Source organism: Mobula hypostoma, chromosome 1, assembly GCF_963921235.1.
Source record: "Mobula hypostoma chromosome 1, sMobHyp1.1, whole genome shotgun sequence".
NCBI classification, from domain to species: Eukaryota; Metazoa; Chordata; class Chondrichthyes; order Myliobatiformes; family Myliobatidae; genus Mobula; species Mobula hypostoma.
In genome coordinates, this window is record NC_086097.1 from 135,422,381 (window position 1) to 135,566,559 (window position 144,179).

Below are 144,179 nucleotides of genomic sequence, written 5' to 3' on the forward strand. Positions count from 1 at the left end.
ATTCTTAATAGTTTTTATGTACTGGCCGAAAGGGAGAGCGGGTCACTGGGGATGTGGTCTGGGAGCCAAGGAGGCGGTAACCAAAAAAGTCTGGGAACAACTGACCTGTGGTCTTACTTCACAAGTACAACACCTGAGGTTAAGATCAAACCCAGGTCTTGTTATCTAATTACCTCTGTGCTACCCACCTTTACAATGGCAATTTGGAAAAGTGAGAGCACGGTACACAAAGTGGAAAATGTCACACATTTTGATGCAATTGCAACTAAGCTTTAAGCTGATTGACGTAGAAGAACAAGACATGGCTGTGCTGCTATTCACTCCAAGTAAACAACCCAAGTCACATTGGGTCTTAATACACAAGAAAAACAGTTTTCAATTTATTTCTTTGAAAAGGATTCTGTGCACTTTCCAAATGTAACAAATTTTTAACCATTGTTGTCAGCCAATACGTTCACAGAACTATCAGCAAGCAGGAGAAGATGGAAAAGGGAGTTTTAATTACTGTTTTATTCACAAATTATTAAAAATAATAAATATGATAAAATATTTAGAATAGAAATGCTGAACATTTAAGTGTATGAATAGTGAACTGGTTATTTTCTCTCTACTAGTTAGTGGATCATGCAGGACATATAAAAGAAAGTCTATATTTCTGGTAACAGTATTCAGGAAAAGTCACAAAAGCAACTTGAACATTTTACAGTCAGTTGTACATCACAGATACAGACCCTGCTGTCCACTTGACCACAATCCCTATTCTATGTGTTAATTCCATTTGCCTGCGTTCCATAACTCCTTTCCTATTGCAGCACCCATCCAAATAAGTTTTAACATTGTAATTGTAACCATCTACAGCTTCCTTTGGCAGTTCAACACACACACCATCATATGTGAAAAATCTTTAAATTTCTCCCCTTTCACCTTAAACATAGATTCACATCCCCTGAACCAAGAAAAAAGCAAGACTATCTATGCCTTTCAATTTTATACACCACTGTTATCCCTCAATCTACATTCCAGTCAGAATAAACGGAACCTATCTTATCTCTTGTTATATCTTTAGGTGCTAAAATTAATTCCAAAGAAATTGAGTATCAAAATAGATTTGCACAAGGTAACAGTGTGGATCAATAAAAGGATTGGTACATTTGAACAGGTAAATTTCATTTAGCTGTGTTCAAAATGCTTGAAAAATGCAATAAAGGTATGACTAAACCAAATGCAGATGAATATATATTGACAATGACAAAAGAATAGTTTACTTCACAATGAATTAAATCACTTACTGTGTAGCAGAAACTTACACAAGGGATAAATTTTATATCTCAATGATCTTTGCAGGATTTATGTACTGACCGCAATTAAAAACATAGGAAAAAGACTTAAGTTCTCCTGCTTTGAAATTTATGCATGATTATAATTCACTTTAACAATAATACTTTTGTCTGACATTTTGTGCTAATTAAGACAAAGATTGCAGGATTATGAATGACAACTTTTTTCCTCTGGAGTCAATTGCAAACATTTACACTCAGTGGCCACTTTATTAAGTACACCTGTTTTTTAATGCAAATATCTAATCAGCTAATGATGTGGCTGCAATTTAATGCATAAAACTTGCAGGTTGTTGTTGTTCAGACCAATCAGAATAGGGAAGAAATGTGATCGAAGTGACTTTGATCATGGAATGATAGTTGGTGCCAGACAGGGTGGTTTGAGCATCTTGGAAACTACTGATCTGCTAGGGTTTTCATGCACAACAGTCTCTAGAATTTACAGAGAATGGTGCACAAAAACAAACAAAAAAAATCCAGCAAACTATACTCAGACAACTAATATTGATAGGGGTGTGCAGTTTCAAAATATGCCTGTGAAAATGCAAGGTATCGTTCACCTTGGCCAAGGCTCTTTCACCACATACTTAAAATAATTGAGACCTTTACTGTCCAAGATATAAAGGGTGGCCATATGGGGAACACTAACATGAGGGGTCAATGTCGTCTCACCCTGGAAAATATCTGACTCTAAATCTCTGAAGTCCTTACTTAATCACACTGCAGGGAGAAAGACCTTCAACATATGGACAACATTAGTTCAAGAATGTGATTCATCACCTTCTTGGGTGTAATTAGGAATAATGATTAAAACCCAACTACAATTGATGTTGAAATGCAAATTGCTTGGGAACACAGAACTACAGTGGCAGTTATATTACTTGATTAGAATTCATTAATGTACAGACACAGCATGAACAATATCAACCCAGAGACATGTTCAAATGTCGACTTGGCAGAGTAATTAAGTCATTCTGCATCGAGAAGCTAATATCATTTATGGTCATTATTAAATTACTGGATTGTCAAGAAGAAAAGAATGGTTCCCCAATGAGAAGGTGAGCATCCACCATCCTTAACCTGCCAAGGTTATATGTGACTCTAGTAACCATCAGTGCAGATAGTGGTCCCTCTACAGTCGGGGAAAATTGTACAGCATAATAGACATTGACCTTATCTGTGATGTTCCATGAAACAAAGCAAAACTACACTACAAACAGTGCCCAACATCAGATTAACAACTAGCGAGGATGTGCACAAGCTTTTAATCAGTTAATACCGAGTTTAGTAAACATAATCCAAATAGAAATAAAAGTCAAAGCCGTTATTAAGGTAATAAGGCAATATAATCTTTTCTTACCTTTTTATTGGAGTTACTGCAGTCATATACAATACCATCTCACCTGCACAATTCATACATCCTTGGACTAGCAGTAGATCCAACTTGTTCTATTTACAATTAATCAGTAAAGTTTTCTTTCATTTGATTGGTTTAAGGTTTGGTAACCCAGCCAATAAAATTAAGGCAGTCCAGTGCAGCAGCCATTTTGAGATGGGCTGCTGTCTGGTCAAAGTGCTGTTGGTTGTCCAGGTGTGGGCTTTGGTGAATGCTATGCTTCAGCAAGGAAGGCAAACAGCACCAGGGTGGTGGTTTTCTACTACTTCTTAAGCTGATCAGATTTCTCCCCTCAAAGCTTGTAGTCATGGCAGGTGAACTTTGAGCTGTGTCATTCCCCTCCTGTGCAATGTTGAGACTCAGGAAGGCTGCCAGAGTCTCTGATGACTACGTGTAGTAAGTGCATCAAGCTGAAGCTCATCACAGTCCGCATGACGGCACGGAAGCTGTGCACGGGTCCACTGGTCACACTGCAGCCTAAAGATCTAAAGGAAGATAGGAAGTGTTTGACCAACAGGAGGAGCAGTTGCAGTAAGGTAGTGGAAGAATCTATTGCAGCTATCTCCCTTCAAAACAGATATATGTGGGGGTGGGGGGGGGGGAGGAGGGAGATGGCTCATCTTGGGAAGGCTGTAGCTAAGATATTAGTGGCTCTGCTGTACAAGAGGGCATGAAAGAATGGCAGAGCTATAGTGGTAGGAGATTCCATAGTAAAGGGAATAGACAGGAGCTTTTGAGGCCACAAACAGGATTTCTGGTTGATACATTGCCTACCACGGATGTCTCGGAGTGACATTCTAAAAAAAGGGAGGGTGAAGAGCTAGTTGTCAGTCTGCATGTCGCTGCCAATGATATAGGGAAGAAAAAAGCAGGGTGTGCTGCTACACGCTGAATTTTGGGAACTAGGAGAAAATTTTTTAAAAGGACCTCAAATAGAATTATCTCAGAACTGCTACCTGTGCCCATGCTGGTCAGACTGGGAATGGCAGAGTAGCTAGGGTGATTATGTGGCTTGAGCAGTTTTCAGATCCCTGGGGCATTGCAGTTGGTTCTGCAGGAGGTGGAATCAACACAAACCAGACACTCTGCACCCGGGCAGGGCTGGGATCAGTATCCTAAGGGGATTGTTTTCTGGCAGAGGGAATGGGAATCCATGCAGAAAGGCAGAGGTATGCATTGCAGAAAACCTACAGCACAATACTGGCCCTTCAGCCCACGATGCTGTGCCAAACAGGTACTGTACTTACTTTAGAAATTACCTAGGGTTACCCATAGCCCTCCACTTTTCTAAGCTCCATGTACTAAACGTTTAAAGAAAAGTGAGGATGGAGTATAGAAAACTCAGATGCAAAAGACAAGGACTTCATAGAATGCATCTGTGACCTTTCTTGAACATCATGTCATTAAACCTACGAGAGAACATGTAGACTTAAATCTGGTCCTTCAACCTACAACCACTATATTATACCTAAACAAGGGAGATGACAAAGGTATCGGGGGGGGGGTTAGCTAACATAGTAACATAGATTGGGAACAGGGGCTATATGCGGGCCAGTTGATGAACAATGGAAGACTTTTAAATATCTTTTAGAGCTAAATAAAAGTATATTCTGGTCAAAAGCAAGGACTGAAAGTGTGGGGAGAGCCAGTCTTGGAAAACTAAGGAAATAAAGGAAGGCATACAAAGTCACCAAGAGTAGTGAGAAACTGGAATAATGGGAAAATTCAAAGAGCAACAAAAAAAAACACCAAGTAAAAGATAGATTATACTAGCACAAAATATAAAAACATAGTAAACGTTTTACAATTATATAAAGCAGAAAAGGGTGCCTAAAGTGAATGTAGGTCCCTCAAAGACAAGAAGGATGAATTAATATTGGATAATGTGGAAATAATCGAGGCTTCCAACAAATGTTTTGTATTAGTCTTCATGTCTGACATGTCAAAGGAAAATGTTATTGATGTGATGGAGAATAAGGCCATCTTAGAGAGGTACTGCTGAGCTACCTAGTGGGCCTAAAGGTAGGGAAGTCCCTTGGTCCTGATGACAGTGTACTGAAAGAAGTAGTGGAAATCATAACAGAGGTGTTTGTAATAATTTACCAAAAGTCACTGCATTCTGAACAAGTCCCAGCAGATTGGAAGACAGTGTTTAAAAAGAGGATGTAGGCAGAAGGCTGATTAGCATGACATCTGTAGGTAGAAAAACGCTTGAAGGTATCATTAAGGATGAAATCATGAGAAATCTAGATTGAAATGGTTTCATCAGCAGACGTTACATGGATTTTGGAAGGGTAGGTCCTGTCTGACAAACTTATTGGAATTATTTGAGGAAGTGCAGGGCAAGTGCAGTGGATAAAGGGGAAATACAGAAGGATGTGGTATACCTGCATTTCCAGAGGGCATTCAATAATGCTGCAAGACTTATCCAACAGGTTATCAAGGCAGCAAAATAATGTTGGCCTTCACTGCTAGAGGGACTGAATTTAAAAGCAGGGGGGTTATGCCGCAACTGCTGAGGCTACACATGAAGTACTGCATTCTGATCATTTTACTTGAAGAAAGACATACTGGCTTTGGAGCAATTCAGAGGACATTCACCATGGTGATTCTGGAGATGAGGGGTTAGCCTGTGAATATACTCACTGAATTCAGAAGAATGAGGGAATCCTATTGATCCCTTTCATAATTTTACATGTTTCTGTAAGACAGAGACAGGAAGGTTAGGGGACATGGCCTCAAGATTCAGGGAAATAGATCTAGAATGGAAATGAGAAAGAAGTGCTTTTCCCAGAGATGAGTGAATCTGTGGAATTCTCTGCCAAGGGAAACAGTCGAGGCTACTTCATTAAATATATTTTAAGACACAGATAGACTTTTGTAGAGTAGGGGAATTAAGGTTTACGAGGAAGAAGTGGATAAGGTGGAGATGAGTCCACAGCAGATTAGCCATGATGGTAATGAATGGCGAAGTAGACTCGACAGGCACTTGGGCTACTCCTGCTCCTATTTCTTTGTTCTCCATTTACAAGCATCTCCAAAGGATGGCACATCTTCATTCAAAGGAAAACTTTGATAATTTCTTAGATTCCTGAAGGAAGCAAAGGGATGATTACTAAATCTTCCTGAAGAAGGGCCTCGGCCTGAAACGCTGACTGTTTATTCATTTCCATTGATGCTGCCTGGCCTGCTAAGTTCCTTCACCATTTTGTGTGTGTGCTTTGGATTTCCAGCATCTGCAGAATTTCTCGTGGGATGAATAGTAAGCTTGGAAGTGCTGGTTTAGGTCTTGCAACTTCACAATAACTATATTTTATAATGAAAACTAAAATACATGTTTGTACAAAATCAAATAATTGAAACAAATTGTGTAATAGCAGAATTTTAAAAAAATAGTTGGCCCTCATAATAACACACATGATAAAAAAAGTCTAAACTAATAGCAGCTGCAGTCAATCAGCTGGGATGGTTGTTAATAAAACACATGCAGATTTAATGTGCATAATAAATTAAGTGACATTCTATTAAATATAACTATTTGGGGCCACTAGCAGAGTTTGTTATTAAATCACAGTGTAATCACATTCATTGTTCTTTGATGTATTAGGCTATATTATTTTCACATCTTTAACTGTAACTTAGCAATTTTAAAAGGGGCAGGATTATTTTTCCAGTGTAACTTTTAACTCTCACCTGTCCAATTTTTAAATATATGCCACAATGCTTTTCCATTTTTTTTTTGCAATTAATCCCACACTCTAATTAAACCGAACCCTTCGGGGTAGAGTGGACAGGACAGCAAGGAAGTCCATCAAAGCTTGAAGTGTGATCTGGACCAGCTAGGAAAATGGACTGGGAGAAAAAAGGGCAGATGGAATTTAATGCAGACAAGTATGATGTGTTGCACTTTGGGAGACAAACCAGGGTAAGACTTGCACAGTGCATGATAGGCTCTGAGCTGTGCTACAGAACAAAGGGACCTGGGAATGCAGATCCATAACTCCTTTGAAGCTGCATCATAGGTAGGATTGTAAAGAGCTTCTGGCACATTGACCTTCATAAATCAAGACACCGAGTACAGAAGACAGGATGAACATGGCATCGTTGAGGCCAAATTTAGAGTACCATATACAGTTCTGGTCACCTACCTACAGGAAACGATCAATAAGCTTGAAAGAGTGCGGAGAACATTTACATGGACGTTGCTATGATTTGAATGCAAGATTTAGGGAAAGGTTGAAAAGGAGTGCAGGAAAATGAGGGGAAATCTAATGGATGTGTACAAAATTAGCAGGGAATATAGATATTGTGAATACATGCAGGCATTTTCCCCTCAGGTTGGCAGAGACTAGAATTAGAAGTAATTGGTTTAGAGTAAAATGTTAAAAGTTTAAGGGGAGTCTGAGCGGAACTGCTTCACATCACTTGAGGGGGCAGTGTGGGTGTAGAATGAACGGCCATTGGAAGGGTAGATGTGGGTTCAATTAACATTTAAGAGAAGTTTGTATAGGTACATGGATGGGAAGAGTTTGTTGCAATGTGATCCAGGTGCAAGTAGATGGGCCAAAGAGCTTGTTTCCATGCTATAGTACCCTGAATACAAAAAGCCACCCCTTGCAAGTGGCTGTTTAGAGTTCTCGACTGAAATGTGATTACTTTCCCTTTGCAATGTTACTTAATCAGACAATAACAAGGATGGAGATTGAATTCATGACTGAGACCTTGAATGAGTTAATAGAATTATAGAAAACACAAGAGAACAGGCAAATTAAGCCTCTCAAGCCTGCCCCATCATTCAATTTGATGATGACGGTTGATTAACACTGTTCACAACTCCTCTTCTGTGACATTTCCCTCGTCTTTCAAAAATTCATCTGCCTCTACCTTAAAAACCTGTCATCTGGTCTCCACACCCTCTGGGATGAAGAATTCCAGAGATTCACTAACTTCTGTGGAAAGAAATTTCTATGGCATCTGTTTTGAATGAGCAGTCTCTTATCTTGCAGTGATCCTAGACAGTAATCAGGATAGAATTTGAATTCATCATTGCCATGCAAGTTGAGGTCTTATGGGAGATCACAAAGTCAGATGTGTGCCTTTCAGCAGCTGTTAACAGCATAAACCCATCTGTCCAACTCCAAAAATCTAACTCAGACACTGCCAATAAGTCTCCCAAACTTTGATAGCGACTAGAATGACAACAAAAATGCAAACCGGGGACAACACAGTTTATTTTCTGAATATGCAATTTTGCAAAAGATAGGAAACAAGTTACTGCAACTTTAATGATATCATACTGACATAAATAAGTCAATATTGCACATCTCTAGCTGAGTGAAGCTGGCTAGAGCAGTTTGCATTCCATTATAAATGTAGCCTCTTACAATAAAAAGCTGCTAACAATAATGTGCTTGTTAAATATTTTCTTCCTGCCATTTTGTATGTCAGAGATCAAAAGATGTCAAAAGATTCAGTCTCTCAGTCCTCCTTGATCTGGAGGTCCAGACTTTTTTTATTATTTACTTCTAGTTGTGAAGTAGTGACAGTAAAAGATGCCAAAACAACAGCCTGATAGTGGTTACTAAATCTAAAAAAAAACAAGAGGGCGCAAAGAACAGACCCTGATCTGTAAAGTTAACTCTCACCAATTATAAATGTAATAAAATTCCTAAATTGTACAAATCTGTTCAAAAACAGAAAAAAGATATTTACAAAGACCCTTTTGATTGCAGTAGTAGTAAAACTTTGGCACTGTGGATAGAATTGAATCTCTCACTTTCAGAAAGATACTTGTACAGTAAGTCAGTCTTTCATTCCGTCTCTCTTTGCTGTTTCACACAATACAGAGCGCGAGACAAAGCCTCAGTTACTTTCTTTGCATCATAGAGAATAGAAATGGTAGTTGTAGTTTTCTTTAGACACGTTGCTATGTGCGTCAGTTATTTTCTCATTTGGTTTTCTGCAAAGGAGAAAACAAAAGAGATGTTACATACTTTAACTAAAGACAAACCCTACCAAACATAATCACACCAGAGTTGCAAATCACTTGCCCTGGGATCGGTTTTTCACCTCTTCTGCCAACTTGTGTAACTTAATCTCATTTTGACCTTGAAGCATTCACTGCCTCTCTTGCCAGAGATACTACTTGACCTGCTAAAAATCACCGGCAATTTTGTTTGTTTGTTTCGGTTTTAGTTTTAGATTGCCACTTTGTTCAATTTTCTCCTTCATTCCTTTTCAAGATCCTTGTGAAGGGCCTTGGTCCTCCAGGACACATTATTCTTTATGTGCCTTGTAAACTACCTGGTTCCAAATGCACTACAATGGCCAGGTGGCTGAGGAGGAGGAGGAGGATTTCAAGAAAGTACCAGTCTCCATAGTTAAGGAAGAAGTTTGAAATAACACGGGTTTACTAAATGAATACCCAGGTCGGTGGGTTGTCTGATGAGGTATGGTCACACAGTTTAAGCTTATATCAGTTGGAATGGTCACACAGTTTAATCAAGTGATTTGATTGAAGCATCCAAGAAGCAGAGGGACTGGGAGAATATGAAGTGGGTATTTAGTGGGAGAAGGTAGAATGACCTCTCTGCTTTTATACTACATGCCTCAGCGTTGCAGCTTCTACATTACAAGAGTTAATTCCACACCTCCAGCAGCCTGTAGGTCATTGAAGGGAAAAGTTAGACGAGAACACAAGGGTGAAGGAAACAGAAAAACATGGTAAGCATGAGGCGGAGGAAAACTGGAAGGAGGATGTAATGCAGCATTTCGGAGACTGGTCAAAGTTCTTGATAAATATTGACCCAAAAGGGTATTCTACAAAAGGTTGGAGTAATCTTTCCACTAAACATATCCAACTCCTAATTTTGTTTTATTTATATAAATTACAACAGCATATCAACAGAAAATTGGTGGCACAGTAGTGCTGTTGGTATGACTGCTATCTCACTGCTCTAGTGAATTGTGTGTGGAGTTTGCACATTCTCCCTGGGACCACTGGAGTTGAAAAGAATTGATGTTTTGGGTCGAAACCCTACATCAGGAATCTGATGTGCCCCAACAGATGCTGCACAACTCGCTGAGTTCCTCCAGAAGATCATTTGAGCGAGAATGCTGCACTTTTCTGGAGAAATAACCCTGCATTTTACTGGAAGGTGCTTGAGATTATTTCCTTTGCTCTTTCGGAGAGTCAGGAGAACACACACCACCCCTCACTGAGGGGTCAGCAGAGCAAAGGGTGAGTAGCTTCACATTCCTGGGTGTGAACATCGCAGAGAATCTAGCTTGGGCCCAACACACTGATGTGGGACAAAGACTCATGCAGTGGCTCCGCTTCTTTAGGAGTCTGAGGAGATTTGGACTGCAACCAAAGACTCTTGCAAACCTGTAGTGTTCAAAGAAGCATTCAGACTGACTGCATCACAGCGTGGTACGGGGGATCCAATGCATAGGAATCAAAGAAGCTGCAGACTCAGCTACCTCCATCATAGGCACAACACTGCCAGAGGACGTCTTCAAGACCAGGTGCATTAATATGGTGGCATCAATCTATAAGGACCCTGAAACACCCAGGACACGCCCTCCTCTCATTACTACCACCCGAAGGCAGTACAGGAGCTTGAAGGCCCACACTCAGTCCCTGAACATCATTTCATCATTGCTTTTATTTTGCACTATTTTTGTAATTTGTAGTAATTTTGTCTTTGCAATGTACTGCTGCTGCCACAAAACCACAAACTTCATGTCAAGTCAGTGATAACAGTGGGTGGCACAATGCTTGACAGTACAAGCAACCCGTGTTCAATTCCCACTGCTGTCTGTAAGCAGGTGGTACGTTCTCCCCGTGACCGTGTGGATTTCCTCCCGCAGTCCAGTTGGTACGTTAATTGGTCATTGTACATTGTCCCGTGATTAGGCTGGGGTTAAATCGGGGGGTTGCTGTGCAGCATGGCTCGAAGGTCTATTCCGTGCCGCGTCTCAATAAATAAATAGATAGAGAAATAAAATAGTGGACGTGGCTTCCAGTAGAAAATACTTCTCTGTGAACGTATTCTCCAATTCATTGGCTGATAGTGCTGCCAAGAGAGCCATTTATAAAAAGTCTGCAGGGAGTTGATGGTAAGTTCTGGAGCTGCATCTGTGCTGTCACACTGTCAGTTTGCAGACTCCAAGTGCTGTGTGTTCACCCAGTAGCAAACTTGTCCATGGAGCCAGTGCCTCACAAGCCCGCAATGTGAGCAGACGAGAACAACTCCCAGGAAGCTCATTCTAGTCAGCAGAAATATTGAAGTTGTTTTCCAACCTCATTTTCTATCCTTATTATTGTTTTTAACCTACTTCTACTTCAGACAAGCTCCTACCCAAACTGGAGCAGGTGTAGAACCAACACATGGAGGGGTGAAGGTACCAAAGCAAAATTACATTGCAGTGGCTGCTTGGGAGATCCAAAGTGCTTTACAACTGAAGCAAACATGATATGAATGAATTGTTAACAAAGCATTTAAGTATTTCTATTAAGTATTTAAATTATTAATCCAAACATTTTTTTAATATAGGAGTTCAACTTTGTCCCAAGGTTCTGATTAGTTTTGAATGTTTATGATAGTCACAGACATTCAATCTCTGACATATCACCCACACTTGTGCAAGAGCTATAACTAGCTGTCAAAAATATTTGTGGCAACACACAAAGGCACTGGAGGAACTCAGAGGGTCAGGCAACATCGATGAAGGAAAATGGAGTCGATAGGTCTCAGCCCAAAACATCAACTGTCCACTGTTCTTCAAAATGCTCCCTAACCAACTGAGTTCCTCTAACACTCTGTGTTACTCCAGATTCCAGCAGCAACAGTCTCTTGTGTCTCCAAGAGATTTCTGAGATCTTTTTTGGCAAGAAAGCCCTGTGCTGTGAAGAGTTTCCTCAGCAGGTTCTGTCTGTAGGGAACCATTGCTATGTAGGGTTAGGTGAACAACAAGCGCAGGGAACATTCTGCCCAGTGACTGTACAGAAGCACCCTATAGGCTGAAGCCAGACTTTGGCCTGTACCACTGCACCACAGCTCTGCAAAGCCCAGAGAAAGTATGATGGGACCCTTCTTACGCCACCAAAAAACGGTTTCTCACAAATAGAATCCCCAGTACTAACAGGCCATCTCCAGATTACGAACCACCGACTTACTGACACCACTACATACAAACCACCTCCCATTATCATACTAAATTCAAAAATCTAACGTATGTACATACATTTGATCCTACAAACAGCAGAACCTGCCCCCCCATTCGAGTAATTGCTCTTTCTCATCAGTCTTGTGTTTTTGATCCTTTTCTGAACAACATGCTGAGTATAATTACCACAGACTGATTTTTGTGCATCTTCTGACATACGAAGACAATCAACTCATTGATGTCTGTAAAAAATGGAATCACTTTGTTAACCAGGGATGGCTCGTGAGTAACACATCATGCATAATTAAGGTCTGGGCACAACACTATTAGCCACCAGTTGCATGCAGTCCCGAGACTCAATTCTGTTAGTTGTAGTGTAACTGAAGAACAATGGGGACAGTGCCTTACAATTCCTTTTCAGTACTCGTGACGGAAACAGAGACAGAATTTTACCCCTGAAACCAACGGGCCAACAAGCACTCTGCCCCACGCAATAGCCTGGTCACCAACCCCTCTCCACCCCCTTCCAAAGTGGGGCTGGCCAAAGGCCCAACAAATCCATTCCCCTGCTCAGAAGACCAAACACATTTAAATCCTGGTGGACAAATTAGGTCACAAATTCCTTTACCTTAGCTATATGTTCGAATTTTCGGCAGACATGCTTTCTGAATCCAGTTCATTAAACCCAGTCGAGCTGCACTGTGACGCACGAGCCCAGTTGCCAGTGTACTCAGACAGGACATAGTCATCTCTCTCATTTATATCGTCCACCATAGTCCAGTCTTCGTGCTCATCCTCCTCGCTGCATTGCCCGTCTCTGCTGTTGCTCTCAGACGTGTCCATAGCGTCCTCCGTTTGCTTCTCCGCGAACCAGTCCCTCACCTGCTCATAGCTCATGTTGGACTTTGACACTAACTCATCCAGGTCTTCTTCCTTCAGCTGCCTGTGCTGCATGTAATACTGCAATAGGACCGACTTACCGCTCCGGCTTTGCGTCGAATGCGCTGCTCCACTCCAAGCACCCGCCATTTTGTGCCCTCTGCTGCCCCGTGCCCCGCTGCCATTGAAGTTACTCTGCCCATTGTGACCATCTGAATTCGCTCTTTGGTAATGGTCAAGCCATTTTAGATTGCCATTTTTAATTGCATATCTGTTGTCGCCGAACCAACGCACTATGTCATTTCGAGGCAGTCCAGTCTGCACCACTAACGTGTCATACTGCTCCACGGTTGGCCATTGAGTGCGTGCAAATGCACTCTTCAGGATATGTAGCTGCTCCTGGCTCTTTTTATGAGTCCTGTCAATGGGACTGGTGGTTTTAATATGCTGCTGTGCTCCACTTGGAGGGGCAGTCCCAGACTTGGATAGGTAGTGTGCAGCAGACTGTGACATTTTGACGTGGACGTTTTCAGCGATCTCTGATTTTATATTTTCTTGCTTCAGGTCGGCTCTCCTCATTTCTAGAATCCCTCCTTCTAAAGAGTCTCGCAGTTTCCTCCGCTCGGAAAACCAGGCATCTATTTCTCTCCTGGTCAGCTTCGACTCCACCCGCAGTCTATCCTTTTCCTCGTCCGTCGGGAAGGAGCTGTTCTGGAAGCTCTCCTCCAGCACCTTCAGCTGCTCCGCGCTCTTCTCTTTGAACTTATGGGACCCAAAGTCAGAGAAGGTGCTCCATCCAGATCGGCGAGCTCCGTGGCCACCAGCAGGTTCGTGTGGGATGGTGACCGTGGTCTCAGCAGAGGTGTGACTCGAGTGTCCCTTCTGGGTTCGGTAGCGGTTGTCGCTGAACCACTTTTTAATCTCTGACCGGGAGAGCTTGGTGACCTGCATCAGCCGGAAAACCTCGTCGTCATCGGGGAACTGACTGACAGCGAAGCTGGCTTTCAGTTCCGCCATCTGCTCCTTAGTCTTCTTGCGGCTGACGCCGACGTCCACGTTTCCCGGCGAGAACAGGACCGAGTTGCCTTGCGACGCCAGCTGCGCAGTGCAGACCTGGATGACGTTCGCCTGCTTCGAATCCGCCAGCACTTGGGAGGGCAGCATCCCCCGCTTCTGGGATTGGGCTTGACTCGAGCTGCCGGCCACGGTCAAGGTGATGGGGGAGCACGATGTCGCTGCCCCGTTTGCAACTTGAGTCAACACGATACCGGTCTGACCAACCAACTGGCACGGCACCCCCGTCTGGACAATCTGCTGCGTGCTGCCTTTGGCGGCGGCCGGCACAACGGTGATTGTTGGCGTCTGGATAGTACCGTTGAACATCATCTTCCTGGCTTCCTCCACCTCCTCGGGAGCCCAGCTGATGCCATGTTTAAGGCGTTGCGTTGAGAACCACATTTTAATTTGCTCTTCTGGATACTTCGACACTGCCGTCAGCCAGGACAGTTCTGCTTGGGTAGGGTAGGGGAATTTGTTAAAGGAGCCTATCAGGTTTTTGTTAATGTCCATTGCGGTGTTATACTTGCAGCCATGCATGGGGATCATGACTTTGGGTATTAGGTTGAAGTTTGGTGGTGGCTGTATAGAAGGCATCACATGAGCTACCCCATCCTTGATCACAGTCTCTGGAACAACCAAACCAGTGTGGACAGGGCCATTGGCGTTCTCTTCTGCCTTGCTCTCCTGCGTGGCGCCAAACTCATCTTTCACTCGTGACACCGTATTTATCCTCTTGCTGTCGACTTTGCTTTTGTTCATCTTCATGATGGGAGTTTTGCTGATGGAGATTCCGGCGGGAGGCATCTCCTCTTTATCTGCGTTCCTGCCGCTCGTGGGGTCGTCAAGGGTTTGTTCTAGAATGGTCTGGTTGTTGCGCTTTATCAACTTTAACTTGAAGCTGCTCTCTCCTGGATGATACCTACTATTGTGATCAGTAAAAGTATCATACCTTTTTGTTGTAAAGTTACATACTGCACAGACGTAAAACGGATTGAGGATGACATTCGGATGTAGGGTATCAACATGTTCTGTAAATTCATTCAAGTCCTGTGATTCAAAGGTGCAGTATTTACATTCATAACCTCCTTCCAGCTTCTTGGTCTGGTGAGTGTCTAAGGCAGCTTTCTCCAAACCTGGATCCCCATCACTCATCCCACTCTCTGCTGGCCAGCTCCCTTCAGACAACTGGTGCGGGGACCCAGCAGCCAGCCCAATGATCTCCAAGTCTGGGTCTTGCTCTCTCACGTCTGTGGCACGAACCATGCACGGCGTTGTTGACTTCCGTTTGCTAGCCATCAGTGGCTGGGAGATAAGGGCAGCTGGCCAAGGGCCTTGCTGAAGGCCAAGGGTCTCTTGAAGGAAGCCTGTCCAGCACGATTTCAGGTTGCGGTAGCTCTGCCTTTACTGACTGCCGTCAGCTCCCACTAGCACCTCGTTTGGCCGCATCACAGTAGAACTTTACCTGCAATACACAACAGTGATGTTGGTGTTACGTTTGTGCGGAGCAAGAACGACAGCAGAGCAGTAGGATTAAGCGTTTTTACTGAGATACGTTCGGCACAGTACAACTTACAGTGCGGGAGTCATGAGCCGAGACAAACACGTGCACTCGAAAACAAGCATCAAAGGAGAGGGCCTTCTGCGTATAGGAAGCCCAATTGATTCACCACATGAACAATCAGCAAGCGTGTGCGTGCACACTGGTCACGTTCTTGAATTGACCTGATACGGTTCAGTTAGGTTTCTGTATTACAGTTTGCAAAATGCACAACAGTGAGAAACAGAATTGAGAAGCCGCTTACTGACACCAAGTCCAGTGAAAATCTCTAAGTTCCTGGCATCAATGGAGGCTATATGACACCAACATTTATTGAGTTCTTATGAATCGTGGTGAATTTGTTTTCATTAGTCTATCCAGCCCAGTTAAGAAATGGAAAACTTACTGCAAATTACTACATTTTGTAGTCAGTGAGTCTATGTATAGGAGGTACGTGTCCTCAAATAAGGACTTCAGTGTTATATTTAAAAAAAATGAACTTTTCTCCATCAAAATTGATAGTCAAAAAGTTTAAATTATGTTTTGGGTTTTTTGGGTTTAAAAATTTTTTTGGGTTTAATCAATTTATTTTAGCAAGTCCTATTATATCTAATTTCCTTTTTCAACCTTCCACAATGGATCAAGCTTACTTTGATTGGAAAACCGAAGGTATAGTACGTTTTTGTGATTTATTTTTGGATAATTGTTTCATGTCTTTTGATCAACTTACTAATAAATATAACTTACCCAGATCTCACTTTTTTAGATATCTACAGATTAGAAACTTTTAAATTACTGCTTCTCCTAATTTTCCACACTCATATCCAATGGATACTTTGGAAAAAATTTTAGATCTAAATCTCTCTCAGAAAAGTGTTGTAGCAATTATTTATAATATAGTTATGAATTTATGTCCTGATGTTTCCAATAAAATTAAAGCTGATTGGGAAAGAGAACTTAAGATTATTATACTGACTGAAAAATGGGAAAAAAATTCTTCAGTTGGTGAATTTATCCTCTGTATGTGCTAAACATAGGTTGATACAGTTTAAAGTAGTGTACAGGGCTCATATGTCCAAAGATAAACTATCTCGTTATTATTCTCATATTAATCCAATATGTGACAGATGTCATTCCGAGATAGCTTCTTTAACCCACATGTTTAGGTCATGTCCTTTGTTGCAAAAATATTGGAAAGATATTTTTGATATTATTTCAACGGTTTTGAATACAGACTTACAACCTCATCCAATTACTGCTATTTTCGGATTACCAATGATAGACTCAAATTATTTAACCTCTTCAGCACGTAGGATGATTGCATTTCTTACTCTAATGGCTAGAAGATCCATTCTGCTGAATTGGAAAGAGATTAGCCCTCCTACTGTATTTCATTGGTTTTCACAAACTATGTTGTGTTTGGATTTGGAAAAAATTAGAAGTGTGGTTTATGACCCTTCCATTAAATCTGAAAAAACTTGGAGACCATTCATTCAGCATTTTCATATGATGTAATTTGACCATTTTCAAACTTATTTTACTTCTCTGTACTGTTGGTTGAGAGGAATGGAGTCGTCGACATTAAGGTTTTCTTCTTTTCCATTTTTACGTTGTTAGAATTGCCCAAGTCTTTTTAGTTTAGTTGACTAATTCTGTTTAGTTTTTCTTCTGGGGTGGGGTTTGTTTTTTTTTCTATTTTTTTCTCTTTTTCATGATTTTTCTCCAGTTTTTTTTGTTCTGTATTATTCATTGTTATCCTACACGATTGGGAGTTTTGTCAATTTATACTATTTGGTTTTATAATTACTCATTTTAAGTACAACTTTGTATCTCCAACTAGTATTATTGCTATGTTATGTTTATATTTTATGAAACTAATAAAAAGATTGAAAAGGAAGCAAAAAGTTTAAATTACTTTAATATGTTACCAAGAGGAAAAACTGCTCATTTTAAGTTTAAGTAGTTTACATCCTTTAACCTATAGCCAACATGTTTGACATAAACTTCGCAAATGATAGGTTGTTCAGTAGGGTTTTATGTTGAGATGTCTCAACTTCTCAGGGAAATTCAATACATTGGGGATTGGGGAGGTGGGTGGTAAGTTGGTTACAAATGAACGCAGTAGTAAAGAAAATCCTTCAGTGAGAGCAATGAAAATCGGAACTTGACCCTCAAAGGATTCCAAAGGGAATGTGGAATATATTTTGAGGAGAAGGCACACAAAGCATAGAAGGATGTGGCAACAGGCTGAGATAGGGCAGATGGTGTAAACTTAATACAATGTTTTATACATAGCAATATAACTAACGGTCCAAACAGAATATCAGCTGTGGATTAATTGTTCTGAAGTAACAGTTTCAGCTGCACTCCTGATATTTTTAAATTTGGAATTTTCTGTAATAGCAAGAACAATCAATTGCAATTGCTGTTCATTAAGCAAATTGGTAGCAATATACTTCCCATTTATCCAGTGCCCATCTATACATTTTTTATACAGTCCTCAGGCTAATGTAACTTACTTACTGGTGTTTAGGGCAGCAGTGAAGGTCCTCCATCTCTGTACAGAAGGATTCTTCATTGCTGCTTCTATATTTTTTTGTCCAGTCAGGGTTGTTGGCCCCGAGCTGAACCCCAAACCTGGAGGACTGGTGGACCACTCTTAATCTGACCTCTACCTTTTGACCTGTTTGCCATAGGTGACCCTAGCAAGAGCCAAACTCTAACTCTGACCAAGATAGCTTTCTGGGTCATTGAGGCACACAAGTCTCCAAACCCTATGGCAAGCTTGTGGTCCTCTTGGAGGAGACTAATGTAAAAGTTCCACCAATTGCTCACATGACTTGTGCCCCTGCACATATACTACAATTTACAATTACCTCTTCTGCTGGACACTGATATTTCTCAGCTCTCTCAATTGTCACAACATGAATTTTGGATATCAAAGATATATAAACCTTAGGCAAACTGGGCATGAATAAGATTGGCCAAAGGGCCCATTTCCAATGATATGTGACTCTACTATGACATTGAAGAGGGCCATTTACCCCATCAGAGCAATCCCAACAGTATCATCCAAACCTTTATACAGCCATACAGGATGTTGAAGTTGCTCTATAAATGCTTCATTGCAAGAGGGGATGGCGGGGGGTGGGGGAAGGAAGGGCAAGGAATATTGAGAAAAGCCTGGCATTGCAAAGACACAGAAGGATGTATGTGGCTAGGTTCCTCATAAGAACTTGGCTGTATCATTGTTACAGAGTTGCTGGTGACCAAAAAAAATAAGGCCAGACCCTAGGAAAAGCACTGCCTCAAGAAGGCATTGTCCAGCAAAGGCCCCACTATCCCGACCGTGCTATCTTCCCACATCTATCATCGGGCAGGTGGTACCGAAGTCTTGTCCTACGTCACCTGGTTCAAGAGCACCATCTTCCCTTGAACCATCTGGAGCAACCGTAAAGGCTGATTTATACTTGTGTGTGAAGTAACCTATGCAAGTGGCCTACGTGCGTTGCGAGCATTTATACTTGTGCGTTGGTGTGTCTGCATCACTCTGCAATTCATGCATGTCACGGATGTGCACACACCTGCCCCTGCAAGGCTTCGTGGCCATGGTAGTCTTTCTCAGGGTAAACAAGAAGCGAGTGTCTTTTTTCGTAAAAGCGAAGTGTGTCCTCCATAATTTCGGAGGTCTGTAAAGCTTTATGGAAAGCATTGCAGCCAGAATTCCTTCCCTGCCCCTCAGTCACCCAATGGGAAGCTATTGCAGCGTAGGATGAAATGCGATGCTACCAAGCAGACTAATCACAGCTGTTGTGGTCTGCGTTGCCGCGACGTGCGGTGACATTTTGGGAGAGGTGCGCGTTGCAGCAACGCAGGCTCTCACGTAGGGTTCCGCGTCGGCTTTGCGTAGGGTTTGCAGCAACGCAGTACTTAAGGCGACGCGTTGACGCAGAAGTATAAATCAGGCTTTAGCACTACCTCAGTATAGCAACACTACTTTGCACTACAGTAGACTTTTTTTGTTCTATGTTCTTCTTGCACATTTTTGAATAACTTGTTTAACTTCTGCTTTTCTTGTGAATGTTGTATATCCAATACCATGTGCCTGTGACGCTGCTGTAAGTTTGCCCCATTACACTTGTGCATATGACAAACTCAACTTCTTTTTAAACCCTTCCTGATCAATGACTGTCCATGAAATAGCTGTGCACATCAGACAGAAAGCTACCACTTCATAGCTCACCCACAAGTGTCTGCCCTTTTATCCAGACGTATGGGACTGACTGTGGTTTATGCATGGAAATGAATAGGTCAAAAGTATGCACTAGGTCAAGGTTTTGAGTAGGAAAAGCAGCAAGGGGTGTCAGTAATGAATCACATTGAATAATCTTTAGCAAGGCTGGCAGACTAAGCCTTAAATCATAATCATATTTATCACTATCTTATATGACATGAAATGTGTTGTTGTGTGGCAGCAGTACTATGCAAAAACAAAACTTACTATAAGTGTCAAAAAAGAGGAATAATGAGGTAGCGTTCATGGGTGCTTGGACTGTTCAGATATCTGAGGTCAGAGGGGGAGAAGCTGCTTTTGATTGTTGAGTGCAAGGTAGAATTTTTAATTTATTACCCCAAATTATACAAAAGGCAAACTAAGACAAAGGGGTTGAGTGTAAGAAAAGGAAATATAATAGCTATATTAAAGTTTCTACTAATTACTGTTGGCTGTAATTAAACGTACTCTACCAATAATAATGGACTTACACTTGAATGGATACGTGCCAACCTTTTCTTGGCATGAATAGTGGGTTTCCAAATACTGGAATTTCAGTGCATTGATTGTTATCAGAGCAAAATATTGGTAGAACAGGGAAACCCCATACAGAAACATCCTGGGCACAGATGTGAGAAACTGCTGGCTAATTCACTGTTCACCAACGGTAGTCATTTTATCAATACTCGTACTAACGTCCCTCCTTGCAATTTTACAGAGTAAATGTGGATACAAATTTGATTATATTAGATTCTTGAGGATCAATACCCTCCTGGTAACTAACTGGACTTCAGTTTGACTGATTTGCAGAATTCTTTAGAAGTTTGTAGACGGTAAAAAGACAATTTATTCACAACACTCTGAGAAAAAGTTCTCCCATTCCTCAACCACAACAACTGTTGTTTAGCAGAATCTAAACACTCTGAATCTTCTTGGGTACATTGTGGCACTGAACAACATCCCACAAGCAACATCGCAGTGAAACTTACGAAGATTTCATTTTCTTGCTCAATAAACTTGGAAACAAGAAACCAGTTTGTAAACACTAAAACTTGATAGACCTGTAACCTTTGAACATATAGTAAAGGTCTTTTACTGTCAAGTGGTCCAGTATTTCCTCATGTCACCTGGACAGTACACAGTTAATGGAATGACCCTTCAGTGTCAATGGGGTCCAAGTCCATAGCTCGCTGGAAGTGGCTGCACAGGTTGACAGGGTGGTAAAGGTGGTATACGGCATGCTTGTGTTTATTAGTCCTGGGAGTGACTTCGAGAGTCAGGAAGTTTTAGGTTGCTGCTTTATAAAACTCTGGCCAGGTCGCTTCTGGAATATTGCATTCAAATCTCGTCACCCCATTATAGAAAGGATGAGGAAGATTTGAAGAGGCTACTGAAGAGGAGCACCAGGACCCTGCCCGAATCAGAGGGCATGTCGTATAAACAAAGGCTGGACAAACTTGGGCTATTTTCTCAGAAATGGTTACGATAATGATTTGGTTCGCACACCGCTTTACAGTAATAGAGTCCTGGGTTCGTTCCCCGCCACTGCCTGTAAGAAGTTCGTACATTCTCCCTGTGACCTCGAGAGTTTCCTCTGGGTGCTCTAGTTTTCTCCCACAGTCCAAACATGTACTGATTGGTAGGTTAATTAGTCATTGTAAATTGTCCCGTGATTAGGCTAGAAATAGGCGACGCTAATAAAATATTAAAAATTAATAAAATGATGAGAGGCACAGACAAAGCATGTTCTTCCCCTCAGGGTTGAAATGTCTAGTACTAGAGTGCAAAGGGGAAAAGTGTTCGAAGTAGATGCTCGGGGCAAGTTTTATTAAAAAAGAGTAGTGGCTGCCTCAACAATGCTGCCAGGGGTGATAGTGCAGGTAAATATGCTAAAGGCATTTATGGGGCTCTTAGATAGGCACATGAATATACAAAGAATGAAGGGATATGGACAACGTGTAGGCTGAAGGGATTAATTTAATTGGACCTTTAATTATGAGTTTAATTAGTTCAGCATAGCACCAATGGCCTGTTCTTGGGCTGTACTGTTTGATCTTCTAATTAAAAACAAAAGGCAGAGAGATGTGGAATGAATGATCAGAAACTGCAGGGTTTGCAGTTTTCAGCCACTGGGTTTTCTTGGAGCTAATTTGGACTTTAGACTCCTCTGCTATGTTACATTATTTTCCAAGAGGGTAAAAGAGAAGAGGGCTTTAATTTTTAAGGTCTGGAGTCTGTAGTAGATCAGCTGGGACACAACACTGCCCTAAAGCGAACAGTCAAGTCACATAGCAGACAAAGGCTGCTTATGCTAAATTGTGGAGAATCATGACTCAGACATGTTGAGGTGACTGCCACTTCACATTTTTTCATTTTCACTGAGCACGTCACAAAAAATAACGTTCACCAAGCACACGGGTGAAATAAACTAAATGTTGTTTGAATACAAGGACATGTTCAGCAAAGCGTTCGAGATAAAGTCTACCCCTAAAGTCTTGAGGTGGTGGCGAAAGGGGAAAAAAGTTCGTAAAGGTAAGGAGCAAGTCACTGACCAAGGGGTCAACGTTCTCACTAATCTGATTTACAGCCGCGCAGACCAGCCATTACTCTGAGAAGAACATTTATACACGGCCTGAAAACGTGCAGTACTTTATAACAACATTATATGAAAGAAAATTCCAGCTGTGCAGCAAGAAAGGCCATGTGCACGGGAGCATTACAGGGAATGCTGCACCCGCAGAGTTTAGTGGCATTAGTGCAAGAGGTATACAAGTTTATTTGGGGATGGCACCACCGGAGCTGCAGCCAGTTTTTGTTCCCATCATGACAGCTGGGGAATTCAAATTCCAGCAATTAAATGTAGAAGTTTAGCTTTGGAAAACAACCAGTTATATTAAAAATATTCTTTTACATACAAAACCATAAGACATAAGAACAGAATTAAGCCATTCGGACCATCGAGTCTGCTCTGCCATTCCATCATGGTTGACTTATTATCCTTCTCAACCCCATTCTCCTGCATTTGACACTCGTAACCTTCGCCACCCTTACTAATCAAGAATCTAACCACCTCCGCTTTAAATATAGCCAATAACTTGGCCTCCATAGCCGTCTTGTGACATTGAATTCCACAGATTCTCTAAAGATATAAAAATCACCCAGTTGAACAGCACCCTTCTGAGGAGAACCTCTGTTGTGAGAACAGGGACAGGCTATAATTTAAGCTTGAGAAGTTAAAGATATAACAAGTGTAGGCAGGATGGTAGTTCAGTGCAGTGGAGTGCTCCTCCTGTGAGCGTGGGGTTTCAGGGTGCCTAACGATCTCCTGGATAACTAATCTACAGGAAGTGCACCCAACCTCAGCTCCTGACTGGCAAGGTCAAGGAACTGGCACTGGACCTGGAGCTGGATGCACTCAGGACCATCTCGGAGGATGAAAACTTCACAGACGAGTCTTTCACTAGGGTAGTCACACCCAAACAGCAGGCTTCAGACTGTCGGTGGGCAAACTCCAGGAGAAGCAGGGGAAGTAAGCAGCCAGTGCAGGGTTCTCTTGTGGGCATCGCTCTTTGAACACTGCTGAATTTGACCCATGAGGGCACAGGAACAGCAACCAAGCCAGAGACACTGTAGTTGGCTCTGAAGCTCAGCGGGGAAGGGTCAAGTCAGGCAGAGTGGTAGCGACGGAAGTTTTGGTAGTGAGGAGGATGGACAGCAGATTCTGTGGCTGCAAATGAGAAGCCAGGTTGATGTGCTGCCACCCGGGTGCTAGGGTCCAAGACGTCTCAGAGCGGCTGCTGAAGACTCCCAAGCGGGAAGGTGAGCAGCCAGATGTGGCGTTGCACATTGGCACCAATGACGTAGGTAGAGAGGGGAAACAGTGAGTACAGGGAGTTAGGGAAGAGGTTGAAGAGCAGGACTTCCAAGGTTGTAATCTCAGGATTAATCCCAGTACCACATGCTAGTCAGGGCAAGAATAGTATGATACAGATGAATGAATGACTGAGGAAGTGGTGCAGGGAGCAGGGTTTCAGATTTCTGGATCACTGAAATCCCTTCTAGAAAGTTACAACCTGTACACAGGAATGGGTTACACCTGAACCAGAGGGGTTTCATATCCTTGCAGGCAGGTTTGCCTGTTTAAACTAAGCTGGTAAGGGGATGGGAACTGGAGTGATAGGGCTGAGGATGGAGCAGTTGGTTTACAAGTTGATGTAGTGCTGGTATTGAACAGAGTCCACAGGAGGGTCACGTGAATGATTCTGGGAGTGAAAGAGTTAACGTATGAGTAGTGTTTGACAGCTATGGGACTGTATTTGTTGGAGTTTAGAAGAATGACAGCTGATCTTATTGAAACCTGTCGAATATTGAGAGGCCTAATAGAGGTGGAAGTGGAGAGGCTGTTTCCTATAGTGGGTGTGTCTAGCACCAGAGGCTTCAGCCTCAGCCTAGAGGGTTGTCCATTTAGAACAGAAATGCCAATATCCTGGCAGGGAGATTAGCGAGGGCTACTGAGGTGACTTTAAACTAGAATGGTTGGGGGGTGGGAATCAAATTAAAGAGGCTAGGCGAGAGGAGGTTAGTTCACAACAGGGGGATGGGAACCAGTGCAGAGAGACAGAGGGGTGTAAAATGAGGGTAGAAGCAAAAAGTAGTAAGGAGAAAAGTAAAAGTGGCAGGCCGACAAATCCAGGGCAAGCATCAAAAAGGGCCACTTTTCAACATAATTGTATAAAGGCTAAGAGAGTTGTAAAAGAGCGCCTGAAGGCTTTGTGTGTCAATGCAAGGAGCATTCGTAACAAGGTGATGAATTAAAAGTGCAGATTGTTATTAATGAATATGATATAGTTGGGATCACAGAAACATGGCTCCAGGGTGACCAAGGATGGGAGCTCAACATTCAGAGATATTCAATATTCAGGAGGGATAGACATGAAAGAAAAGGAGGTGGGGTGGCATTGCTGGTTAGAGAGGAGATTAACGCAATAGAAAGGAAGGACATAAGCCGGGAAGATGTGGAATCGATATGGGTAGAGGGGCATAACACTAAGGGGCAGAAAATGCTGGTGGGAGTTGTGTACAGGCCACCTAACAGTAGTAGTGAGGTCGGGGATGGTATTAAACAGGAAATTAGAAATGTGTGCAATAAAGGAACAGCAGTTATAATGGGTGACTTCAATCTACATGTAGATTGGGTGAACCAAATTGGTAAGGGCGCTGAGGAAGAGGATTTCTTGGAACGTATGTGGGATGGTTTTTTTGAACCAACATGTCGAGGAACCAACTAGAGAGCAGGTTATTCTAGACTGGGTATTTAGCAATGAGGAAGGGTTAATTAGCAATCTTGTCGTGAGAGGCCCCTTGGGTAAGAGTGATCATAATATGGTGCAATTCTTCATTAAGATGGAGAGTGACACAGTTAATTCAGAAGCAAAGGTTCTGAACTTAAAGAAGGGTAACTTTGAAGGTATGAGACGTGAATTAGCTAAGATAGACTGGCAAATGACACTTAAAGGGTTGACGGTGGATATGCAATGGCAAGCATTTAAAGATCACATGGATGAACTACAACAATTGTTCATCCCAGTTTGGCAAAAGAATAAACCAGGGAAGGTAGTGCACCCGTGGCTCACAAGGGAAATTTGGGATAGTATCAATTCCAAAGAAGAAACATACAAATTAGCCAGAAGAAGTGGCTCACCTGAGGACTGGGAGAAATTCAGAGTTCAGCAGAGGAGGACAAAGGGCTTAATTAGGAAGGGGAAAAAAGATTATGACAGAAAACTGGCAGGGAACATAAAAACTGACTGTAAAAGCTTTTATAGATATGTGAAAAGAAAAAGATTGGTTAAGACAAATATAGGCCCCCTACAGACAGAAACAGGTGAATTGATTATGGGGAGCAAGGACATGGCAGACCAATTGAATAATTACTTTGGTTCTGTCTTCACTAAGGAGGACATAAATAATCTTCAGGCAATAGTAGGGGACAGAGGGTCCAGTGAGATGGAGGAACTGAGGGAAATACATGTTAGTAGGGAAGTGGTGTTAGGTAAATTGAAGGGATTAAAGGCAGATAAATCCCCAGGGCCAGATGGTCTGCATCCCAGAGTGCTTAAGGAAGTAGCCCAAGAAATAGTGGATGCATTATTTCTGGACTAGTTCCTGAGGATTGGAGGGTGGCTAATGTAACCCCACTTTTTAAAAAAGGAGGGAGAGAGAAACCAGGGAATTATAAACCAGTTCACCTAACATCGGTGGTGGGGAAACTGCTAGAGTCAGTTATCAAAGATGTGATAACAGCACATTTGGAGAGCGGTGAAATCATCGGACAAAGTCAGCATGGATCTGTGAAAGGAAAATCATGTCTGACGAATCTCATAGAATTTTTTGAGGATGTAACTAGTAGAGTGGATAGGGGAGAACCAGTGGATGTGGTATATTTGGATTTTCAAAAGGCTTTTGACAAGGTCCCACACAGGAGATTAGTGTGCAAACTTAAAGCACACAGTATTGAGGGTTAAGATATTGATGTGGATAGAGAATTGGTTGGCAGACAGGAAGCAAAAAGTGGGAATAAACGGGACCTTTTCAGAATGGCAGGCAGTGACCAGTGGGGTACCGCAAGGCTCAGTGCTGGGACCCCAGTTGTTTACAATATATATTAATGACTTGGATGAGGGAATTAAATGTAGCATCTCCAAGTTTGCGGATGACACGAAGCTGGGCGGCAGTGTTAGCTGTGAGGAGGATGCTAAGAGGATGCAGAGTGACTTGGATAGGTTAGGTGAGTGGGCAAATTCATGGCAGATGCAATTTAATGTGGATAAATGTGAAGTTATCCACTTTGGTGGCAAAAGCAGGAAAACAGATTATTATCTGAATGGTGGCCGATTAGGAAAAGCGGAGGTGCAACTAGACCTGGGTGTCATTATACACCAGTCATTGAAAGTGGGCATGCAGGTACAGCAGGCGGTGAAAAAGGCGAATGGTATGCTGGCATTTATAGCAAGAGGATTCGAGTACAGGAGCAGGGAGGTACTACTGCAGTTGTACAAGGCCTTGGTGAGACCACACCTGGAGTATTGTGTGCAGTTTTGGTCCCCTAATCTGAGGAAAGACATCCTTGCCATAGAGGGAGTACAAAGAAGGTTCACCAGATTGATTCCTGGGATGGCAGGACTTTCATATGATGAAAGACTGGATGAACTAGGCTTATACTGGTTGGAATTTAGAAGATTGAGGGGGGATCTGATTGAAACGTATAAAATCCTAAAGGGATTGGACAGGGTAGATGCAGGAAGATTGTTCCCGATGTTGGGGAAGTCCAGAACGAGGGGTCACAGTTTGAGGATAAAGGGGAAGCCTTTTAGGACCGAGATGAAGAAAAACTTCTTCACACAGAGAGTAGTGAATCTGTGGAATTCTCTGCCACAGTAAACAGTTGAGGCCAGTTCATTGGCTATATTTAAGAGGGAGTTAGATATGGCCCTTGTGGCTAAAGGGATCAGGGGGTATGGAGGGAAGGCTGGGGCAGGGTTCTGAGTTGGATGATCAGCCATGATCATACTGAATGTCGGTGCAGGCTCAAAGGGCTGAATGGCCTACTCCTGCACCTATTTTCTATGTTTCTATGACAAGGAATTTCTTTAGCCAGAGGGTAGTGAAACTGCGGAATTCGTTGTCGCTGCCAACTCTGGAGGCCAAGTCATTGAGTATATTTAAAGCAGAGGTTGATAGGCTCTTTGTTAGACAGGGCGTCAGCAAGGTTACGGGGAGAATGGCGTTGAGAAGGACAATAAATCAGCCATGATGGAATGGCACAGAAGACTTGATGAGCTGAGTGGCCTAATTCTGTTCCTACATCTCATGGCTTTATCCTATTTTTGTGACTCCACACCCACCAAAGTGGCAGCTCCTCAGTTTGAATATGAAATTACGTTGCTGCTGGCTGAGTATCATCTCAATCTGGTGCCATTTTTCAGTTCTGAAGCAATTAGAATGAACAATAAATGCTGGCATTGCTACTGACTTGCACATCTCACAATGAGGGGTAAGAAAAATATTTAAAGCGGGCAATCTATGTTTTGTTCAGTTAAAGCCCCAAGCTGCTTGTGACTGAGCTACACTGCAGGTTGAACAGCATTTGTGAGAGGAAAGGAATTGTTGACAGCTTGGGTTGAGACTCTACATCAGGACCTTGGACACAGTAGTGCCAGACACAATGAAAAACCGTGCAAGGAGAAGTGATGGATTATCACAGCCAATCTATGGGAATTTTGTACGTGTTCCCAGAGGTTTGGGAGTTCAGCAGAAGCTCTAGATCAAATCTCAAGTCCTGGAGGTGAGTGGAGAGAATGACAAATGCTGAGTGCTACACTGGGCAGTCACCCATGACAGTCTGTCAGACTGGGATGCTGGGACTGGAACCTTGCTCCGAGAATGGAGAATCGCAGGTACAGATAGGGCCAAGGCAACTTTGGTCTGCCACATCAACGGCCCTTCATCAAGAAAAACAATGGAGCCAAAGAAAGAGCTGGTTGGGCTGGCGGCTAAATTGTAGGTCTTCCCACCACCACCCCCGACCCATTCCACTGATGAATAACCTTAACTACAGTAAGCAGCCTTCTCCTCTCCATCAAGGGACTTGGATGGTTAGATTTTATGAATCCAGGCACACAAATTACTCTTTTTAATATAATTTAAATGGCTTATATCTGGCTTCTATTAAATGACATGATGCTGAAACCTATCAAGCCCTTGTCTCCCTCTGCTCCGCAGAACACAGAGGAACAAATTCAACATTTGCGCGCTTGCCAAACCATAGGAGCCTGAGCCAGCAATGTCTTAAATGCTACAATTCTCATCCTTCTCCAATACACAACCACACTTTTCCCCCAACTTTGCAAACACATGCAGCCCTGCAACCCCAAGAGATTTCTGAGCTCCTCCAATTCCAATCTTTTGTAATTCACTTATTTTAAATCACTCTACTCTTGGCAGCCTTTGCCTTCAGCTGCTGCCCCCCCCCTCCACCCCGTCCTAAAATACCCTCCCTTAAACTGTCACATTATCACTTTTTAGAAGACTTGTCTTAAAAATCCACCAATATCCTTTTACAGAGGATAAATGGAGTCTGTTGCTTTATGCAGCTAAACTCAACATTTTTTATTTTAAAAAAAGGCAAAAGGAAAATTGTGTTTTCTTTGTTCCGGATGATCTCAACTGACCACAGCCATCTGAACTCTCAGATGTAAAAGACGAAAGTCTCTGAGCCAAACACAATAGGACAGGAGACAGCCAGGCTCTCTGCTAATTCCATCTTTAGTACTGGATCTCCTGACAAAAATGTAATTAATGCTTTTGTTTTTAATACAATTGCAGCAGATTGAAGAAAAGCTTTAATTAAAATCAAATAACATTTCAGATGCATTCATCTCAGCGTTATTCTATATTTAACGCTGTATCCAACATTGCCCTCTCCTTTGCTGGGGGCCGGATTTATCACTTCTATGTTTAATTGCTGAAGTGCCAAGTGGTTCAAGAAAAACACTTATGGGCCCTGTCCTCTGGTTTTCCAAAACAGGTTTGAATCATAAGCAAAGCAGTTATTCTGCAAATACTACAGCTTCCACACTTATTCCTAGATTTCTCACCAGGTCACAACACCTATCTGTGAAACTACAAACAACCATGGTTTCTGCATTATGTTTACAGTGATTGTTACTGCTAGCTTTTACTTAAGGAATTAGTAACAAGTGACAAGAATCTACACAGAAAGATGCAGCTAATATTACAGGAGTTTGAAGAGATTCAAATTTCCTACTCAAGTTTACAAATTTATACAGACGTTCAGTGGAGAACGTTCTGAGTGGTTACAACACTCAGGTACCGATGCACAGGATCATGAGAGACTGCGGATTCAAGCAGTTCCATCAGCCCAACCCTCCTCAGCATCAAGGGGAACCTTCGAGAGATGGTGCCTCAGAAAGGTGACATCCATCACTACAGCTCCTCGCCCTCTTGTTACTAACATTAGGGATATGGTACAGGAGCCCGTAGACCCGCATTCAACGAATCTGGAACAGATTCTACCTCGCTGCCAGATTTCTGAATGGGCCATTAACATTACCTTGTTGGTTTTTCAAAAATCCATTTTTTTTCTTTACACTGCACTACTGCTGCAAAACAACAAATTTCCCATCAGCAACAATAAACCGAATTCTGCTCATTTCCAGATGAAGGATCTCAACCCAAAACTTTGACTGACAATTTCCCTCCATGAACACTGTCTGACCCTCTGAATTCCTCCTGCATTTAGTTTGGTGCCACAGAGTCTAGCATTTGCAACCTTGTATCTCCATGCAATCACTCGAGTCTGTGCCATCACTCAATGGGATCAATGGTTTCATGGTCAACTCTGCCTCACTCAAATACACTTTGCGCCTTAAATATTGAACGTACTCACCGGCCAGGCATGGAAAGCTCTTTTGGAAAGGGAATTTAACAATCTGAAATTTCACAGAGAGTCATACAATAGGGAAGCAGACCATCCAGTCCACTGAGTCCATGTTGACCATCAATGACCTATTCCTGAGTAATTTTCCATAGTTCCAATCTATCCCGTTCAGTATCGAGTATCTCAAGAGATCACTTTTTCCTTCAAACTCCACAAATACAGGTGAAGCTCACTCAGCCCTCACTGGACAATTCCCTCATCCCTGGAATCAACTCGGAATGAACTCCAAGGCAAGAATCAGCTTCCTGGATAATGTACTCCAGGTGTGGGTCACGGCAAAGCCCTGCACAATCTCAGTGACCTTTCCAACTTTTGGACGCCAACCTTGACGCATTACAGACCAACCTAGCAATGGCTTGAGTGAGAATATTGCACAGGATTTAGATGATCTTCCCCGGATATTGGCTTTGTTTTTGCCAATGTGCCATACTCAGGCAGTGACACTGAAGGTGTAAGAGGGACTAGTCCAGGTGACAGGAGCATCAGTGTTAAGCTTGAACCAATTGTGCAAGACACCATGAATGCTTGGGAAACAAGGCAGTTAAAGTTAGACTGATATCACATTGGTTACATTCAGGTTATAGAGTAAGGCAGCATGCAAACAGACACTTTGGAACAACTAGTCCACGTCGCCCATAGTATCCTACCTCTAGTCCCAGTTATCCACAATCAGCCCATAACCCCCTCCCTTCTACATACCTACAAAAATGCCTTATAAATGTTGCAATTGTACTGACCTCGATCACATCATTGCACCTCATTCCAGCTACTCACTACCCACTGTGTAAAGATGTTATCTCTTAAAATGTCTTCTCTCTTACCTTGTATCTGTGCTCTCTAGAACTGAACTCCCGAACCCTGGGGAAAAGACAATGACCATCCACTTTATTCATATCCTTCATCATTGTAAACATCTGTGAGACCACCTCTCATTCTCCAGCCAATCTCTCACTACAATTCAGGCCCCCTAGTCCAGGCAGCATCCTTGTTGCTGGAAAGGGTGCATCTTTTGTGACTGAACAGTGTCTGAAACCTCCAAGTGCAGCCTGACCGATAACTTACACAACTGCAACATAATGTTTCTATTCCTACGGTAATTGCCCTGACTGATAAAGGCAAACAGCCTGTCTGCTTGAGCGGCCGCTTTTAACGAATTGTGCACTTGCACCCCCAGGTCCCGCTGTTCCACAACTCTTATTAGTGCCTTGCCATTCACTGTCCAAGTCTTACCCTCGTCAGACTGTCCAAAATACATCACCTCACACTTATCCAAGTTGAAATCCATTTGCAAACAACAGGAATCCTGCAGATGCCGGAAACTCAAGCAACACACACCTTATATTCCGTCTGGGTAGCCTCCAACCTGATGGCATGAACATCGACTTCTCTAACTTCCGCTAATGCCCCACCTCCCCCTCATACCCCATCTGTTAATTATTTTTATACATTCTTTCTCTCACTCTCCTTTTTCTCCCTCTGTCCCTCTGACTATACCCCTTGCCCATCCTCTGGGTTCCCCCCCCCTTGTCTTTCACCCCGGATCTCCTGTCCCATGATCCTCTCATATCCCTTTTGCCCATCACTTGTCCAGCTCTTGGCTCCATCCCTCCCCCTCCTGTCTTCTCCTATCATTTTGGATCTCCCCCTCCCCCTCCCCCTCCCACTTTCAAGTCTCTTACCAACTCTTCCTTCAGTTAGTCCTGACGAAGGGTCTCGGCCTGAAACATCGACTATACCTCTTCCTAGAGATGCTGCCTGGCCTGCTGCGTTCACCAGCAACTTGGATGTGTGTTGCTTGAAATCCATTTGCCTTTTCTCGGTCCATCTCCCAAACTGATCAAGATCTCTTTGCAATTCATTGTAACCAGGTTCAACAAGAACAGAGCATCACCAGCAAACTTATTAACTGTGCCATGTGCATAGTCAAAAGCAGACTTTAGTTTGGTACCAGAGCAGATCTGTAGTCTGCACCCAGCAGAATTTGTACTATTAGTCTCATTGTTGTTTAAAATTGTTCAAATGGAAACTTACACATTTATCGCCTTTAATCCATTGTCCTCTCCAAGGAAGTACTTCACTGATATCAGCAATTAGTGGTGTAAATCATGGAGCCAATAGAAAGGATCCTAATTACTTTTATATGTCTTCAGGTGGAATTTGCACAAATGATACTACTTTATATCCATTTCTAAATTAACTTACAAAGTTCCATTGTGTTAATATACCTCATCATACTCAAAAGTACAAGCTGATCTAAAGTTTACTGTACAATTCTAAAAGTTGCGGAACAATGGAGATTCAAATGCTAGTGTCTTCTGCACCCATTTGTGGCTTTGCACCAGCTCTTTGGAGGCAGACATTTTAAGAACTTTGCTCGTTGTTAGCCCTCTGCCTCGTGACATCATGAATGACAACAATTAGATGTGAGCATTACTTCACACTGCTGGGGTCAGCAGAGCGGAACTTTGTACAGAAAACGTTCCAGAATGTCTTGGATACACAGGAGACTGCAGATTCAGAACACTGACAATTCCTTTCCTCCCACAGATACTGCTTGACCTGCTGAGTTCCTCCAGCAGGTTGTCATTAGAATCGTAGAGCACAGAAACAGGTCTTTTGGGCTAACTCATAATTTCTGATTGTGTTGCCCAGCAAGCTAGAATCATCTGCCTGCCTTTGGCCCATCTCTCCCTGTAGATAGCTTTTACAGGTTGCTGATGTGGCCACTTCAACCACTCCTTCTGGCAGCACATTCCAAATATGTACCACTTCTGCGTAAAGAGGCCTCCCCTAATATCTCTAATTTCTTGTTTCTGATGTTAAGCCTATGTCCTCTCGTTTTCTGCCTTCCCTCCATTGGAAAAAGACCATGTGCTTTCACTTTGTCTATGCCTCTTGTGATATTGTACTCCTCTCATCAGGTCACCCCTCAATCGTCTAAATTCCTGGGATTAAAGTCTCATTGTTTGAAAATATTCTTTTAACTCACCTTCGAGAGGGTCCTCACAATGTTAGCATAATGATAAAAGACACAGGAGCAGGAGGCTATTTGGTCCCTCAAACCTACTCCACTATTTAATATGATAGCTCATCCTGTACTTCTATACCATATTCCTGATGCTTTGTCCCACCTCGAAATCTTTCCATCTATAATTCAGCGTAATGGCTCCTTATGGTAGCAAAATCGACTGCTTTATCACCCAAGGGAAGAAATTTCTCCCCTCTGCCCTGATCAGTACCCCGAGGCCATGCCCCATTGTTCTTGACAGCATATCCAAGAGAAATATCAGCCACGCATTCATCCTAACAAAATCTTCCATGGTGCAATCAGCTCTCCTCTCATTCCTCTAATCTCTGCTGGATACAGATCTAGTCAACCCAACAAAAGTCCCATCACCTCAGGAGCTCATCTGGTGCATCCTCTTAATGGCAAGTACATTCTTTCTTGGTTAAGGAGACCAAAACTGCACACAATACTCTAGATGTGGTCTCACCAACGTCCTTAATACTAATAGAAATATTTGACATTCTGGAAGCAGGAAAAATCTATGCCAAGCTGTTGATACGGTGAATTGTACTGCACTTCTATTAACATGGACCCAACTTGCATAGGAGGCCATTTGGCCCTCTTAGGCCCATGCTGATTCTATGAAAGAGCCCTCTAATTAGGGACATTCTCCCCTGATCTCCACCCGCCCCCACAACCTATTTCGGCATTTCTTTTTGACGAAGTTCCCATTGAGTCCATTTCTGATCTTCTTTCAGTGTATTCCAGATCACAACCATCATGTAAAAAAGAATGCATCTCTCTTGTTTTCAGTGAAATTAGTTTTAATTTGGACCAATTTACTGATTCGCGTGCCAATGGGTGTTCTAACAGCTTATGCAACCCCTGATAAAGCCCAGAGATGGTTACAGGATCAATTATTAGTCACAGAAAGGTACAGAGACCCGTTGAGTTCATGCCAACTATCAATCACCCATTTACACTAATCCCACATTTATTGTTAAAATGGTCCCTACTTTCCCAGCAGCTCCCCACAGACTCTACATCTACCTGCACACTAGAGGGATAGCTTACAGAGGCCAATCGACCTACCAATTTGCACTTCTTTGGGATGCAGAAGGAAAGCCACAAGGAAAACATGCAAACTCCACAAAGACAGCTCGAGGTCAGGACTGAACCTGGGCCTCTGGTACTGAGAGGCAGTGGCTCTGCTTTCTGCACTAATGTGCCGTCTTTGAATGGAGAATTAAAAACAAATTAGAATCACACTGTTAAAAAATAAAACATCAGCTCACACAAGCATTCATCTCAGATTGGGTAGTTTTATGACACCAACTGAACTGTGAAGTCAGTTGCAATTCAATCTCCAGGCAGCTGGGTGGAATTTTCCCCTAGATTCTAATACTCACTTTGGGTTTCATTGTAAGCAGAGGATGTAGTTCATAAAAACAGCAGCCCAAGCTATCATCATTGAAGAAAATGGGGCAACAGCCTCAGATTGAAGAGATGTTGGGGAAAAGGGCTTCCAAAGTCTCTTAGTAGCGTCTAAACCTGGAATAGCATTCAAAATCTGATTAGCACAAAAGTAATCAATGACAGATCACTGTCAAATCAACATTCATTCATTTCCACGTGCTCGTTTGGCCCTTGTCTGGTTCAAAAATTGTATCCCACAAGGACGGTTGAATCTCAACTGGTAGCATGCAGTCCAATTTCTGGAGTGGAGAGACTGGACTAGAAATAGATGTAATTAGATTTCAATTTGGGAGCAAGGGAAATTAATTTTCAGATGTGCACCACTGAAATAACAGAATGAAGTGACTGAATTTCTTCCAAACTATCTTTAAATTATCACGTAATCTGACATTAAATTCTCACTTCAAGTGACATTGAATTTTAATTAATGCATCAGCTCAGAAGAGTGATCAGGTTTGCTTTGTAAACCTAATCTTTTCTTGAAGGCTTTATTGAAGAATTTCAAATGTTGGGCTGGAAACAGCAAACTTTGGAAAGAAATGCCAGGTAAAGGGACATTTGCAGGCTAGCTCTGTAACACTGTATGCAATGAGAAATTTCAAAATGTACCTTTGCACACAGGAGATACCTAATTAGGGTTTCCAAAATTATGATATAAAAGCCAGCACCTTTTCCCCAGGGTCAAATTGTCTAATACTGGAGCATATTCATTTTATATGGGGAGGGGTGAGTTTAAAGGAGATGTGCCAGGCAAGTTTTTGCTTAAACACAAGAACGTTGGGTGCCTGGAATGGGATGCCAGAGTGGTGGGGAAGGCAAATATAACAGAAGTGCTCAGGAGACCCTTTGATAGGCACACGGTTGTGCATAAATCAGGGAGATATGGACACTGTGTAGGCAGAAGGGATTAGTTTAGTTAGGCATTTAATTACTAGGGAAAAACATCTTGGGCCAAAGGGCCTGTTATGATATACTGTCCTATGTTCTATACTGGTCCATTTGAAATGGTTGCAAAGCCTGGAGGGCAAAGGGCAAGGCATTTTAATCACCAATGAAGAGTGCAGTGGAGAGTCATATAGCACAATCTATGTTGTATGGCTCAGACTGGTTCAGTCCAATCAGTCTATGGCCCATGATGCCCATCTAAGCTAGAACCATTTGCCAACGGAAATGAAGTGTGATAGAAAATATTTTTAAACCGCAAGGTACCCAGGGCATGCCCTTTTCTCACTGTTACCATCAGATAGGAGGTACAGAAGCCTGAAGGCACACACTCAGCGATTCAGGAACAGCTTCTTCCCCTCTGCCATCGGATTCCTAAATGCACATTGAACCCTTGAATACCACCTCACCTTCTTTTATAGTATTTCTGGCTTTTTGTACGATTTTTAATCTATTCAATACATGTATACTGTAATTGATTTATTATTATTACTTAATTTTTTTCTTCGATATTATGTATTACATTGAACTGCTGTTGCTAAGTTAACAAATTTCACAACACATGCTAGTGATAATAAACCTGATTCTGATGCAACCTCGACTGCTGATCGTGATTTTAGCAGAGGCAGGTGGACAAGGTGACCATTCACTCTCAGAACACAGAGTATTCTGTATAGTCTCAAGATACAGGCACAATTTGGTTAATTCAATATCGTCCCTTTAAACATGCACATCGTGGGTTTTCCTCGCACACGAATCTAATCAGGTAAATGGAGGCAAACACGAGTGGCAATTATTTTTAAAACAGTATGGCTTGTGACGATGATTTTACACACCTATTCAAGGCCCAAGCTTGTCAATTGCAAGACCAACCTTCTCTACACAGCAAATGATTATCAGGACGTGTTCAGCCATTGTGCTGTGGAACTAAAAGCCTCGAGCACTCCAAGCAGCAAAAGCACGCTTTTGGTTTTAAATGTCATGTCATTTCACGTCAGGGGAGATTTCCTCCTCTCTCCAAGAGGAATTGCTCGTCTCAAAGCCTATGGAACAAATGTAAGGTCTCGAGCTTTTTGATGTTACACATAATCAGAAGCGGAACTGAACATGGCTTTCCATTCTCCACAATTGTATTGTGAACTAAGCATCAAAGGAGCTCCCTCAGATTATCATGGGGCGGATGTAGACAGATTCCCCTCCACAAGCTTATAAATACCTGACTCTAGTACAGCCTGTACATCTGAACAAGCATTCAATAGACCACAGGGATAGATTTTACTGGCAGCTGCAGAGCTGTAGGCATCTTCTGCCAGGTGAGAACGCTCTTCCCGGCCACATAAGTGATTGATACTTCCTCTTAAAACTTGCTCTTGATGGTGGGGAATGTTGTGATTGTAGTTGGGCTGGTACAATCCTTTGCATTGGAGCCCCCATACCAGGCTGTGATGCAACCAGTCAGAGTGGTCTCCACTGCTCATCAATAGAAATTTGCTCGCGTCTTCAGTGACATACCAAGCCTCCTCAAACTCTGAATAAATTAGAGTCACCGGCGTGCCTTTTTCATGATTGCATCAATGTGTTAGGCCCAGGATAGATCCTCCGAGATGCTGATGCTCTGGAACTTGAAGCTGCTCTCCCTTTCCACTGCTGACTCCTCGACGAAGACTCTGTTATAATGACCATCTCCATTCACAGTGCTACCAAACACTCGGCACACACTAAGCTGTCTGCAGTTGCAACACTGAGGGATGATAATTAAAGTACACCCTGTTGCCTGGACTCTACACCGACGGCAGGTACATGCAGTGGGAGCGACAGCAGCAAGTCACTTAGCCTTCAGTTCCATTCCCCACCGAGGACAAGAACAGAAGGACCACACTGCTCGGGAGTCACACGTAGAGCAGTATGGGAGGTCTGAGTCCAGCCATCTACAATATGAGGCCAGAAATTCAAGATTTGCAACCATCCACACACCATCCTCGCTTCAACACACATCACTTCATTATTATTGCTGGAACTTGAATGTAGAACAACACAACAGGGGAAGAGGAAGCTATTCAGCCCATTGCCTTTGTTGGATCTTTTCAACAGCAACCTGTGTAAAAAAAAATTCTGTACCTCCCCAGCTTTCTCTCCATAATCTTCTCGTTCAAAGATTCATACAATTCCTGATTAAAACTCCTGTTGAAACAGTAATCACAGTCCTACCAGGCAATGATTTCCAAATCCTAACCTGATGATTTAACTACCATTCTCTTGTCAAACTCTCAGAATCTGGTCTCTTTAATAAGACACAATTCCTATTTTAATGACTTAGTGTTTGCTATAATGCACTCGGACTGCATGTGCAAAAGGTAGAGTTCATATTCTGCTATAATTCTTCAACCTGTAATGCATGTAGGATTGAAGAACTCTGAAAGAATGGAAATCTTAGTTACATTTTGTAAAGTTAAAAAAAATCATCTTCAATATGGTTTACTCATGAACGTAAGACACTGGAAAAACAGTAGACAACAGCCACTCAAGCCTGCTCCCCATTCCATCACATCATGGTTGACTCCACTTTCTTGCCTGTTTCCCATAAACCTATTATCCAAAAAATTCCTAGCCTTCAATATATTCAAAGCTTCTAAATCCCTCCTGGGGCGAGAATTCCAGAAATTCACAATCCACAGACAAGAAAGTCAGCCATACTCCATCTTAAATCCTTATTTCCAGTACCTAGGAAGGGCTGACTGAGTCTTGAATGACCAGCGTCCAGTGGCCCTGACCTCACACATCATGAAGACTCACTTCCGACCCTTAGTCAGATCAGCCGTCAGTTCCCTGAAGTTTGCCTACCAGGAGCATATTGGAACCAACGATGCTGTCATCTACCTTCTGAAAGAAGCCTATTCCCATTTGGATAAGTGGGGCAGCACTGTGAGGATCAGGTTTTTTTTTTATTTCTCAAGCACCTTCAATACCATACAGCCCTCATTGCTGGGGTGAAAGCTCTGTTCAATGCAGGTTGGTACTTCCATTGTAAACTGGACAAAGGACTACCTGACCGGCAGACCACAGTTTGTGCAGCTTCAGAGCTGTGTGTCAGACATGGCCAGAAGCAGCACTGGGGCCCCACAGGGGACTGCATTGGCTCTTTTTCTATTTACACTGTATAACTTGGATTTTAGATACAACACTGAGTAGCGTCATCTGCAAAAATTCTCTGATGATTCAGCAATAGTTGGGTGTACAAAGGGAGGACAGGAGGATGAATACAGGGGCATGGTAGAGGACTTTGTCAAATGGTGCAAGCTGAATCATCTGCAGCTCAGTAAGATAAAGGAGACAATGATGGACTTTAGGAAGACTAAGCCTGCACTGCTCCCTGTTACTATTGATGGTGACGACGTGGATGTGATGAGGACCTATAAGTACCTGGGGGTGCACCTAAATGACAAACTTGATTGGAGCACTAAAACAGAGGCTGTGTACAAGAAGGGTCAGAGTTGCCTCTACTTCCCGAGGAGACTGAGGTCCTTTGTGGAGTATGCAGGCCTCTCCCTCATGTGCTCTACCAATCAGTCTGTTGTCACCAGTACAATCTTCTACGCAGTGGTTTGCTGGGGCAATGGCATCAACATGGGTGATGCCAACAGGCTCAATAAACTGATTAGAAAGGCTGGTTCTGTTAAAGGAGTCAAACTGGGCATACTGGAAGCTGTGGTAGAACAAAGGTCCCTTTGGAAAGCCCTGGCAATTCTGGACAATGTTTCTCACCCTATGCATGCCAGAGCTGAGCAGAGGAATACTTTCTGTAATAGACTAAGCCAATCGCACTGATCCAAAGAGCGCTGTATGAGCTCATTCTTACCCTCGGCTATTAGATTCTATAATGAGTCAACCTATAGCCAGGGAAGTGATGACCCCTCCTGTTAGACTGTTATTAACCTCCGTTTACCAGAGCTCTGTTTAGCACACCATGCTATCGCAGATACCTTGTGTAATACTATCATCAGTTCTTATCTGGACGGTGTGAATGTGCACCCATTACTGTTTAATATTAAGGTAATTGTTGTACTACCATCTTATTAGTGTGAACTTGTAAATCTTGTTAACTTTGACTTGTAGATCTTGTCCACTTTATTTTTAAGATAACTTACTTATTCTTTCTTATTCCTTTTCTAATGGTGTATATCTGTGCACTTGTAATGCTACTGTGACACTGTAATTTCCTTTGGGGTCAATAAAGTATCTGTCCATCTGTTTAATACCAGAACCTTATCCTCAAAGTGATCAATTACTACCTAATCTTCCACCTTTTTATAAAGTGAATAAGAATATTAGAAAAAAACTGCAGGTGTTGGAAATATAAAATAAAAACAGCAAATATTGGAAGTATTCAGCTGGTCAGGCAGAATCTGTAGAGAGAGAAAAAAAAATCAATGTTTCAAGAACTTTCTGCAACACACAAAATGCAGAAGGAACTCAGCCAGTCAGACAGCATCTGGAAAAGAGTAAGATAGATAGATAGATAGATAGATAGATAGATATACTTTATTAATCCCGAGGGAAATTTGGTTTCGTTACAGCCGCACCAACCAAGAATAGAGCGTAAATATAGCAATACAAAAACCACCAACAATCAAACAACAAAATGCAAACTATGCCAGATGGAAAATAAGTCCAGGACCAGTCTATTGGCTCGGGATGTCTGATCCTCCACGGGAGGAGCTGCACGTTCGATGGCCACAGGCAGGAACGACCTCCCGTGCCGCCAGGTGTTGTATCACGGTGGAATGTGGCCGAAGTCCAACAGTAAAAAGTTCAATATCCAGTCTGCAAACACGTTCCTTGATTGTAATATACCTCGGATTGCACCATCCGTTGTCAGCCAGATCAGTAAGCACCCAACTCCTTTATGCTTACCGCTCTCAGTGAACTTCCGGTCAGCTGGAACGGTATTACCCACTGAACTCCTCTTCTCCATAAGTCTCCGTTCTCTCGACCCGGTCCTCTTTCCTCGGCTTTGTGATTCCCCTCTGCATCCTCTGTGTGTTTTCCTCCGGATTTCAGCAGAGGTGTCTGCCGCAGTCAATGTTTTGGGCCGAGACCCTTCATCAGGGTTGGGGGAAAAAAGATAAGAACTTCTCATCTGTTTTTCCAGTTCCAATGAAGGGTCTCGGCCCAAAACATTGACCGTTTACTCTTTTCCATAGATGCTGCCTGACCTGCTGAGTTTTTCTAGCATTTTGTATGTGTTGCTTGGACTTCCAGCATCTGCAGATTTTCTCTTGCAAAGAACTTTCTGCATTTGCTTCACTTCACAAAGTTATCCTTTAAACTTATTAATATAATTTGCAAACTGTAGGGAGATTTACATGAACAAATTTTCAAGATCTATATTTGCTTAAATGCACTCCCATTGGTAAAAATGCAAAGCTTCCAGACTATTTCACATCTTACAAAAACAAGTCCTGAAATAATAGTTCTCCCTTCTTGCCACTCATTCTTTATCATTTGAGTCATCTTTCTTATTCATCCTTTTCTCCTTTCTCTAAACTCAGTGGAATAATGCAGATTCATCACCTGAGAGAATGTATCTGGGCTTGCTTCCAATATAGCACTCAACATCTCACCCATTTCTCCCTTAATTTTGTTTACTCTCCGATTTGGATTAATTCCTTCATCAAACCAAAAGGTGCTGGAAATACTCAATAGATCAGGCAGCATCTGTGAAAAGAGAAACAGGGTTTAAAACTGAAGAGTCTTTGCTTTGGACTGGATAGAATCAAATCTACTTTTCTTTCCATCAGCGCCACCCGATCAGCGGAGATTCTCCAACATTTTCTGTTTTTATTTCAGATTTCCAGTCTTTGCCGTTTTTCTTAGATCTTCTTTTATCAAAATATAACTAACTTCTGTTTATTAAACTTTTTTTTAAAAAAGTAATACACGAGGTTAAAAATAATTTGGGATAGGTGCTGCGAAGTATTGGTAATCTTAACCCTGGTACAGATATTATGGAGAAGCAACCAAAAGGAAAACCATACACCAGGGCTATGCTACAAGACAAGTCAATTAAAAAAATTCCATCTGACAGCCTATCAAATAACAAACCAGGTACAAACTCAGCAGTGTTCAGCTTGGGCAGCTGAAAGAATATTGAGGCAGAAATGACATTTTCCTTGTACAAAGTGCAATAGAAATCACTTTATTGAAGATACAAGAGAGATGGTTAAAATAAGAGGAAAGGACAGCATATGGCTACTTGTAGACAGTGTTGCATCATTGGTGTACACCACAAACAGGACAAGTTCAGTAGAATCTCAAAGCATGAGAAACAGAAAGCCCTCAAAAGCAAGACCTGCTTATGAGTATTACTCCATAAAAGTCAGAACCCCAAGGTAAAGAAAAGCCAAGAGTCACACAGGAAAGGGGAGATCCAAAACTGAGTAAGAGGAAGAAGGTTCATTAATACAATTGGCCTCAAGTAAATTTAAAAATAACCACCCTAGTGAAAAAAGAGCGACACAAGGAAAGGGAACTGAGTGAGCCAGCTAGTGAGTATGAGGGAAAGGTTCATTCATACCAGTCATCAAGTTAAAAAAAAGTCATTCCCGTGAATGCATAGTCAGAGAAATTAACAAGGATAAAAAGGTTTCTTTTAAAAATTACAGGTTTTCTTTCTAAAAAAAAGGAAACTGAAGTAATATGCTATGAAGGATTTCAGTTTCATCTTGAAGTCTTAATGCCTCATAACTGGTGGATAAAGTCTGCACAGAAATTTTAGCCATGTAGTCATTTTAAATAGATAAAGCAACAGTGCAAGCTAGTCTATAAATGTTACTGAATGAGAATACTGTCTAACAATCACACATTACATCAAACACATCAGTTATTTACAATTGCATTTTGATAGAGGATCAAGAATGCATTAAGTTTCAGCATTCAGACACTTGAATTTGCAAGATGTTCTTGGTTCAAGAAGAATCAGCAACTCAAATTCAACATCAACAAGGCTCAAATTAAGCAGCATGAATATATAAACATTGTCAAACCCTTACATTTTGTAACATTAAAAAATACACCTTTCCCCCCCGCAGAAATTAATTCAAGACAAGGGGACATAACAATTTATTATTTGTCACATTGCACCTGGACTGAAGGGGCACGAGCCAACCACAGGTCTAGGGTCACATAAAGAGCAGACCGAATCTGGGCGGCCGACTGCCTTCCTTTTAAGTTCAGAATGAGCCAGGGAGTACTTAAGATAATCTGGTAAATTTGAGGTAACAGATACTAATGTTTTTCAATTAATTATTTAAAGTTAACACTATTTAGAAAGCTATGACCACACCAATATCTCTATTTTATTAGACATGGCACTCCAAATTCCAATCTCCCACTGTATTAACACAATCAAGATTGTGTTGGCGGTAAAAACTCAGGTCATGTGGAACGTGTGGTTTCACTTTGCTTCAAACGTGCAAGAATGCAAGCAGCTACAGGAAGCAGACACTTGTCCAATAAAGCATGACCACATTCCTCCCCATGCTTGGTGTCACTATCGCAGAGGACACGTGCTGGACCCATTATATAAATACAATTGCGAAGAAAGCACCACAGCACCTCTAGTCTGTGGAGATTCAGCATGTCATTGAAAACCTTGGCAAACTTCCATGGATGTGTGGTGGAAAGTGTACTGACTGGCTGCATTACGGCTTGGTATGGGAGCACCAATGTCTTTGAGTGGAAAATCCTGCAAAAGGTAGTGAATTTGGCCCAGTACCTCACAGATAAAACCCTCCCAACCACTGAGCACATCTACATGAAACGTTGCAGTAGAAAAGCAGCATCCATCGTCAAAGATCCTCACCACCCAGGCAGAGCTCTTTTCTGGCTGCTGCCATCAGGTAAAAGGTACGGACCATCAGGTTCAGGAACAGTTAGCACCCCCTCAGCCATTAGGTTCTTGAACACAAGGGGATAACTACACTCATTTAAGGACTCTTGTTATTTCTTCCTCGTTATTTATTGTTATTTACCATCTCCATTTGCACAGTTTGTTTACAGTTTACTGTTCCTGATGTTTACAGTTTACAGATCCTGTTAACAGTTACTGTTCTATACATTTGCTAAGTATGCCTGCAGAAAAAGAATCGCAGGGTTGTACGTGGTGACATGTATGTAGTCTGATGATAGTTTTTTTACTTGCAACTTTATCTACAGAAAGCACTGCCCCAAGAAGGTCACATCAGTCAAAGATCTCCCCTTCCAGACCATGCTATCTCCCTGAAGCTATCACTGGGTAGAAGATACAGAAGCCTGAAGTACCACACCACCAGGTTAAGGGCAGCTACCACCAGGTTAAGGGCAGCTACCTCCTTTCAACCATTCCGTTTCTGAAAGAACCAGCACAACCTTATTCACTACAGCAACACTGAGTCTTTGATCATTTTGCACTAAAATGGACCTTGCTTTATTTCTACTTTAATTGTGTTCTCTCTTGTAAAAGTTGTGCATAACTTGTGCTTTTCTTGTGAATGCTCCCTATGTGTTGCTGTGTCTCTGATGTCACTGCAGATACCTTTTTATTGCACCTCCTCTGCATATATGTAGTTGTGCATATGACAATACACTTGACTTTTTAACCAATCACTTCAAATTTGGGTATGCTGATTATCAACCCTGGGAAGTGTTACTGGTTTAATCTTTCTCAAGGATTTCTTTAAATATTTCTATTACACCACCCATTGTTACCTCCAGATGACGAACCCCAGCTTCTCTAACCCATCCCAGTAACTGTAAACGCCTCACCCCAGGAAATCTGCAGTCAATTCTCACCCGCATGTCCTTGACAGCCTTCATTGCCTTCTTACATTTTAGCCCAAAACTGTTGGGCAGTATTTCATTTGCACCTGAGCTTGTGTTCTACAAAAGTTTAGCTTAAGTTCCTATGCATCCTGCCCATTTCCAAAGTCACTGAAACACACAGATTTTATTGACTGTAACGTTCATGTGTTCTGCCACCTTCAACGATTCATGCAAGTACCGCCCCGAGCTTCAAATCTGTAACACCCTTTTATTCCTGCCAAGATCTACATACATCGGCTTAACAAGAGCAAAGGTTCAGTGTTAGCCTTGGAACATATCAGCAAGTACACTGGTACCTTGATGCTAAGTGATAGGCGAAAGGAGCAGTCTCAGACTTCTGTCTACTTGCAGCCAAACAAAGTCTGAGGAGTCCTGAAGGTCAGATACAAGGCTGGACTCAACATAGATCCATGGGCAGAGCACTGAGCTGCAGGACAGGGCTCCAAAGACTGCGCACCGGCCTTCAGATTCACACTACGAGGTGTACAAATGACAACCTCATGCATTTAAATAGGCCTACTGACTCCTTGGAAAAAGTTAAAATGCCAAGCTTTTGACCGTAAATGTCTTTTTTTTCCACACAATTTGCATTTTAATGTGGTTTAAATAATTTTAACAAGGCACCTACCCTAGTCCTGAACTTGTCTGGTTGTCTGCATCCACAGAGGACAAGTGAGGCTGTGTGATGACCTTTGGCAGAACATCTGCTTTGTCAGTCAGATCCAAGACAGACCAGGTTACATGCTGCTGTACAGATTCATTATCTTCGATTGCAAGTGTTCAGTGATACCAACTTCACCTGCTCTTGAACAACCTGGCGGATTGCAACACCCAGTCCAATTTTCATGCACATGAAATGGTCTCTAATCTTTTCTCAGATTCAGTGATAAATTTAAACTGATGTCCACATTCCTTTTCCCCCCATTTATATTTCTCACACTATAGGAAATACTCTTTACCCTACATAAACTCCAACTTTAAAAATCTCAAATGAATATTCTGCATTCTCCTGCACAATTGCAAATAATCCCACTGTAATTTAAAGGTCTGCCTTTCTATGTCAAACCTTATCCATGATATTCAGTTTACCTTCAAGGAATACACAGAACATCTCTAACCCTGGCCTACATGTGTCTTATATAAAAGCACTATTGTTTACTTACTCTAAGCATTTATTTATGAGAAAAGATTGTTTGCTTTTTCTCCCCACAAAATTTTAACACTGCCTGCACTCAGGGAATTGTGCAATTAATTCTGAGGTCTCAATTTTCATCCACGTCCTTCAATGTTTTTTTCATGAAGTGAATACCTCACCCACAATAAAATTCACATGCTCTCTTTTTCAAGCATACAAGTAGAAGGGCATGCCAGCCTCGATCCTGCACTGTCATTCATCAAGATTGGCACACGTTGTGCCTCAGTGGCTTTCTCCTCTCCTATACCCACATCCGTCCAATCACTAACAGCCAGAAAGGTATTGTTCTGTTCTGAATGAAATCAAGGACCGAGTTTCCACATCCTTCTGGGATAGAGAAACCCAAATGTTCACCTCCCTCTGCCTGAAGATGTGTTTCCTTATTTTAATCCTACACGATTGTTCTAAAATTGCTAACTCTGATTCCGGAATCTTCAGACAGGGAAAGCACTCTCCATTCAATCAACCTTTTCTAAAAATTTCAATCTTACTTACAGCCTGTCAATTATTTTAATTAATGTTCTCCTATATCTTGCTGTAAAATGATGATAGTTTAAATAGCACTGCATCAAATGGTCTGGACTCCCAGACTGCAGACGGTGTAGCTCTTGAGCAACACAAAGGGCTAGAGGAATTCAGCCGTTCAGGTAGCATCGCCTGGCCAAATCCCTCCATAGGCGCCGCCTGACCTGCTGCGTTGCTCCAGTGTTCTGCGTGTTGCTTCAAATTACATGTCTGATTAAGGGGAGCTTGCTGGTCATCAACTCTACATGCAAAATGTTTTCTACTTTTAGCCTTTGGCGCTTTCTACATTTTCCAGAGATTAGAAAAGTGCTCGAGCACAGAGGTTACTGCACTGTAACATATTTCATCTCCAACTGCAGTCACCAGAGACAGCAGATGCTGGAATCTGGAGCAAGAAGAACAAGATGGTTGAGGCCCTTACAGAACATTGAAACAGTACAGCATAGGAAGACGCTCTTCAACCACAATGCTGTAATCAAATGGCTAATCTCTTCAACCTACACAATGTCTATATCCTTCCTTCCAGTACAGATCCCTACAGAACACCACTAGTCACCGACCTCCAGTGAGATAGAATAAGTCCCTTTGACCATGACCAAGCTCATCACTGAATCCAAATGGCCAATTTACTATGGATCCCCTGCATGTTAATCTTGTGGATCAGCCTCCCATGAGGAACCTTGTCAAATGCCTCACTAAGTTCCATGCAGACAACATCCACAGCTCTACCTTCAACAACTACCCTCGTCACAGCGTCAAAAAAACCCAATCAAGACGGGATTCCCTTGCTCAAAGCTATGCTGGCTCTCCCCAGTTAGGCCATGCTCTTCCAAAGGCTCATAAATCCTAAGAATCATCTCCAGTAATTTCCCTGCTACTGACATGAGACTTACTGGTCTATAGTTTCATTTGTGCAGCACTTGGGGAATGAAAATCAGCATGGCTCTGTGAGGGGTAGGTCTTGCCTCATGAGCCCAACTGAATTCTTTGAGGATGTGATAAGAAACATTGATGAAGGTAGAGCAATGGATATGTTGGATTTGTTTTCAGCAAGATGTTTGATAGGGACCCAAGGAAACTTGGCTGTGTGGATACAGAACGGGCTTGCCCGTTGAAGTGTGAGGGTGGTAACAGATGGAATGTATTCTATCTGGAGGCTGGTGACCAGTGGTGTTTGAGTCCACTTCCACAAATTCCTCAAAGTTGCTGCACAAATTGATGGGGTTGTTAAGAAGGTGTATGGTGTTTTGGCCTTCATTTGTTGGGGATTGAGTTACGAAATAATGTGGCAGTTCTACAAAACTCTGGTTCGACCACACTTGGAATAGGGTGTTCAATTTTGATTGCCTCATTATAGGAAGGATATAGAAGCTTTAGAGAAGGTACTGAGGAGGCTTACTGGGATTATGTCTTGATTGCACAGCATGTCTTCTGAGGTTAATTTGAGTGAGGTAGGGCTTTTCTCTTTGGAGCAAAGAACAATGAATGGTGACTTGATAGAGGTGTACAAGATGATACCAGGCATAGATTTAGTGGATCGCCGGAGAATTTTTCCCAGGGCAGAAATGGTTAATACAGGGGGCATTATTTTAAGGTGAATGGAAGAAAGTATAGGAAAATGTCAGCAGTAAGTTCTTTCCTCATGGTGCAAGGTGTCTTCTTTTATACCCATCGTTAAGAATAATGCAAACTTTAACTTGCAATTACCAATTTCAGTCCAGGATTATTGCAGTCTTGATTTGTCAGTTCACAAACATGCAAATTGATTAGGTCCAAATATAATTTAAAATGTTACACTATGTTTCTATAATGAGGAAGTACACGTATCAACTCTTTCAAACATTCCGGGTATATGCTTGGAGTTTAGCAGGGCAGTGACAAAAAGAAAAACAATGTTGTGGTTTGCTTCATTGGTTAGACTTTATATTTTAGTCACAGAGATCATCTCTAGAAACATGGCAAGTATGCAGAAAGCTTTTGCTAAATAGCAACAAGCAACTAGGTATGCAAAACTTGTCTAGACACTGCGAACCAAACATGAATCAGATGAAAGTAGAAGGTGATTGCTCACACCGTGATTCATTTTATAAAAATTTATATTCATATAAAAGCAAGACCAAGTAGCTGTTCTTAAATCTCCTGGGACTGATTAGCAACGCAGGAGCAGAAGATCTCAAGTCAATAGCTGCAATTATGTAAATGCTTCACTGTCCTGTAAAGCCACAATTTTTTTTAAGAAAGGGGGATATTGGCGTGCCTCAAGGCTGTGTGCTGAGCCCTCTTCTGTACTCCCTTTTCACCTATGACTATGTTCTTGTACATGGTTCTAACTCCATAATCAAGTTTGCAGACGACACCACGGTGGTTGGCCTGATCAGAGGGGTTGACGAGACGGTCTACAGGGACGAGGTCCAGCACCTGGCTGCGTGGTGTGCCGATAACAACCTGGCCCTTAACACCCAGAGGACCAAGGAGATTATTGTGGACTTCCGGCATGCTAGGAGCCATACTCACGTCCCCATCTACATCAACGGAGCTGTAGTGGAGCGTGTATTCCTTGGTGTCCACATTTCCGAGGATCTCTCCTGATTCCTGAACTCCTCCATCCTGATCAAAAAGGCGCAACAGCGGCTTTATTTCCTGCAGAGCATCATGAAAGCTCACCTCTGTCCCAGGATACTGACGGACTTTTACCGCTGTACCATTGAGAGTATACTCACCAACTGCATCTCAGTGTGGTACGGCAATTGTCCTGTATCGGACCACAAAGCACTCCAGCGTGTGGTGAAAACTGCCCAGTGGGTTACTGGCACCCAATTGCCCACTACTGAGAACATCTACCATAAACGCAGGGCGAAAAGCATTATCAAGGACGCATCTCACCCTAACCATGGACTTTTTACTCTCCTCCCATCCAGTAGGCACTACAGGAGCCTCGGCTCCTGCACCAGCAGGTACAGGGAGAGCTTCTTCCCTGAGGCTGTGACACTGCTGAACCTCTCAACACAGCGCTAAGCAGTATTGCATCCGTATTGTACTGTCTCAGTACTTTTATATTTGTGTGCTGTTGCACTTTTTATTCGCAGTTATTCTGTAAATAACACTATTCTTTGCATTTCTGGTTAGATGCTAACTGCATTTCACTGGCTTTGTATTTGTACTTGGCACAATGACAATAAAGTTGAATCTAATCTAATAGAATCATTATTAATTCTTTTAAGATTTAAAAAAAGAGTGCAGTTTTATGGTAAAATAGTTAGAGAATGTATTGAGGATATCGCTTTACGAGATCCTAGTGGAAGCAACCTGGATTCCTGAGAGTTGCAGGTACTATTACCAAAAGAGCCAAGGACAGCACTTTAGTATTGGCTTTGCTCTCACTGATCAACAACAGCTCTGACCCCCAGTCAGCCTCACCCAATCGCAGACTTCAATTTCTGCATTCATCACCTCTTCAGCTCTCACTCTAGAGTAGGGGTTCCCAACCTTTTCTATGCCATGGACAGACCCCTACTATTAACTGAGGTCTGTGGATCCCAGGTTGGGAACCCCTGCTCTAGAGGGCTTCAGGTCTTGCAAGTTACTGAACCATGAAACATATAATATACCAGGGTTGAAAATAATCTGATGCTCTTACTCTACAGTTCCTCATGAAAGAGGCAGTACCACCTCTGAGCCACAAGCAGTAGCAGGTTGTAAGGCAAGATCAACACACTGTGGTCACATGGGCTTATTGCATGCAAAATGATTTACAGGCACCAGTCAAAACTGGATGCAAGCGAATGGTCTCCTCGCTCTGACCGTCACCCTTTCTCCATTAGTGATGCAAAAACCTTCTCCGAAGCAATTCCATTCTCCTTCCTCCCACTACACACTCCAGACAGCTGCCCTCCTCCCATCTCCAAATGAGCAAACGGCACCTTAGCACAGCGCTTAGCACAACGCTTTACAGTACCAGCGACCTGGGTCCAGTTTCCGCTGCTGTCTGTAAGGAGTTTGTATGTTCTCCCCGTGAACGCATGGGTTCCTCTGGGTGTTCCTGATTCCAAGGACCTACCATTTGGCAGGTTAACTGGTCATTGTAAACTGTCCTGTGATTAGGCTAGGATTAAATCGGAGGATTGCTGGGCGGCACAGCTCAAAGAGCTAAAAGGGCCGATTCCATGCTGTGTCTCAATTAATCAATAAACCCACTTCCCTCGCCAAACTAATCAACTTCAACATGAAGCAACACACACAAAATGCTGGAGGAACTCCGCAAATGAAGCAGCATCTACGGAGGCACATGGACAGTCGAAGTTTTGGGTCAAGACCTCCATGTTCAAGTTCTCTGGCTGACCTGCAAGCTGTCTCTATCATTGCTGCGTGATCTAACGGAAAAATCCGTCATCCCACCCATATTTCCAGATTCACTGTCTTTATGGCCTTGAGACAGACTGTGAAAGGTCAGTGGAAATGCCTCAGTTCCTTTGCCAACTATTTGTTCTCTCCAATAGTTTCATGAGGAACTATTTGTTTCTGCCAGTGAAGAAAGCCTTCTGGTGTAGGTGACTGGGTGGTGTGGGGGAAGTGAATAACCAAGATGGTGGAACAACAGAAATAAAAAGAGAAAATTCTGGTAACATTGGGCGTCAACTGTGCAAACAGGAACAGAGTTAATATTTCAAGTCAATGACTCTTCATCAGAATCAGAGAAGTGAGAAAACCATTTTCAGAATTATTCATAATTATACTGTACTCATTTGGTGCGAACATCCTTGCATCTGATACACAAAATCATTAAACACCTTTTTGTTAAAATTATACTAAAACAATCTTCTAATTTTACCATGCAAACATCTGTTAGGTTTTATTTTAACTTGGTTTGAATGTATTGGCTTTATCTGAAACACTGTATTAAAACTTTTGATTCAAAACTAGCAGCCAAAATGGAGTTAGGATCAGGACAGGAGCAGAAGCTTTGAAATTGATTCATGACCACTTCAATGAACCAAACCTTCATTACAGTCTTATTTATCACTTAAACCCCAACCTAAACCATACAAAAATCAACAGAGGTCATACATGAAGCGAAAACATGAACAATAACTGCACTAGGAGGTCATTTTGTATAAATTAGCATCAAGACTGGCACATTGCTGGCTGAGTGGCCTGTCTGCTCTACTGTTCCATGTTCTACTTTCTGACTGAAACACAGCTTTGTTTTTCCCTCTTTCCTCCAGCTGAAGGAATCAAACATTTTCTTCCAATAATAAAGTTCCACTTACATTATCCTGCTGAGCACTGGCAAAAGACTCAACTTTCACCCCATAGGAATTAAATATTTAAATTGGACTCCACATCTCTATCTGCCAGTCCAGAAACTTCATCACTAAAGCTGCTAGCTATCCAACAAATATTTAGTTTAAAGCCTCTTTTGGTCAGTCTTTCCCATAAAACACAGTTGTGAAAACAAATACTGTTGTCTTAATAAATTTGTTGGCTTTTGGGATGTAAATGATCTGTTAAAACCTTGAATTGAATTACATTAACTGCACAAGGAACGAATTAGAGTGGATTCCAGTTAAATGGGCCATTGGTTAATCGATGCAGCCGCTCATTTGGGACAATTCTTAAAAGAACAAAAACCAATTGAGAAAATGGCTGGGATTCTCTTTATTTAGGATGCTATGCCACTTAATTGTGACAGGAAACTATTGCAGAACAGTTTCTAACTAGTGTTAGCCATGTGCACTTGTGCGGCCATTGGGCAGTGCACTGTGCTTCAAACGCCAGCTGTGTGTCCTTGTATTCAAAAAGCAATATTTGTCACTAACAGATGGAGAGAAATAAACAGCAAGACAAGTCAGAACCGCTTTGCTCTCTGCAGTTTCAAGCATTCAGGTCTGGAGATGCCAGAAATAGCCGGGAGAGAAAATGAAATGATTTCACTACCTCAACAAAAACTATGAAGAATTTGAAGGTATCGACAATCATTTTGAATGTTACAATGAAAACGAAGAGTTGGAGAATGCAATCATCTGAAGCATTATAGAAAAGCGGCCCATTATCCGTTCTAGGGGTCTGCGCTGGTTTTCTTCATTTATGGTTAATGAAAAGAACACAGCAGCACACACTGGATGAATTCCTCCGTTGATAACCATCAGGAACTAATTGGGGCCGTTACTTAACTGGGCCAAAATATACTGGCCCTGATGAACCAGAATCCACTGTATATTATATTGCACAAAAGAAAAAGAAAAAAGTGTGTACTATTCTGGTCGACTCAATACAGGAAAAACATGGAAGCTTGGAAAGAGTGCACAAAGAGGTTAACTAGGATGTTGCTTGGATTAGAGGTCATGAGCCATATAGAGCAAAGACAAACTTGCACTTTTTATTCTGGAGAATCAGAGGCTGAGGAGCGACCTGATAGAAGTTCTTTCATGTATCTCATCAAAAAACAGCAGACAGGTAGAAATGTCAAATAGTCGAGAGCATGCATTTAAGTGGGAGGTGGAAAGTTTAAAAGAGATGTGTGGAGCAAGTTTTTTTAAAAATACAGACACAAACACAGAGTGGTAGGTGTCTAGAATGGGCTAACAGGGGAAGTGGTAGAAGCAGATGCATTAGTGGCATTTAGCAGTCTTTGAGATGGACATGAATATGCAGGGAATGATGAAAATATGGATCATGTACAGGCAAACCAGCTTAATTTCATACACACGAGAAATTCTGCAGATGCTGGAAATCCAAAGCAACACACACACACACAAAATATTGGAGGAACTTAGCAGGTCATACAGCATCTATGGAAGTGAATAAACAGTCAACATTTCAGGCTGAGATTTAACTTAATTTACATGTCATCATGTTCGACGTAGACATTGTGTGCCAAGGGGCCTGTACTGTTGTACATTAATGCATTTCTATAAATGGAACATTTCCCCATCTTAGTAGTTAGAAGTGTGTTTTCTACACAAAACAGTAGGATGAGTTATGTAAACATTACAATATTTTGGGTTTACAGTGCTTGAAATTGTTGAATCAATCTGATGCATTGTGGAGTAGCTTAAAGTTGGTGTATACATAATTATATTTCCAATGTGCTCAGAAGATGATGGAAACATTTTTTTAATTTTAAATTTTCAAGTTTGTGAAGATGAAATATATAAATACATTGGAAAAAAAAACCTGTTTCACAACACACAAACGTACTGACATCAGGATGAAGATTTCACTTCCATTATACCCTGGAGACAATTGGAGTGGAAAACCTGCTACTTCATATTATTTAGATGCTTAAACGCTAACACACAATTTGATATCCAGTCAATTATCTCCAGTGCTTGTGTTAAGGAAACCATTGATAGAGCATAACAATAAACAGCTGGGCGAATCAGAGGATCAGGTAGCATCTGTAAAGGCAAAGGGATATCAGTATTTTGAGTTGACCCTGCAACAGGATCCTTTGCCTCCGCAGATGTTGTCTGACCTGCTGAGTTCCTCTAGCAGATTGATTTTTTTTTGCTCCAGATTCCTGGTTCTGCAGTCTCTTGTGAAGTAATTTCGGGCACTGAATGTCATTATATTCAGGACTTAAGCAATTCAATAGTTAATTTTGGATTTAAATATTTTCAAAGGGACATCCATCATTAAGGATCTTCGCCATCTGGGATGTGTTCTCTTCTCGTTCCTGTCATGGGGGGGGGGGGGTGGTGGTGGTGTTTGGTACAGCAGTCTGAAGTGATTCAAAAACAGCTTTTTTCCCCTTCCACTATCAGGTTTCTGAACGGTCCATGAACCCAACCTTAAAATTCCTTCTTCTTGTGCTATCTGTTTTGGTAATTCTTAGTAACTTCGTCTCGGTATGGCATACAACAAAGTTCACAAAGTCAGTGTTAATAATTCCACTTCAAATGTTGATTCTGAGTAATTCCAAGTTATAAGAAAACAAATTTATTTCCTTTTCCCATCTATCTTGTTAGAAACTGCCTCTTTGGGCTATTCTTTAAAAACACGTATTTTGTCATGAATCATTTTAAAATCTGGACCATATAATAATTAGTACAGTTTAGTTCTTGAGTCAGAAGTGATCCAACCCCATTCCAGGCCTTGGGCACATGGTCTAGATCAGTGGTCCCCAGACTGCTTGAATGGGACAGCTTTTCTGAACATCTACGCTCTGTCCGCCAGAGAAAGCAGGATCTCCCAGTGCCACACATTTTAATTCCACATCCCATTCCCAGTCTGACATGTCTATCCACAGCCTCCTCTACTGTAAAGATGAAGCCACACTCAGGTTGGAGGAACAACACCCTATATTCCGTCTGGGTAGCCTCCAACCTGATGGCATGAACATTGACTTCTCTAACTTCCGCTAATGCCCCACCTCCCCCTCGTACCCCATCCGTTGTTTATTTTTACACACACATTCTTTCTCTCACTGTCCTTTTTCTCCCTCTGTCCCTCTGACTATACTCCTTGCCCATCCTTTAGGTTTTCCCCTCCCCCTTGTCTTTCTCCCCGGGCCTCCTATCCCATGATCCTCTCATATCCCCTTTGCCAATCACCTGTCCAGCTCTTGGCTCCATCCCTCCCCCTCCTGTCTTCTCCTATCATTTTGGATCTCCTCCTCCCCCTCCCACTTTCAAGTCTCTTACCAACTCTTCCTTCAGTTAGTCCTGACGAAGGGTCTCGGCCTGAAATGTTGACTGTACCTCTTCCTAGAGATGCTGCCTGGCCTGCTGCGTTCACCAGCAACTTTGATGTGTGCTGCTTGAATGAGTGATGGCTCTATTTATCCATGCTTGGTAAAATATTCACCTACCCACCATTGCACTGAACGGCTGATGACGTCATTGGTTCTCCCTTTGATGAAGTAGGGTGGGGAGGTGGGACAGTGCCTCGGAGGCTGCTGCCAGCCCCAAAGTCGAGGCAACTAGAATCATAGAGTTGTGGAATGAAACCACACCCTTCGGCCCAGTTTCTCCATGCTGACCAGGGGTTCTCCCATTTGATCGATATCTGTCCAAACCTTTCCTATCCACGTAATTGTCCAAATGCACCAGGTACTTTATGCTTCTACTAAATTATGAGTTTTAACTACATTACCCCAATATCAGAAAAACCCCAGACTTCCTCCCACCCCATTCCTTTATAGGTCTTTTGCTCACATTTGTTTGAGAGCCAAAGTTGGGGCTAACATGGAACATCACAGTATCATACACAAAGTGCTGGATGAACTCAGCAGGCCAGGCAGTATCTATGGAAAAAAGTACAATCATAGCATGTTTGCCATGTTCCTGGGACTGCTGCTCTTCAGACATGTCACAAAGCCCAAGAATGGACAGGACAGGAAAGATTTAGAGGTATGTGGGACACACAGAGGCAAATACGAAGCTACATTGGTCAGTGTGCATGAATTGTGCAGACGGGCCTATTTCTGTGCTGAATTACCCTATGTCAGTGATTCATCGAGTCCTGATGAAGGGTCTCGGACTGAAACGTCAACTGTTTATTCTTTTCCATAGATGGTATCAGACCTGCTGAGTTTCTCCAGCATCTTGTGTGTCACAATAAACCCGATTCCAAAGAAGACTTAAATATTAGGAGGTACCAGAAACTTACTGTTTCAATTTAATAAACAAAATGTCACTGCTTTTCTACATCGGCACTCCTGTTCAGTATTCAAAGATTGCCTAGAAGTTTGGAAAATTTTGTATTAAGATTTCAGCTCAGCCTTGAACATTTGAAAAGGAAGATGAATGTTAAAGCCAAGAGCCAAATGAAAGCAGAAAGGTGGACACAAACAAAACACCGGAGGAACTCAGCAGGCCAGGAGCGTCTATGGAAAAAGAGTGAACAGTCGACGTTTCGGGCCGAGACCCTTCTTCTGGTAGACACGCGGTTCCTTTGGCAAGTCAGAGCAGAAGGGATATGGCAGCGTGGTGAAATGCATGGGGAGTTGGTGCTGTTTGCACTCGAAAAGATAATGCTGCTGTTCAGGCCAATAAACTTCCGAAACTATGGAAGCACTGCAGATGAAGATGTTTCAGTTGTAGGGGTGCAGAAGGCCAGTACTGAGTGTCTAAAGCATAATCATTAATCATCTTCCACGGAATTCTGCACTCCAGAAGGCCGTGGGGGCTCAGTGTTTCATCTCAGTCTGATAATTAGCCATTAAGGGAAACAAGGGATACAGGGTCAGTGCAGGAAGGAAAAGCTGTGATAAAGGATCTTAATTGAACGATGGATCTGGCTTAAGGGTGTCAAATACACAAAAATTAGCTCTGTTGAATCCCAACTCAGAAAGAACAACTTGTTACTTACACAGGGTAGTGGAGGCAATTAACACAGGAGCATTTGAGGGGAGGTTAGATAAACACACGAAGGTGGAAGATGGCAGACTACCATTTGCCAGAGGTTCTTTAAGAATGATGAGAGGGACTGCCATGAAGGTAAAGGTGGAAATGAACCAGATTCGGACAATATTTCTCTAATATAATTGGGTACTAAAACTACAATGAGATGAAGCTGTTGGTATTATTAAACCAGCTGACCAGCTACATCATGGCTTCGTATGGAACTCCAATGCACAGGAACACTAGAGGCTACAGAGAGTGGTGGGCTCAGCCAGCTGCGTTGTGGGTACAGCTCTTCCCACTAAGGACATCTACAAAGGGTTGACGTTTCAGGAAGGTGACATCTATCATCAGGGTAGGAAGTGAAGGAGCTCAAAGACCTACTCCTCGTTCAAAAAGTTTCTTCTCCACTGACATTCGGTTCTTGAACGACCCAAAAAACTCTAATTCTACCTTGAACGACATTTCTTTCCCTTCCTCAATCTTGTACTTGTGTCATTTGTCCTTTCTTGCACGGGTGTAAATTATAAGTGACTTGTGTTTGTTCTCGTCTTGTAATACACTGGGCTGATGCAGCTAAGAGCTCACTTTCAAGGCACTTACTATGGATAGCTATGACAACAAACTTGCATTGCTGATTTTACTATAAAACTGGTGTAAAACTTGATTATTATGAGATGGGAAGCTATTTGGTCTCGTGCATTCCTATACCTCTTCTATTTTGCATTTCTCTGTAATGTATTCTGCAGGGGTTCCCAACCTGGGGTTCACTGACCCCTCGGATAACAGTCAAGGTCCATGGCATGAAAAGAAGACTTGGAATCCCTGCTTTAAAGGCCCATCAACACGCCTTTGATCCTTGTTCCAATTGCCTACATTACAGGGTTATATACGATTTAGATAAACCACTTTTATGTTGGCACAGAAGAGGGTGAGTCTGGCTCTGTTGAAGTAAACCAATCCACCTGCTACACAAAAAAAAAAGGTTAATATAATTCTGTGTTTCCAACACAAAACAGCCCATGTTGAGACAAAGCTGCTGATGGACTTCATGTTCAACATTACTTTGGTGCAGTTCCGATCACTCACGGATATCACAAACTTACGCTGAACTGCACTTTGGTAATGCATAGGTGACGTAACAGTACAGGAGGAACAGAGCACAAGATCAAGATGGCTGTGATAAATGCTAGAAACTCAGAGTCTGCCTCCACTCTGCTTGCCCTCAATATACTACAGTGGATTCCCGTTAACTGGAACGCATTGGGACCAGTACATTTTGGCCCCATGAAGTGCTGCTCTTTTTAGCTAGTTTCATGGAAAAGGTTAAAAAGGTATAAAAAGACAAACTACTATTTAACTAAGTAACAAATTATATATTTAAATGAAATACAGAACAGATTAGAACACTATCAATACTACTACAATAGTATTAGTGTACAGAATTATAAAACTGTATTAGTTCCAAATAGTTAGATATGGAAGAATTCATCCAGTCGACACTGAAGTGTTCTTTTGATTAACTGTAAATTAACAAAATTAGTGCAGACATCTAGTGCAGATAATGGATTGCCTTCATACAATGCTTTAAATGATTACATCCTCCAAATCCTTTTCACCATAACATTCAAGGTGATTGTCGATACCTCAAAATTCATCGTAGTTCCTAACTTGAAGTAGTAAAATTGTTTCACATTCACTCCCAGCCGTTCCTTGCACCTCTAAGCCTTAATGCTTGAAACTGCAGTGAGCAAAAAGTCCTGAATTGTCTTTCTGCTTATTTCTCACCAACTACTAATGACAAAATCCACTTCTCTTTGAAGTAAACACATGCAACTGACACTATTTAAAAACTATACACTCTAAGCACAGTGTAGTGTCTAATGACCACAAAAGTGCACGTGACTGACGCTAGTTAGAAACTGTTTAGTGACAGCGTCCTGTCCCACTTAAGCAGCATCATGTTCCAAATAAACAAAGGGAATCCGGGCTATTTTCTCAATTGATTTTTGTTGTTTAAAAGTTGCCCATTAACCAGAATCTACTGTATATTTTACTGAATTTCTGAACTCCACAAATGAAGGACTGCAATTAACAGCATCACCTGACAACCGGAGATACCATTTAATTTCAAATCAGTGCCAGACCAAAGAGGATTGCAGTGATATATGCAACAGAAAAGTTTTAATAACCTATATTTTGTGATCTTTACATTTGGGGGTTATCAGAATTCTCCACCTTCTTTTGGTTAATATTAAACTGGCCGATTCAAAGTTGTATTGGCGTATTATAGAATCTTACAGCAATCCATTGCATTGATTCTAGGGCTTCGAATCAGTCAAGTGCTATTGAGTTGGTGATTAACTGACCAGCTCTCTCACTGAGTTATGTTTTACCAACAATTTTCTCTTGCTACTGCAGAGACACTTGAGCAGAGAAAGTCAAACAGTACTATTCTTTTCTCATACACTAATAAACATTCTTTTCCTGTAATAGAAACATAGAAACATAGAAAATAGGTGCAGGAGTAGGCCATTCGGCCCTTCGAGCCTGCACCGCCATTTATTATGATCATGGCTGATCATCCAACTCAGAACCCAGCCTTCCCTCCATACCCCCGACCCCTGTAGCCACAAGGGCCATATCTAACTTCCTTTTAAACATAGCTAATGAACTGGCCTCAACAGTTTGCTGTGGCAGAGAATTCCACAGATTCACCACTCTCTGTGTGAAGAAGTTTTTCCTAATCTCGGTCCTAAAAGGCTTCCCCTCTATCCTCAAACTGTGACCCCTCGTTCTGGACCTCCCCAACATCGGGAACAATCTTCCCGCATCTAGCCTGTCCAATCCCTTTAGGATCTTATACGTTTCAATCAGATCCCCCCTCAATCTTCTAAATTCCAACGAGTACAAGCCCAGTTCATCCAGTCTTTCTTCATATGAAAGACCTGCCATCCCAGGAATCAATCTGGTGAACCTTCTTTGTACTCCCTCTATGGCAAAGATGTCTTTCCTCAGATTAGGGGACCAAAACTGCACACAATACTCCAGGTGTGGTCTCACCAAGGCCTTGTACAACTGCAGTAGTACCTCCCTGCTCCTGTACTCGAATCCTCTCGCTATAAATGCCAGCATACCGTTCGCCTTTTTCACCGCCTGCTGTACCTGCATGCCCACTTTCAATGACTGGTGTATAATGACACCCAGGTCTCGTTGCACCTCCCCTTTTCCTAATCGGCCACCATTCAGATAATAATCTGTTTTCCTATTTTTGCCACCAAAGTGGATAACTTCACATTTATCCACATTAAATTGCATCTGCCACGAGTTTGCCCACTCACCCAACCTATCCAAGTCACCCTGCATCCTCTTAGCATCCTCCTCACTGCTAACACTGCCACCCAGTTTCGTGTCATCCGCAAACTTGGAGATGCTGCATTTAATTCCCTCATCCAAGTCATTAATATATATTGTAAACAACTGGGGTCCCAGCACTGAGCCTTGCGGTACCCCACTAGTCACCGCCTGCCATTCTGAAAAGGTCCCGTTTATTCCCACTCTTTGCTTCCTGTCTGCTAACCAATTCTCCACCCACACCAATACCTTACCCCCAATACCGTGTGCTTTACGTTTGCACACTAATCTCCTGTGTGGGACCTTGTCAAAAGCCTTTTGAAAATCCAAATATACCACATCCACTGGTTCTCCCCTATCCACTCTACTAGTTACATCCTCAAAAAATTCTATGAGATTCGTCAGACATGATTTTCCTTTCACAAATCCATGCTGACTTTGTCCGATCATTTCACCGCTTTCCAAATGTGCTGTTATCACATCCTTGATAACTGACTCCAGCAGTTTCCCCACCACCGACGTTAGGCTAACCGGCCTATAATTCCCCGGTTTCTCTCTCCCTCCTTTTTTAAAAAGTGGGGTTACATTAGCCACCCTCCAATCCTCAGGAACTAGTCCAGAATCTAACGAGTTTTGAAAAATTATCACTAATGCATCCACTATTTCTTGGGCTACTTCCTTAAGCACTCTGGGATGCAGACCATCTGGCCCTGGGGATTTATCTGCCTTCAATCCCTTCAATTTACCTAACACCACTTCCCTACTAACATGTATTTCGCTCAGTTCCTCCATCTCACTGGACCCTCTGTCCCTTACTATTTCTGGAAGATTATTTATGTCCTCCTTAGTGAAGACAGAACCAAAGTAATTATTCAATTGGTCTGCCATGTCCTTGCTCCCCATAATCAATTCACCTGTTTCTGTTTGCAGGGGACCTACATTTGTCTTTATCAGTCTTTTCCTTTTTACATATCTATAAAAGCTTTTACAGTCCGTTTTTATGTTCCCTGCCAGTTTTCTCTCATAATCTTTTTTCCCCTTCCTAATTAAGCCCTTTGTCCTCCTCTGCTGAACTCTGAATTTCTCCCAGTCCTCAGGTGAGCCACTTTCTCTGGCTAATTTGTATGCTACTTCTTTGGAATTGATACTATCCCTAATTTCTCTTGTCAGCCACGGGTGCACTACCTTCCTTGATTTATTCTTTTGCCAAACTGGGATGAACAATTGTTGTAGTTCATCCATGCAACCTTTAAATGCCTGCCATTGCATATCCACCGTCAATCCTTTAAGTGTCATTTGCCAGTCTATCTTAGCTAATTCACGACTCATACCTTCAAAGTTACCCCTCTTTAAGTTCAGAACCTTTGTTTCTGAATTAACTACGTCACTCTCCATGTTAATGAAGAATTCCACCATATTATGGTCACTCTTACCCAAGGGGCCTCTCACGACAAGATCGCTAATTAACCCTTCCTCATTGCTCAAAACCCAGTCCAGAATAGCCTGCTGTCTAGTCGGTTCCTCGACATGTTGGTTCAAAAAACCATCCCGCATACATTCCAAGAAATCCTCTTCCTCAGCACCTTTACCAATTTGGTTCACCCAGTCTACATGTAGATTGAAGTCACCCATTATAACTGCTGTTCCTTTATTGCACACATTTCTAATTTCCTGTTTAATACCATCTCCGACCTCACTACTACTGTTAGGTGGCCTGTACACAACTCCCACCAGCGTCTTCTGCCCCTTAGTGTTACGCAGCTCTACCCATTTCGATTCCACATCTTCCCGGCTTATGTCCTTCCTTTCTATTGCGTTAATCTCCTCTCTAACCAGCAACGCCACCCCACCTCCCCTTCCTTCATGTCTATCCCTCCTGAATATTGAATATCCCTGAACGTTGAGCTCCCATCCCTGGTCACCCTGGAGCCATGTCTCTGTGATCCCAACTATATCATAATCATTAATAACAATCTGCACTTTCAATTCATCCACCTTATTACGAATGCTCCTTGCATTGACACATAAAGCCTTCAGGCGCTCTTTTACAACTCTCTTAGCCCTTTTTAATGCTTGCCCTGGATTTGTCGGCCTGCCACTTTTACTTTTCTCCTTTGTACTTTTTGCTTCTACGCTCACTTTACACCCCTCTGTCTCTCTGCACTGGTTCCCATCCCTCTGTTGTGAACTAACCTCCTCACACCTAGCCTCTTTAATTTGATTCCCACCCCCCAACCATTCTAGTTTAAAGTCACCTCAGTAGCCCCCGCTAATCTCCCTGCCAGGATATTGGTCCCCCTAGGATTTAAGTGTAACCCGTCCTTTTTGTACAGGTCACACCTGCGCCAAAAGAGGTCCCAATGATCCAAAAACTTGAATCCCTGCCCCCTGCTCCAATCCCTCAGCCACGCATTTATCCTCCACCTCATCGCATTCCTACTCTCACTGTCGCGTGGCACAGGCAGTAATCCCGAGATTACTACCTTTGCGGTCCTTTTTCTCAACTCCCTTCCTAGCTCCCTATATTCTTCTTTCAGGACCTCATCCCTTTTCCTACCTATGTCATTGGTACCTATATGTACCAGGACCTCTGGCTCTTCACCCTCCCACTTCAGGATATCTTGGACACGATCAGAAATATCCCGGACCCTGGCATCAGGGAGGCAAACTACCATCCGAGTCTCTGGACTGCGTCCACAGAATCGCCTATCTGACCCCCTTACTATCGAGTCCCCTATCACAACTGCCCTCCTCTTCCTTGCCCTACCCTTCTGAGCTACAGGGCCAGACTCTGTGCCGGAGGCAGGGCCACTGTCACTTCCCCCGGGTAAGCTGTCCCCTCCAACAGTACTCAAACAGGAGTACCTGTTGTTAAGGGGCACAGCCACCGGGGTACTCCCCATCACCTGCCTTTTCCCCTTCCCCCTCCTAACCGTGACCCACTTGTCTGCCTCCCGTGGCCCCGGCGTGACCACCTGCCTTCCACTCCTCTCTATCACCTCCTCGCTCTCCCTGACCAGACGAAGGTCATCGAGCTGCAGCTCCAGTTCCGTAACGCGGTCCCTTAGGAGCTGCATCTCGATGCACTTGGCGCAGATGTAGACGTCCGGGAGGCTTGGAGACTCCAGGGCCTCCCACATCCGACACCGAGAACAGCAAACTGCCCTCACAGTCGTAATGCCCCTCTCCTCAAATAGCAACAGAAAATGAATGTCAAACCTTCCTCGCCTCGCCCGCTTCTGCCTAAGCCCGGTGAGCCAAAGCCCTTAAGTCTTCACTCTGCTCCCGGCTCACTCCGCCGCCCGCAAACTACGCTGCCCGCTCTATGAGGCTCTGTTCCTTTTAAATCTGCCGCGCTGCACTGCCCAACGTCACACGCCTGCGCAGTCCCGCCTCTCAGAAAGCCGTTGGAGAAAAAAACATAACGAAAATTTCAAAAATCTCTTTCTCGGCACTCCCACTCAGACTCTCAGACTCCTTCTTCGAATCAAATCCGAAGCAGGATGTCTGCCCTTTTAATCTTGCATTTTTCTGTTGAAAGTTTCTAACAAAGCCATTTTCAAAATCCTCCCTGGCAGTAGAATCATAACTTAGATAAAGTTTCTGTGCAAAAGCTCCTCTTGCTATTTGTGATCAACACATTACAATTGTAAACCACTGCCTCATCTACCCAACAAAACCAAAAATAATTTGAAAGGCCTTTATCAGGACCCCTTAACCTTTTCTGTTTCAAGGAGAATATGATCAGACATTTCCTGTCACTCACACTTCACTAAATATCTGTATCCCTCACAGATCTGCGAATCCTTCCTAAAATTCAATGCCCAGAAATGAAAAAAGTACTTCAGCTGAGATCGAACAAGTGTTTTACAGAGCACTTCCTTGCTTTTACTTCATGAATTAAAGGTAAAACATACACATTCAATAGCTATCAAATTGTCTAGTCATTTTCCATGGAGAGGAAACTTCTTTTCTATGGCACCTTATGGAACACCTGATTTTCTGCCAATGAAGTATTTTGAAGATTACACAAGAAACTGCAGATGCTAGAATTTGCAGCAACACACAGAACAGAATCAGGTTAAATATCACGTTATGAAATTCGCTGTTTTGTGGCAACAGCACATTGCCATACATGATAAATAAAACTAGTTACAATAATATAAATATAAAAAATTAAATAAGTTGTGCAAAAAGAGCAAAAAAAGTGACATAGTAAATTGTCCATTCAAAACTCTGATGGTGGAGGAGAAGAAGCTGTTCCTAAAATGTCAAGGGTGTGTCTTCAGGCTCTGGTACCTCCTCGTTGATGATAGCAATTGGAAGAGGGCATGTCCTGGGTGATGGAGGTTCCTAACAATGGATGCTGACTTTTTGAAGAATCATCTTCTGAAGATGACCTCGATGCTGGGGGTGGGTGGGTGGGTGGGGGGCAGTACTAGTACTCTTGACAGAGCTGGATGAGTTTACAACCTTCTGCAGCTTCTTCCAAACCTGTGTAGAGGCTCCTCCATACCAGACAATGATGTAACCAGTTAGAAATTTGCAAATGTCTTTGATGACATCCCAGTCTCCTCAAAATCTTAATGAGATATAACCTCTTTGTAACTGCATCAATATGTTGGACTTAGGATAGATCTTCAGAGATACTGACACCCAGGAACTTGAAACTGCTCACCTTTCCACCGCTGATCCCTCATTGAGGACTGGTGTGCATTTGCCTGGACTTCCCCTTTCTGAGGTCCACAATCAATTCTTTGGTCTTACTGACATTGAGTACAAGGTTGCTGCTACAACACCAATCAGGCAGCTGATCAATCTCACATCAGTATGCCTCCTCGTTCCCATCTGAAATCCTGCCAACAATAGTTGTGTCACTGGCAATGGTGTCTGAGCTGCACCTAAGCACACTGTAATAAGTGTGTAGAGAGTAGAGCAGTGGGCTAATCTCACATCCTTGAGGGGCAATGTTGTTGATCGACAGTGAACAGATGTTATTTCTGATCACAATGATTGTAGTCACCCAATGAGGAAGTCAAGGATCCAGGTGCAGAGGGAGGCACAGAGGACCAGGTTCTGGAGCTTGTTGGTTAGAACTAAGGGTATGATTGTGTTGAGTGCTGAGCTGCAATCAATAAATAGCAGCCTGACATAGGTATTGCTGCTGTCCAGGTGGTCAAAGGCTAAGAGGGGAGCCAATGAGATTGCATCTGCTATAGACCTATTGTGGTGAGAGGCAAACTGCAGTGGGTTCAGGTGTTGCCTCTTGACCAAAGCATTCATCTTAGCAGATATGACTGCATCTGGGCTGCTCATCCTGCTCTTTTTGGGCCCTGGTGTGACTGTTGATTATGAAAGTACAAATGATGCCCTTTTAAACCGGAAAGAACTGTGGAGTGGAAACTTCACTTCAGTTTTACAGCTAGTGCGAATATTTGATAAACTTGACGTAACGAAAGCTTAGTTTTCTTAATGTTCTAATTTAGTGAAGAAATAGCACATTTTAGAAAATCAGTCAGTGCTAGACAGCCACGTGGTTTAGAAAAGCAATCCCATGACTTGTGTTAGAATCTGCAGTCCTCCCCTCACTCTTCATTCCAATATGCCTGCAGGCACTGGTATCAACCTCCCCCCACACATTCCTGCTAGATTCTGCCTCTGCTGCCCCCCTCCCTGCCAACAATAATGTGCAACCTCTTACTTGATGGGTGCCACAGTAATAATTGTTCACATCTCCTGGGTCCCTTTTAAACCTCCTTCCACAAATCTGTAGTGTCTAGCTTTAGACACACTGATGAAGGGCAGACTCTGCTTATTTACCCGACTGATTTTATGTACTGTTATCATATCACCTCTCATGCTCCTTTGCTCCAGAGGAAACAGGCCCAGTCTGTCCAATCCTTCCTGATACTCAAGCCCTCTAACCTAGGCAACACCTTCAAAGATTCAAAGTATATTAATTATTCAGGTATGTATGCAGCATACACCCCTGAGATTTGTCTTCCCCACAGACAATTCAACCAGTGTCAAAAAGATCAAAGAAATGTTTTAAGCAGCAGCCTTTTGACAGTCAACGCACTTAGTGTGAAGAAGCGTTCAAACTCTTCATCATTATCTTGGCATTAACTGGCAAAATATTATGTTATTTAATGGATGAGCTTTGATTTTGTTGATAGCAGGTATTCCAAGAGTCATGCTTGAAACAGATCAATGGCTAAGGTTTTGGCTGTGAGATGTTGCTGATGAATTACCCAATGGATTGTGAACAGACTTTGCAATTTCTTTTTTCATAAATGCCACTAAACCAGCATGGCAATCTGTCATATATGGTGCTCTATCTGTTGCACAAGAGATTGTGGTCCTACTTGGAATACTTTTACCCTCTATATACCTTTTGAGCTTATTGCACGCACGTCAGACTCGGGAACATTGCTTCACGTGTTGGAGCCCTGTGTTCCGTACTTTAATCCAGTTCGAGGCTCGTGAGCAGAGTACAGAAACTTTTACCTCAAATCTGGAAAAACTCATTTTCCTTCTGCAAGATAGTCCCAACATTTCTGGGATTACCTTCCACAATAACTACCCCTCTCATTTAAATTGCATATAAATCCTTGACTTTGGCAGACGGTTCCTCCCCTCCTTTGGCTGGTAACTTCTCCTCTCCCTACCCACTGATCATTTAGTAATCCAACAGCAGAGAACTCGCTCCATTTAGTGGCAAAATAGCAAAGCAGAACCCCAAGATGTTTCTAAGATGCACACGCTTACTTCACAGAAATAAAACTTAAGCATAAACCAGTTTTGGTTTGCTTCCAAAAGCCAACGCTTGAAAATGAATTTTTTTTTCTGCGGCACAGTAGAACTGCAGTGTCTGCTCAAAACAAACAGAAAAAAAATCACTGGTATACAACTACAGTCACGTTTCTCTCGATATCTCAATCAACATCCTTGATTAAGAGAGTGTCAAAGGGGTCTGAAACTAATGCTTACCACTGAGGACAGATTGCCTTGAACCCACTGCAGTGTTCCAACTGCTTATTGTTGATGCATAATAACTACCTTTTGTTTCTGCAAAAGACTCTGTTCAAAGGTCTAAACTTGCCCTTCAATTCCTTGAAAAACTCCATTTACTTTCCAGAGCTCAAGCTTTCTATTTTGGCTAAGTAATGAAAATAACGAGACAACTACATTTGATAAATATTGTCCTTGGAATTCTGAGCAGCAAGGTTGTCTTGATTTTAAAGAACTATGATTTTCATCTTCATCCCAATTGCATTAGATTTGGCTGAAAAGCTATCGACCAGGATCCGAACTTGAAAGGATCTTCAACAAACGGTGCCTCAAAAAGGCAGAGTCCACCATCAATGACCCCCATCACCCAGGACATGCCCTCTTCTCATTGTTACAATCAGAAAGGAGGTACAGAAGCCTTAAGGGACACACTCAATGATTTAGAAACAGCTTCTTCCCCTCTGCCATTCAATTTCTGAATGGACATTGAACCTATGACCACTACCTCAATATTTTATTTCTGTTTTCGCACTATTTACCATGTATTTCATTGTACTGCTGCTGCAAAGTTAATGAATTTCACTACGTATGCCGGTGATATTAAACCTGATTTTGAACTGCAGCTAAACAAACATATAGCGTATTTTTGGCATTTTTAATGCTCTGCAAAATGATAAATGTTGGGAGCTGATTATGCCTGACATTCACAGCACACTCTCTTCCAAGTGAGGGTGACCTCATTTAGACCTATTTATAATATTAATTATTGTGACTAAGGATGCATTTACTAAGACGGAGTTAATTAATCGTGGCGGTGCAGGTTATTTGTCACGTGTACGTGGAAACATGAAATGTGCTGTTTGCATCAATGACCAACACAGTCTGAGGGTGGCCTGGGGGCAGCCCGCAAGTGTTGGCATGCTGCCGGCGCCAACGTAACTCGCCCAAAACTTACTAACCGTAAGCTGTACGTCTTTCGAAAGTGGGAGGAGAGCAGATCATGGGGGAGAATATACAATCGCTTTACAGACTGTGGTGGAAATTGGAAGGGGGATTGCTGGGACCGTGAAGCTTTACGTTAAGTACTACGCTACCAAGCTGTGCACTGGTGGGTGTCTGTAGCACCGAGAAGCCCAGTAAGAACTCCCTCAGGCCTGCTGCCATGCCATCTGTGACTCCACGTCCTTGAATAGCACCAAGCAGCCCAGTCAGGTCCATAAGCACTACTTAGGGCACAGAGGAGGATACGACCATCATATCTCAAAGACAGTGCCGTTGAAGGCATTCAGGGAAGTGTCCAAATTCAGGCAAGTTGAAGACATTAAAACTGGTTCAGCTGCCGCTTCACAGCTCCAGAGATCATGGCCTTGGGTGCTGTCTGTGAGGAGTTTACCATAAGACACAGGAGCAGAATTAGGCCATTCGGCCCTTTGAGACTGCTCCGCCATTCCATCATGGCTGATCCCGGATCACACTCTCACTGTGACCAGGTGGGTCTCCTCTGGTTTCTGCCAATATCCCAAAGGCATACAGGGTGATAAGTTAATTCAGAGTACATTTAATATCGAAGTATGTCTTCCTCAACTCACAACCATGAAACAAAGAAAACCACAGAACCAGTTCAAAGAGAAACATCAGACCCACTTCCCCCCCCCCAAAAAAACACAAATCTCACTAACGGCAACAAAAAAAACTCAGAGTATAAAACACAAAATCAAAAGAGACCAGGCAAATTCAGTTGCCCCCCAGTGCAAGTGAAACAGGAACACCTCTTTTGCTCTTACCAGGGAGAGACTGTGGTATGTCAAAATACCGGGTGAACGAGTAGTCTTTGGGTACCGCAGGTCTCTGTCTTTACTGATGCTTTGCTGCACGCTTGAGTGCTCGGTGGTGAATGCTAATATATTCTTGCTGGTGGGGAGGGGGGGGTCGTTGCCTTACTGCTACTTGTGCTTGCGTGGGGGCTCTGCGGTTCTAACCTTTTAATTGTCATTCATTCTTTGGGGAACAACTCTGTTTTCATGGATGTTTGCGAAGAAGAATTTCAGGATGTATATTGTATACATTTCTCTGACATTAAATGTACCTATTGAAGTTGATACATTAGTCAGTTGCTGCAAATTGCCCAGGTAGGTGGTGACAGAATTGGAGGTGGGGGGGAGGGGGGTTAGAGAAAGAGAATACAGGAAAAATAATAATGGGATGAATGTGGGTGGTTGATGGAGAGTATGGACTCAATGGAACAAAGGGCCTGTTCCCATACTGTCTGTGACTCCATGCCTTTGGATGACCAGGTTTAACCAATGACTATTCAGCAGCTGCAAAGACAGAAGCAGCAGGTTAGCCGGTGACTCCAGCTTGTAACTCCTTTAGTAATGACAACTCGTAGTGGCCTGCAGTATTTCCAGACTTGATCAAAATAACAGGCAAGATCGAAACTACCCATTAATAGATTTTTTTTTACTTGAAATCCAGCCATCTGCTCTGAGCACTGAATGTTACCCCTGGCCTAGCCATGTAGAAGGCAAGACTCAGGGCAGAGGCTAGGTCTTAGATGAAGTTCTGGTTCCTCAAAACTTCCCCAGTATCCAGTAGACTCAGGACAGGAACACTTCCCTGAATGTGTGCAGTCACAACAGGCAAGACTAACAACAGCACTTATAGTGGCACTAAACTTACTATCCACACTTTCACCACTACGTAGTCAAGACTGGACAGTCTACCTGACATCCTGCAGCAACTAACAGCTGTATTGGTAGCATCACATGATTCACATCGCAGAGAACTACAGTGGCAATCCCATCTGGATTTGGAGACACACTGTTGTTCTGTTTTGGCAGAAGGCAACAATTCCCTACCTAACATCAATGAGAGAGCATCTCTATCGCCAGGCTCAAGAAATCTTTCGCTGTGGGCCCGAAGACCCGAGTCTTTGCAATCTTTGGACACGGAGCTCGAAAAAAGCAACAAAACGGACTTGCAACATTGAACAACAACCCACTGGTTTAATGTCTCCCACTCGCTGTGAGAATGGGTGACACCTCCCTCTCCCTTACCAGGGAGAGAGAACACCTGTGGTTTGTTCGAATGTCGGATGAAATGCGAAGCCTTTGGGGCAAATTTGGTCAGTGTCTTTGCTATTGCTTAGCACACACTTGGGCTCGGTGACAGTACCGATGCACTTTTCTCTGCTGGTGGGGGAAGGGGGGATTGTTGCTTGTTGCCGCTTATGCGTGAGGGGGGGAACTGGGGGTGGGGGGGGACTGGGGCTCTCACTTTAACTGTCGTTCATTCTTTGGGGCACTCCTCTGTTTTCGTGGATGTTTGCGAAGAAAAAGCATTTCAGGATGTATATTGTATACATTTCTCTGACATTAAATTCGACCTTTCAACCTTTGAAAGCTTGTCACCATTTTGGCAAGAAAAGTCTGGACAAGAAATGGGGCCTTGCCTACACTGTATTGTCACCAAATTCAGAGAAGGTTGGACGAGGTCCAAGGGTCAGGAGAACATCTAATACAAATACATCTTTGCAAGCTTAGTGAAACGTGATTAACATTTCAGAGTGGGAGTGGGACAGAGAGACAGAGAGCAATGGAGGGAGACTTCTTATCTTATAAGATAGAAACAACAAATACAATCACTTCTAAGTTGCAGAGCCTTCATCTCATGATTACTGGATAAACCAAGGTCTGTGTCTATTACAAAAACTTGTGGGATTTTTTAAACCAATATTTTAGGAATTAAAGTTCAAGTGCAAGCTTAATTGTCATTCAACCATACATGAATACAGCCAGACAAAACAGCGTTACACTGGGGTCAAGGGGCAAAGCACAGTACAAACAGTCATACACAACACAAGGCACACAGGGCACATATAAGACAGCAGTAAAATAGTCACACACAAAACAAAATTATCCAAGTTCCTGAATCGATCAGTGTTGCAGCAGTCTGCAGTTGAACACAATACAACAAAAAAAACACTAGACTGCTCTGTTTTGGACAATTTTAGACCCATTTCCAAACTTCCTTTTCTATTAAGATTGTGTCCTTTCATTTAAGAAACATGGAAGGAGTTTGATTTCTTACAACATCTCAAGATGCAGAAAATTGACACACTTTTGTTTTTAGATGATTAGACTACTGTAAAGTACTCTTTTCGGGACTGCCTAAGAAAGGTATAAACTGGCCGCAACTTGTTCAAAATGCAGCAGCAAGAATCTTAACAAAAGAAAATCTGAGCAATTTCACAGGTTTTGGCATCATTACATTAACTGTATACCAGACTGAATAATCTAGCTCCCCCATATATTTCGGAGGGTCTATACCCTTACATTCTGACTCATAATCTTAGATCCACAAATACTGGTTTGCTTAGTGTTCCTAGAGCCAAGCATACAAGAACTGCAACACACATCAGAGTTGCTGGTGAACACAGCAGGCCAGGCAGCATCTCTAGGAAGAGGTGCAGTCGACGTTTCAGGCCGAGACCCTTCATCAGGACAAGAACTGGTGGTGTGGCCTTTTGCTCTTAAGCACAAACAGTCTGGAACAGTCTACTGAGATACATCAGGCTAGTACTCTGGAATGTTGCAAAACATTTCTATAAACCTACATTTTTTAATTTCGCCTACTTAGAGGATCACTTACTGCCTGTTGATGTTGATTACATTTATATAATTTGGTAAATTCAATTACATTTTATTCCATATAATCTTTTAATTTTGACTCACATCTTTATGACTACTTTGATTTATCTTTACAATCTTTGTAAAGCAATTCGAGCCTGCATCTTAATGTATGAAAGCCACCTACTAAATTATCATCTTGTCTTCTGCTGAGCGAACACTGGAGGGCAGCACTGACTCCAGCATGGACGCCGTGCCACACAGCCTCCCGTGGAGTGCACTGACTACAATGCTTTTCTCCTGGGCCGCTGTAACAGGCGACACAGCGGTTTGAGGCCTGGTCATCACTATGACTGAGGCCATGCAGCCCTCGTTATTCACCAATAAAACAGTGAATTGGACTTGCAGCCTTCCACATTGCCAATATCCAACAGGGTCTTACAAACACAAGAAAGGCAACTAAGAACATCTTTCGCTGCACACTGGCTTTGCCTCTCTGACGCAAGCAGCAGCATGATCTGCCCCATGTCCAGTTCCTTCAGTTTCTCCGCCAACGAGCAGCTCCACGACGAGGTAGACCTGAGGTACTCTACGTCCTTGATATCCAACAATCTTGAAACCATAACATTTTTTAAAAAAAGACAATTTAACACCTTTGGTTGGCGGTAGAAACCGCTGCTTTTATGCTTACTGGAAGTAAGTTGTTGTTGCTATCAGTATCAGTAAATAACTTTGAATGTTATAACATCCAAAGGCTTAAGCCCTGAAAAGTTCTGAATGTCTGCTCATCTGCAGCACACCCAGTGGTTGGATATTTATGATAGGTAATAGAAATCCGTTTAAATTGCTTGACTCAATACTTTTACCACAATGGGGCATGATCTACCAAGGGAGAGGGCTTGGGGAAGTGTGGTGCATGGCCAAGTGGTTAAGGTGTCAGTCTAGTGATCCGAAGGTCGCTGGTTGGAGCCTCAGCTGAGGCAGCGTGTTGTGTCCTTGAGCAAGGCACTTAACCACACATTGCTCTGCGACGACACCGGTGCCAACCTGTATGGGTCCTAGTGCCCTTCCCTTGGACAACATCGATAGCATAGAGAGGGGAGACTTGCAGCATGGGCAACTGCCGGTCTTCCATACAACCTTGGCCAGGCCTCAGTTAATATCGAAAATTGATGGACAGCCGAAGAAGAGGGCTTGGGGAATTAAGAACCCGAGAGCCTGGTGCTCCCAAGCACTAAAATAAAAAATTAAGTCCTTTTGCTTCAATTGGGTGAGCAGACAAAACCAATGACTTAGCTAAACAATTACACCAGCTTTGGCATTAGATATAATGCTTTACTTTGGCACCATTTCTATTTTCTATTGTGATCCTGCAATACCAGTCAGCATGGAACTCAATGGGATTACCGGCCAGTGGGTTATGTATCACCTACACATCCTACCCCGCTTACAAACTCCCAATTTATGTACATACAAGTGTTTGAGACCGGCACAAAATTGCAAATATCATCTGCTGTGTGGGGATTGGGTGGCAGCCGTATCCCTGACTTGCAAAAACTGTTCCGGTTATGAACAGTTCACAAGGACAGAACTTTACCATTAGATTAGATTAGATTACCATGATTACCATGACCAGGGAGTAATCTCTACGGAGGACAGACAATGATCAGGGGAAAGTATAAAGCCCTCTCATCATAAGGAGTGCTTGCCTGCTCTTTCTCCTACAAAAAGAATGAAGTAACAAAGAAAATAAAACTCACTACCAGTCTGAGCACCAAACAGTCCTTCCAGGTGAGGCGACACTTCAGTTGTGCGCCTGTTAGGGTCATCTACTGGGTCCGGTGCTCCTGGTGTGGCCTCCTGTGTGTTGGTGAGACCTGACGCAGATTGGGAGACCACTTCGTTGAGCGCCTGCGCTCTGCCTGCCAGAAAAAGCGGGATCTCCCAGTGGCAAGCCACATCAATTCTACTTCTGGTACGTCTCTCCATGGCCTCCTCTACTGCTGCGATGAGGCTACACTCAGGTTGGAGGAGTAACACCTTGTATTCCATCTGGGTAGCCTCCAACCTCATTGCATAAACATCGATTTCTCAAACTTCTAGTAACTGATCCCCCCCCCCCAACCATTCGCCATTCCCATTTCCTTACCTGCCCATCACCTCCCACTGGTGCTCCTCCCCACTTCCATGTCCTTCTGTCCTCTCCTATTAGATTGCCTCTTCTCTAACCCTTCATCTCTTTCACCAATTGACTTCCCAGCTCTTGATTTCACCCTTCCTGTTTCACCCATCACCCCCCCGCCACCTTCATGTCTGACTTTTCATCTCTTTTTCCAGTCCTGATGAAGGGTTTCAGCCTGAAACGAAGACTGTTTACTCTTTTCCATAGTTCTGCCCGGCCTGCCGACTTCCTCCAGCATTCTGTGTGTGTTGCTCTGATTTCCGGCATCAGCAGATTTTCTCTTGTTTGAAAATAAAACTTTATTCAGCTAAATCACACCAGCGGGTGGCATAGAGATGAACTGTGATATGGAAATGAATTGTAAATATTTTTAAGCAAAACACAGGTACAGGATGTCACTTGGTTATGAACCGATTCAAAACAGGTCAGCAGCAGACACCCGTATCATTGGCCCTTCACTCATCTCTGGTACACTTGGACAGCAAAGGTGCATACATCAGGATGCTCTTTATTGACTGCAGTTCAGCATTCAATGCTGCCATCCCCTCAAAGCTAATCAATAAGTCCCAACACCTGGGCCTCAACACCTCCCTGTACAGCTGGATCCTTTATTTCCTCACTTGCTGGCCCCAGTCAGCACAGATGGTCAACAACATCTCCTCCACCAATCAGCATCAGTGCAGGTGCACCACGAGATACTGTGCTTAGCCCCCTGCTCTGCTCACATTATACCTGTGACTGTGTGGCCAAGCACAGCTCCAATGCCATGTTTAAGTTTGCTGACAACACCACTGTTGCTGGCTGAATCAAAGGTGGTGGTGGATCGACATACAGGAGGGAGATTGAAAATCTGGCTGAGTGGTGCCACAACTACCACCTCTCACTCAATGTCAGCAAGATTATTATTGTCTTCAGGGAGGAGGAAAGCAGAGGTCCATGAGCCAGTCTTCACTGGGGATCAGAGGTGGAGATTTAAAGTCAACTACTTAAAATGTCATGACATTATTTATATCGGAGGGCCATCACAAAGGCGTACACCAGTATCTCCACTTTGAGTAAAGGACCCGAGGGGGACCAATATTCTCAGGGGCAAGCTTGTTAGAGCTGGTGAGGAGGGTTTAACTAATTTGGCTGGGGGGTGGGAACTGGAGTGAAGGGTCTCAGAATAGGATGGATGGTTTTAAAAAAAGCAAAGATAGGGTGCAGTCAGACTGCTGGGAGGGCAGGCAGACGATGGACAAAATTGCAGCCAGCAGGGTGAGTATCAGTGCATTAAGATGCAGAATCAAAAAGGGTAGCAAATGCAGTACTCAAAGTGTTATATCTCAATGCACAGAGTACAAGAAATAAGGTGGATGATCTTGTTGCACTATTACAGATTGTCAGGTGTGATGATGTGGTCATCACTGAATTGTTGCTGAAGGATGGTTGCAGTTGGGAGCTGAATGTATTGGCGGGATGGGAAGGTAGGCAGAGGGGGTGGCGTGGCTCTGCTGGTAAAGAATGGCATCAAATCATTAGAAAGATGTGACATAGGATTGGAAAATGTTGAATTGTTGTGGGTTGAGTTACGAAACTGCAAGAGAGAAAGGACCTTGATGGTAGTTATATACAGGCCTCCCAACACTAGCTGGGAGGTGGATCACAGATTACAACAGGAAATAGAAAAGGCTTGTCAAAAGGGCAAAGTTATGATAGTCACGGGAGATTTTAACATGCAGGTAAATTGAGAAAATCAGGTTGGTAATGGATCTTAACAGAGTGAATTTGGTGAATGTCTACGAGATGGCTTTTAAGAGTAGCTTGTCGTTGAGCCTACTAGGGAATTAGCTATACTGTACTGGGTATTATGTAATGAACTGGAGGTGATTAAGGAGCTTAAAGGTAAATAAACCCTTAGGAGGTAGTGATCACAATATTATTGAGTTCAACTTGAAATTTGATAGGGAGAAAGTAGTCTGATGTAGCAGTATTTCAGTTGAGTAAAGGAAATTACAGTACGAGAGAGGAGTTTGCCAAATTAAATTGGAAGAAGATGGTGGCAGGGATGAAAGCAGACTAGCAATGGCTTGAGCTTCTGGGAAAAATGAGGAAGGTGCAGGATAGGTGTATTCCAAAAAGAAAGAAATACTCAAATGGCAAAATAGTACAACCATGGCTAAGGAGGGAAGTCAGAGATAATGTAAAAGCAAATGAGAGGGCATACAACAAAGCAAAAAATTAGTGCGAAGACAGAGGATTGGGAAGCTTTTAAAACCCTACAGAGAGCAACTAAAGTATCATTAGGAGGGAAAAGATGAAATATGAAAGCAAGCTAGGAAACAATATCAAAGTGGATAGTAAAAGCTTTTTCCAAGTGTGTAAAAAATGAAAGAGAGATGAAAGTGGATATAGGACCAGTAGAAAATAAGGCCAGAGAAATAATAATGGGGGCCAGGGAGATTGCAGATGAACTAAGTGAGTATTTTGCATCAGTCTTCACTGTGGAAGACACTAGCAGTGTGCCAGGTGTTGAAGGGTGTGAGAGAAGAGAAGTGAGTGCAGTTACTATAAGGAGGGAGAAGGTGCTGAAAAGACTGAAAGACCTAAAAGTACACAAATCACCAGGAACAGATAAACTGCACCCCAAGGTTCTGAAAGTAGAGATTGAGATTGTAGAGCAGTAGAGATTGTGGTGGCATTAGAAATGATCTTTCAAAAATCACTAGACTCTGGCATGGTTCCGGAGGACTAGAAAATTGCAAATGTCACTCCACTCTTCAAGAAAGGAGGAAGGCAGCAGAAAGGAAATTATAGACCAGTTAGCCTGACCTCAGTGGTTGGGAAGATGTTGGAATCAATTTTTAAGGATGAGGTTATGGAATACTTGGTGACACAGGAAAGATGACATGGTTTCCTTAAGAGAAAATCTTGCCTGACGAACCTGCTGGAATTCTTTGAGGAGATTACAAGTAGGATAGATAAAGGGGATGCAGTGGATGTTGTAAGTTTGGACTTTCAGAAGGCCTTTGACAAGGTGCCACACACCAGGTTGCTTACCTAGTTAAGAGCTATGGTATTACAGGAATGTTACTAGCATGGTTAGAGCAGTGGCTTGATGGGTAGGAGGCAGTAAGTGGGAATACAAGGATCTTTTTTCTGTTTGGCTGCCAGTGACTAGTGGTGTTCCACAAGGGTCAGTGTTGGGACTGCTGCTTTTTATGCTGTATACCAATGGTTTAGACAATGAAACAGATGGCTTTGTTGCCAAGTTTGCAGATGATATGAAGATTGGTGGAGGGGCAGGTAGTGTTGAGGAAACGGGGAGCCTGCAGAAAAACTTAGATTAGGAAAATGGGCAAGAAAGGGGCAAATGAAATACAATGTTGGAAAATGCAAGGTATGCACTTTGGTAGAAGAAATAAATGTGTACACTATTTTCTAAAAATGGAGAAAATCCAAAAATCTGAGATGCAAAGGGACTTAGGAGTCCTCATGCAGGACACCCTAAAGGTTAACTTGCAGGTTGAGTTGATGGTGGTGAAGGCAAATGCAATGTTAGCGTTCATTTAAAGAGGTCTGGAATACAAGAACAGGGATGTGATGCTGAGGCTTTATAATGCACTGGTGAGGCCTCACCTTGAGTATTGTGAACAGTTTTGGGCTCCTAAACTAAGAAAAGATGTGCTCGCATTGGAGAGGGTCCAGAGGAGATTCACAAGGGTGATTCCAGGAACGAAAGGTTTATCATATGAGGAACGTTTGATGGCTCTGGGCCTGTACTCGCTGCAATTTAGGAGGATGGGGGGGGGATCTCATTGAAACCTTTTGCATGTTGAAAGATCTTGACAGTAGATGTGGAAAGGATATTTCCCATGGTGGGGTAGTATAGGACAAGCGGGCACAACCTCGGGATAGAGGGGTGTCCATTTAAAACAGAAATGCTCAGAAATTTCTTTAGCCAGGGGGCAGTGAATTTGTGGAATTTGTAACCACAGGGAGGAGGGAGCGATTGTATGAGATACCAAAGTGATGAATCATGGACTGTAGCTTTCAGAACCAGAATCAGGTTTATTATCACCAGCAAGTGATGTGAAATTTGTTAACTTGTTTTGATGGACTCTGATTCAAGATCTCTTTGGAAGACTTCTGCTGTTGCTTGCAAGGTGGGGGGGGGGGGCACGTTGGTATTTCTGTTGTCACGAGTGTGTATGGGGGAGGGAGACCGGGGCTTTGATGTTTCCATCATTCATTCTATGGGGCTTCTTGTTTTCGTGGATGCCTGTGAAGAGTAGGAATTTCAGGTTGCATACTGTACACATTCTGATATTATAAATGAACCTTTGAACACTTGCACAATCATATAGGTTGTCAGTCTTTATGTATGTTCTCAGAAAATAAAGAAAATATTTCTTTATTTTTCTGTAAATGGCTGCAAGAAACTGAATATATATATTTCAGTTTTTTTGACATTGACAACACCTGATTATGGACAGATACCAGTACATATCAACAAACTCCCATAAAACTAAGTTTAAAATTTTGATATACGTACAATCATTCCTATGAACAGTAGAACTCCTCTCTCTCTCGCCCCGTTTTAGTAATTGTTTTCTCTTTTTGGTCTAGTGTGCTTTTTATACCATGTATTATCATTCTGAGATTCTGAGGGGGTTTTATTTGTCATATAGAGTGATTTTGGTGTATTTGCCGACTTTCAGACAAAATCAACTTGAAGATGACTGCAAGAACAGCCTGTTCATTACCAGGTGATGGACTGTAACAAGATGTTGAATAATATGGCGTTGGAAAAATGGTTTTCTGGACCACCACTGCTAACGTGCAGAACTCATGACTGAAGGGTTTTGGACTCGTGCTTAATCTGACCCATGCCTGATCATTTGGTACTAAGATGAGTAAATGCATTCAATATTAATGCTGCAGATGGTGCTGACAAAGCAACGCATCACCTGACAGTTGTCGAGTGAGTTGTTTTATAGACAACTCCATCTGCACAGTATAGCTGATGTCAATAGGGTTCACAAGCAGCCTTAACAAGTGAATAAGAGAAAAAGGTAAATAAGATGAGGACCTGCCCTGAAGTTAAATCAAAGTTTGCCAATTAGCTTTTTCACTCAAAGCAGGCAAGCATGAGCTCAAATATGGACAAGCGACTGACTGGATCTGAGGGCCTCTAAGTATATAAGAGTGACGCAGCCACAGTGGATAGCCGGAGACTTTTACCCCAGGGTGTACTGCAAGTGTCAGATATTAGTTGGCATAAATTTTAGGGTTGTGGGGAAAGTTTAAGGTAGAATTACAATTAAGTCTTTTCCCCGAAATACAAATTGGTAGGTGCCTGAATTGTGCTGCCAGGGGAGGTGGTGGAAACAAATACAATACTACTATTTAAGGAGGATTTAGGCAGGCACAATGACAGGCAAGGAATGGAGGCACATGAACCATGTGCAAGCAGATGAGATTGAACTGAATTGAATTGACTTTATTTCTTGCATCCTTCATATTCACGAGGAGTAAAAATCTTTATGTTACATCTCTATCTAAATGTGCCATGTGCGATCATAGTAATTTATAATAAATAGAACCGTCAATGTAATATAGAATACACTCAAATCAGCGCGAGTTCATCAGTCTAATGGCCTGGTGGAAGAAGTTGTCCTGGAGCCAGTTGGTCCTGGCTTTTATGCTGGGGTACCGCTTCCCGGATGGTAGCAGTTGGAATAGATTGTGGTTGGGGTGACTTCGATCCCCAATGATCCTACACACCTGTCCTTGTAAATGTCCTGAATCATGGGAAATTCACAGCTACAGATGCGCTAGGCTGTCTGCACCACTCTCTGCAGAGTCCTGCGATTAAGGGAGGTGCAGTTCTCATACCAGGCAGTGATGCAGACAGTCGGGATACTCCCAACTGTGTAGAAAGGTCTTAGGATTTGGGGGCCCATACCAAACTTCCTCAACTGTCTGAGGTGAAAGAGGCGCTGGTGTGTATAGGCCATGTGAGGTCCTTGGTGATGTGGATGCCGAGGAACTTGAAGCTGTTTACTCTCTCAACCCCAGATCCATTGATGTCAATAGGAATTAGCCCGTCTCCATTCCTCCTGTAATCCACAACCAGCTCCTTTGTTTTTGCGACATTGAGGGAGAGGTTGTTTTCTTGACACCACTGTGTCAGAGAGATGACTTCTTCCCTGTAGGCCACCTCGTTATTGTTTGAGATTAGGCCAATCAATGTAGTGTCGTCGGCAAATTTAATTAGCAGATTAGAGCTGTGGGTGGCGATACAGTCATGGGTATACAGGGAATAAAGGAGGGGACTCAGTACGTAGCCACGAGGGGCTCCTGTATTGAGAGCCGGAGGGCTGGAGGTGAGGGAGCCCACTCTTACAACCTGCCAGTGATCTGACAGGAAGTCCAGGATCCAGCTGCATAAGGTAGGGTCAAGGCCGAGGTCTCTGAGCTTCTTGTCAAGCCTGGATGAAACTATGGTGTTGAATGCTGAACTGTAGTCCAAGAACAGCATTCTCACATAAGCATCCTTCTTCTCCAGATGTGTAAGGAGGGTATGTAGAGCAGTGGCTATTGCATCATTTGTCGATTGGTTGTGTTGGTAGGTGATTTTGGGTGGTAGCAAGCTGCAGATGTAATCCTTGACCAGCCTCTCAAAGCATTTGCTTATTATTGAGGTGAGTGTGACCGGACACCAGTCATTCAGGCACGTTACCTTGGTCTTTTTTGGTACAGGGACAATGGTGGATAACTTGAAGCAGGAGGGCACTCTACACTGGGAGAGGGAGATATGAAAAATATCAGTAAACACACCTGCCAGTTGTGCTGAGCACATCCTGAGAACTTGCCCTGGGATGTCGTTTAAATTGGTATAATGGTGAGCACAGACATGGGCCCCTTCCTGTGCTTTACTGTTTTATGTTCAAACATCTTATGTTCATCTTTTATGATATTAAAAGATTGATCAGAAAGCATTCTACATTCCCTCATATGCTTAGTTCACCACAGTTCAAGAGATTCAAGTTCAATCCTGACCTCAGGTGCTGTTTGTGCGCAGTTTACATATTATCCCTGTGAATGCATGGGTTTACTCTGGTTTCCTACAACTGGTAGGTTAACTGGCCACTGTAAATTGCAGGTGTGGGGTAGAAAGTTCAGGGAGTTAATGAGAATATGAAATGGGATGAATGTAGGATTAGTGTAAACAGGTGCCTGTAGCTCACACCAGGGACTCAATGGGTTGAAGAACCTGTTTCTTTGTCTCTCCCCATGACTCAAGTCAGTTTGCAAACAACTAATTCTTCATTTCAAATACGACAGATGAAGAAGCTGACACAAAAAGATAACCAAGCTAAAGAAAATTAAGAACACGTTATCTGGACGCCAGCAGTCATGGGTCATCAGATCTTTGTGGAAATGTTCACTTTCTGCCAAGGCAGGGGGAACGTTGGAGAGTCAGTGGCAGGTTTGGGGTCCAAATCTGAAGCAGCAGTATGGCCAGCAAAGTCTAAGGCCTAACGGGGAAAACAGAAACAGCCACTGGCATTTTAAATTCAGCAATAAAATTGTCCAGTTGTATCTCCAAGCAATTCTGATTGCAATCTTTAAATGTTTAGCTGCATCATATAAAAAAGTTTAAGAGGTAGAAATATTAAAATTATCTCCCTGCTTCAACTGTTGTAGGAACTGTTGACTCATCTTTGGACAACCATTGGCCGAAATGCAGTTTGTGATTTAGTTTTTGGGGGCAATTGGGATTGTGTTGACTACTAACAATATGCCTTAATATGGCATTGCTAATTTTACACTGAGTGATGTGGCGAGATACCATGGTGGATGATGCACCAGCATTTGCATTACACTCACTAAAGCACGGAACTAAAATGATACAATTTATTTTTGGTCAATTCTTGGTCAGTCATTGTACAGGAGACCAAGGAGCTTTGTGAGGAAACCGAAGATTCCATCAGACTGAATTCAACGAGACATAAATCATCCTGCTATGATGCAGGGCTTTGGCAAGACTTCATCAAAACTACTCTGCACACTTCTAGTAAGTCTCTCTACAACTGGATCCCGACTTCCTCAAAGACCGCTGTCTGGGCGGATTGTTAATAACTTCCATTACTCTACTCTCTCCACACCCATGACTGTGTTGCTACATATAGCTTAAATGCTACCTATAAATTTGCTGATGACACGACTATTGTCAACAGAATTTCAGATGACGACGAGAAGGCGTAGAGGAGCGAGACATATCAGCTAGCTGAGTGGTATCACAGCAGCAAGCTCACACTCAACGTCAGTAAGACCACAGAACTGATTGTGGACTTCAGAAAGGGTAAGACCAGGAAACACACATGAGTCTTCACAGAGGAATCAGATGTGGAAAGAGTAAGTAATTTCTATTTCTGGGTGTCAACATCTCTGAGGATCTGTCCTGGTCCCAACATATCTATGCAGTTACAAAGAGGGCATGACAGCAGCTATGTTTCATTAGGAATTTGAGGAGATCTGGTTTGTCACCAAGGCACTTGCAAACTTCTACAGAAATAGTCTGGAGCATTCTAAATGGCTGCATCTCCACCTGGGATTGCGGGGGGGGGGGTGGCGTGCGGGGAACTACTGCACAGGATTGAAAGAAACTGCAAAAAGCTGTGAACTCAGTCAGCTCAATCATGGAACTAGCCTCCATAGCATCCAGGACATCTTCATGGAGTGATGCCTCAAAAAAAACGGCATCTTTCATTAAGGGCCATTACCCAGGACATGCCCCCTTCTCATTGCTACCATCAGGAAGGAGGTACAGTAGCCTGAAGGCACACACTCAATGATTCAAGAACAACTTCTTCCCCTCTGCCATCAGATTTCTGAATGGACATTGAAACCATGAACACTACCTCACTACTTTTTTTTTGCACTGCTTATTTAAATTTTGTTATTAAGAAATAGTGTTATGCAGTTTTTATTATGTATTGCAACGTACTGCTGCTGCAAAAATAACAAATTTCACGACATATGCTGGTGATATCATTCTGAAGTTCTAAGAATAGGGTAATTGTCCTGGAGGGAGTTTCACTGGACTAATTCCAGGGATGGCAGGCTTTCTGCACAAGGGGTAGAATAAGCAAGGGCTGAATTTGCTACAGTTTAGAAAAATGAAAGGAGATCTCTTTGAAACTCAAACAATTTTTATGCCTGGTGCCGGGAGAAGGGTGAAGGGGCCCAGAATCAGGGCTCAACCTCAGAATTAGAAAGCCATTTAGGATTGAGATGAGAACAAATTCCTTAACGCAAGGCTAAGGAAGCTCAGTCATTGAGTTCATTTAAAATGAAAGTTAATAAGATTAGACTAACTGAATGGGAGAGCAGCACCAAGAGCCAAATGACCTACACCTGATACACACTTTCTCTTGGGACAAAACAGGAGTTACTTGTGTAAGGGTTTCTCTTTCATATTAACTGCTAAGGCTAATAAAATGGCTTCTCTGTAGCAGCATGTTTGGGTTATAGGTAGAGATAACGGGACTTTGGAATTCAGTTGCTGACCAATGGGCGAGATGTTATTCTTTCTTGTTTGTGTGAAAGCTATTGGTTTTCGCAGGCTTTGGGGAGAAGGCGTGAGGGGAATGAAGAGAGGAAACGCGACTTGAGGAGTCGGTGGGCTGCCCGACCCTTCGGGCTCCGGCGGGAGCCGGAGGTCAACGACAATCGAAGGAGGAATCAGCAAAGGAAAACCATGAGCTCCAATGAATTGTGCATGAACCGATTAAATAAATTCCTGGCGCCTTTTATTTTGTATTTTGTTCTCTACTACTCATAGTCCAAGTAAGAGTTATAAAATCTTACTTGTTTAACCGCATAGTGTGTACTGTTTGTTATTTCAGGGTACTGATTTGACACAGGGGGACACTTCACGCAGCATCCACCCAAACGTTTGGCCGGGCAGGGGGTTACCATGCCTGAGATCATGCCACTAGGCAAAGCGAGTGTCACACTTAAAAGAAAGGAAAAGAGACAGAAATGGAACTGCTTGAAACAGAAATTTAAATTCCATGATGAATCAGAGTAAACCTATTAACTATTTTCATTCACCACTTTAATAAAGCCACCAATTAGCATCTCACAGGGAACAGACGGTTCATTATTGTATAGATTTAGATTCTAAACATCAAGTGCCCAGCGGTAACAGATCAGCTTAGTGATGCAGTTATATTTTTTTTATTTGAGCTGCTTAAAAATGGCTTTGGTTATAAACAAAACATTCCACCCAGTTGTCATTTCTGTCTAGAGTTTCCTTTGAGATTCCCTTGTCCATTCATCCCTCCCCACTAATCTCTCTCCTGGCACTTAACTCTGCAAGCCAAAATGCTGCACCTGCCCATTCACCTCCTCCCTCATCTCCGTTCTGGGCCCCAAGCAGTCCTTGCAAGCGAGGCAACACTTCACCCAAGAACCTGCTCAGGTCATCTACTACTTCCAGTGGTCCCGACGCAGCCTCTTCTACATTGGTGAGACGTGACGTAGGCTGAGGACTGCCTTGTGGAGCACCTTCACTCCATCTGCATAAAGCGGGATTTCCCAGTTGCCAACCATTTTAATTCCAATCCCCATTACCATTCCAATATGTTGGTCGATGGGCTCCTCTACTGCCATGATAAAACCATTCTCAGGCTGGAGATATGTAGCCCACATCCTGACTACTGTTTGGAGACCTGTACATAACTACCATCAGGGTCTTTTTACCCTTGAGGTTTCTTAACTCTACCCAGAAGGATTCTACATCTTCTAATGCTTTGTCACCTCTGAGGATTTGATTTCACTTTTACCAACAGAGCCACACCATCTGTCTGGCTACCTGCATGTCCTTTCAATACAAAGTGTATCCTTTAATATTAAGCTCCAAACTATAATCTTCTTTCAGCCACGACTCAGTGATGCCCACATCATAACCGCCAATCTCTAACTGTGCTACAAGATTATTTACCTTATATTTGAATGCACAGTAAACAGAATAACACCTTCAGTCCTGTATCGATCTCTCTTTACAATTTTATCCCCCTGTTACACTGCAACTCATTCCACTGACTGCAATTTTGCCCCATCACCTGCCTGTCAAACTTCTTGACAATCTCACTACACAATGCCTCTGCTTATAAACCAACAGACCTATCCCTCGGCCCTTTCATTCTGGATCCCACCGCCCTGCCAATTAGTTTAAACCAGAGTATCCCAAACTTTTTTAGCCCAATACCCCCCCCAAATAATTGTCAAACTTGCCAGGATCCCCCAAAGCAGCTTCATACTTGCTAATGCCCCTCTTAGGCACAATATATTTCCCAGCGTCCACAAAGTGTAAAAACATGTCTACCATATGCCAACATGAGAAAAATGATTCAGCTTTAAATTTGTATTTGTCTTTAAACCTAGCTTACACAATAGCTGTGTACTATACAGCAGCTTCAATATCAATATGATCCTTGAGCTTGATGGGTTTTAGCAAGAGTTGAAATATCTTATTCAAGTTGTGACAGCAAAAGCCTCAAGTTGCCATGCATTGCAATGTCCAAGCAGTTTCTGTTTTTTTGTGAGTATGTGGTTCACTGCACTGAAGCCTCTTTCAACAAGGTAGGAGAAAGGAAATGCAATGAAGAACAGTTTGGCTCTTCTCCAAAGACCAGGAAACTTTGTATCACAGTGCAATCACATACCAAAAAAAGCCAACATTTTTGAAAAGCATTTTGGCTTCGTCATCATTCTGAATTTTGATCATTTCTTCTTGCAAGCTCTCTTCCTATTTTCCACTTTGCAAAGAAATGTGTTAATTACCCAGTCTGGAATTTCCAGATCATTCAAACCCTTGAATCAATTCTGAAAATCTTTCTTCAGTGACTGTAGGTATAAGCAGTACTCTTGCAAATCACTGCCTGTGAAAGAGAATGCCATACCTTCCATGCAGGGAAACTGTGAGAACATTCTTCTCCCAATGTTTTGGTTATATGTTTCCAATGAAAGTGGACACTGCACTCATCCAGTTGTGTCCCAAATTCTGTTTTTTGTAGCTCTGTGCAGAGTTGATGCTCAATGTCTTCACTCATTTGGTCATTACAACAGCTACAACATTATTACTCAGAGCAACTGATTTTAAGATATTGGTATCCTTTTTGAGAATAGTGGTGAGCACTTCTGACACAGCAGGCATTATTAATCTTTTGCAAATTGAATAAGATTTTCCACACTTTGCTGTCAGTTTGGAAATGTTATAAGAAGCAATGAGACTACTATCAAGGTCATTTTTAGCCTTCTTAGCCAACGACTCAAGTGTGAAAGATTTTCAAATGCTTCTTTCATCTTCTGGAACTGAGTAATACCATAAGTAGCGTTATCAGGGTGTCTTTTACAGAAGTGGTCCTGCAATCCTGATAAACACAAAATAATCTGCAGATGCTGGGGTCAAAGCAACACTCACAACACGCTGGAAGAACTCAGCAGGTCAGGCAGCATCCGTGGAAACGTCGACTGATCGTTTCCACGGATGCTGCCCGACCTGCTGAGTTCCTCCAGCGTGTTGTGAGTGCTGCAATCTTGACAGTTTCACGGCTTCACTAGACAGTACAGTATTACAAATAAGACACATGGGGCATCGCTGACCTGACAGGAACTAAATAAAACCAAACTTCAGGTATGTAACATCGTATTGACGCACTTTCTGTAGTTTCTGTTTCTTAGCAGGTTAGAATTCAAGGCTTCACCACCTTCAGACTCAGAGATCGCGCTGTACATATTTATGTATCATTAACGGCGCTAAATTAAAATTAAAAAAAACCGGCAAACTGGGAATGCCCATCGGATGTTGACGGCAGTGAGTCCACACAATTGAGCAGGTCTCGTGCCTCAAGTTAGGGGGCCACTTACTGATCCTCCTCCCCAAAGAATCTTGAATCTCCCCCCTCAAAACCATTTCCCCTAATGCCCCCAAAGGGCATGTAACTGCCCCCATTGTGAAACTCTGGTTTAATCACTCCCCAACAGCTCTAGAAAACCTGTCTGCACGGATATCGGTTCCCCCTCGAGTTCAGGTGTAATTTTGCCCCTTTTGTATATGAGACACTGACGATCCAGAAACCTGAACCCCTGCCCTCTGCACCAGTTTCTCAGCCATGCATTCATCTGCCAAATCATCCTGTTCTCACCCTCACTGGCGCATGGCACAGAGACCAATCCAGAGTCTGTTACCATGGGTGATCTGCTGTTCAGCTTTCTACTTAACTCTTGAAATCCTCTCTTCAGAACCTCCTCTCCTTTCCTACCCAAGAGTTCTGGCTGCTCACCCTCCCCCTTTAGAATGCTGTGGACCCGATCTGAGATATCTCTGGCCCTGGCACCTGGGAGGCAACATACCATCCTGCCGGGCCTGTTGTGTCCACAGAAACTCCAGTCTATGTGTTGCAAAGGACCTCCAATTCCAGCTGAGGCTTCCCTTGGGTAATGAAAGGACTCCTTTTTTATAGATGGCCATAAATCAGTTTTGTCCAAAAGTCCGACAGGACACAAAGATACCTGACGTGGTAACCAGACTTCCATACTATGTGTAATGACCAGCAGGAAAAGCGCACAGGACGGATAAAAACAATTACTAAAAGTGGAGAGAGGAACTAGCTCTGCTGTTTGTTAGAAACAGACTTTCAAATTCAATATTACGGTACCTCGTTTGTACATATGGGTGCCCACGGGTTAGGCATTAGTAACTACGAGACAGCCTGAATGCAACAAAGAATGCTAATATTTGCACAGTGAAAATATTTTGCGCAGGTTATTGTTCCCCATAGCTGCAAATTTACAGCATGAATGAATATGCCATTTGCAAATAATTCTTGTATACAAAAACTAGGGTAAATTTTCAAAAGATAACAAAATTATTCCTGAATGATTTAAAGTAATTGGTTTATGAAATGACTGATTAGTCTGATTAGCCACCCACCCACACAGAATTCTGTCAAGCATAAATAAGTCAGTGTAGGAAACGCACAACATTCACTCGATTATGGAGCTATACAGCAGATAAATGCCCTTTACCCCACTGAATCCTCATTAGCCATCCAACACCCAATTGCAATAATCCATTTTATTTTTCCACGTTGTGCTCAAATTCCTCCAGATTCTTCTACTCACCTTTACATTAGGGGCAATTTACAGCAGCCAATTAGCCTAGTCTTTGGGAAGTGGGAGGACACAGGAGCACTTGAAAGAAATCCAGCAATCACAGGAAGAATGGGAAAACACTGAACGTCAGGATTGAATCAGGGTTGCTGGAGCTTCAGGTAGAGTTCTACCAGCTGCACCTCATGACTTGTTTTGGTGCAATAGGAAGACTCTGGCTGATCCTGTCTTACTCTCAAACCTGTGTGCTCTCTGAAACTGACTGGCTTCAACAAGAATACAGCCTTCAGCTTTGTTTGCCTCATTATGGGTGAATGGGAAAGTTTTAAAAGATGGCCCAGGCTAGGCACAACTCAAATACCATCTATAAATTTGCTGACGATACAACCATTGTTGTATCTCAGATAGAGATGAGAAGGTGTACAGGAGTGAGATATGCCAACTGGTGGAGTGGTGTCGCAGCAACAACCTGGCACTCAGTGTCAGTAAGACAAAAGAGCTGATTGTGGAGTTCAGGAAGGGTAAGATGAATGAACACATACCAATCCTCACAGACGGAACAGAAGTGGGGAGAGTGAGCAGTTCCAAGTTCCTGGGGGTCAGGATCTCTGAGGACCTAACCTGGTCCCATCATATTGATGCAGTTATAAAGAAGGCAAGACAGCAGCTAAACTTCATTAGGAGTTTGAAGAGATTTGGTATGTCAACAAATACACTCAAAAACTTCTATAGATGTACCTTGGAGAGCATTCTGACAGGGTACATCACTGTCTGGCATGGGGGGCGGGGGAAGGGGGCTACTGCACAGGACCAAAAGAAGCTGCAGAGGGTTGTAAATTTAGTCGGTTCCATCTTGGGTACTAGCCTACAAAGTACGCAAGTCATTTTCAAGGAGCAGTGTCTCAGAAAAGCGGTGTCCATTATTAAGGACCTCCCAGGGCATGCCCTTTTCTCACTGTTACCATCAGGTAGGAGGTACAGAAGCCTGAAGGCACACACTCAGCGATTCAAGAACAGCTTCTTCCCCTCTGCCAACCAATTCCTAAATGGGCTTTGAACCCATGAACACTACCACACTTTTAAAATATACATTGTTTCTTTTTTGCACGATTTTAATCTATTTCAATATACGTATACTGTAACTGATTTACTTATTTATTATTATTTCATTTTTCTCCCTCTTCTTCTATTTTATGTATTGCCTTGAACTGGTGCTAAGTTAACAAATTTCACGACACACACCAGTGATAATAAACCTGATTCGGATTCTGAAAGATTTTGCTGTTTATGTTTCAGGTCAAGACACCTCAACTGGACTGGATTGGCCCAGGTGAATGGTCTCTACCAGAAATATCATCTATCCATTTCCCTCCACGGATACTGCCTAACTTGCCGAGCTCCCGCAGCATTTTGTTCTTTGCCATAAGATTATCCATACTGTTAGAAGGAATGGGAAAGGGATATTTTATTTTATTACACAGGAAGGTCAATAGTCCATTTGGCTTATTACAAGGGGGTTGGAACATGAAGTCAATCTTATTGCTGTAGTATAGGGTTTTATTGAGTTCGCAACTGGAATATTTCAGATACATTTAGTCTTTCTACCCAAAGTATATTTGTCTTAGGATTGTAAAGACGATTCAACAAAAAAAACACGTTTATATGGCTCCTGCAGAGGAGGGGTCCTATCAGTCAGACTTCAATTCAAAAATCACAGAGGCCACCTTATAGGGGATACCTGTACTCCTGCTCATTAATGTAAATATCGAATCAACCAATCATGTGGCAGCAACCCAATGCATAAAAGTATGCAGACATGGTTATGAGGTTCATTTGTTGTTCAGACCAAACATCAGAATGGGGGAGAAATATGATCTAAGTGAGTTTGATCATGGAATGATTGTTGGTGCATGACAGGGTGGTTTAAGTATCTCAGAAACTGCTGATCACCTGGGAATTTCATACACAACAGTCTCTAGAGTTTACAGAGAATGGTGAGAAGAAAACAAAAAAAATTCAGTGAACAGCAGTTCTGTGGGCAAAAACACCTTGAGAGAGGTCGAAATAAGGTGCAGAAAGTTGTAAAATTAGTCAGCTCCATCATGGGTACACGGCTCTGTAGTATCCAAGGCATCTTCAAGGAGTTCTGTCTTAGGAAGACAGCGTCCACCATTAAGGACCCCCACCACCCAGGACATGCCCTCTTCACTGCTACCATGGGGAGGAGGTACAGAAACCTGAAGCCACACACTCAGCAATCAGCAATTCAAGAACAGCTTCTTCCCCTCTGCCATCTGATTTCTAAATGGACATCGAACACATGAACATTACCTCTCTACTTTTTTAAATTTCTGTTTTTACTCATTTTAACTTATTTAATAGACATATACACACTTACAGCAATTCAGTTTTTCCTCTACATTTATTTATCATATATTTCATTGCACTGCTGCCAATAAAGTTAATGAATTTCATGACATAATGCAGGTAATATTAAACCTGACTCTGATAACTATACAACATTTAAACCTCCCCATGCAATTACCTTTTTTTTTCCGTACCATGGTAGGTTCAGCAGAAAACACAAATACAATATCACTTCTCAGCTTTCTAAAACTCCAAAGAGTAGTACGGAATTCTAACCACATCGGGAATGTATGCATAAGAAAATCTCCAAGTCACTGAAAAAAAAATCAGGGACTGGAAGAGGGGGAGGAAACACACTGAAAAAGATTAATTGCTTTTTGCTCAGAGTAAAGACATATTGTACACATGAAGTTTCTTTCATTAAAAGATTTTAATCTTTTTTAAAACCAGTAGAACTCTCTCAAGTGAACTCAAATGTATTTATTTAATTGAGATACAGTGCACAATGGGCCCTCTGAACCACACGGTCCAGCAACTCCCTTTTAAACCCGAGCCTAGTCATGGGTCAATTTACAATGGCCAGTTAACCTACTAATCGGTACATCTTTGGACCGTAGGGAGGAAACCGGAGAGCCCGGACGACATCCACGCAGTCGCAGGAAGAACGTACAGGAAGTGAGCACGGGTCACTGATACCGTAAAAAGTGTTATGCTAGCCAGTATACTGCCGTGCATTTGCACAGTAGAAATGGAAGAATTTCTACCATACTCTACAGACTGCAGCCCAGTTACAATTGTAGTCAATTAGAGTCTGACAGCACGAAAGCAAGCCCTTTGGCCCAAAAGGTCTGTGATGATCAAGATGCCCCATCCTAGCTTGCTACATTTGCCAGCTTTTGGACCATAACCTTCTAAAACTTTCCAATCCATGTCCATAAAGATACCACGCTTTGTGTTAAAAAAAAGCCACTGAAGTTCCTTCTAAGTATCTGCCCTCTCACCATAAACCTATGCCCACTCGTTCTTAATACCTCAACTCCGGGAATAAGACTGGGTGCATTCACCCCATGACTTGATACACCTTTAGGATTATTCCTTAAAGCGCAGGAGACAGAAGTAAAGTCCTAGTCTGTTCAACCTCTTTCTATAACTCAATTCCCTTAAGTTCTGACAGTATCCCTGCCAACACTTTCTGCAACTTTTCCAGTTTAGTAACACCTTTTCTACAGCAGGGTGACCAAAACTAAACACAATACTCCAAGTGTGGCCTCAAGAGCACCCAGTATAACAGTACCTCCCAAATTTTATACTTAATCCCCTGACTTACAAAGGCAGTGAACCAAAAGCTTTTTTTTAAACCACACTGTCTATCTCTGACTCCACTTTGGTCTTGTACTATCAGGTCTCTGTTTAATAACATTCTCCAGGACCCTGCCATTCAGTGTGAAGGTTTTACCTGGATTTGACTTTCAAAGATGCAACACCCTACACTCAATCAAAATTGAAGTTCTATTTGCCTCTACTCGGCTCATGACTTAGCTGATTAGCCCATGTAATTTCTCATTGGCCACTAAAACCACCTATGTTAGTGCTTCCCGTAAACTTAATCACACTTTGTACATTCTAACTCAAGTAGTTAATCTAGATAATGAACGACAATGGGCCTAGCACTGACTCAACACACAGCACTTGTCACAGGCCACCCATCTGAGAAATACCCTTCCACCATCACCCTGCACTTTCTACCAAGAAGCCAATCTTGTATCCAATTAGCCAGCACTCCCTGGATTCCATGTAATCTAAACTTCCTGAGCAGCCCATCAGCATCCGCATCTTACCCTTGTCTAATTGTGATGCAAATATCTCAGCCAGGGCATCCACAATTTCTTCTGTAACCTCCCACGGTGTTCTTGGATAAACTTGGTCAAGCCCTACAGTTATTCACCCTCAGACCTTTTAAGACATCCAGCACCTCCTCTCCCATAATTTTATATAAACATATTTGAAATGGCCAATTACTTTATGACATTTAAAATAAGTACTCTTGCTTAATTTAATATCAACGCTAAAAAGGGGCACTCCCTTCTTAAAGGAACCATTTATAACAGACATCATTTCTCAGTTCAGCTAAATTATTAAACCTCTACAATGCATTTAGATTGGAAAATTAATATGCCCAGTCATTGCTATGAACATCTAGTGGCAACATACTCTACACATCTTGTTACATCCAGTAACATGATCTGCATGAGAAAGACATCGGCTACAGACATTCAGAATCTACATCCTTTAAAAAGAGAGTTCATGGTGTCACATTACAAGGTGTAGGAGGTGGTATTTTGCCACGCAATAAGAACAGCTCATATTTGGTCCATCAGTACCAGACTGGCCCTGCAAGATTTAGGAATAATTTGTCCTTTGCAATGAAGGCAACATTTTTGACTGTCAACATCTAGTTGCCGATGAGCTATTTGATAGATTATTTATAGTGTCTGTTATACAAGTAGGTGCAATGGTGCTCGCTGACAGACGGAAGGATATCAACGTACTGACGTGCTGCATGGTACCACAGCGGTTTTGTGTAAAACTATTATAGTGCCTGCGACCTGGGTTCAATTCTGCCGCTGCCTGTAAGATGCCTGTACACTCTTCCCGTGATCACCGGCGTTTCCTCCCACATTCCAAAGACGGACGGGTCAGTAGGTTAACTGGTAACATGGGTGTAATTGAGTGACATGGGCTTGTTGGGCCGGAAGGGCGTGCTACTGTGATGTGTCTCTAAATAATGCAAAAGGCAAAATATTTCAGAATCAATTGTCTAATTCAACATCAAGTCCTGAACGCTGCAACACTTCCAAATGGATGTAATCCATAGAAAGAAGCAACGCAAACAGAGTGGTAATGGGGACACTTCCGTCGTCATTGTTTTGGGGCACAGCACATAAAAGCAAGAAAGTCACATTGCAGCAGTTTAAAAATCTGGTTAGGCCACAGTGAGCATTGTGTGCAGTCTGGTCACCCCACTTCAGGAAGGATGTGGCAGCTCTGGAAAGGGTGCAGAAAAGGTTAAACAAGTTATTGCCTGGATTGGAGAATATCTGCTACAAGGAGAGTTTGGACAAACTTACATTGTTTACACAAACTTAGGTTGTTTAAAATTACGAGAGGTGTGCATAGGATAGACAGCAGAGTCTTTCCCTCCAGGGTAGAAATGTCAATTAGTAGAAGATACAGATTCAAGGTTATAGAGGTCAAAGTCTAAAGGAGATGCATATGACTTTTTTTAAGAAACGGTGGCAAGTGTGTGGAGAACTGCCATGGGAGGTGGTGGAAGCAGATATGATAGCAACTTGTAAGAGGCACACAAACAAGCAAGGAATGGAGAGATATAATCCACATGCAGGCTGATGGGATTAGTTTGATCAGCACTAATGGTGGGTCAAAGAACCAGCTCCCACGTGTACTGTTCTTCATTCTGAGAGATTCAAGAAATCCAAGATCGTTTAATGTCATCTCCAGTACACGGGTGTAAAGAATAATGAATTGATTGTTACTCCAGATCCACATTACAAAACACATTAAAATAAAGAACACAATAAATAAAAATCATAATCAATATAAATGCACGGGACAGCTTACATACACAGGTTGATTATTGGTCCATTGTACAGTAGTGTCTGTACACAAGGTGACTGACAGGAAGTTATAAGGTAGTGGTGGTGGGGCTGTGGTGCATAGAGATGTTGAACAGCTTCACTGCTTGGGGAAAGTAACTGTTCTTTTGAGTCAGGGGGCCCTGGTGTTGATGCTACATAGCCACCTCCCTGATGGGAGCAGGACAAACTGTCCACGTGTAAGGAAGAAGAGCTTATGTTGGACTTTACTAAAACAGTGAATAAGGCCAGAGTGGGAGGGGGACAAAGTCAAAAGGATAGGTGACTAGAAACTCAGGGTCACCTCTTTGAATTGAACAAAAGTACCTTCTTACTCTGATCTCTATCATTTCTTTTTAGTCTTGATAAAAGGGCCTTGGCCCGAAATCTCAACTGTTTACCCTTTTCCATAGATGCTGCCTGACCTGCTGAGTTCCTCCAGCATTTTGTGTGCGTTGGTTTGGATTTCCAGCACCTGCAGATTTTCTCATGTTTGTCGCCTAATGTTTGCCTGGGGATGTGATCGCCTGGTGAGCAGTGAATACACGGATGGCCGGTGATGTTGTGCAACTCAGGAGGTAATCAGTCTCCCCTGCTGTTACGGTTAATCTCTAACTGTGAGAACTAGCCACCTCCCCCTCCCCCCATGATATGTCAGAAGCATCCAACAATAACTCTGCTGATAAAGGCAAAGGGAGAAAGTAGTTGCTGTGACAAGATGAACTGCAGTCAGTCACTTAAGACTGCAGCAGCTCCTCTCCCATCTCTGATCTCTACTACCCAGGGGAAGGGGGGCAGCAGATACAAGGGACACCTTCACCAGTAGACTCCTCACTAAGTCACATCCCATTCGGACTTGGGAATCACTATGAATACACTCTGGCACAGTTAACACCAAACTCACTGAAAGGACGGCAGCAGGTCACTAACAAGGCTCTCTGTTACATCGTAAAGACAGTTAGAACGGTCCTGTTAACAGAGCCCTCGTCCTGTAGAGGAATAAAAGAAAATGACCAGAGCCCTCTTGCTGGAGGATGTGACTGATAGCTTTTAAGTCCAAGCTGGATGCTGTCCTGCAAAAGTCTGCCAGCTGCTATTTTCATATGAATTAGATCAATAATTATTCAGAGCATTTATATGGTGGCATAGCCGTTAGTACAACACTATTACAGTGCAGCTACCCCCAGGTTCAATTTCACTGTCGCCTGTGAGGAGTCTGTACATTCTCCTTGAGGGTTTCCTCCGGGTGCTCTGGTTTCCTCCCACATTCCAAAGACGTACAGGCTAGTAGATTAATTGGACAGCACTGGGTCTTTGGACTGGAAGAGCCCATTATCATGCTGTATCTCCAAATTAAAACAAAAAACAGATAATCCTGGAAATGCACAATGGGTTGGGCAGCACGTGAAGAGAGAGAGAGCAGTTAATGTCGCAGGACAATAACCTTTCGCAGAACTCGTCAATCTTTCCGATTCCCAGCTTCCATAGTATTTTACTTACTTTTTGAAATACAAGCGCAAAGTCAGAGAAAATTGCTGCTTCCCAATTTTATCTGAAAATACCTTGTTTCACCTCTGTAGGGGAAATTACTGTTCCCCCAACTCCTGACCTCTTAGGGGGCAAAAACAGCTTAGGACATAGAAGAGTGCAGAAAGGCCCTTTGGCCCATGAACTAATTAAAATAATGAATTCTAATCGCTTCAGTCAGTACAAGGATCCTATCCCTACCTGCATGTTAAAGTACCGAAGAGCCACTTAAAACACCTTTATTGTGTCTGCCTCCACCACCAACTCTGACAGCACGTTCCAGGCATTAGTGTCTTTAAAAAAAGACATCTTCTTTGAACTTTACTCCTTTCACCTTAAATGGATGCCTTCTACTATTTGGTGTTCCTACACTGAGAAAAAGATTATGACTATGTCCCTCACAATTTTATAAACTTCTATCAGGTTCTCCCCACCCCAGTCTCCAATGCTCAGAGAAGACAACCCCGGTTTGTCCATGCTCTCCGTATTAATCCTGACTCAGGTCTCAGACCTGAAGTGCTAACTCTTTCACTCCCCACAGACACTGCCTAACTTGCTGGGTGTTTTCAGCATTTTTGGGTTTTGTTGCAAATGTACCAACCGTGGCCATGCAGTAGGGAAACCACTGCACTCTGGTCGTCTTTGGGGGAAGGGGTGGGGTTAATGATCCAATGGACTCTAGAACAAGTTTATTTACACGTAGCCAGTGAATGTCCAGTCCCAAAATTCCTATCCCTGTGTAGTCGGGGAAAAACTGAATGGCCTAATTTTCAAAGCCATGTGTTCTAGCTGGAGCACCCACTTACTGAAAAAATTCAATACGTAGATGACACATTGATTGCTCTGTTCATAAACAGTCATCATCAGCAAATGTTGAATACAATCCCATTAAACACCAATAAATGACCCATCTGATAAGTGTTTACATCATTTCTGCCAAAAAAAAATCTATTTTACATGCTCTTGATCTCCTCAGTAACTTCCAATTTCCCTGGCCTGACCGGCTCATCATCATCCCTATACACCTCCATCCCCTGTCAAAAGGTCTGAGCTTAGAGCTCTCCACTTCTCTGAACAAAAGACCCAACTAGTTCCCCTCCACCTCAGCCTTCCTCTGTCTGGCAGAGCTGTTCCTCGCCCTCAACAGTTTTCCCTTCAGCTCCTCTCACTTTCTCCAGACTCAAGGGATAGCTAGGGCCCTCAGCTATGCCTGCCTATTCATTGCCTACGTAGAACAGTCCATGCTCCAAGCTTTCCCTGGTAATACTCCCAAACTCTTCCTGCATTACATTTGACGACTACATTTTTGCTGCTTCATGCACCTATGCCGAGCTTGCCAGTGTCACCAACTTTGCCAGCTTCCACCCTCCTCTTAAATTTACTTGGTCCATCTCTGAAACGTCCCTCCTCTTTCTCGATCTGTCTCCATCTCTGGAGATGAACAGTCAACTGATATCTTTTATAAACCTACTGATTCCTATGGTTATCTCCACTACACCTCTTCTTACCCCATCTTCTGTTAAAAATGCTATTGCCTTTTCTCAGCTGCATCTGTTCCCAGAATTGGGCTTTCCTTTCCAGGATATCAGAGATGTCCTCCTTCTTCAAAGAATGGGGTTTCAATCTCTCCACTATTGATGCTCGTCTCACCTGCATCTCCTCCATTTCCAAAACATCCACACTCACCCCATCTTCCTGCCACCTTAAGTGATAACCACCCCATTAGCCTCTGCATCCAAAACATTATCCTCTGCAATTTCCACCATCTCCAAAGGGATCCTACCACCAAACATATCTTTACCTCCTCTCCCTCCACCCCCAGCTTTCCGCAGGGATCGCACCTCCACCATTCCCTTGTCCATTCATCCCTCCCCTCTAAACTCCCTCCCAGCACGTGGGTTAAGTGCTACACTGGGATCTGTTGGGGTTGTCTTTTGTATCTGGCTCTCTTGATGTGGCTTCCTCTATATTGGTCAGACATCATAAATTGGGGGGCCACTTTGTCGAGCACCAGCAGAACTTCCCAGTGGCCAAACATTTTAATTCTGATTCCCATTCCCATTCTGACATATTGGTCCGTGGCTGCCTCTTGTGCCAAGATGAGGCCACCCTCAGGGTGGAGGAGCAACACCTTTATATTCTGTCTGGGTACCCTCCAACCTGGTGGCATGAATATCCATGTCTCCTTCCAAGTTAAAAAAACTTCTTCCTCCTCCCCTCTTCCTCTACTCCCCACTGTGGCCATTACCTCTTCTCACCTGCCTATCACTTCCCCCTGGTGCCCCTCCTCCTTCCCTTTCTCCGAGTCTTCTCTCTTCTTCTTCTATAAGAACCCTCCTTCTTCGGCCCTTCATCTTTCCCACCCACTTGGCTTCACCAGTCACATTCCAGCTATCCTCCTTCCCCTTCCCCCACCTTTTTATTCTAGTGCCTTGCCCTTTCCTTTCCAGTCCTGATGGATCCGAGTCTGAAGACAACCACCTCTTCTTTTCCATAGCTGCTGCCTGACCTGCTGAGCTCCTCCAACATTTTATGCATGTTGTCCTATTTTGAATTTCTTGCTTCTGAACAAAAATGGACCGCCTGTGACAGATACTGGAAGAGTTCCAGACAACATGAAGTTGCAAGCATTGGAAATGCAGAAAGATAAAGCCAACATCAAATATTTCACTGAAGCAGAATAAAACAGTGCATCAAAATGAGTGGTAGGAGGGTTCACCTTGGGATAATATTATAAACACAACCTGCCTCAGAACACTGCCCAGAAAGCACAATATTGGTTAACTGTGAGAAACGTTTTGTGAAACAGAACCAGGAGCACTAAGACTGACGCTTCAGTGTGACTGTTGTCAAGGCAACATCAGATAGGCAGTAATTTGAAACTGAAGCCACAAAACCAAGTACCCACTTTTTTTAAAATAATTGGTCTTAATGTTTAATCCTAATACAGGGGTTCCCCACCTGGGGTCCGCAGCATAAAAAAAGACTGGGAGCCCCTATTCGAACAGAAGCAAACCTGAATGTTTATCTGAATATTTGCTGATTCTGAAAAAGTGGCCACAAAAGTAGCTGAAAGGCGTCAGCTCAATTAACAGCATGGCTTCAACTGATGTAAATATACTCATAAACCGTGGGGCGCCACTGTAGCAAAGCAAATAGCGTGACACAGGGTGTCGGAGATAGGAGTTCAATCCTGGCATCCTCCCTGTGGAATGCGTGGGGTTTTTCCAGCTCCTTCGCTTTCCTCCCACAGTCCAAAGACGCAGCAGGTGGGTTAAATGGTTATTGTAAATCGTCCCTTGAGTAGGTTAGGGTTAAATTGGGATGGCCGGGGGCTACTGGGCGGTGTGGCTCAAAGGGCCTATTTCATGCTGTTATCTTTAATTTTAAAAAAATCAACACTGATGCTCAACACAGAATCGTTGGACAGTTTTGAGAATTAATAATAGTATGACTGGGAGAAACTAAGGGCAAAATTTAACTCTTAATCACCCTGTGAGATTTGCACAGGAGATTTGAAGCAAGAATTGAGTTATCAGGTGTACAGCATCTTTTGATCGGCTGTTAAACCCATGAACTGATCATGTAAAACTGAATGAGGAAATTTGACAATTTTAGAGTCAGGCAATTAATATTTGAAAGAAACAAGAACTCGTTAGCTGACTCCCCACCTCCCCCATCCCCAGATCGGCTGAGTCAAACATTCGAAAAGGTCAACTCAGATACAGTCAATCTGGTCAAACCAAACTTCACCAATGGACTCAGTTTCAAGGACTTGTGTAATGTTCTCAATATTTATTGCTTACTTATTATGATTTCTTTCTTTTTGTATTTGCACAGTTTGTTGTCTTTTGTACACTGGTCGAACACCCAAGTTGGTGCGACATTTCATTGATTCTACTATGGTTATCATTCTATTATGGATCTTTTGAGTATGCCCGCAAGACAATTAATCTCAGGGTTGTATATGATGACATATATAACCTTGAAGTTAATTTTCTTGCGGACATACTCATTAAATCCAATAACGGTATTAGAATCAATGAAAGACTGCACCAACAGGGCAGACAACCATCGTTCAAAAGACAAACTGAAAATATTAAAAATAAATAAATATCGAGAACATGAGGTGAAGAGTCCTTGAAAGTGTGTCCATTGGTTGTGGGAACAGTTCAGTGATGGGGTAAGTGAAGATGAGTGAAGTTGCCCCCTCTGGTTCAAGAGCCTCTTTGTTGAGGGGGTAATAAGTGTTCCTGAACCTGGTGGTGTGAGTCCTGAGGCTTTTGGACCTTCTTCCTGATGGCACCAGCGAGAAGAGAGCATGACCTGGGTGGTGGTGGGGGGGGGGGTCCCTGATGATGGATGGTGATTTCTTGTGACGACGCTCCGAGGAGATGTGATCAATGGTGGCGAGAGCTTTACCGTGATGGACTGGGCCGTATCCACTACTTTTTGTGGGATTTTTCATTCAAGAGGCGATTCCATACCCGCAGTATACTCTTCCCTACATCTACAGAAGTTTGGCAAAGCTTTAGATGTCATGCCGAATCTTACAACCTCCTAATAAAATAGAGGTGTTGCCGTGCTTTCTTCGTAATTGCTCTTACGCGCTGGACCCAGGACAGGTCCTCTGAAATGCTATCAAAGAATTCACATTGCTGACCCTCTCCACCTCTGATCTCCTGTCAAAGACGGGCTCATGGACCTCCGGTTACTCTCTCCTGAAGTCAATCAGCTCCTTGCTCTTGCTGACATCGAGTAAGAGGTTGTTCTGTGGAACCACTCAGCCAGATTTTCAATCTTCCTACGTGCTGATTCATCACCACCTTTGATTCGGCCAATGACATTGGTGTCATCAGCAAACTTAAATATGGCATTGGAGCTGTGCTTAGCCACACAGTCACAAGTTTAAAGTGAGTAGAGCAGGGGGCGAAGCACGCAGCTTGTGGGGAGGTGCTGGGGTCTGCAAGTGAGGAAATTGAGGGTCCAATTGCACAGTGATGTATTGAGCTCAAGGTCTTGAAGCTTATTGATTAGCGTTGAAGGGTATTGAATGCCGAGCTTTATTCCATAAAGAGCATTCTGTCTTTCCAGATGTTCCAAAGTTGAGTAAACAGCCAATGAGATGGCATCTACTGTGGACCTGTTATGCCAGTAGGTAAATTGGAGCAGATCCAAGTCGCTTCTCAAGCAGGAGTTGATGTATTTCATCAGCAACCTCTCAAAACACTTCACATCTGTGAATACAAGTGATACTGGAGGATAGTCACTGAGGTTGGTTACCAAGTTCTTGTTAGGCACCAGTATACCTGAAACCTGCTTGAAGCAGGTGGGTACCTCAGACTGCCAAAGTGAGAGGTTAAAGACCTCAGTGAACACTCCAGCCAGTTGAACATCACAAGACTATCATACCTAGTACCTAGTCTGGGCAGGATGCTTCACCCTCCTAAAGGCTGCTAGCACGTTAGTCTCGGAGACTGAAGTCACAGGATCATCGGAGCTGTGGGAGCTCATGATGGCTCTTCCATGTTCTGACAGTCAGAATTAGCCTAGACAGCATGAAGCTCATCTGGAAGTGAATCCCTGTTGTTGCCTCTCATTTGATTTTACATTTACAGGGGTGATAGCATTTAAGCCCTGCTCAGCATCCTTCGTTGATTCAAGTTTAGTGGGAATTGCCACTTTGCCCATGAGATGGCTTTCCTGAGATTGTACCTGGATACCTTGTAACTTTCTTCGTCACCAGAGCTTCTGGTTGGACAAGACTCTGAATGATTTTGTTGGGGGGGGGGAAACACTCATCTACAGCTGTTTTGATAAAGTCTGTGACAACCATAGTGTATTCATTCAGATCTACAGACAAACGCTCGAACACAGCCCAGTTGACCGACTCGAAGCAATCCCGTAGCCACTTCCTCTGCCTCCTGTGATCACTCCTTTGTTATCCTAATCTCTCTCGCCTCTGCCTGTACGCAGGTGGGAGAATGACAGCGAAGTGATCAACTTTCCCAAAATACAGTCTGGGCATGGAATGGTAGGCATTCCTTACCTTAGTATAACAGTGGTGTAGTGAGCAGAGAGCTCTGGTGCTGCAGGTTATAAGCTGATGGCAATTGGACAGGGATTTCGTCAAACAAGCCTGGTTGAAGAGATTTGAAATGTGCCAAGGATGGATTGTTTCTTGTTTGGAAATTGCATCATGCAAGATCTCAATATTTTAATTATAATCACCCACTGGTGGTATGAAAACTCTGGTGACAATCGCAGATGAGAACTCCCCAGGTAAAGAGAACAGACGGCATTCGAATGCGTTCTAGGTTGGAGGAACACAGGAGTTTGACAAAGTCGTCACATCAGAGCACTTTTTGCCTTTTCCAAATCAGTAGTTCGGTCCATCCTGTGAATCGAGAAGCCTTCAGGTCTGATCACAGCATCGTGGAATGCTGGGAGTAAGGCATGTCTTGGTCAAACATAGAACACAACAATCTCACATATCCAACAGCTAAACTATGAAAGGCAGAACACAATTAAAACTTATTTTTATATGCAGAATGCATCAATCACCTTCCACCCTCTGCCTCACCTCTATACAGAACATTTTTTTCGATACAGGGGTCTCAATCCAAAACATCAACAGTTCCTTTGCTTCCACAGATGCTGCCTGACCTGTGTTCTTCCAGCACTATACTTTCTCACTCTAGATTCCAGCACCTGCAGTCTCATGCCCCCTCTCCAACAATCAATGTGCTTTAGGTGGGGCCATTGTCTCACGGCTGCCACTGGCAGAAAGCCAAAGTCGCCCACAACCACGTTCAAGAAGAGCCAATTCCTTTCAACCATTTGGTATTTGAACTAATCAGCACAATCATAATCACTACAATTTAGCAACACTATGTCAACCTTTTTATTCAGGCAACTTCCCCCTTCCTTCTCAGTCCTGAAGAAGGGTCTCGGTCTGAAGCTTCGACTATACTCTTCTCCATAGATGCTGCCTGACCTGCTGAGCTCCTCCAGCATTCTGTCTGAGTTGCTTTGGATTTCCAGCAACTGCAGATTTTCTTGTGCTTGTGAATTACTACTCCACTGTGAAGTCTCTTCAAGGGATGCCTATCCCGATTTAATCTCTCTTTCGACAGGGGTTCAGTGAAACCCTCTCTCTCTGCTCCCTGTGATCTCTGCTGCCCTTTGACTCCCTGACCACGTGCTCACCCAGACCTGTTATCACAGCCACATCTTCACTGATCGCCTTCCAGCTAGCCTCTCCCCCCCCTTCCATCTTTTATTCAGACATCTTCCCCCTTCCTTTCCGGTCCTGAAGAAGGGTCTTGGCCTGATAGGTCTACTGTTTACTCGTTTCCATAGATGCTGCCTGACCTGCTGAGTTTCTCCAGCATTTTGTGAGAGTTGCTTTGGATTTCCAGCAAATGCAGACCTTCTTGTGTTCGCTATGACCACCTTGATAAAACTTTTTTAAAATAAGATAAAACTTTTTGTTCTAATTGTGCTCTTGCTTGCAAAAATAGTTTAATTTACATTTATATCTTTCTTGTCAATGCTGTTTGTATAATGTTATGTCTGTGTCATGTTGCTGCACAAGGGTTTTTCATTGCACTGATGCACAAGTGTGCTTTGTGTACATTACGATAAATGCAATTTCAACTATAAACCTGGATTTCTACGCTTTCTAGATCAATTACATCAAAGCGCTGATCATTTTAGAGTAGTCCCTAGATTTACCACAGAAAGTGTTACTCACCAGCCAGTGAAGAACCAGAACACCCGTATATAGAAAGTTCAAAGCCACGACAAGTTGAGAAGACATTTACCCTTTTTACTTTTGCAAGAATAATTAGCTACAGTTTAAAAACACAAACTGCAGGTCAGGAAAATGTGAAAAAAGTGCACACCATCCCCAGATTTTGCTGATTCACCACCGGATGTGGAACGTCACTTGCAATACCGGACATAGCACCCTTCTCTGTTGCTGCTCAACCACAGTAATTATTAAGAGTCAACCATCCTATTGTTTCTGGAGTCAGACGTAGACCAGCCCCAGCAAAAGCAGACTTCCTCTTCTGAAGTGTTTATTAGTGAACAAAAGGTACTTATATTTATTTGGAGATACAACGCAGAACAGGTCCTTTCCTTCCAGCAACCCACCCATCTAACTCTAGCCTAATCACAGGACATTTTACAATGACCGATTACCCTACTAAACAGTGCGCCTTTGGCCTGTGGGAGGACACTGGAGCACCCGGAGGAAACCCGTGCGGGTCACGCAGAGAACTTACAAACTCCTTTCAGATGGTGGCAGCATTGAACTCCGAAATGCAGAGCTGTAATAGCGCTGACTAACCGTTACTGTAAAGGGATTTTAAAAAGACTATTGAATAGTTTAGTTAACTGTCATGACAGGATTTGAACCCTTCTGTCTGGCTCTGACCGTGCCTCATAGCTGATAATCTTGTGCTGTCCTCTGGCTTCATTCCATTTGGCAGTCTCAATAACCCTCAAATAGGTGCACCACTAACCCCACCTTTGCCAAGGTTACACTTGCTAGAAAATTTAACTGAAGCAGAAACGTGCAATATCAAATAATATACAAAACCATAAAATTGGAGATGAAGATCACAAGATATGCAAAAACCAGGTATATCCAAGTTGCTCTGAAGCAAAAGGGTTCAGTTTTATTCCAGTCACAGCCTGTATGAGAAGTCCACACTCGACAGTTACAAACTTGCGTAGGTACACAGTCATAGAATTCTCACCCAACGCATTTTGAGTGGTTTATAAAAAAAACTCACGGTAATGCTCAAAAAGCCAAGATGAGCACATATTTAGTCCAAACTTCACTCAAGTTGAATGTAAAGCCAGCACAAGTCGGTAATCCAATACCACCTGTTGAAAGTTATCTGGAGAACATAGACCCTGCAAACACAGCTTTTGTCATCTCTCATTCTTCACAATCGCGCGTCCAAAATGGAGTATGTCAAGCGCTGATCAGTCTACCAGGACTGAATACATGCTTGGACATGTAGAAAGATGCATGCAATGCAACATCACTGCTCACAATAGCCTGATACATTTGTTCACATTTAGCTACTCCAGTTAAAATACAAGAACAGTTACATCAAGTAATTGCTGCACAACATTCAGTATTTGTAAGACTATTTTCTTAGACCTCTATGCATTCTACTCAGACATTACAAATGAGTAGAGACAAGAGTTTGCAGACACTGGAATCTGGGGCAAAGAGCAAGAACTGTGAGAAGAACTCAGGGGGTCGCACAGCATCTCCTCTGACAAAGATGGCTCTTATTTTGAGTCAAAGTCCTGCACCAGGATATAATTGAGAATACTTTATTACGTCACACCTCTTGTAATCAATCTAAGCTTATTTCTGATTTGAACACTTGATTTTACAATAATTCAGCATTATAAAAGAGATTATGGGACATTACTTAAACACATATTAAGTAATTTGTGGGAGGAACTTCGCAGGCCAGGCAGCATCTATGCAAATGAATGAACAGTCGATGTTTCGAAGGGTCTCAGTCCGAAACATCGACTACTTACTCCTCTCCATAGATGCTGCCCGACCTGCTGAGTTCCTCCAGCATTTTGTGTGTGCTGCTTGCTCTGGATTTCCAGTATCTGCAGAATTTCTTGCGTTTTAGATGAAGTAACAGTAATGTTTCTTCCTTCTAAATGACCAGCCCTTTTTAGTAGGCCTAGAACCAGAGTCAGGGTTGTACAACACAGAAACACTGCCTGCAGCACGACACATCCGCCCTGATTTTTTTTTTTGCCCAACTGTACAAATCCCATGTTCCCCATTAGGACCATATCCTTCAATACCCTGCCAATTTAAGAGTTTAAATGATTCTTAAACGCAGTAACTAGTATAAGCGTTTCAACCAAAGGTTTTGCTCAACAACCCAGATATGAATTGTGCTTAAGTGTTACAGTCTCAAGTCACAGAGGATGGAAATGGGTGCTTTGGTTCGACCAGTCCGTGCCGACCAAGATTCATTATCTAAGTTAGTGCCATTAACCTGCATTTGGCCCATATTTCCCTAAGCCCTTCTTATCCATGTACCTGTCCATTCAGCTTACAAATAGTGTTATCTTTTCAAACCTTGGAATCTCTAACTTCAAATCAGTCTCTTAAATAGTTAAACCACATGGAAATACGTTCCAGACAAAACATCAGCAGGGCATTCAGTGAAGACACCCAACTTCCAGTATCAGCAGGAGCACCACTGGAAACTGTTAATGTTTAACTGCTGAAGCCAGAACAAAAATCAAAACTGCAGACGCTGCAAACAGAAGCAGAAGATGATGGAAACACCCAGTGGGTCAGGCAGCGTTTGTAGAGAAAGAAATGCAAATATCCTTTCTGGTTAAAGACCCTTTGTTAGAGTAGGAATTTAGATCTGATGGAAGGTCTTAAACCCAAAGCACGAACTGTCTTGCCACGGATGTTGCCAGATCTGATGAGCGTTTCTGCTTTTGTTACAACTGCGAATAGCCTTTGCCTTCAACTAATGGTCAGGATCGAGGATGTTGTAGACATCAGTGTAATTCATCAGTGATGGAATGATACACACTGAGAATATGCAACTGTAGCTCCCCATACTGGTGACAAGACCTTTGCAAAGTCAGCCAAGAAAAAAAACACTTTAGTCAAAACATTACCCCCCTAAATTTCATAGAAATTCAACTTAAAATGTCCCAGAAAACACCACATTTCACATTGATATATCTGCGGTCAATGCAAAGTGAATGGAGTGTACACACAAGTTTTATAAAGATCTGATCTGCGGATGTTTGGAGGCTGAGAGGGTGCAGTGATCTGATACAAGCTGTACATTTATATAAATTAAATGTTTCTTGTTTTTATTCCATCACTTGAGCTAATGGAATAAAGCATACTAAGTGCTAGACGGTATTCACAGAACGTTCACGACTTGGAAGCTTATTCAGGGATAAACAATTCACACATTACCAGATTAACCAATGATTCCGTTTAGAGTTAATACGTTTATGAACAACTCACAATGTTTTAGAAACTACATGGCGCGTTCAGTGTTGCAATTGAACTTTTTCCTTGTTTCCAATATTTCACCAGATTAGCTTTAGGAAACCGCGCCACAAGGTTAAAGACATGACAACTCATGTTCAGGTACACACATGTATCTTCGGTGTCACAGACTCATACAGCACAGAAATAGTCAGCCCACTCTGTCCTATTTAACCCACTTACATAAATCCTTATATGACCTGCCGACTCAAGTTTCTGTCTTAATATCTCTGAGACATTGAGATTCTATCTGATTCCAACATCGTCCCTGATCCACATTCAGGTTGCAAAGTTAAAGGAAACACGACAAGGTGTGTCAATTTCAGAGCAGTGATGGAAGTGTAAAAGGATGGAAGGTCCTTAAGAGAGGAACAATCTGAGTTCACAGAGTGTGACTGTTGAGACCTAGGAGGGCACAAGGCAAGTAAAAACTCGCTTAGGCGACTGTGTACCCAGTGGGAGAGGGGTAGAATTGTTTCTTCATACCCTTTGGCATGGGACAGAGTTTGGGAAAACTTAAATCCAATGCAGTAAGTGAACAAAAGCCCCACACTCTCAAACCCAGTTGCTCTTGTCCCCAGAAACTGGGGCTCCAGCCAATCATGGCCTTTGGCTGATCCATAGATTAAGAGGGGAATTGTCTGGGCTTTAAATGGCCAAGTTTAGGTAAATTCAACTTCCAGCATTCCTGATCCCCTTCACTCTCTACCTATACCCCAATTCATTGGCAACCATAGATCACTACTCTTGTTTGCAGTCCACTAATCCACTCCCACTCCACAAACCATCTCCCAACCACTCACCTGCCTCACTCCCCCTCCCACTGCCATTCACCTTACCCCTTAAAACTCCTTCTTCCTTCCACCCCCCCATTCCACGCTCAGCTCTCCCAACAAGCCCCTCACTCTATTTCCTGCCCCCTCCCATACGGTAAACACTCACCCGCACCCCTTTTCCTCCCTCCCACCACCACCCCCGTCACGATGAGGAGGATTGCAAGCACTCTTTCACTTCCCCACCTCCCCGCCCAGACTTCCGAAGGAACAGAGGCCAGTGTGGCAGGAGCCGAGGGCGGACAGCATGCGAGGGGGAGCCGGGAGCAAGGCGACGCGGACGCCATGTTACGAGGCGGCCAGCCGGAGACATGTTTCAGTCGGCTCCCGCGCTGCCTGTGGCCCCGGCCCCGGGAAGAGCAGGGAGTTTGTAGGGGGTGGCGGCGGTCGGAGCGCGGGTACGAGCACCAGCTCGCCCTGCTGCACCGCGCCGTCAACCGGCCAAAGTTTCCTACCTGGATACATTGTAGCGCTTCTCCTGGTTACAATGAATCGCAGCACGGAATGTAGCAACATCGGGGAGACAGCCCCCGCGCCCGGCCACGTGACTCCAACGTCAGCGCCTGTATTTGCATACGATGCAAGCGGCCTCCTCCCTCGCCGTAAGTGTGTGTGTGGAGTGGGGCGGACAATGTTGCCGTTTCAGCGCCGGCTCCGTGTTCTGCCTCTGCCGTTCTGTGTCACATCTCTCATCCGAGCCCGGGAACTTGCTTTGCGGAGAACTGTTGATACAGACCACGTGCCTCCCCCCACCCTTGCGTAAAGAAATGACGCATTTCTCCACTTCAAAGTTTAGTTGGCAAAATAGGGGAGGATACTTTTAACGGCACGGGTGATGAATCAAGTTACGACTTCTTTTTAAACTGAGTACTTATTTTCAACTGCGTGAATAATGTGATACGCGACGATTTGCAGAGATGAATCCAGTTGCAACTTCGGTTTGTGAAAAAAAAAGTTCCAGGTCTAAGTGCATATCTCTAAATGTTTATTTACAGTGTGCGATATGTTGCGCAACGTCAATGAAATTGTAACTGCTGGAATCTGAAGGCAACACTAGAAGGGTAGATGAACTCAGGCCGTCGGACAGCATCTTTGGAGGGAGAAGCCAGTCAAGGTTTCTGGTCAGGGACAGGTCCTCACTTCTGGCGATATTTGAATCTTTAGATTAGATTATGAGAACACTCAGTCCACTTTTATTGTCATTTAGAAATGCATACATGCATTAAGAAATGATACAATGTTTCTCTGGAGTGTTATCACAGAAAACAGGACAACCCAAAGACAGACCCAGGGGGTCAGTGTGGACATGGTGGAGGATTACAAATACCTGGGGATGCAAATTGATATAAACTGGACTGGTCAAAGAACACTGAGGTTGTCTACAAGAAGGGTCAGAGCTGTCTCTATTTCCTGAGGAGACTGAGGTCCTTTAACATATGCCAGACGATGCTGAGGATGTTCTACGAGTCTGTGGTGGCCAGTGCTATCATGTTTGCTGTTGTGTGCTGGGGCAGCAGGCTGAGGGTAGCAGACACCAACAGGATCAACAAACTCATTCGTAAGGCCAGTGATGTTGTGGGGATGGAACTGGACTCTCTCACGGTGGTGTCTGAAAAGAGGAAGCTGTCTAAGTTGCATGCCATCTTGGTCAATGTCTCCCATAATGTACTGGTTGGGCACAGGAGTTCAGCCAGAGACTCATTCCACCGAGATGCAACACTGAGCGTCATAGGAAGTCATTCCTGCCTGTGGCCATCAAACTTTACAACTCCTCCCTTGGAGGGTTAGACATCCTGAGCCAATAGGCTGGTCCTGGACTTATTTCATAATTTACTGGCATAATTTTACATATTACTATTTAACTATTTATGGTTCTATTACTATTTATTATTTATGGTGCAACTGTAACAAAAACCAATTTCCCCCGGGATCAATAAAGTATGACTATGACTAATACTGACAGAACCACATAGTTATAACATATAGTTACAGCAGTGTAAAGCAATACCATAATTTGATGAAGAACAAACCATGGGCATGGTAAAAAAGTCTCAAGGTCCCCAAGTCAATCAGCTCCCTAGTCCCCGATAGCAGGCGGCAAAAGGGAGAAACTCCCTGCCATAAACCTCCAGGCACCGTCAACTTGCCGATGTCTTGGAAGCAGCTGACACTGAGTCCATCCATCCGAAAACTTTGAGCTTCTGACCGGCCCCTCCGATACAGCCTCCCGAGCGCCATCCTCTGCCGAGCGCCTTCGAGCTCGCCCCAGCCGCTGAAACAAGCAAAGCCAAGGATTCAGGGCCTTCTGCTCCAGAGATTCCGGTTACCACACAGTGGCAGCGAAGCGGGCATTTCAGAAGTTTTCCAGATGTTCCCCCGTACTCTCACATCCGTCTCCATCAAAGCAGAATTGTGCACGGTCCCCTACTTGAGAGATAACAGATACCATCACCAAAGAGGCCGCGCGTGCTGCCGTCTCGCCGCCATCTTCCCCTCTTCCCCCATCTGGAGCAAAACTCAAAGCCCTCCAGGAATTTGTGGGATCAGCCCTTTATCACTATAACAGATCACCTCCCAGCTTCCAATACAATTCGAGCGTGTCGGGGGCAGAACTGAGTCTCAGTCGCTATTACTAAGGAGAAGGTGCTCGGGAAGCTGAAATGTCTGAAGGTAGATAATTCACACAACATGCTGGAGGAACTCAGCAGGCCAAGCAGCATCTATGGGAAAAAAGTACAGTCAACGTTTCAGGCCAAAACCCTTTGGCAGGACTTGGGGAGAAAAAAGCTGAGGAGTAGATTTAAAAGGTGGGGGAAGGGGAGAGAGAATCAACCGGTGATAGGTGAAACCTGGAAGGGAGGGATGAAGTAAAGAGCTGGGAAGTTGATTGGTGAGATGAGAGAGAGGGAAATGGAGAAGGGAGTGGTGGTTGGGGGGCATTACTGGAAGTTTGAGAAATTGATGTTCATGCAATCAGGTTGGAGGCTACCCAAACAGAATATCTCCCAATCTACGTCGAGTCTCACTGACGTACAGGTGGCCACACCGGGAGCACTGAACACAGTAAGTGACCCCAACAGACTCACAGGTGCAGTGTTGCCTCATCTGGAAGGACTGCTTAGGGTGACTTCCTGTACATCGGTGAGACCCGACATACGTTGGGAGACTGCTTCGCCGAGCACCTACATTCCATCCACCAGAACAAGCGGGATCTCCTAGTGGCTGCACATTTTAATTCCACTTCCCATTCCCGTTCAGATATGTCCATCCAAGGCCTCCTCCACTGTCGGGATAAGGCCATACTAAGGATGGAGGAACAACACCTTATATTCTGTTTAGGTAGCCTCCAACCTGATGGCATGAACATCGAATTCTCAAACTTCCGGCAATGCCTCCCCACACCGCCCCCCCACTTCCTTCTCCATTTCCCATCCCCTTTCCCTCTTCTCACCAATCAGCTTCCCAGCTCTTCACTTCATCCCTCCCCCTCCAGGTTTCATCTATCACCTGGTGTTTCTCTCTCCCTTCCACCCACCTTTAAAATCTACTCCTCAGCTTTTTTTCTCCAGTCCTACCAAAGGATTTTGGCCCGAAACGTCAACCGTACTTTCCATAGATGCTGTCTGGCCTGCTGAGTTCCTCCAGCATTTTGTGCGTGTTGCTCAGATTTCCAGCGTCTGCAGACTTTCTCTTGTTTGATGGTAGTTAAGTCACCTGGACCAAGTGATTTACACCCGAGAGTCCCAAAAGAGGTAGGTGAAGTGATTATGGTGGCATTAAAGGCATCCGTTAGTCTTGCGAGACCATGGACCTCTGCCTGGAAAGTCTTCACTCTCCAGGGCGCAGGCCTGGGCAAGGTTGTATGGAAGACCAACAGTTGCCCATGCTGCAAGTCTCCCCTCTCCACGACACCGATGTTGCCCAAGGGAAGGGCATTAGGACCCATACAGCTTGGCACCAGTGTTGTCACAGAGCAATGTGTGGTTAAGTGCCTTGCTCAAGGACACAACACGTTCCCTCGGCTGGGGCATAAATTCATGACCTTCAGGTCACTAGTCCAATGCCTTAACCACTTGGCCACGTGCCCACACTATGGTGGCATTAGTAATGATCTATCAAGAATCACGAGATTCAAATCACAAATTACAAATGTCACTTCACCCTTTAAGAAGGGAGCAGGGCAAAAGAAAGGAAATTATAGGCCAGTTAACCTGACCTCAGTGGTTGAGAAGATGTTGGGAGTCCATTATTAAGGATGAGGTTTTGGTGTACTTGGAAGCACACAATAAAATAGGCCAAAAGGTAGCAAGGTTTCCTTAAGGGGAAACCTTGCATGACAAATCTGCTGGAATTCTTTGAGGAAATAACAGGCAGGGCGGACAAAGGGGAATCGGTTGATGATGTGTATTTAGATTTTCAGAAGGACTTTGACAAGGTGCCACATGAGGCTTCTTAATAAGATAAGAATCCATGGTATTACAGGAAAGATACTATCATGGATAGAAGATTGGCTGACTGTCAGAAGGCAAAGAAGGGAATAAAGGGGGCCTTTTCTGGTTGGCTGCCAGTGAATAGTGGTGTTACACGGGGGCTGGTGTTGGGATCGCTTCTTTTCACATTATATATCCAATGATTTGGACAAAGGAATTGATGTTTTTGTGGCTAAGTTTGCAGATGATATGAAGATAGATGGAGTGGTGCGTCGTGTTGAGGAAGCAGGGAGTCTGCAGAAGGATTTAGACAGGTTAGGAGAATCAGTAAAGAGTGTTGGGGAGTGTATGGTCACATACTTTGGTAGAAGGAATAAAGGTGTAGACTATTCTCTAAATGGGAAGAAAATTAAAAAAATCAAGGTGCAAAGGGACTTGGGTGCCCTTGTGAAGGATTCCCTAAGGGTTAACTTCTAGGATGAGTTGGTGGTAAGGAAGGTAAATGCAATGTTAGCATTCATTTTGAGAGGACTAGAATATAAGATCAAGTCTGTGATGCTGAGGCTTTATAAGTATTTGGTCTGATCACACAAAGTATTTTAAGTAGTTTTGGGCCCCTTACCTAAGAAAAGATGTGCTGGCATTGGAGAAGTCCAGAGGAGGTTCAGGGGAATGAAAGGGTTAACATATAGGGAGTGTTTGATGGCTCTGGGCCTGTAAATTCTGGAGTTCAGAAGAATGGGCGGCGAGGGATCTCACTCAAACCCATCAAATAGTGAAAGGCCTAGATACAGCGGATGTGGAGAGGATGTTTCCTATATTCGGGGAGCCTAGGACAAGAGGGCAAAACCTTCATCAATTTAGATCAGAGGTGAGGAGGATTTTCTTTAGCCAGAGATTAGTGAATCTGTGGAATTCATTGCCATAGATGGCTATGGAGGCCAAATCATTGAATATATTTAAAGTGGAGATTGATAGGTTCGTGATTATTCAGGGTGTCAAAGATGCAGGAGATTGGGGTTGAGAAGGATAATAAATCAACCATGATGGAATGATGGAGCAGACATGATGGTCTAATTCTACTCCTACATCTTACGGTCTTATGACATTAGTGGTTTGTTAATCTGATTTTTGAGGGCATGCTTCCATTTATCATGTTAAAATCCATTTTGTGCCCTTTTCACAATACTTAACTGTCCCTGATGCAGGGTTAGTCTCAACCCAAAATGTCGATTGCTCATTTGCTTCGACATATGCTGCCTGACCTGCTGAAATCCTCCAGCATTTTGTTTTTCTTTTTGCTCCTTATTACAGTATCTACAGTCTATTCTGTTTCAATTGTCGAAGTGCAATTTAAAATCTATTGAGCTTTTCACTTTCCAGTCCCATTTTTTCTATTTTTTTAATCACCTATGTCTGATGTAGTTTTTAAAGAGTGGAATAGATTGGGTATTAAATATTTTTATGATTTGTTTGTTGAAGATACTCTCTCTTCATTTGAACAACTGTCAATTAAGTATAGCCTACCGAGAACTCACTTTTTTCGATATTTACAAATTAGAGACTTTCTGCGTTCTCAAGTTCATACATTTCCTAAAAGTCCAGATAAAAATTTACTTGATATAATTTTTAATTTGAAACCCTTCCAAAATGCATCTATTTCTAATATTTATGCTATGTTGTCGGGAATAAGAAATATTCCTTTAGATAAAATTAAAAATCTTTGGGAACAAGATTTACAGATTCCAATTTATGAGGACACTTGGAATGAAATTTTTAAATTGGTTAATACTTCTTCATCATGTGCCCGTCATTCCCTTCTACAATTTAAAGTGTTCATCGAGCCCATATGTCTAAAGATAAGCTGTCTCGATTTTATTAGGATATATCTTCCTTTTGTTATATTGGAGAAGCTTCATTAATCCATATGTTTTGGACTTGTCCGAGTCTTGAAAAATATTGGAAGGAAGTATTTCAAACTTTTTCGGTGCTTTTTAAAGTAAATTTTAAACCTAATCCTTTGACAGCCTTATTTGGTATTGTTAAAGGAAATTATATTATTTGGAGTCACATGGTTTGTATATTTTGGCCTTTATTTCTCTCATAGCCAGGAGGACATTGTTGCTTAAGTGGAAGGATGCCACTCCGCCTACTCATACTCATTGGTTACACGATGTTATGTCATGCTTAAATTTAGAGAAGGTTCGCTGTTCAATTTCCGAACCTAGACAAGATTTTTTAACATTGTGGGGACCTTTTTTGAATTATTTTCGTAATCTTGGATTTGTTATTAAGCACAGATGTTGGCAAATAATATGTTCTACTATATGTTAAGGATCTTTTCCTTTTCTTTTTTTTTTAACCTAACAGCTGTTTTTTCTGGTAGTGGGTTTAGATTTTTTTTGTAATAATATAATTATCTCTTTTCAATATTATGTTTAAATTTAATTTAATATGGATATGGGGTAATTACACCTTATCTGTGATTTCATTATATTATAATCAATATATATTATATATTCTTCTGTACTCTGTAGTCTTTTATGTAAGAAATAAAAATATTGGGAAAAAAATCTAGCTGGATGAACCATTTCAGAATTATGACAATTTCTGCACACAAAGAGCCCTTGCAGATGCAGGAATTCTGGAATACAAGCAACAAATGCTGGGAACCCTCAGCAGTCAGGTGGCATCGGTGGACAGTTCATGGATGGAGCTCACCAACCTGCAAGATGCTGCCTGACCTACGGAGCATTGTTTTACTTTCTATTTCAGTGTAATTTATAACGCTTTGATCGTTATTTCCTCTGGAAGTGGTGGCCAGGTGGGTGTTTGAATCTGCTTTAAGTCAAATAAAGAGGAACTGGTGAAGCTGTATAGTTTCCTTTAGGATTCTACTAATTTTGTTTTTGCTAAGCGGGTGATGTTACCAGTTTTGTTGTGCTCCGAAAGATGTCATCCTCTGTCATCAAAGCTTCCACCCAAGTGAAATCTACAGCTGGGGAAAGACCTGTGAGGAGACACGGGAAATTCCATAGGACGGAGAAGCAGTGACACAATCATCAGCTACACACAGGCTCACTGCTCTCAGCAGCAGTTTCACAGTGACTCCTGCTGCTCCTTCCGCACCGCAGCGTGGCGCAGTAGAAATATTACAGAGGCGTGGTCAGAGAAATGCCATGGAAAAACACAGCCACCAGTCAGCACAATTCAAAACAGTGCTGTCGAAACCAGGACCAAGTACATCCGCGCACCTTCCGTGGGCCGAGGAGGTGGGGTATGCTTTACGACGAACTCACTGTGGTGCACAGATGTGGTGGTTCTAGCTCACTGCCCACCTGATCTAGAACATCTATCGGTCAAACGTGGCCCATTTTATCTGCCGAGGGAGTTTTCCACTATCATCCTGGTAGGCACGTTCCACCTCAGGCCAACGTCAGGCAGGCACGGGAGGAGATGAGCAACGTAATCAGCAGGCACGAAACTGTGCACTCTGATGCCTTCCCCATCATTGTGGGCAATTTCGACCAGGCCAGCTTGAAGAAGTCTCTGAACAACTACCACCAACGTTACCACCTGTGGACCCAGAGGAGCCAACACACTTGATCACTATTATACCACCATCAAGAACACCTACAGTGCCACCCCACACCCACATACCGAACCGACTCAGAAGTCACTGGATGCAAAGGAAGCATTCATCTTATTCCCAGTTCTCCTGTTTTAATCAGGTTGTCGTTCACATGAAGGTGCAATGAAATTCCTTGCTTGGTCATATACCTTTGGTTTCCCTCTACCCACCAACTGTCTGCCTCCTCACATTCCCTACGCTACTCATGTAATATACTATAAATCAATGACTAGATTGGAACAAAATGAAGTAGAAGGATAAGTATAAATGAAGGAGAATGATGCTTACAAGTTGTTGAATTTGCCTGGGTTTTGAAAATAAAGCTAACTGCAGAGTATAAGATTTGACAGAGTTCTAGGAAGATACCTTTCTGAGCACAGGAGAAAAATTGGTGAAATGTTTCTGACTGGGACAGGATGTCCCAACATTGTGCACATACTGAAGCACAATCTCTAGCAAGCTCTCTGTAGAAATTGCCTGCTTCATGGAGAAAAGGACCTTGGGTGTTGTCCAAGGTTTAATGGAAACAGTAACACATACATGGTGCTGGAAGAACTCTGCAGATCAGGCAGTATCTGCGGTAGGGAATAAAGAACCAGTAGAATCCCTTTACACCCACATTGTCATTTCTGAGAGAGGGAATCTGAAGCAATTTGCATCATCCTTTCCTAAGGCAGAACCAGCAAGGTTTGATAGAAGTCAGGAGATAATTTGTAATTTCAACCAAACATCTACACCAACCGGATTGGTTAAGGGTTTTAGTAAAAGTTCTGTTGGTAGGAATTCCATGGTTTTCATACATGGTTAGGTTTACTTTTCAGGTTCTATTTGCAAGTTTCTAAGCTGTCAGGAATGAAGATTGTGTAAAATTAGACTTCTTTGAAACTATACTCATCACAGCACATTTCAAATTATAGTTGGCAACTTTAACCAGGCCTGTTTGAAGAAAATCCTGCCTAATTATCACCAGCACGTCACTGTTGCACCAGAGGTCCCAATACACTACACCACTGCTACACTACAATAAGGAATGCCTATCGTTCCTTCCCGAGACTACATTTTGGCACATCAGATCATTTGGCTGTACTCCTGCTACCGGCATACAGCCAGAGCCTATAGAGCAAGGCTCCAGAAATCAGGACAACTAATAGGTGGTTGCAGGAGGCAGACCAATGGTCACAGGATTGTCTTGAGTCAGTGGACTGGGCCGTGTTCAAGAACTCATCTGAAGATCTGAATGACTACACCAAGGTTGTACAGACTTTATTAAAAAAGTTGTGAACAGGGAGAGGCCATTGTACACCTCCATGTCTCCCAATGATCTTTTGGTTTCCATATCTGATGATGATGGACGGGCTGCCTTCAAGAGAGTGAATCCAAGGAAAGCATCCGATCTGGATAGAGTACCTGGCCGAGTACTGAAGACCTGTGCTGACCAACTGGCTGGTGTATTCACGGATATCTTCAACCTCTCACTCTGGCAGTTGCTTCAAGCAGGCTTCAATCATACTGGTGCCCAAGAAGAGCGTGGTAACCTGTCGAAGTGGCTATCGCCCAGTGGCACTTACATCCACTGTGATGAAGTGCTTTGAGAGGCTGGTGTTGAAGCATATCAGCTCCTGTCTTAGTGGCGACTTGGATCCACTCCAATTTGCGTACTGAAGCAACATGTCCACAGCAGATTCTGTTTCGTTGGCTCTTCACACAACCCTGGAACATCTGGACAGCAAAGGTGCGGTGCATACATCAGGATGCTCTTTATCGATTACAGCTCAGCATTTAACACCATCGTCCCCTCAAAACTAATCAGTAAATTCCAAGACACGGGCCTCAATACCCACTTGTGTAATTAGATCCTGGATTTCCTCACTTGTAGACCTCAGTTAGTTCAGATTATCAAAATCATTTCCTCCAAAATCTCCACCAGCACAGGAGCATGACAGGGATGTGTACTTAGTCCCCAGCTTTACACCTATGACTGTGTGGCTAAGTACAGCTCCAACACCATGTACAGTTTTGCTGATGAAGCCACTGATATGGGCTGTATCAAAGGTGGTGATGAATCAGCATACAGGAGGGATATTGAAAACTTGGCTGAGTGGCGTCATAACAACAGCCTCGTACTCAATGTCAATAAGACCAAGGAACTGATTGTTTTCAGGAGAAGCCCGTGAGCCAGTAATCATTGTAGGATCAGAGGTGGAGAGGGTCAGTAATTTTAAATTCCTGGGTGTCACTATCTCAGAGGACCCGTCCTGAACTCAAATATAATTGCAAAGAAAACACAACAGCACTTCTACTTCCTCAGGAGTTTGCGGGGTCCAAATGTCATCAAAAACTTTGGCAAACATCTACAGATGTGTGGTGGAGAGCATGCTGACTGGCTGCATTACGGCCTGGTATGGGAGCACCAATGCATTTGAGCGGAAAATCCCTCAAAAGCTAGTGGATTTGGCCCAGTACCTCATGGGTAAAACCCTTTCAACCACTGAGCACATCTACATGAAATGTTGCCATAGAAAAGCAACATCCATCATCAGACATCCCCACCACCCAGGCTATGCTCTTTTCTCATTGCTGCCATCAGGTAGAAGGTAGAGGAGCCTCAGGTCTTGCACCACCAGGTTCGATAACAGCTATTACCCTTCAACCATCAGGCTCTTGAACAAAAGGGGATTTAAGGATTCTATTATATTGTTATTTCATGCTTGTTATTTACTATCTGCATTTGGACAGTTTGTTTACAGTTTACAGATACTGTTCTATAGATTTTCTAAGTATGCCCACAGGAAAAGAAGTATGTGGTGACCTGTATGTACTCTGATAATAAATTTTACTTTGAACTTTGATCTGTGCTCAAAGTATTTTCTTTTACTACCTCAATGTACGTATCTATGAAATGATCTGTCTGGATGGCACACAGACAAAAACTTTTCAATGGATCACGGTGCATGTGGCAGTAATAAACCAATATCAATACCAATACAGGTACCTCAGGCCCATTTCCAGCACTATCCTGATATCCGGCGATTTCTTTAATGTGCAAAAATCCACTAACGAATGGTGCTCTGCGGTCTTCTGGTGTGCAGAATTTCAGAGATTCACCACCCTCTGGCTGGAAATTTTCTCCTCATCTCTGTCCAAAAGGACCTCTCCCCTTGTAGGGTCACATTTGTCGGTTGGTAATAAAGTCATTGAGTAATGCAGCATAAAAACAGGCCCTTTGGCCCATTGTTTCTCTCAGATGAATTATTACTCCCAATTGTTCTCCCAACTGAAGCAAGCTGCTGACAGAGAGGATGGTCACTGTGTTAAACTCCATCTGAGTCATACAGCACAAAATGGGATCTTTGGCCCAATTTGTCAATAGTGTCCACCAAACTGGTCCCATTTCCCAGCATTTGGTCCATATTTCCTATTCATGTTCTTATCCAAATGTCTTTTGAATGTTGTCATCCCGCCTGCCTGAGCCACTTTCTCTGGCTCCTCATTCGATACCAACACCACTCTATGCATGAAGAATTACTCTTCATGACCCTTTTAAATCTTTCCCCTTTCACCTTAAGCAGATGTCCTCTCGTTTTTAGTTCCTCAACCCTGGGAAAAAGACTGTGTACATTCACCCTGCTTATGGCCCTTTTGATTTTATATAGCTCTATAAGGTCATCCCTTAAGTTCCTCTGTGCTAAGGAACAAAGTCCTAAATCTGCTGTGTTATTGCCTACTGAATGATAAAGCTTTTATAGCTGACTAGAATATCTATTTAAGTTGTCATGGCTGGGGGTGGGGGTAGTGGGGAATCGCTCCCACTTTCTATTGAATACTCCCAATGGTGTGCATCTCAAATAGGTTCTGACAATCAAGTCTGGCTCCTGTCCCTCACGTGTGGCATAGCTACTAAGCCCGGCAGAACCATTTCTTCTGACAGGAGAAGGGTCAAAGGCAGGTTACTGGTGCTTTTAAACCATTTGCTTCGGGCAGATGGGACATCAGCCATGGTTGGCAGCTCATCTAGGAGAAAGAAAACTCTTTCAGCTTTACCCACTCATGGGGTAGTCTTTGGAACTAGTCCTGAAGAAAAGACCAGAGCTGAGTCCAAGAGGCAATCCTATGTTGAGTTCAATGCCCACTTGTAATTCCTGCGATGTCACTGGTGCCAAACCGTATTGGTCCCTGCTGTACTTTGCATTCGTCAGCTGTATGGAGAAGGGGCCTATGGCATGGGCAACAACTTGCTCTCCATGCTGTACTGCCCTGACTTGCTTATCAGTGTAAAGAGCTATGGTGCTGCATCCATAGTTGACCCCAAGGGCCTCCAGAGGATATCTACCTAAATATAAACACTTTCAACAGAAATGAAAATGTAGAAATAAAATGGAATGGATTTATGAGCTGTCTTGAAAGTCAGAAAATTACTTTGTGTCTACTACAGTCTTGTTTGGGGTTTGAGAACATCTAAGCTTCCTTCTGGTATGTTAATAGATCCCTAAACTTCACTAAAAGCATAAACATTTACTGAAGAAAACATTCTTGTTCATAGGCGGTATCATTGTAGAAGTGTTTACAGCATGTAGTATTCATCTGTTGAAGATTAATCTTAAAAAGGTGATTTTTTAAAAAAAGAATTAGTTTGCAAATGCCATTGTAAAGTCATTTAGTTTATTTTCTAAACTTTAGGTGTCTTTAGAACCCGTGAGAGACAAGAAAGACTGCAGCTGCTGGAAATTTGGAGCAATACAGAAAATGTTGGAGGAATTCAATAGGTCAGACAGCATCCATAGAGTGAAATCAACATTTGACATTTTGGGTTGAGACCCTCCAACAGGCATTCATTAAAATCCTTGTGCAGCTCGGAGCCTCTTTTAGCTTTGTGCAACTATCATTTCCACAGTCAACATCGTGAAGTACCTGCATCTGGTTTACACCGTTTCCTCCTGCAGATGCTGCTTGACTAGTTGAGATCTGTCAGCCATTTACTTTGTGTTCCAGATTCCATCTGCAATCGCTTTTGTCAGCATGAAGTGTTAACAGGTTTGCAGGGAATTTATTTTGCCGGCAGATGTTCGAGATATTGAGTTAGAAAGGATGAGAGAGCAGCACACATGCACTTAGCAAATGATAAATCAAAAGAAGCATATCTTGGAGAAAATGAAGACCTTGATACACATATTGGTAACATTTTCAGAGACAGGTTTCAAGTACATTGAAAAGATATTTTAATATTTGAAGTGAAAACATGTACATGTCCTCCTTGAGTTATGAGGGTCTGTCTTATGGATATCCTTCAAAGTAAATTTATTATCAAAGTATATATCTGTCACCATATACAACCCTGAGATTCCTTTTCCTGCGGGCATACTCGATAAATGCAATAATCAATAAAACTCCGCACCAAACAGGACAGATAAACAACCAATATGCAAAAGAGAACAAACTGTGTAAATACAAAAAGAAAATAATAATAATAATAATAATTGTAACATCATGCATCTCGCAACTAATCACCACTCACTTAGATAACCACAATGTACTTACAGAAGAGCAGAAAGGATGCCGTCAGGGTATGAAAGGATGCAAAGAACAACTGATAATAGATTCTGTAATTCTAAATCAAGCTCGCTGGAAAAGCAGAAATTTTTCATGTTGTTATATTGACTGCCAAAAGGCATTTGACTCTGTCCTATGTTCATGGTTACTAGAAGTTCTGAATATATATAAACTACACTCAATACTTGTGAAATTTCTACATCTGATAAAGCACTGGAGTACTATCATCACCCTCTCTATTAACCACTAAAAAAGAAGAACCACCATTATCAAAATAAATCGAGGCACTTTCCAGAGCAATGCTCTAAACTATGGTTTTATCTAGCTTTAACCCCTCTCTCTAATATACTGAATTGGATGAAAATAGGGTATCAAATCAGAAACAAGCAAATGAATTATACCTTGACTCACCTATACATGGATGATTTGAAATTATATGCTCCTTCGTCAGTAAAGCTAAAGCAATTAATTCAAATATTGAACTATTTTCTAAAGATATAAACATGAACTTTGGACTGGATAAGAGTGAACATTAAACATAATGAAAGGTGCAGTAGAGCTGATAGAATACAAAACAGAGCAGCAGGATAAAATGAAGCATTTAAGTATCTGGGTAATCAACAAGCAAAGAAAATATATAATAGTACAATAAAAGGAAAACCTTCAATAGAATTTAATTCAAGGCTTAAGAAAATCTGCCAAGCTGAACTCAATAGTAAAAATATAACAAAGGCAATAAACACTTTCGTTACCCCATTCTAATGTATTCTTTTGGCAGAACATCTTAGTCCAAAACCGATCTGAAAAATTACAAAGAAAAATAGAAGTTCGGGTCATCAAAGGGTATGGGATGAAAGCAGGGGAGTGGGGATGAGTGCATGAATTATTGATTGAATGACCGAGCAGACTTGATAGGCCGAATAGCCTACTCTGCTCCTATATTTTATGGCCTTATAAAAGTAAGAACTGAAATGGCAAATTTTAGAAAACACTATGTGCACTCAAACACACTTAGGTTAACACTACCTCGGACAGAAGGGGGAAGAGGAATAACAGACATAAAAATTTACACAACAGTCAGATAAAACTTCTAAGTATATATTTTCATCAACCAAAACAGGATTCATCATACGCAATTCTGATAAGAAGTACGTATCACTAAACTTAAATGAAAGCATGACCCAGAAAAATGAAGAAATGATCAGAACAGAATAAAAAATTAGCCAATGGAAGAGTAAGACCCTCTATGAAAGTCATCCCACCATCTGAGCAGACCAGTTGTTGACAAGAAAGCATCAAATGTTGGAGACCTCTTCCCAGAGGGGTTCCTTCTGGCAATACAGGACCAAATGGTTAACACAAAAAAAAAATCACAAAAATACATAATAAAAGAGCAACTAATTCAAGACAAAAATGCAGAAAATGCCATGAGAAACCAGAACCAATCCAACACATTACAGGATCCTGCAGCAGTTTAACTCAATCTGATTACTTACACAGGCACAATAAAGTGGCAAACACCAAAATCTTGCTTTAAAATACAAGCTCACAATGGACACATACTTTACTGTAAACACAAACCTGATCCAGTTTTAGAGTCAGAGTCCTACAAATTATACTACAGCCGATCTATTATTACAGATAGGACAATCCATACTCTGTGTGGCTTGGAAATATCATCTCCACCTCGCTGACAATCAACACTGGCCTACCTCAGGGATGTGTGCTTAGCCCATTGCTCTACTCTCTCTACACCCATGACTGTGTGGCTAGGCACAGCTCAAGTGCCATCTATAAATTTGCTGATGATACAACCGTTGTTGACAGAATCTCAGGTGGTGATGAGAGTGTGTACAGGAGCCAGATACACTAGCTCGTTGAATCACGTCACAGCTACAAACTTGCACTCAACGCCAGAAAGACCAAAGAACTGATTGTTGACTTCAGAAAGGGTAAAACAAGGGAACATGAACCAATCCTCATAGAGGGATCAGAAGTGAAGAGAGTGAGCAATATCAAGTTCCTGAGTGTTAATATCTCTGAGGGCCTAACCTGATCCCAACATATCAATGCAGCTATAAAGAAGGCAAGACAGAAGCTCTACTTCATTGGGAGTTTCGGGAGATTTGGCATGCCACCTAACACACTCACAAATTTCTACAGATGTACCAGATAGAACATTCTATCTGTCTGCATCACCGTCTGGTATGGGTGGGTGGGGGGTGGGCATGCAGGTGGAACTGCACAGAATCGAAGTCAGCTGCAGTGAGGTGTAAAACTAGTCAGCTCCATCATAGGCACGAGCCTCCGTAGAATCCAAGACATCTTCAAGGAGAGATTCCTCAGAAAGGAGGCATCCGACATTAAGGACCCCCACCACCCAGGACATGTCCTCTTCTCATCGTTGTCATCAGCAAGGAGGTGCAGAAGCCTGAAGTCACATACTCAGTGATTCAGAAACAGCTTCTTCCCCTCTGCCATCCAGTGTCTGAATGGACATTGAACCCATGAACACCACCTCACTACTTTTTTATTTCTGTTTTTGTACTACTTGTTTACTTTAACCATATATATATATATATACTTAATGTGATTTACATTATTTTTTTTCTGTGTTATTATGTATTGTACTGCTCCCACAAAGCTAACAAATTTCATAACGTATGCCAGTGATATTAAACCTGATTCTCAAACTGATTCTGGATCACTGTCCAGATATACTATCACAGGATAAACAAGCAAGAACAACTTACTTAAGATATAGCCTCTCCAAATAGACGTAACATACAGAAATCAATACATGAAAAACACCAGAAATATGCTGAATTAAAAGGGGAAGTTGAAAGACTATGGAACATGAACAGGGTATACATTGTCCCAATAGTTGTATCTACAACTGGTATCACCCCAAAGCCACTACACAATAACATGAAACAATTAGGCCTACGTAACAATATTCATGTAAATATTCAGAAAGCCACAATACTAAACACCACTAGAATAATTTGTAAGTTTCTGGCAATTGAAAAGTGGCTATGCTCGGCTATGCCTGTACCTTAGGGTTTACCAGCTTGAGCTGAGGAAAAATAAAGCAATAAATATTGAAAAAATGAAATGAAGAGTCCTTTAAAGTGAGACTATAGGTTGTAGGGACAGTTTAGTCAGTGATGGAGTGATTGAAGTTGAGTGAAGTTACTCCTTCTGGTTCAAGAGCCTGATGGTTGAAGGGTAATAACTGTTCCTGAGCATTGTGGTGTGAGCCTTGTACCTTCTTCCTGATGGTAGTGGTGAGAAGAGGACATGGCCTGGTTGGTGGGATCTTTGATGATGGATTCTGCTTTCCCATGACAGCCTTCATGGAGATGTGCTCAATGGTGGGAGGGGCATTACCCATGATGGAATGGGCTGTATCCACTACTTTTAGTGGGCATTTTTGCTCAAGGATATTGGTGTTTCCATACCAGGCCTTGATGCAACCAGTCAATATACTCTCCACTACACATCTATAGAAGTTTGTTAAAATTTTAGATGATATGCCAAATCTTTGCAAACTTCTATGAAAGTAGAGGCGGTGCTGAACTTTCTTCATAATTGTACTTAAGTGCAAGCACCAGGACAAATCCTCTGAAATGATAACATTGAGGAATTTAAAGTTGCTGATCCTCTCCACCGCTCATTCCCCTGGTGAGGACTGGCTCACCGACTTCTGATTTCCTGCCCCTGAAGTCAATAATCAGCTCCTTGGTCTTTCTGACATTGAGTAAGAGATCGTTGTTGTGGCATCACTCAGCCAGATTTTCAACCTCCCTCCTATGTGCTGATTCGTCACCACTTTTGATTTGGCCCACAACAGTGGTATCATCAGCAACCTGGAAAATGGCCTTGGAGCTGTGCTGAGGCACACAGCCTCGTGGTGCACCTGTGCTGACAGAGGTTGTAGAGATTTTGCCGCCAATCCAAACTGACTCGGGTCTACACATGAAGATAACACGGATCGAGCTGCACAGGGAAGTATTGAGATCTAGGTCTTGAAGCTTATGTATCAGATTTGAGGGAATGACGGAATTGAAAGCTGAGTTGTAGACAATGAAGAACATCCTGATGTATGCACCTTCACTGTCCAGATGTTCTAGGGACGGTAGGCAAATTGGAGTCGATCCTCATTGTTTCTCAGGCAGGAGTTGGTATGTTTCATTACCAACCTTTCAAAACACTTCATCACAGTAGATCTAACTGGACGATAGTGTTTGAGGCAGGCCATTACACTCTTCTCAGGCACTGGTATAATTGAAGGCTGCTTGAAGCAGGTGGGTACCTCGGACTTCTGAAGTGAGTGCTTAAAGATATTGGTGAACACTGCAGCCAGTTATCAGCACAAGTCTTCAATACTTGGCCAGATGTTTTCCTTGGGTTCACCCTCTTGAGTGTTTGGGAGGCCAGCGGGGTGAATGGGGATGGATTTGCTGGAGGGCTGGAGGCAAAACTGCTCTGTGGGAATGAATCATTTCAACGTGCCCTCTCTCTCTGGTAACCCCTTCTTGGCTGCAACGACCGGGGGCTGGGTGGGGCTGAGCAGGCTCACATGTGCGAGTCGGTGAGGTCAGCTGGTGACCTCACTTCCTGTTCCTGCTCACTCTTCTGTCACGGCCCTGTCTGAGATCCTCTCCCACACACTTATGACCTGCGATCAGAATCAGAATGGGGTTTATTATTACTAACAGTGTGTGAAATGTGTTGTTCTGCAGTGGCAGTGCAGTGTAAAGATGTAAAATTAGTATAAATTACAGATAAAATAAACAGTGAAAATTAGGGAACAATGACGGATTAAGTTCATCGATTGTTCAGAAATTTGATGGTGGAGGGGAAGAAACTCTTTCTGAATTGTTAAGTGTGGGATATCAGGTTCAGGCTCCTTTCCCTGATGGTAGTGATGGGAAGAGGGTATGACCTGGATGGTGAGGGTCCTCAATGATGGATGCTGCCTTCTTGAGAAACTGCCTCTTGAGGAGGCCCTCGATAGTGAGGAGGTTGTGCCCATGATAGGGCTGGCTGAGGCTCCAACCCTCCACAGCCTTTTCCATTTCTGTGAATTGGAGCCTCCATTAACAGGCTGTGATGCAACTAGTTTGGATGCTCCCCAATTTGCAACTGTCTTCGGTGGTGTACCAAATCTCCCAAATCTCCTGACAAAGTGGAGCCACTGTCGTGCCTGTTCCTGAAGAAGGGTCCCGGCTTGAAACATCGACTGTTTATTCATTTCCATTGATGCTGCCTGACCTGTGTTGCTTTGGATTTCCAGCATCTGCATAATTTCTGGCGTCTTTGTGTTGGCCCCAGGATAGATCCTGAGATATTGACCCTCAGGAAATGAAAGCTGCTCACCCTTTTTCACCACTGACAACTGGTCCGTGTTCTCCGAACTTCCCCATCCTGAAACCTGCAATCAGTTCCTCGGCCTTGCTGATGTTGAGTGCAGGGTTGATGTTGCAAAGCTACTCAAGCAACATATCAACAGTTTTTCATTCCTGTATGCCTCCTCGTCACAAGAATGATGGTGTCTTCTACAAATTTACAGGTCCTGCTTGAGCTATGCCTAGCCATACAGTCTTTGAGTGTAAAGAGAGTGGAGCCCTGGGCTAAGCTCACACTCTTGAGTCGTGCCTGTGTTGATTGTCAGTGAGGAAGAGGTGTTATCAGGATCTGTACTGACCATAGTCTCTAGTTCTCCAGTTTTCAGGAAAGGAACATTGTTGTAACCTGGGAACGGCCTGAGGTAGTTTATGTGTTGCATTTCTTTCCAGATAATTACAGAGCCATTTTGTGACACAGAAACAGAACCAGGACCTTTGGCCCATCGAGTCTGCAGCAACCTCCAACCCCCATTTACAGAAAACCCCATTTTATCCTCCCGCTCCATTCTCATCAGCTCTCCCCAGATTCTACCCCTCATCGACAAACGAGCGGCGATTTACAGTGGCTAATTAACCTAGAAACCAGTATGTCTTCGGATGTGAGGCAATGGTTCTGCTAGCTGTTCCGTTGTCTCTATGTTTTATCATTTGCCATGGCATGGAAACACGCTGCTTGTCCATGCTGACCATCTAAACTAGTCCCGCTGGTGATTTAGTAATTGGCTTAAAAGGCACAAGATCTGATCACGCGGCACCTGCTTAAAATCGATTCATGTAGACGAGTGGAACTAGTGAAGAGAAAAAGTAAGTATTGTCTTTGGAATGTAGCCCTGCAACAAGAAAGGATTGCTTTTGAGTTCATAACCTCTCAGATGTTCCCAGAAACAATTCTGATATTTTTAAATAATACCATAACAATGCTTTAAATTTAATGAAAACATACTGCTGGCCGTGGGTCAAGATTACTAGACATGCATCTGGGAAATTGCAGATCTGTTGATCAGGATTTCAAAATCCTTGAAAATGAATCTCTGTCCACAGTTTTGACAGTTGTTGATAATTGAAAGTGTTAGTTAGGAACACTTTTGCTGAACTTATAGAACTATTTTGATCCACTGAAAACTAGCAAGTGAAAAGTTGGAGGCTAATCTGGCCAACCGTGAGGTGTTGCGTGTTGGGAGATCAAATGGGAAGAGACAATACACAGTTAATGCTGGGATCCTTAATCTCACTGATATAGGGATGGCTCTTTAGGTCCAAGCCTAGAGCTCCCTGAAAGTGGCTGCACAGGTTGGTAGGGTTACAGTATCACGGATAGAAGACTGGCTGACTGGCAGGAGGCCCAGAATGGGAATAGAGAGGGTCTTTTCTGGTTGGCTGCTGGTGACTGCAGGGATCAGTGCTGGGACCACTTCTTTTCACATTATATGTCAATGATTTGGAGGATATAATTGTCCTAACAAGGGGACTCAGCCTGAAATGTCGACTATACTCTGTTCTGTAGATGCTCTCTGGCCTGCTGAGTTCCCCTAGCATTTTGTGTGTGTTGCTTTGAGGATGGAATTGATGGCTATGTGGCCAAGGTTGCAGATGATATGAAGATGGGTGGAGGGATGGGTAGTGTTGAGGAAGCAGGGACTTTTCATGTGGACTTCGATTAGGAGAATGGGCAAAGAAGTGGCAGATGGAATATAGTGTAGGGAAGTGTATGGTCATGCACTTTGGTAGAAGGAATACAGGTGCAGACTATTTTCTAAATGGGAAGAGAATTCAAAAATCAGAGGCATAAGGGGTCATGGGAGTTCTTGTGCAGGTTGAGTCAGTGGTAAGGAAGGCAAATGCAATGTTAGCATTCGTTTCAAGAGGACTAGAATATGAAAGTAAGGATGTAGTGCTGAGCTTTTTAAAGCATTGGTCTGACTACACTTGGCGTATTGTGAGTAGTTTTGGGCCCCCTTAGCTAAGAAAAGATGTGCTGGCATTAGAAAGGAGGTTCACGAGGAAGATTCTGGGAATAAAAGGGTCAATGGATGTTTGATGGCTTTGGGCATCTGTGGTGCTTTGTAGATCTCTGACAAAGCCACATTTGGAGTATTGAATTCAATTCTAGATCTTTATTACAGGAAAGATGTGGAGGATTTGAAGAGGATGCAGCAGTTTTACCCGGATGCTGTTTGCATTAGACGCATCCTGAATTAGAGCACATGCCCTATGAACAATTACCTATCATCAGTGTAAGAGCTGGATAAACTTGGGTTGCTTTCTCCACAGCAGCAGAGGCTGATGGGAGATTTGTAAGGTTGTGATGGAGTAGGCGGCTGGATCAAAACCTCTAATACTGGGAGGGATGCACTTAAGATGCGAGGGCTAATTTCAAAGGAGATGTGCAGGGCAAGATTTTTTACACGGAGGGTAGAGGTTACCTGGAATGTACTGCCAGGGGTGTTTGTGGAGGCAAACTCGACAGTGGCAGTTAAGGTTATTTTATCTCTGCTTATTTATTTATTGAGATACAGCGTGGAATAGGCCCTTCGAGCTGCACCACCCAGCGATCCTCGACTTAACCCTTGCCTAGTCAGGGGACTATTTACAATGACTTACTAACCTACCAATGGGTGCATCTTTGGACTGTGGGAGGAAACCAGAGCCCCTGGAGGAAATTCATGCGGCTTTGGGGAGAACGTAGAAACTCCTTATAGATAGCGGCAGGAATATAGGAACACAAATGTGCAGAGAATGGAGGGATATAGTCATTATGGAGGCATTTAATTACAATTTTAATTAGTCTGTTAGGTCGAGGGGTCTGTTCCTGTGTTGTACTATTCTATATTCTACCATTTGGATTTACAGTGTACAATGTAGGAAGCTGTGAAACCTGTCACTGCTGCCTGTCTATTACCAATTTTCCTTCCCTATGGGTATATAACTCCCTGCACCCCTCTTCTCACTCCCATGCCAGAGTTCAGCAAACACTGAGGAAGTTTTGGTTCCCTACTGTAGCCTCAACAATCTCAATAGCTTGTGAATGTAAATACTGTTCCCCGAACGCTAGTGAAAACATCAAACAGTCTGTGACAGAATTACAGTAAATTAGGGAAAGAAAGGTTAAAAATGTGCTCAGAGCACTGTTTACAGAGAACCACATCCCGATGTGGGAATTTCCAGAGCTACTTCACAATCAGTCTCTTTCATTTTGAAGTACTGAAATATACTCAATGAGAGATTATTTAGAATGAATAATGTGTAATATTTAAAACAATAGAATCTCCCCGTACAAAGTTAATACAGTCCATAATTCACTCAAGTGTTCCTAATGGTCCTGACAAAAAGAGTTGACAGGTCCCATTCCATGTACAGGGCTAATTTCTAAATGGGCGAGTTTGAGTTTTTAATCTTTTAAATAACAGTTCATGTTTTAAAAGGGAATTTGAATTTACAGAGGGAAAATGCACATCTGACCCTAAAGTCTGAAATGTATAGAACGTTCTTATAATCAGTGATGCTGGAAACAACTATCAATCGACGTTGGATTTGAAAGCATTAGTCCTACAGCTTTCAGAGTTTGTCAGTACAGTAGTTTTGAACCCTTAAAACTAAAAGTTGGTTGCTGTTTCCATCTTGTGGCAAGACGTGGAACTGCACCTTGGTAAGACAGCTCCATGCCAACATCAGATCTGGATGTGAATTTAGATCAGGTGGCAAATTGAACTTAATTGGTAACTTGGAATTCCATTGTCACTATTGAAATAATGTTTAATAATCTTTAGGTGAATTTCAAATTGTTGCTTCCAAATTTCAGACTGTTTGGTAATTTACTTAACTCAATTTATTCAGATTAGTCTCAGAAACAACCGGTTACCTCAAAATGAATAGATTTGCAAAATTAAAGCTTCAATAGTCTCACCAGAACAAAGAAGCACACTTGTGCCTAATCCCATTAGTAAGTGACACATCATCCTATTGTGTTAATTTTAAACAACTCCAAACTGTTCTTAAGCCAGAGCGACAAACAATCTGCCGGAGGAATTGTCAACATTTCTGGTTAAAAGCTCACAGCCACTCCTCCATACGTCAATTCATCAGTGTCATTAATTGTGAGGTCATCCACTTTAGAAGGAAAAATTAAAGAGCAGATTATTATTTAAATAGTAAAAAATTGCAGCATGTTGCTGTGCAGAGGGACTGGGGAGTGCGTGTGCTTGAATCACAAAAGGTTGGTTTGCAGGTGCAGCAGGTTATCAAGAGGGCAATTGGAATGTTGGCCTTCATTGCTGGAAGGATTGAATTTAAAAGCAGGGAGGTTATGCTGCAACTGTACTAGTGAGCCCACATCTGGAGTACTTTGTGCAGTTCTAGTCTCCTTACTTGAGGAAGGATATACTGGCTTTGGAGGCAGTGCAGAGGAGGTTCACCAGGTTGATTCCAGAGATGAGGGGGTTAGACAATGAGGAGAGATTGAGTTGCCTGGGACTGTACTCATTGGCGTTCAGAAGAATGAGAGGAGATCTTATGGAAACATATAAAATTATGAAAGGGATAGATAAGATAGAGGCAGGAAAGTTGTTTCCGCTGATAGTTGAGACTAGAACTAGGGGACATAACCTCAATATTCAGGGGCGTTGATTTAGGACGGAGATGAGGAGGAACTGCTTTTCTCCAGAGAATGGTGAATCTGTGGAATTCTCTGCCCAACGAAGCAGAGGAGGCTGCCTCAGTAAATATATTTTAAACAATGTTGGATAGATTTTTGCATAGTCGGGGAATTAAGTGTTTTGGGGAAAAGGCAAGTAGGTGGAGATGAGTCCATGGCCAGATCAGCCATGATCTTATTGAATGACAGAGCAGGCTCGATGGGCCAAATGGCCTACTCCTGCTCCTAGTTCTTATGTTACGTTGCATCACCGGTGCTCTGCATTGGTTAGACTGGGGGTTTGCTTTATCACACTCTTTCTCTCTGTCTTCTGTCCCAGCCAGGGTCTCCCAGTGGCCAGCTGTTTTAATTCCACTTCCTGTGCCCACACTGACACATCTGCCCAGAGCTCCTCTGCTGTCAGATTGAGGCCAGACACAGAGCAGAGGAACAGCACCTGATATTCTGCCTTAGTAGTCTCCAACCTGTAGGCATGAAAATTGATTCCTCTACTTTCTGGTAACTACTCCCCTCTGGCCCACCTTTGTTTTCCCTTAACCCACGGGCCCCGTCACCATTATTCCTTCTCTTTCTCTTCCTACTTGATCTGCCTATCTCCCACACATTCCTCTTTCCAGTTCTCCTCCTCGTCTCCTTTCCTTTACTCCTTGGTCCACCGACCTCTCCTATCAGATTCTATCTTTTTCACCCCCCCCCAGCTTCTGACATCATTCCCAATTATTCTTACCCCCCAGCCCCCTGCCCCCATCTCACCTACCCATCTTCCCTCTCCTACCAGAATCCACCAACCACCCATCAGCCCCTGCTCTATCCCTTTTATTCTGGCTACCTCAATTCTTCCTTTCCAGTCTGAAACGTCAACTATCCATTTCCTTGCACACACAGTGTGCTGCCTGGCAGACAGAGTTCCTCCAGCTTTTTCAGAGTCAGAGTCAGGTTTAATATCACCGGCATATGCTGTGACATTTGTTAACTTTGCAGTACAATGCAGTACATAATAATAGAAAAAAACTGAGAACTATATTAAGTATATACAGTGGCATGCAAAAGTTTGGCCACCCCTGGTCAAAATTTCTGTTACTGTGAATAGCTAAACGAGTAAAAGATGAACTGATTTCCAAAAGGCATAAAGTTAATGATAACACATTTCTTTAACATTTGAAGCAAGAAAACTTTTTTATTTCCATCTTTTGCAGTTTCAAAATAACAAAAAAGGAAAAGGGCCTGAAGCAAAAGTTTGGGCACCCTGCGTGGCCAGTACTTAGTAACACCCCCTTTGGCAAGTATCACAGCTTGTAAACGCTTTCTGTAGCCAGCTAAGAGTCTTTCAATTCTTGTTTGGGAGATTTTCACCCATTCTTCCTTGCAAAAGGCTTCTAGTTCTGTGAGATTCTTGGGCCGTCTTGCATGCACTGCTCTTTTGAGGTCTATCCACAGATTCTCGATGATGTTTAGGTCAGGGGACTGTGAGGGCCATGGAAAAACCTTCAGCTTGCGCCTCTTGAGGTAGTCCATTGTGGATTTTGAGGTGTGTTTAAGATCATTATCCTGTTGTAGAAGTCATCCTCTTTTCATCTTCGGTTTTTTTACAGACGGTGTGATGTTTGCTTCCAGAATTTGCTGGTATTTAATTGAATTCATTCTTCCCTCTTCCAGTAAATGTTCCCTGTGCCACTGGCTGCAACACAAGCCCAAAGCATGATCGATCCACCCCTGTGCTTAACAATTGGAGAGGGGTTCTTTTCATGAAATTCTGCACCCATTTTTCTTCAAACATACCTTTGCTCACTGCGGCCAAAAAGTTCTATTTTAACTTCATCAGTCCACAGGAATTGTTTCCAAAATGCATCAGGCTTGTTTAGATGTTCCTTTAAACTTTTTGAATAGAACTTTGCATGCCACTATTTAAATAGTGAAATTAAATAGTGCAAAAATAGAAACAAATAAAAGTAGTTAGGTAATGTTCATGGGTTGAATGTTCATTCAGAAATCAGATGGCAGAGGGGAAGAAGCTGTTCCTGAATCAGAGTGTGTGCCTTCAGGTTTCTGTACCTCCTACCTGATGGTAACAGTGAGAAGAGGGCATGTCCTGGGTGATGATGGGTGCCGCCTTGTTGAAGCATCACTCCCTGAAGATGTCCTGGACACAATGGAGGCCAGTGCCAGAGAGCACAACTGTTAGCTTGAAACATCCAACAGATTACAGTTGTCTCACTAAAAAAAATGATACGGCACTTCAGTCAATAATTTCATCTTCTACCGAACCTCTCTCTAGACTTTTGAAAACAAAATGCCTCATAGTTGTATAACCAAGCAGAGGGTTAAGTTGCAGTACTAGCAGCCAGTTCTGATCCAGCTACAACATGTTTGAATCCTGATATGGTAGCTGAGGGATTTAGGTTCAAGTAATTAAATAAATCTGGAATTAAGGCTGATCTCTGTAACAGTAACCAGGGAACTACTGTTTATTATAAAAACCTATCTGGGTTCACCGGGGAACTGCAGGGGAGGAAATCTGCTAGCTTGGTAGGTTAATGGTGGCTGTAGCTTGTTTCCAGTGTACGCTGAATCAGGAGGGAACTAACGGGAATATGTGCAGGATGGGTCACTGCAAAAACTAACAGGGGAAAAGGATTGTCTTGTGAGCCAGCACAAGCTTGAGGGGCTAAATGGCCTCCTTCCACCATCCAGGTCATGCTCTATTCTCACTACTCTCATCAGTCAGGAGCTTCCACACCACCAGCTATTTCCTTACAACCGTCTGGCTGCTGAACTACCGTGGATAACTTCACCCCCCTCTACACTGAACTGATTCCACAACCTGCAGAGACCTTCAAGGATACTACAACTCAGGTTCTCAGTGTTCTTTATTATTTTATTATTTTGTCTTCATTTGACATTGGTTGTTTGCCAGTCTTTAGTAATGCACAATTTTTCATAAATTATATTGTGTTTTTCATTTTTCTTTAAATGCCTGTGAGAAAGTGAATGTCAAGGTTGCGTATGTGGCATATATGTACTTTGATAATAAATATACTCTGTCTTCGACTTTCTATATTGTAAGAAAATATAGTATGAAATATATGAATCCAGACCCACCAATGTGCTTGACTTTTACTATGAAATACGTGTTCTCGATCCACCAATGTGCTTGACTTTTATTAGCCAGTCAGGGTCATTGCCAATGAAACCTACACCCATGGCTGAGTAGCTTAAAAAAGTCTCCTTGGAGTTCCAAAGAAAGTTATAAAACTGTTAGTTGAACTAACAGTCCCAGTTAATAGACATAGTTTATCACTAAATAATTAGTTTGCAACAAGGATACAATAGGGTCTTTTAAGAGCCTCTTAGATAGGTATATGGAGCTTAGAAAGATAAAGGGCTCTGCACTAGGGAAATTCTAATCAACTTCTAGAGGAGGTAACATGGTCAGCACAACATTGTGGGCCGAAGGGCCTGTAATGTGTTGTAGATTTTTATGTTCTATGTTCTAAGGATGCTAAAATAAAAAGAACCTTTTTAAAAAACCTAATATTTTGTCAGGTAGTTAGAAATAGTAAAAGGCTTCACATGATTTAAATGTTCTAAACACACACTGCAAGTAAATCAAGTGCAAAACCTGCATTTATGTGGCAACATTTGCAACCTTCGTAAGTTCCAAAGAAATATGCAGCCAATTAAATATTAATCCAGTGTCGCGATGAAGGAATGCAGCTGCCAGTATCTGTTCTAACTGTCCCTGAAGTTAACCAATGAAATGAGCAGATATTCAGTGAATGCCGGCTCTGAGTATTGACTGTGAAATCTTTTGCAGCTGTACAGATTTATATTCTGTACGTTGCTGCACATACTTTGCCTGTGACACTGCTGCTGTTGCAAGAGAGAGTTTTTCATTGTACGAGGGGTGGTTGATAAGTTCGTGGCCTAAGGGAGAAGGAGTCAATTTTAGAAAACCTAGCACATTTATTTTTCCTACATTTACACACTTAGTCCAGCGGTCGTGGAGCATACGGATCCCTTCTTTGTAGAAGTCAGCATCTTGGACCTCCAGAAAGTGGTCCACAGCAGGGGTGATTGATAAGTTTGTGGCCTAAGGTAGAAGGAGATGAGTTATTAACTTCAAACTTTCTGTATAATCACTCAAAGAGTTGAACTGCATGTGCACGTAACAAGAGCTGTATAAATCGTCTCCTTCTACCTTAGGCCACAAACTTATCAATCACCCCTGCTGTGGACCACTTTCTGGAGGTCCAAGACGCTGACTTCTACAAAGAAGGGATCCGTATGCTCCACGACTGCTGGACTAAGTGCGTAAATGTAGGAAAAATAAATGTGCTAGGTTTTCTAAAATTGACGCCTTCTACCTTAGGCCACGAACTTATCAATCACCCCCCCCGTATGTGCACTTGACTTCTAAATTGACTACAAACTCTACTTGACCTGTCTTAACCTCTGACAATAGAGTCCTACACCATACAAGTGTTGGTGAAAGAGGAAATAAGAAAAAAGAGAGAAAGCAAAGCTATTAACTAATCCTTGGGTGGAATTTCTAGATCTAATGAATTCCAGCACAGTCATTTTGATTATTACAATAGGTCTCCACTTTCTTTGGCACTCACAAGCCCCATGTTGTTTTCCAACCTGAACATGCTGATCTCCCAGAACAGCAAGATGTCCGCAAGGGAATGCTGGCAATTGGCACCTTCCGGGCTGTAGGAGTACTTGCAGAAGGGTGGACTGAAGTCTGGAGCAGCCAATGCAAAGGTTTGGTAAGGAAGTTCCCACACTAGGCTACTTCTGCAACTCCATGTGGAAGGGCTGAGTTGAGCGAGAAGGGCCCTCAGACATTGAAAGGGTGTAATGCCCCAGCGGACCAGATGATTGGCAAAGGTGTAACGGTTTAAAAAAAATCAGTTAATACAACTGAATATAATGACCATGAGTGTAAAAGATTTACACTTTCTTCTTTTGTGTACATTTTATATTATGAATTAAGTTGAGCTTTGAAAAAGAATTACAGCATTTCAATCTAACCCACAGCTTTTGGCAGCAGACGCAATAGTGGAGTTTTACAGGAATTTAGACAGGCACGGAAGGAAGGGATACAGACCAGGTGCAGGTGGATTTAATGTGGCATCCTGGTTAGCACAGACACTGTGCGCTGAACAGCCTGTTTCTGCCCTGTCCTGTGGTACATCCCTATGGTCTTGAATCTACATTTTATACTTACTACACAGGAGCCATGGTAGGGTAGTGGTTAGCGCCACGCTATTACAGCTCGGGCATCGGCGTTCAGAGTTCGATTCCAGCGTCATCTCTAAGGAGTCTGTAAGTCCTCCCCGTGGAACGCACGGGTGTCCTCCAGGTGCTCCAGTTTCCTCCCACATTCCAGAGACGCATCAGTTAGTAGGTTAATTGGTCAATGTAAATTGACCGGTGATTTGTCCGGGGTTAAATCGGGGGTTGCTGGGCAGCGTGGTTTGAAGAACCAGAAGGGCCTGTCCCCCACTGTATTTCGATAAATAAGTAACAAGAGATTCTGCAGATGCTGGAAATCCAGAGCGACACACACAAAATGCAGGTCAGGTGGTATCTATAGAAAGGGATAAACAGTCAATGTTTTGGACCGTAATACTTATTACGTAACTTTAATACTGTACTTGCTTGCCAGCTTCCTCTAAATGTAATGTGCTTGGCGTCAGTTGAGTAGACAATTTCCCAGCAGTTGGTAAATTGGATTATTATTGTCACATGTACGGAGGTACGGTTAAAAACTCGATACAGATCATTTCATTACGCCAGTGCACTGAGGTAATACAAGGGAAAGCAAAACAGAATGCAGAATAAAGTTGCACAGAAAGGAACTTACACAGAGAGTGCAGTGTGGGCAGACTACTTTAGGTGCAAGGCAGTAGCGAAGTATATTGTGAGGTCAAGAATTCCTCTTATTGCAGAAGAAATCCATCCATTCAGTTTTATAACAGCAGGATAGAAGTTGTACTTGAAGCTGGCGGTAGGAGCTTCCAGGCTTTTGTATTTTCCGCCTGATGGGAGGAGGGTGAAGAGAGAAAGTTCAAGCTGGTGATGTCTTTAATTATGCTGGCTGCTTTCCCAAGGCAGTGAGAAGCGTGGACAGAGTCGATGGAAGTGTGGATGGTTTCAATGATGAGCTGAGCTGTGTCTATAACTCTCTGCAGCTTTATTTTGTGTTCGTGGGCAGAGCAGTTGCCAAACAAAGCCTGCAGTCTCACGGCTCCTGGAACACGAGTTCGATCGTAACCTTTGGCACTGTCTGGGAGATGTTTGCATATTCTCGCTGGTTCCTCGGCTCCTCTAGTGTCTTCTCACACGCCAAAAGTGTACTGGTAGGAAAACTGGCGCTGAAAGGTACCCAGGGAAATGCCAAATGGAAATGAGAGAGATGAGATTGCTCTGTTGGGGGCCTGGTCGGACCGGATGGCTGAATGATCTTCTGTGGTATAATTAGTAAGGTCATCTCTTTCAGTTTCTACCTAATCCAACCATGAAAGTGTCTTCACTTAACTCCCTTCCTAAAAATACTTGTCCTTTCCTAATTTCATCTGCAAGATTAGCATAGTTAGTCTGCATGGCTGTTGCAAACGTTTGCTTCTTTTTAACTGCCATTGGCCTATTAGTGTCTAGTTTTAGTTCACGTTATTCCCTTCACTGACCCTCATTCCTGACCTACTAGTGATAAATTTGTGTAGCCTCAACCTATCTACAGCCCAGAAATGGACCACTGCTGAGACATTAGAAATCAATATTCCTAATGCTTCAGGATCACAGGTCTTGCACCTTATTTGTCTGCCTGCACTGCTCCTCCTCTGCAACTTCAGCACCATATTCTGCATTCTGCTATTGCTTTCCCTGTGATGTTCACCCGCTTTGAAATGATCTGTGTGGACAGCATGCCAAACTAGGATTAGCACAGGTGACGGTGATAAACCGAGCCAAATGGTGATAAGCTGCATTCTTGAAGCTCAGCAGCCGACGTGGAGAAGGTCCTTTTGGATTTAGAGGCAGCCACGGCGAAGGGCCGGAGATACATTTTGAAGTTGGGATGGTGCGCTCTTTGGAGGGGAACCTGCCTGCTGCCCTTGTCTTTCTTGGTGGTTTCAGGAAGTGCTGTTGGATTAGAAGCACTTTACAGATGGTGCACAGTACACTCATTTTTTTAGCAAATTGGTAAACAGGATTATTATTGTCATATGTGCAGGCAAAGAGTGAAAAGCTTTGATTTTCTTGCCGTCTATACAGAGCATTCCCCCACATCAGCACAGTGAAGACGTGCAAGGGAAAGTGAATAACAGAATGGAGCGTATACTGTTCTAGTTGCAGAGAAAGTGCAGTGCAGGCAGACAGTAGGGTGAAAGGTTAAATGTTCAGAGATTGGCTTTATCTGTCCCATGGACATTGAAACATCAAAGTATGCGGTGAAATGCCTTGTTATATTTTGTGGCAATGACCAGCACAGTCTGAGATGTGCTGAGGGTAGCCCGCAAGTGTCGTCACGCTTCCAGTGTCAACGTAGCACGCTCAAATCTTACTGACCCTAAACTCGTACCTCTTTAGAACGTGAAGGAAACCGGAGCACCGGGAGGAAGCTCTCGCGGTCACAGGTAGAACGTACAAACTCCTGACGGATCGCGGTGGGAATTGAATCCCCGATCTTACAGCTGACCGCCATAAGGCGTCATGCTAACGGCTACCCTAGTGAGATAGATTGTGAGGTCAAGAGTCCATCTTATTGTACAAGAGGTCCTTTCAGTTGCCTTATAACAGCAGGATAGAAGCTGTCCTTGATGCTGGTCGTGTGTGTTTTCAGCCTTTTGTATTTTCTGCCTGATGAGAGAGGGCAGAAGAGATGGGTGGGGTTTTTTGTTATGTTGGCTGCTTTACTAAGGCAGTGACAAATGTAGATAGTGCATTCAAGAGCAAGTATTAACCATGTGGCAGCAGAAATCTTCACCCAGTGTATTAGCCTTTTCAACGTCCCGTCCTGAGAGGCGGCTTTCATGGCAAAATGTAAACTGGAAAAGAACTGCAAAGTGATTGATTACAATTTAATATAATTGAAGCTACTTAATAGAATGCAAGATGGCATTGTCATAGCTCAGTGAATCTGCCTAAGAATCCGTTCTCCAAGTTTGGTTATTGGTTAATAGAACATGTTCCATCATTAGCTCCTAATTCCCATCACAGAAAAGGTTTTATAGATATACCATTGCTGATCAACGACACCCCATGTTCTGGGCTTCAGTATTGTGGGGGACCCAATATTGAAGCAAGCATCAGTCAAATCTGGGTGAACTCCAACCATGTGAATCATATGGGGTGAGACACAATAATGCACACATTATTGAGCTCTGTGGATGTGCTTCTACCTCCTGCTCTACACACAGAGTAGATACAACATAGAAGGGGAGGGCAATCTGCTTATTGTGTCCGTGATTTGTCTTTAGCAGAGCCACCAACAACTCCACTACCAGTCCTTTCTTTGCTGTTGTCCAATTTCTTCCTCATCGTATATTTATCCAATCCCCTCTTGAAGACCACAATGGAATATATCTCCACGACACCCGCGGACAGTATGTCCCAGATTCCAACCACATGATGTGTGAAAGAATTTTCTTTGTATAGCTCCTGATCCTCTTCCCTTTGTTTTATGACTATGACGTTTAGTCTGTGGTTGCTCCACCACCTTCAACAGTCCATCGTGGTCCTCCATGTCCAAAGCCTTCATCATTTTATCTGTTTCAATTAAATCTCTCCCAAAGAAAACTGCCGCATTCCCACCAATTCATCTCTGTAATTGATTAATAGTTTCTGGACTCTCCCTATAGCCTTCACAGTCTTCCTGTAAATAGGTGACCAGAACTGAGCACAATATTCCAGTTAGGGTTGTCTCAGAAATGTTCAGCGCAAGCCTCCCTGCTTTAGTACCCTGTGCCACTGCTCCATGTCCAGAAAAGTCTAGGTCTTGTAACTAGTTTCTCAACCTGCCCTGGGCCTCTCTCAAAGATTTATGATGCATTACTCCATCTCAGGCAGCCACATGACAAAGCTTACAGTATTTTTATAGGTTATTTTAAGTGGTCTTCGGGTAGTTTTAACTCCAATGAAGGGCTGATCAAAGAATAAAAAGCAGATTACAACAGGCAGGAGAGTTTGCTTGGACTGAACTTCAGGATTCCTTGGATAAACAGACAGAAATCTCCTTCCAGTTTGTTTGCTTCTCCATGAACAAGGAGCATTGTTTGCCCAATCTAGTTGTACCACATCAGCCTTCATCTTGGTGGATAAGCCTACTGACCACTTGATGCTACAAGAGGTCCAGGTATGATCTCCGGAAGTCCGTCTTGCAGGTGAAGTGGCAATTCTGGATGAAACTTGAATCAACAAAGGATGCTCGATGATTATGGCAAGGCTTGATTGCTATCACCTCCTATAGAGTTAAATCAAGCAACATGGATGACAACAGGGCTTGGCTGCCAGATGAGCTCAACGCCTTCGATCCGCGTTTTGACTGTGAAAACATGGAGCAACCACCATGAACTCCCACAGGCCCTGATGATCCTGTGATTTCAGTTTCTGAGGCTGAATTGTGAACTGCCTCCAGGAGGGTGATCCCATAGAAAGTATTTGACCCAGACGGATTCCTCGGGCAAGTACCAAACACCTGCGCTGGGTGCTCACTGAGATCGTTAACCTCTCGCTTCAGCAGTCTCAGGTACCCACCTGCTTCAAGAAGCTTCAATTATACTGGCGTCCACAAAGAATACCACAGCCTACCTCAATGGCTGTCATCCAGTCGCACTTACATCCACAGTGATAACGTCTTTTGAGAGGTTGGTGACCAAACATATCAACTCCTGCCTGAGAAGCGACTTCAATCTACTCCAATTTGCCTCCCTCAACCATTACGCTCTTGAACCAAAGGGGAAAACTTCACTCAACTTTACTTATCCCATCATTGAAATGTTCCCACAACCAATGGACTTGCCTGTGAGGGCTTTTCATCTCATGTTCTCGATATTTATCGCTTATTTATTTATTTATTATTAGTATTTCTTTCTTCTTGTATTTGCACAGTTTGCTGTCTTTAGCATGATGGTTGAACATCCAAGTTGGTGTGGTCTTCCATTGATTCTGTTATGGTTATTATTCTATGGATTTATTGTGTATGCCCATAAGGAAATGAATCTCTGGGCTGTATATGGTGACATACATGTACTTTGATAATAAATTTTCTTTTAACTTTGAACTTTGATGTGCACATGTTGCCATGGTGTGGACAATAGGATGCAAGCTGTTGCTCACGATGCACAGGTTGTAATGTTATCAAACTGGTCCCAAAGTTTTAACTGAAAGGTGACTGTATTGGACATCTTCACAAGTTCATCACAAAACAATGGCGTGTTATTGCTCTGCATGAGATTACCTCTAAACGTCATACCCAAGGCACTGGGATTTTTTTTACAAATCAGTTTTGTATAACTTTAAATATTCTCTTTCTTCTCCTGTCAGATTATATCACCTGCAACCTTCTGATACCTCCATCCATCGCCTCCCAGCCCACGTCTCTATTTTCACGTTTCCCTTCTCCGCAACTGGATCCACCTGTCACTTGGCAGCCCCTACTGCACCCTTTCTCTTCACTGATTACCTCCCGTCTATTCCTTCCCCGCTCACAGGGAAGGATACTTCCCCAGATTCATCATACCTCCTTACAACAGGGCAGAAGGCCAGCTCTCAGAACAATTCTGTCAAACCAATTCCCTCACTTATATTCGTGTAACCTATCCTCTCTCCCATTCTCATCAAGTACTGTGGACTCTCTCATCACCTACTAGCACAAGGGACAATTTAGAGTAACCAATTAACCTGCCGACCTGGCAACTGGAGGGCAGTTTACCTTGCTCTGCCCATAGCGGGATGTGTTTCAAGATGGTTCATTGTCATTCTTCAGTACAGAAGGACAAAATAATTGTTAGTCTGGATCCGATGCAGCATAAAAAACACAATAAGAATAAAGAACACAATTAAAAAATACAATAAACAGAAATACACAGGATTAGCTTGTATGGGTGGACTGATTGGGTTAAAGTGATGTTAGGTACAGGAGTAGATGTACATAAGGTGATTCTGATAGGAAATGATAAAGTCGTGATGGTGGGTTGGGTTAATGGGTGGAGATGATGATCTGCCTGATGGTCTGGGGAAGTATCTCTTTTTGAGTCTAGTGGTCCTGGTGTGCAGCCTCTCCCCTGTTGGGAGTGGGACCGTCATTGGGCAGGGTGGGTGGGACCCTTCGTGATATTTTTAACCCATAAATGGGATGTTCCCCGCTCTGTTGAACAAGGCAGCGTAGCATTGCAGTTTGTATAGCTGCTGCCTTACTGCTGGGTTTGAGTCTGTCCTCCAGTGCTGTCTTTGCGGAGTTTGCGCATTCTCCCTGTTACCATGTGGATTTCCGCCTGTTGCCCTGGTTTCCTCCCAAATCGCAGAGCCATGCAGGCTGGTAGGCTAAATGTGTGTGAGGGGTGAAATCTGGGAGGAGTTGATAGGAATGTGGGGAGATTAAAATGTGCAGGATTTGTGGATGGTTGGTGGTTGGTGTGGATTCAGTGGACACTCAGTGGGCTAAAGGACCTGTTTCCATATTTGGTGACTCTTAGTAGGGAATTCACTGAGATGTCATGCAATATCTGCTTCATCTGAAATATAAATCTGCAATGGGCCCTCTGTCATACAATGTCTGTCTTGGGTTCTTGTAGAACAAAATTCCACTTAATCCAGACATTTCCCAAAAAGGGCATGAAAATCACTTGGAAAATTATATGGATAAAAAGGTGGGTGCAAGGTTAAGGGTGTTTGATTTTGTGCTCTGTGAAGGAATTCCCAATTTTAGCAGTGGTACAAATCCTAGCAATTCTCCTGTTCAACACTTGAGGGCGCTGGTGCCTCTTTTGAGTGGCTCTATGCTTCCAGAAACCAATGAAAAGGCCTGAGCTCCTGGCCAGCAAATCACATCCTTTTTATTCTGGCTTCTTCTCCCTTCCTTCTCGGTCCTGAAAAAGGATCTGGCCCTGAAAAGTCGACTGTTTATTCATTTCCACAGATGCTGCATAACCTGCTGAATTCCTTCAGCATTTTGTGTGTGCTACAACATATCCTTTGAAGTGGTTCCATTACCCCAGCCCAATTCTATTCTAACCGGGCCACCATGTTTGTCAGCTGTCAAGTATCACACGCATTAGTGGTCTGTGACTTCTTTTAAGGTCCTGAAGTAGGAAAGGAGGAGAAAAGGAGAGGAGGAAAAGAGGGGAGAAGCAGAGGAGAGGAGAGTAAGAGGGAGGAAGATGGGAAGAGGAGGGAAGGAGGGACAGGAGGAGGGGATGAAAGGAAGGAGGGAAACAGTGATAAGTCAGCATTGATCTGGGGGAGGGGTTCACTGGAGATGATGGGGCAGCAGTTCACCTCACTGTACTGATGTGTAGTCCATTATCTCATTTAAATCGTGCATCCCGACTCTTGGAGGAAAACTGCATTTGGCCTCCTTCACTGTCATCGCTCTCAGCTTCTGTCCTTTCTGTGCCAACAGACCTGGTGTGGTCCCGACGCTGGTACAACCTCTGGCTGATGAAACCTGCCAGCAACGTTCACCTTTTCCAACCCCCCCCCACCCCCCACCACTCTACAGTGTGGCCTCTGTTCTGTTCTTACACCACGTATCCTCCCTCGAAATTGTGGTGCCACTGAGTTAGCGGGGTGTGCGGATCAGAGTCTCTGCACTGAAGCCTGCTGTATCAAAGGTAAAAGAAAAGGAAGGGTTTTTATTCTCATAAACTCCTTCCACCCCAGGAGTGAAAGTTCAGTCACTGCTAGAGTGTGGAAACTCCCGTAGACAGACCCCAAGCTTCAGTGTGTGTAAATATTAGCCCCAGTTCATCAGGGAGAAATCCTCTGTCCTTTAAGTTAGTGGCGTTATGTGTCTCACATCTACCCGAGGAGGTTGACATGGTTTTAATTTACATAAATGTGTGGCATTCTGTCATTACTCCTCCCAGAAGGTCTGATTTAAATATAAGAGTGGTAGCAGTGATCAGCCTTAGCAAGGCTCACCAATAAACCAATGCAAGGATCCCTGTAATCTGGAATAT

At 42.9% G+C, this 144,179-nt stretch overlaps 1 protein-coding gene across 2 annotated transcripts; it reads right to left on the reverse strand.

Moving 5' to 3' along the window:
* Positions 1–316: 316 nt before the first annotated feature.
* On the reverse strand, positions 317–108,035 carry zhx2a (zinc fingers and homeoboxes 2a). Of its 2 annotated transcripts, XM_063056264.1 has the most exons (4): positions 107,781–108,035; positions 34,588–34,729; positions 12,533–15,304; positions 317–8,692 (listed from the first exon to the last, which is right to left on the reverse strand). In XM_063056264.1, the coding sequence occupies exon 3, from the start codon at positions 15,136–15,138 to the stop codon at positions 12,538–12,540; it is 2,601 nt and encodes an 866-aa protein (XP_062912334.1). In that variant the 5' UTR covers positions 15,139–15,304; positions 34,588–34,729; positions 107,781–108,035; the 3' UTR covers positions 317–8,692; positions 12,533–12,537. The 2 variants fall into 2 exon arrangements, with proteins under 2 accessions (XP_062912334.1, XP_062912325.1); XM_063056255.1 differs by lacking the exon at positions 34,588–34,729.
* Positions 108,036–144,179: the final 36,144 nt, after the last annotated feature.

Excerpts from the sequence above, each read along its gene's own strand:
- zhx2a (XM_063056255.1), bottom strand. The coding sequence starts at position 15,138 with ATGGCTAGCAAACGGAAGTCAACAACGCCGTGCATGGTTCGTGCCACA.